Source organism: Rissa tridactyla, chromosome 10, assembly GCF_028500815.1.
Source record: "Rissa tridactyla isolate bRisTri1 chromosome 10, bRisTri1.patW.cur.20221130, whole genome shotgun sequence".
Lineage (NCBI taxonomy): Eukaryota > Metazoa > Chordata > Aves > Charadriiformes > Laridae > Rissa > Rissa tridactyla.
The window spans coordinates 16,888,508-17,021,644 of NC_071475.1; the positions used below are offsets into that span (position 1 = coordinate 16,888,508).

The 133,137-nt window shown below is 56.4% G+C and overlaps 10 protein-coding genes across 17 annotated transcripts in view; 6 read left to right on the plus strand and 4 right to left on the minus strand.

Annotated features, from left to right (window-relative positions):
* Positions 1-14,070: 14,070 nt before the first annotated feature.
* Positions 14,071-29,519, minus strand: RBM5 (RNA binding motif protein 5). Of its 3 annotated transcripts, none has more exons than XM_054216105.1 (24): positions 29,361-29,519; positions 28,759-29,221; positions 28,250-28,405; positions 26,247-26,316; positions 25,690-25,763; positions 23,275-23,358; positions 22,504-22,564; positions 22,277-22,342; positions 21,966-22,126; positions 20,792-20,889; positions 20,228-20,315; positions 19,935-20,012; positions 19,782-19,854; positions 19,164-19,249; positions 18,750-18,828; positions 18,391-18,482; positions 17,678-17,842; positions 17,056-17,202; positions 16,853-16,924; positions 16,230-16,409; positions 15,946-16,020; positions 15,380-15,477; positions 15,163-15,292; positions 14,071-14,708 (listed from the first exon to the last, which is right to left on the minus strand). In XM_054216105.1, exons 1-24 carry the CDS (start codon positions 29,375-29,377, stop codon positions 14,583-14,585), a joined length of 2,739 nt encoding a protein of 912 aa, XP_054072080.1. In that variant the 5' UTR covers positions 29,378-29,519; the 3' UTR covers positions 14,071-14,582. The 3 variants fall into 3 exon arrangements, with proteins under 3 accessions (XP_054072080.1, XP_054072079.1, XP_054072081.1); XM_054216104.1 differs by having other exon boundaries at positions 17,050-17,202; XM_054216106.1 differs by lacking the exon at positions 22,277-22,342 and having other exon boundaries at positions 17,050-17,202.
* A 2,228-nt stretch (positions 29,520-31,747) lies between these two features.
* On the plus strand, positions 31,748-36,433 carry PARP3 (poly(ADP-ribose) polymerase family member 3). The gene is made up of 11 exons (XM_054216727.1): positions 31,748-31,903; positions 32,580-32,814; positions 33,031-33,156; positions 33,549-33,740; positions 34,114-34,249; positions 34,485-34,711; positions 34,869-35,018; positions 35,148-35,225; positions 35,476-35,653; positions 35,827-35,973; positions 36,095-36,433. Exons 2-11 carry the CDS (start codon positions 32,632-32,634, stop codon positions 36,262-36,264), a joined length of 1,587 nt encoding a protein of 528 aa, XP_054072702.1. The 5' UTR covers positions 31,748-31,903; positions 32,580-32,631; the 3' UTR covers positions 36,265-36,433.
* A 752-nt stretch (positions 36,434-37,185) lies between these two features.
* LOC128915876 (probable G-protein coupled receptor) lies at positions 37,186-39,787 on the plus strand. The gene is made up of 2 exons (XM_054216728.1): positions 37,186-37,337; positions 37,675-39,787. Exon 2 carries the CDS (start codon positions 37,779-37,781, stop codon positions 39,012-39,014), a length of 1,236 nt encoding a protein of 411 aa, XP_054072703.1. The 5' UTR covers positions 37,186-37,337; positions 37,675-37,778; the 3' UTR covers positions 39,015-39,787.
* A 314-nt stretch (positions 39,788-40,101) lies between these two features.
* PCBP4 (poly(rC) binding protein 4) lies at positions 40,102-46,687 on the minus strand. Of its 2 annotated transcripts, none has more exons than XM_054216704.1 (13): positions 46,540-46,687; positions 44,899-45,014; positions 44,545-44,568; positions 44,434-44,466; positions 44,047-44,163; positions 43,834-43,962; positions 43,465-43,593; positions 43,136-43,210; positions 42,923-42,967; positions 42,651-42,726; positions 42,211-42,263; positions 41,597-41,766; positions 40,102-41,253 (listed from the first exon to the last, which is right to left on the minus strand). In XM_054216704.1, exons 2-13 carry the CDS (start codon positions 44,992-44,994, stop codon positions 40,938-40,940), a joined length of 1,263 nt encoding a protein of 420 aa, XP_054072679.1. In that variant the 5' UTR covers positions 44,995-45,014; positions 46,540-46,687; the 3' UTR covers positions 40,102-40,937. The 2 variants fall into 2 exon arrangements, with proteins under 2 accessions (XP_054072679.1, XP_054072680.1); XM_054216705.1 differs by having other exon boundaries at positions 44,899-45,096.
* Positions 46,688-47,964: 1,277 nt separating this feature from the next.
* On the minus strand, positions 47,965-49,871 carry LOC128915764 (putative protein-lysine deacylase ABHD14B). 3 transcript variants are annotated; one of them, XM_054216526.1, is made up of 4 exons: positions 49,696-49,871; positions 49,038-49,264; positions 48,638-48,879; positions 47,965-48,292 (listed from the first exon to the last, which is right to left on the minus strand). In XM_054216526.1, the coding sequence occupies exons 1-4, from the start codon at positions 49,836-49,838 to the stop codon at positions 48,110-48,112; spliced, it is 795 nt and encodes a 264-aa protein (XP_054072501.1). In that variant the 5' UTR covers positions 49,839-49,871; the 3' UTR covers positions 47,965-48,109. The 3 variants fall into 3 exon arrangements, with proteins under 3 accessions (XP_054072501.1, XP_054072503.1, XP_054072502.1); XM_054216528.1 differs by having other exon boundaries at positions 49,567-49,816; XM_054216527.1 differs by having other exon boundaries at positions 48,234-48,363.
* Positions 49,872-50,146: 275 nt separating this feature from the next.
* On the plus strand, positions 50,147-52,077 carry LOC128915765 (protein ABHD14A-like). Its single transcript, XM_054216530.1, has 4 exons — positions 50,147-50,592; positions 50,737-50,852; positions 51,219-51,454; positions 51,706-52,077. The coding sequence occupies exons 1-4, from the start codon at positions 50,345-50,347 to the stop codon at positions 51,886-51,888; spliced, it is 783 nt and encodes a 260-aa protein (XP_054072505.1). The 5' UTR covers positions 50,147-50,344; the 3' UTR covers positions 51,889-52,077.
* A 162-nt stretch (positions 52,078-52,239) lies between these two features.
* ACY1 (aminoacylase 1) lies at positions 52,240-58,359 on the plus strand. Its single transcript, XM_054216525.1, has 15 exons — positions 52,240-52,315; positions 53,635-53,772; positions 54,403-54,467; positions 55,072-55,176; positions 55,293-55,387; positions 55,545-55,621; positions 55,889-55,978; positions 56,220-56,276; positions 56,386-56,459; positions 56,564-56,613; positions 56,809-56,953; positions 57,038-57,106; positions 57,201-57,280; positions 57,545-57,605; positions 57,736-58,359. The coding sequence occupies exons 2-15, from the start codon at positions 53,664-53,666 to the stop codon at positions 57,898-57,900; spliced, it is 1,242 nt and encodes a 413-aa protein (XP_054072500.1). The 5' UTR covers positions 52,240-52,315; positions 53,635-53,663; the 3' UTR covers positions 57,901-58,359.
* A 1,508-nt stretch (positions 58,360-59,867) lies between these two features.
* On the plus strand, positions 59,868-71,244 carry SEMA3G (semaphorin 3G). The gene is made up of 16 exons (XM_054216061.1): positions 59,868-59,964; positions 63,677-63,837; positions 64,854-64,916; positions 66,469-66,588; positions 67,233-67,323; positions 67,434-67,550; positions 67,800-67,942; positions 68,022-68,136; positions 68,242-68,311; positions 68,518-68,662; positions 68,949-69,180; positions 69,302-69,393; positions 69,648-69,689; positions 69,866-70,091; positions 70,390-70,529; positions 70,633-71,244. Exons 1-16 carry the CDS (start codon positions 59,877-59,879, stop codon positions 71,098-71,100), a joined length of 2,313 nt encoding a protein of 770 aa, XP_054072036.1. The 5' UTR covers positions 59,868-59,876; the 3' UTR covers positions 71,101-71,244.
* Positions 71,245-73,938: 2,694 nt separating this feature from the next.
* On the plus strand, positions 73,939-88,816 carry BAP1 (BRCA1 associated protein 1). 3 transcript variants are annotated; one of them, XM_054216063.1, is made up of 17 exons: positions 73,940-74,088; positions 78,126-78,155; positions 78,256-78,310; positions 79,050-79,182; positions 79,570-79,689; positions 80,192-80,253; positions 80,338-80,480; positions 81,352-81,430; positions 82,575-82,698; positions 83,040-83,157; positions 83,555-83,742; positions 84,071-84,204; positions 84,829-85,301; positions 85,428-85,588; positions 86,318-86,410; positions 86,933-87,005; positions 87,295-88,816. In XM_054216063.1, the coding sequence occupies exons 1-17, from the start codon at positions 74,052-74,054 to the stop codon at positions 87,426-87,428; spliced, it is 2,157 nt and encodes a 718-aa protein (XP_054072038.1). In that variant the 5' UTR covers positions 73,940-74,051; the 3' UTR covers positions 87,429-88,816. The 3 variants fall into 3 exon arrangements, 2 of the variants coding, with proteins under 2 accessions (XP_054072038.1, XP_054072039.1); XM_054216064.1 differs by having other exon boundaries at positions 85,428-85,534; XR_008468675.1 differs by lacking the exons at positions 86,933-87,005; positions 87,295-88,816 and having other exon boundaries at positions 73,939-74,088; positions 85,428-86,059.
* A 2,117-nt stretch (positions 88,817-90,933) lies between these two features.
* Positions 90,934-133,137, minus strand: part of DNAH1 (dynein axonemal heavy chain 1) — a 70,571-nt gene continuing 28,367 nt past the window's right edge. The window contains exons 25-76 of the mRNA XM_054216060.1: positions 132,406-132,546; positions 131,580-131,743; positions 130,975-131,088; positions 130,197-130,385; positions 129,023-129,128; positions 127,846-127,959; positions 127,363-127,512; positions 126,774-126,860; positions 126,484-126,670; positions 126,273-126,364; positions 125,639-125,793; positions 123,819-123,996; positions 123,338-123,532; positions 122,544-122,663; positions 121,765-121,923; positions 121,367-121,471; positions 120,517-120,657; positions 119,865-120,025; positions 119,030-119,187; positions 118,720-118,893; positions 118,322-118,360; positions 116,696-116,874; positions 115,660-115,890; positions 114,051-114,247; positions 113,058-113,193; positions 111,687-111,895; positions 110,781-110,952; positions 110,253-110,444; positions 109,642-109,752; positions 108,389-108,574; positions 103,660-103,851; positions 103,050-103,217; positions 102,224-102,415; positions 101,680-101,811; positions 101,331-101,456; positions 100,689-100,808; positions 99,856-100,005; positions 99,303-99,463; positions 98,969-99,194; positions 98,689-98,884; positions 97,415-97,566; positions 96,729-96,925; positions 96,187-96,331; positions 94,926-95,084; positions 94,419-94,550; positions 94,073-94,243; positions 93,484-93,663; positions 93,220-93,396; positions 92,281-92,451; positions 91,976-92,106; positions 91,466-91,610; positions 90,934-91,200 (exon numbers count right to left, since the gene is read on the minus strand). Of these exons, the coding sequence (XP_054072035.1) occupies positions 90,934-91,200; positions 91,466-91,610; positions 91,976-92,106; positions 92,281-92,451; positions 93,220-93,396; positions 93,484-93,663; positions 94,073-94,243; positions 94,419-94,550; positions 94,926-95,084; positions 96,187-96,331; positions 96,729-96,925; positions 97,415-97,566; positions 98,689-98,884; positions 98,969-99,194; positions 99,303-99,463; positions 99,856-100,005; positions 100,689-100,808; positions 101,331-101,456; positions 101,680-101,811; positions 102,224-102,415; positions 103,050-103,217; positions 103,660-103,851; positions 108,389-108,574; positions 109,642-109,752; positions 110,253-110,444; positions 110,781-110,952; positions 111,687-111,895; positions 113,058-113,193; positions 114,051-114,247; positions 115,660-115,890; positions 116,696-116,874; positions 118,322-118,360; positions 118,720-118,893; positions 119,030-119,187; positions 119,865-120,025; positions 120,517-120,657; positions 121,367-121,471; positions 121,765-121,923; positions 122,544-122,663; positions 123,338-123,532; positions 123,819-123,996; positions 125,639-125,793; positions 126,273-126,364; positions 126,484-126,670; positions 126,774-126,860; positions 127,363-127,512; positions 127,846-127,959; positions 129,023-129,128; positions 130,197-130,385; positions 130,975-131,088; positions 131,580-131,743; positions 132,406-132,546 (8,232 nt within the window). The remainder of the gene's footprint in view (positions 91,201-91,465; positions 91,611-91,975; positions 92,107-92,280; positions 92,452-93,219; positions 93,397-93,483; positions 93,664-94,072; positions 94,244-94,418; positions 94,551-94,925; positions 95,085-96,186; positions 96,332-96,728; positions 96,926-97,414; positions 97,567-98,688; positions 98,885-98,968; positions 99,195-99,302; positions 99,464-99,855; positions 100,006-100,688; positions 100,809-101,330; positions 101,457-101,679; positions 101,812-102,223; positions 102,416-103,049; positions 103,218-103,659; positions 103,852-108,388; positions 108,575-109,641; positions 109,753-110,252; positions 110,445-110,780; positions 110,953-111,686; positions 111,896-113,057; positions 113,194-114,050; positions 114,248-115,659; positions 115,891-116,695; positions 116,875-118,321; positions 118,361-118,719; positions 118,894-119,029; positions 119,188-119,864; positions 120,026-120,516; positions 120,658-121,366; positions 121,472-121,764; positions 121,924-122,543; positions 122,664-123,337; positions 123,533-123,818; positions 123,997-125,638; positions 125,794-126,272; positions 126,365-126,483; positions 126,671-126,773; positions 126,861-127,362; positions 127,513-127,845; positions 127,960-129,022; positions 129,129-130,196; positions 130,386-130,974; positions 131,089-131,579; positions 131,744-132,405; positions 132,547-133,137) is intronic.

Sequence of the window (133,137 nt, forward strand, 5' to 3'; positions counted from 1 at the left end):
CCCAAGTGGAGGGGTCTGTCCCGGGTGGGCAGAGCGAGGTGCCGGCGAGGCGAGAGGACAAGCAGAGGGACCCAGAGGGTGCGGTGCAGGTGACATGGGGAGGAGCCGAGCCCATTGTGCCCTGGCAAAGTGTGTTTGGCCAGACAGATGTGCCCTGCACCCAGAGCTGCCTCCAGGCAGAGCCACCCCCAGCCCAGCCCCCGGGATCAGCGAGCCCTGCGCTCTGCAGGTGGGGAAACTGAGGCAGGAGGGCAGCAGGGCCTGGTGGCGGGTGCTGTGGGGCAGGGGACTGTGGGGCCAGGGGCAAGACGGGCTCCAGACAAAGCAGAGTCTCTTGGGGAGAGGACAGCCCAGCTGTGGCTCTTCCGAGAAGGGGATGCGGCGAGGACATGAAAAGTGGCGCCGGATCGATGGCCAACGGCGAAGGCATTTGAAGGGCAGCTCTTGACGATGATGGCGAGGCTCTCGGCGGATCGATAGCTGCCTGTGGAGGCGGGGGCAGATCCTGCCAGGGCGTCCCCAGGCACAGCAGGAGCTCACGAAGGAGGGTGGATGGGTGCCCTGGTAATGTCTGCAGCGTGACGTGCTGGCGGGCACGGGGCTGGGGAGAGGCCGAGCCTCCTGAAATGGGAATTGACGGAGTCAGCGCTGCCCCCAGGATGCCCCAGCTGCTCCCCGGGAGGTTTGGGATGAGGGTCACAGCACACAAGCCCTGCCCGGGGACGTGGACAGGGGATGCCTGGTGCTGCCAGCACCAAGCCCAGCCACAGGGGCCCATCCTGTCTTGCCCCCGTGCTGGTTTCCAAGCCAGGGGGGACGAGCATGACGTCTGCCCCCAGCTGCAGTTTGGTTGGCAGCACCGAGGTCATCCATTCCTGCTGCTCTCCATGCTCCGGAGAAAGGAGCCGTCACCCACCCCTGTGTGGGGGGCAGCCCCATCTCGTCCATCTCTCCCCCCTGGCCCCACAAGCACATCCCCAGGCTCTGCAGCAGAAGGAGCATCGCGGTGTGTTCGGAGCGAGCATCCTCGGTGCCCTCCAGCCCAGACACATGCAGGACCGTGGCATGGCCTGGGACATGTGTGTCACCCCACTTGTTGCCATGGAAATGGGCAGGAGCTGTGCTAATGGAAACCAGACCTAGGATGATGGTCCTGGCTCCCAGTGAGGTAAGTCCTGGCCCCCGGCTTTGCCATGGGGTGCTCTGGGCATCCTGTGCAGCTCCCTACACCCGGGGGGCTGGTGGAGACTGGGCACAGGGCCGCTCAGGGGGTGGCAGGCATGTGTCACAGTGTGTGGTTGTGCCATGGGGCTTGGCCATGTTCCCTCTGACACATCCCCATGCATGCCAAATCTAGGAATACCAGTGATTTTGGAGGAATACAAGATGCTTTCCCTGCTACGGGGGAAAGCCGGGGTCATGGCTGGGACTGCCTGTCCCACGGCTGGTCCCTGCCCCATGGTGATGCTGCACTGGCCACGCAGGAGGTGGCACAAGGACTGTCACAGGTCATTGCAGCGGGAGCCAAACCAGTGGGCCAAGGAGAAGCATCATCATCAGGGTAAGGGCAGCATCGGTCGTGGTGCAGAGCCTCCGGCGTCCCCTTCGCTGCTGCCTGCAGCCGTTTTCCAGCCCCCACAAATGCAGGGAGGTGCTCGGTGTCATCTGCAGGAGAGGGAGAATCACATAGCTCAACAACTTTAAGACAACCTCCCAATTTTCTGGGGGTAGCAAGGGCTCTTGAGAGCCTGGAAAGGCAACGTGGGCAGAGGGTGGGAGCCAGCAGCTCTGCGGCACGGTCCTGCTGCACTGGCGTGCCACCTAAGTGGGTCAGTGGTACAGCCGTGGGCATCAGCGGGCACAGAGGAGCTGGAGAGGACAGGGCGGTGGCAGCCAGAATGGCTCAAGGGCTGGAAAAAACTGGGACACCTCCGTGCACGTGGGTCCTCCCAGAGAAGTTGGCCCGGCGGGTGGGTCAGCACGCAGGGAGGATTTTCGGGCCGTGGGATTTGGCAATTGCTCAGCTCCGAGCCCCCTCGCCAGGATGCATCCAGGGATGGCTGCCTTCATCCCGGCAAGGACAGACGGATGCTGGCCGCAGCCCCGCGCCCAGCACAGCCCAGTCACCCCCAGCATCCCTCTGGGGTGGAGAAAGGACCTCAATCCCAGCATGAATCTGGAGCCCAGACTGGGTCTGCAGGAGGAATACTGGTGGAAAGGTTCTCCATGGAGACTGGGGAACTGGGAGAGCCCCCTCCTGATCCCTGCCGCTGTGCTGCCCTTGGATCCTCCTCCCCTCTCCCAGCAGCACAACCTGTTTCTCCCCTTCACGGCAAAAATCTGTTAAAAAGATGCTCCTGCTCCCAGGTCGCCGTGGCAACCGACAGGCGCGACAAGGGGGGTGATGCAGGATGTGACCCCCATCTCTCCCCCCACTCGGGAATACTTCCCGGCACCTCCGCAGCCCCATGGCCCCAGGGCTGGCTCCTTGCTGGGGGGCTGCCTCCTCCCTGAGGCCGGGCTCCAGCCAAGGGTCGAGTGAGGCCCAGGCAGCAGATGCCGATGGATGCCGATGGATGCCGATGCCGGCACATGCCTCGCTGGGAAGCTGCCTCCCTGCCTTGCCCTTCACCACCGTCCCTCCCCGGCAGCTGCCTGAACTTCAAAGCCACCAAAGGCCACATGGCCTGGAGCATCTTCTCCGCATCCCTTCCAGGGCGGAGAAGATGCTTTGAAAGACCCTGGTCCTTCTCCCCTCCTCCGCAGGGTAATTTCCATTTTTTTCAAAACCCCACAAAAAAAAGGATCCTTTTTCCTCTTTGTTTCTCTTCTCTCTCTCATTTTTTTCTTTTTTTTTCCCCTTGTCTTTGTCAGCTAAAAATATGCAACCCACCAGGGAGGGCGGGCGGGGGGAGCTGCTGCCGCCGCGCCAAAGGTTAACGCCAGTGCCGGGTTTGAAAAGCCGCCGGAGGGGGATGCAGATGCTCCTCACCACCTTTTGGGGGGGTCCTGCCCTGGGAGACCCCCCATTTGCCTGCGCTGTGGGTCGGGGCTTTGCCCCTGCTGTGCGTGGGGGGCAGCAAAGTTCGGAGGCAGAGCCCACTCAGGACGTGGCACGACACACAGCCAAGGGGCTGGATCTGGATCCGGCTGTCCCGGCTGTTTCCCAGAGGGTCAGGAGATGCCCAGGGATGCTCAGCAACTGGGGGCGGGATGTCCAGGCACCCCGGGTTGCGGGGGGGATGACCCCGCAGGGCAGGGATGAAAGCGGCCGGGGCTGGGGGCAGGCAGCCCCAGGCTGGAGCGTGGGAGGGCCGTGGGCGGCCGAGGCAGAGGGATGATGAGATTTACCTAATATTCCGCTCCACCGCGGAAAGGATGGAGGAGAAAAACAACGCAGGGGCTCGTTGCCGTCTTGGGGAGACGCTGTCAGGGGCCGAGAGGCACCGAGTGGTGCCAAAGCAAGCAGGGAAATTAAATTGGGATGAATCACCCGGAGCCGGCAGCATTCACCTGAGCCGCAAACCTGCTTACAAACACAGAGAAAACATGTTTCCCAGCTCCCAGGGTTGTAATTTTAAGCCTCATCCAGCTTTGCAGGAAGGTAATAGGCTTCAAAACTGCCTTATTGGGTTTTTTTTTCCCCGCACCAAGGATGGGAACGTTGCAGCAGGACGTCACGGTGCGGGGGTAACGGCCAGCCACGGGCTCCCCTCCGGAGACGGTGACCTGGCAGCGGGATGCGGGAGCCAGGGCTGCCGGGCAGGACTGATCCTTGGGCGCCCTGCAGGGCAGAGAGCAGGTGCTGGGTGGGGGGAGATGGCCAGGAGATGGCCAGGGATGCTGCAGCGTCAGGAGGATGGGATGCTGAAAGCTGGGGGAGGGAACCCAGCATGGAGTCAAATTTGTTTGGGAGACAGGAGGCAAACAGTAGGAACAAATTCCCCCTGCGGCCCCAGGGCAGCTGTGGGTCAGGGTGCCCTGGGATGGAGGAGTGAGGAGCAGGGAGGTGATGGTGCTGCTGCTGATGCTAAAGTGGGGAGATGCGAACACGGGGGGGAACCAGGCAGCGCTGCTTCAACTGAGGGGATTGGCCACCTCCCCACCGTGGCCTCCATGGCTAGGAGGGCTGGGGGCAATCCATCCAAGCTGTGTCTTGGCCACCTGAAACAAGCTGGCAGCCCCCAGCCCGGCAGGGTGTGATTTATGGAGGGACGGATTAGGCAGCAGCGGCGGCAGCAGCGGGCACACATGGCGGGCGCTGACGGAGGGGAAAGGGCTGACGGAGCAGGGTGGGGGTAAGTCCCGGGTGGCTGGGATAGAAATTCCTCGGCCTTCCCCAGAGCTCGGATTTACTCCCGTGGTGATGGAGATGGTCCCACAGGGCAGCGCCGGGGCTTGGGACATGTCTGCTCTCAGGAAAGCATCCTGGTGCTCAGCTGGAGGGAGACATCAGGGTACATCCTGGCTGGGGGGGGCTGGCTGGACACACCTCCCCCAAATCCCACGGCCTCATGTCCCAGTCATCCACCTCTGCTCCCCAGCGAAGACATCTGGGAGGAGAGGCGTTTGGCAGAGGGTAAACTGAGGCACGACGGGGGCTGCCTGTCCCCATTACAGGGGGGTTCAGCCAAGATGGCAACTCTGCAGCTCTGGGATTCCCCACCACAGCTTGTCCTGGGAAGCTCCCCCAAGGGCTGGTGGGACCATGGGGCTCCTCCTGACGGGCAGGCAGCTCCTGGCAGGGCTTCGGAGAGCCCGCACCGCCTCCACCGGACGGGGATCTGCCCACGGGAGCAAGGACGTCCTGGCTGCTGCCCGCGCAGCCCGGGCAGGTGGCATCGGGTGTCCGCAGCTGCCAGACGCCTTTCATCTCCTTCCAGGCAGGGGCTCGCTTTCCGTCACCTGCTGCCCTCCAGGCCGGAGGCCAAGAGAGCCGCGGGCAGGGCTGATGTGCAAGACGTGGCCGCTCTGCCCGCACGTCCTCTGGGTGGAAGAGGGGGGGGTGGCGAGACGCCCGAGACGTGCCATGGGTGCCAAAGCATGGGTGCCAAAGCAGCATCCCTCCCCACGGACCCCACTCCCAGCTCCTCGGCTCAGGGTGGGTTTAGCTGCTGGGACAGAGCCCGGCAAAGCCCCGGTCCAGAGACAGCGGCTCCGCGTACCTTCCCTGCAAAACTTTCCACTGCCTTTAGCTCTGGAATTAGCGGGAAGAGCAGGAGCCGGGGTGCAGGCGGGGGGTGCATGTGTGGGCTGGTGGGGAGGGGGGTGTCACTGGGACACGCGTGGTCGGCAGCACATGCATGTCCGGGCACGCGTGTGCGTGTGTCAGCACATGTGTGTGCGCTCAGGAATGTGTGCATCTATGGGAAGAGATATATATATATATATATATCTGTCTATATGTGCATTTCCAAGGCGGCGTTGCACGCCTATGAGACTGCAGCATCCCTTTGCTGCGGCGTTTCTCAGCGTGTGCAGCCTAATGAGCCGGCACGGCAGAGTTAATTGAGGGGACAGACAAGCAGAGCTCATCATTAAGGAAAGCGCTGCAGCAGGTACCGGTGACAAGATACTGCCTGTCCCCCCGGGCTGATGGCAGCCCCCGTGGGGGGACAGTGACAGTCTGAGTCCCTGGGGAAGACGGCTGAAGATGAGCGTCCCGTGTGCTGCTTGCCCAGGGCTGGTTCCATTAGCAAAAGCAGACAGGGAACGGGAATTGCTGCCGCCTGCATGGAGGAATGTCTGCCAGCCCTGGTAGGATGGGGCTGGCAGGGGGGTGCCAAGCCCTGGACCCGGTGACTTGCCCACAGCCCTGCCTGCACCCTGCCCACAGCCCTGCCTGCACCCTCCACCTGGGACGTAGCCCTGCGTGTGCCCTGTCTGCCAAAGCTGCCCCCTCAGCTCCCACCATTAGGTTCCAGAGTGAACACGCAGCAGAGGGGACAGAACAGCCGGCTCCCAGCAGCATGCTGAGCCTGTGCCAACAGCCCACGAGGACGGGGAGCCTTGCTCAGGGCTGTCAGATTCTCGCTGGAGAGGCTCACAGAGCTGGAAAGGAGCCTTCACCGCCTCCATAGCCGGGAGCTCCCACATTCCGCCTCCCTCTTCCGCTCTCTGCCTGGCCATGCCTCTCCCTGGGGGGCCATGTCCCCACACGAGATATCCACAGAGCCCCACCTCAGGAACCTGGCCATTGCTATGGGCACCTCCATCTCAAGGGCTGGGGAGGTGTTGTTCTGCCCCGTCCAGTAAGCGTTCACTCTGAAACCTAATAGTGGGGCAAGAGCCTGCCCTGTGGGGCAGAAGGCATCCTGCTGGAGCGGAGTCCGTCCCTCTGCCTCCTCCCTTCCATGACCGCAGCCCCCACAGTCCTGCAGCCCCTCCCCCAGCCACCAGCACCGCAGGCGGAATGAAACCCTCCTGGAGCGCGTGTCTTCCTGGATGGATTCATGGAAGACGGCATGCTCATTTGGTAGCTGCTGGGCTGCCGTCAGGGGGATCAGAGTGCTTACAGGTTGATAACCTTATCACAGGCACATCCTTAATTAAGCTCGTTAGTTCTTTATGATAAACAACATATGGGCTGGGGCCAGGGGGCTCGGCAGGGCCGCGTGCTCTCCAGCAGCGTGCAGCCCATGGGACAGCCCGGGCAGGAGAACAGGCAGTCCTGTGTTTGCACCCGCTTCTCCCTCCCCTGCCTGAAAGGGACCTTCAACCCCGTGGCTTCCCTGACCCTCCAAACCCTAATATTAGTCTTGGATTTCTCCTCTGGACACGAGCAGGGCCAGCAGGAGGGGGGATGGATTGAAGGAGGCTGCCAAGGCTTTGCCAGCGCTATCGGAACCTCCTCCTCCCATGGGGAAGGCCACAGGGCAGCAGGAGAGGACCTGCTAAGTGTCTCCTGAGGGCCTGCAGATGAAGGGATGGTGGAGAACAGCAGCTCTGTACTCTCCTCTGGGAGAAATGAGGGGACTGCATCTTGACCTGCTGTTGAGTGGGTGACCCTCAGGGTTTACAGAGAGCCTGCCACCCACCCCGGATGGCTTCTTGGTCCATCATCTGGCTGGTAGTGGGGGATATCCATCCATCCATCTATCCATCCATCTATCTATCCATCCATCCCTCCCTTTGTCCAGCCATCCCTCCATCCCTCCATCCATCCTTCAACTCACCCAGGTATCCACCCCACCACCCATCCTTGCCTTCACCCCCCCTTCTGCCCATCTATCTCTTCTCCCCAAGCTAGGGGGTGCTCGTGATCTGCCGCCCTCCCCGATGCTCGTTAGGTACCAGCACAGGCCTGCTAATGGGGTGCAGGGAGGGCACCCGCTTACTCCCCCTCCTCGCAGCCCAAGCCAGCCCTGGCGTTTCTTATCTCTGAGATCCCACCTTGCTGGCGGAGGAGCGCGGCAGGACGCCGCATCCCTGGGGAACAGCAAGCCGAGAGATAACGAAAGCGCAGCGGCGAGGAGAAATTACCTTGCCTGAATTTTAAAAACTTCTCGCTGAGGTTGCCGTGGTAACTGAAAGGTGCATCACGTTGCTCTGACAACCCCGAAACAGCCAGGTTTTTGCCTGGCAGGCTCCGAAGCGGCAGGTTTTGGGGAGGGGGAGCCTGGTGAGGTGGGAAGCGGGTGGCCCATGGGATGCTCAGCCACGAGCACCCTCCCCAGACAAAGATGTCCCCTTCCCCATAGCTGCCAGCTGCATCACCGCCCCACCCCACCACCATTTCCAACCTCTCCCCCTCCATTCCTGGTGGGAAGCACTGGAGGAAGAGGACGGAGGGGCTCCAAACCCAACCGTGTGGTCCCCTAAGAAGGTGGTAGGGAGGTGGGACGGGCTCCAGGTTGGTCCACCCTGCTGTGGGCATCCCTGGCACCGCATGGGAGTTGCTGGGAGCCCCGGCAGGTAGCCTGGGCACCCTCCCTGTGCCCTGCTCGGGGTGGGGTTTGGGCACCCAGCATGGCTTTGGGCTCCAAGCCCCCCGGTGAGTGGCAGCAGCATTGTCCCAGCCCGCGTAAATCACTCTGCCACGGAAACAGCCCCAGTGGGTCGAAAAATAGCAGGTGACTCACGCAAGAGCAAAGGGTCCAAAATAGCCCCTCCAGAGCGCTCCTAAAATTAGTCTCCCTCCCAGGAGGTCCCGGCCACTGTGTCCTTGCCAGGGCACAGCCGTGGCTTTGCGCCTGCCTGGCTGCTGCCGCTGCCGACGCTTCCCTCCCGGGGCCAGGGGCGCAGGGTGCCCCCATGCTGCTCCGGGATCTCCCCAAAACCCATCCCTGGGCATGGCTGTGCCATGTGTCTCCAAGTCTCCGGGCTGATCCAGGTGGCTCCGGTGGCCACAGGCTGCTCTTTGCGGGATGCCCCAGGCACTGCCCGCAGACAAGAGCCAGACCTGGGCACCAGAGCGCTGCGCCCCAGGACCCTGCGAGCTATCGGGGTGCCGAGGGTCTGCCCCCCCATCCTGCTCCCTTTGCCTGGATTTCTCCAGGGGGGATGGCGAGGCGGCGGATCAGGTGTTTTCCAACGATAGCGAGTTCCCTGGGGGATTTGGGCTTCCCGATACCAGTTCGCTGTTCCCCCGCGGCAGGGCAGCACCAGCCTGCCCACTCCCACCCAGTGCTGGTGCCGGGGGGGGACGACGACACGGAGGGGACACCCCGGGAGCAGCATCCTCTCCACCGGCATGTCCGAGAGCGCTGCTCCCTGTGCCGGGCCATCCCTCCCGTGCAGGGGGAGCGGTACCCAGTTAATTAGAGGAAGGGATGAATAATTCCTTTTTATAATGCAACGTCGCGCGGCAGATGCCGTCTGCCTCGTCTCGGCGCGCGGGAGCCCGCGTTATTCTGCTCTCAGCAGAGTTATTTATACACTGGGACATTTTTCAAAGCGCCGCTTTGATGGTCTTCCACCAGCTCGGAAAAAAAAGTAGTCCATCCCAAAATAACCCAAGTGAAAGTCACAGCTCTTCATTACGCACATCTTCAACCGGGGGGCTCGGGAGAACAAAAAACCCGTCACATTCCTCCCATCAAATCCGCCCTTTTCAAGTGCATTTCAAATGGGTTCAAACCGCCGCGGCGGCGGCAAGACGAGTGCTAATGATGCTGCGGGCGCATCCCACCCCGAGTCGGGCCGGGGAGAGGGATGGAGCTGGGGGGACGGGGGGGATTTTAAGCAGCCTCCAGAGCCCACGGATGTTTTGGGGTGCCCAGGACAGGGTCGAGCCTGGGGTGGGCTATGCTGGGGGAAATGCGGTCCCTCTCTTGCCCGGCTTTTCCTGCTGCAGGAAGCAGTTTCTTCCCCGAAACCAGGCTTTGGAGGAGGGGAATGAGCACTAAATAATTTTTTCCGAGGAATTGTAGCAAAAAAATAAAACCCAGCCCCCATTTCCCCATCGCACCCGCACACACGCACCCCTCGGGTCTGGTTGCTGTTAAAGGGAAAAAAAAAAAAAGGGGGGGGGGGGGAAAGATGTTTGTAGGTGGTGACAAATTCCTGTGAAAATGTTTCTGACATGAAGCCGTCTCCCATCCAAGTTTCCCCCCACCCCCCGCCAGAGACAGGGAGCGGTTCCCCCCGCTCCCATGCCTGGCAAAAGGCCTGAGCTGCTTGCCCCCCTCTGCCCGTGAGGGTGTGGGGCTGGGACCGGGAGTGCCCCACGGAGCAGCACAGGGGGCTCGGGCTTCCCCCCATGGCCCAGGCTCTGGTGTGCACCGTGCTGCCTCCATGGGTCTCCAAAACCTCACGCTGGGTGAGGGGGCCAGGGTGATTTGGTGGGGGGGGCTGCTCGGTGACCCCCCCCCCCTGAGCTGGACCATGCACCATCTGCATCCACCACCTGCTCCCAGCACCACGGCACCCCCAGCACCCCACGGCATCCCATGGCGGCTCGTCACCCTGCTGTCAATCATGCCCTGCTGTCAATCACACCCTGGCTGTCAGTCACGCTCTGCCTGTCAGTCACACCCTGACTCCCCTCGCCAGCCCCCGTGGGAAGAGGACTAAGGGATGTGGGAACCCCTTGGAGCACAAGGTGTGCCCTGGGAAAGAGGGAAACTGAGGCAGCCTGGGACACACGCCACCCTCCCCAGGTGTAAAACACCCCTGGAGGGTCTCCCTCTGGATCCCCAGGCGCTGGAGCATCTCCCCTGGGAGAGCCCGGCGCTGGAAGATGCCCGAGGTGCTGGAGTGCAGCTTGGCACCCAGCGGCTGCCTGGCAGAGGGACAACCACGCCTGGTGCGGCCACGGGTCCCAGCCCCGGCAACCCAGCTCCCATCTGCTTTTGGTTTCTTCCAACAGCACCAGAGCCCCCCGCTCCACCCACCCCCCCCCCCGGCCCCGGGGCTGCAAATTGCGTCCACATTGCTGCAGATGGTGAGTCAATTAAAACCATCGTTTTTTTCTCCCCAGCAGGGAAATGCGGACCATGCGGTTCCCAAGCCAGAAACGGGCTCTCGGTCAAAACAGCATCCGGGTGGAGCAGCCCAGGGATGAGGGGGACATCTCCCCTTCTTCCCCCACGCTGGTCCTGCGGGGTTGGGTGGGGAGAGCCAGGGCCACAGGTGCTCCGTGCTGTGGGGCAGGAGGGGGTGCTGGCACTGCCTGGCATGGGGTGACACCCTGCCCCGGGGAAGCGGTGGCCCTGTGTCCGTGCACCCCCCCCACCTCGGTTGCCCTCCTCCTGCCCTGGAGCATCCATCCATGCCCGTAGCAAACAGGCAGCTTGCTGGGGGTGGAGGGGTACCACAGTGTTACCTGCTGCACGCCGGCAGGATGACGGACCACAACCCTGCCCGTCCTCCATGCCACAGCCCCACGGCTGAGGCCAGAACCAGATGGCTGTCGGGCATTTGGGTGAAATCATTTACACGAGGAAAGGAAAACTATTCCAGGGCAATTCTGAGTATTTCAGAGACATTTAGTAGCTCAGAAGAGGATGGACGGGCACAGCAGGGAGGAGAAGGGGAAGCAGCCATGATAACTTCCCTGCAACGGAGTTGGGAAAGGTGATGGAGAGGAGCATAAGCACACGCGTGCACACACACGTCTGTGTGCACAAGCACACACACGTGTGCATGGACACGCAGGCACCATGGGTCTCCAGCAGCTCCGACCGGCAGCATGGGGGTTTTCCTGCCCACAGGCAGCGTTTTAGCAACAGTGCAAGCGGGCAAGCAAGGCAGGGCTGGGGCTGGCCACGGCCAACGCTGAGCTCTGCCATGGGTCAGTAACTCCAGTGATTAAGGAATGCTCAGGAGAGAGGCTGTTCGCACTAACGACTTGGCCTGTTTCCTCGCCTCAATTAGCATGCAGGAGCTCGCGATGCTCGCAGGGCCTCCTGGAAAGCCAGGGCACAGCAGGCTCGGGAGTTTTAATATTAATAATGCTGAAAGCTAGCCAGAAAAATCCCAAACCTTAAAAACAGAACAACGATGATCTTTAATTCAGTGTGTTATAGGTGCTGGGAGGAGCCGCAGCCTGGAAGTGCCGTGGCCCTGGGAAGTCACCCTGCAGCCGACCCTGTGCCTGGGGGAAGCCCCGGGCTGCAGCCCTGCCCTGCTGCCCCCCAGGAAAGGGCACAGGGTCCCTTTGGGTGTCCCCCGGGCTCCCCAGCCTGGTGTCTCCCATGCGCTGGGGTTTGTAAACCTTCCTCTTCCCCTGTCATCCACAGAGGAGAGACCCTCTTGCTGCTCAGCAATAGGGAAACTGAGGCACAGAAGGACCGCAGTGCAGCTCTGCCCATCCAGGGACGCTTCTGCGTCTCCTCCTGCCATGCCCTGCTCCAAAATCCTCTCCCCAGCACCCTCCTTCCCTCTCCATCCCTGCCAGGGCCCACATCTGGCATTTCAGCCGTGGCCCAGTGGCAACCTGCATCAGGATCAGGCCACCAGGAGAGGCAGCTCCCCTGGCCCCAGGGCAGCGGGACAGGTGCCTGAGGGAGCTCCCCTCTGCTCGGAAGGGGGGGGTCCTGCCTCATCACTGTGCACTTCTGGGGCTGGCCCCGTCCCACAGCTTCTGCCCCCCCGCCCTTGGAGGTGGGTCCCCAGGGCAGCAGGGACACCACGTCCCTCTGAAGGCAATGGGCCACGGTGCATTCAGTCACGAACAGCTGCGCTGCGCTGCCTAAATTGGAGGCACGGGTGCTGGCAGGGGCTGGTGTCTCCATGCCCTGCTCCAGGGGCTGGGGGGGCACGCCTGGCAGTGGGGGGGGGGGGGCTGCACACACACCCTGCCCCCCAACTTCTCCCTGGGTGCCCAGAGGCAGCATCTTCCCCGAGGAAGGGGGGCTTTGGCCCATCCACTGCATGGGGTGGTAGACCAGGACCCCCACTAAAGCCTAGCTGCAGGAGGGGGCCCTGCTTTGGGCACCCCCCCCCCCCCCGAGTAGTTATCCCCACGAGCAGGCAGTGGGGGACTCTGCTCCTGGCTCTGCAGCCCTTCTGCCGGAGGTACAGGCTGGGCTGGCTCAGCTCCTGGCACCGGGGCAGGACTTTGCTGCAGCGGAGAGGGAGACAGCCTGGCAGGAGCCGGGATGAGGCTGTGCTGTGCCCACCGCAGGCGGGGGCCCCCCCGGCCTCGCCTGGGACATCGCCCCTTGTCAGGAGGATGCGCCGCAAAGGGGATCGATGGGCTGGGAAGAAGCTGAGCTGCACAAATGCACTTTATCGACCCATGGAGCCCACCTGCTGGGAAACAAACCCCCCATTTACAGCCCAGAGCAGCAAAGCACTTTGCTGCGTTGCCAGACAGGCCACAGGGGGAGGTGGGGGGAGGCTGGTGCAGGACACAGGGGGGCCCTGCCGCAGTGCACCAAGCCTCTCTCTCCCCACCATCAACCCCGGGGGGAAACTGAGGCAGAGCTGGCACTTCTTCCGCAGCCCCAAAGAGGGGATGCTGCATTCTGGGACCCAGCCCTGCGTCTGGCGCAGCGACAGGCTCCTACCTCCAGGCGCTCACAAGTCCGGGGGCGCTGCACACCCCTGCCTTGGACCCCCCCGCTGCTGGGGCCGGACCCGCAGCGACGCTCGGGGAGCCTCGCAGGGAGAGGACGGGGGTGCGACAGCCGGGACACGTCTGCCACCTGGTGGCACGGCCCGGGCGGCACAGCCGGCCCCGGCCCGGCAACAAGGATGGACCCCGTTCCCTGTACAGTCCCCCGCCCGCAGCAGCCCCGCAGGCAGGGGTGGAGGGTTCCCCAACCTCGGCTCACCCATCCATCAAAAACAAGGCAGGGGCCATCCCACGCCCCAATCGGAGGTGGATTTGGCAGCCATCAAGGCAAGACTGACCCCAGCCCATGAAAGGCAACCATGAGGAGCTGGCCTCGACCCACAGAAGGGCCTTGCGCAAGAAGGGGTGGTGGAGCTGCTCTAGCTCCATCCTAAACCACTGCTATGCCCACCTGGAGAGCGCTGGCCTGGCTACTCCTCGGGGAGACTTGGCTTCCCTGGTGAGGATGAGCAAGGCCCACAGCCCCGGGCAGAGGTGAGGGCTGAGCCCTTCTCTGCTCATCTTGGTTCTCAGGAAGACGACACAAGGCTGACACCTGAGCTAAGCCCAGGCAGAGGAAAAACAGGACAGCTGCAAGAAGTCCTGGGAAGGAAGGTGGTTCACCATCACCCAGCCTCCAGCACCTCCACGACACCGTGGCAGGGAAGGCCAGAGACAAGCCCAGGTGGAAGCACAGAAGCCCTGTGCCAGGCTCAGACCATGCCCGAGGTGCCACACAGGCTGCCACGCCTGCCTTCAGGCCACCACCCACCAGTGGAGCCTTGGGGCCCCCAAACAGGACCTGCAAGCTGCAGAAGACATTTCTGCTGGTCCTCTCCCACTCCCCAAGCTATGGCAGAAGATCTGGTCCTCCACCAGCCAGCGTCCATGCTGAAGTCATGAGAAAGACACTCGGAACAAGGCACAGCGTAGGGATGTAAGGAAGCAGGCGAGCAGAGAGCTGCGTGGAGCAGAGACTCCAGGATGAAGTCTCATCAAGGAAGAATCAGGACAGAAAGGACAAATAGCATTGGCAACTTACTCTTCATTCACCCACCGAGAAACAGAAATAGGATCATTTTTGGATGTATTTCTTTTGGAAATGAGCCAAACTGGCAACTAGAATCAAAGTTTTCAAAAAGTCTATACAAAGATGTATCATACAAAATGTACAGGAAAGTTCTCCAAAAAAAAAAAAACCCAAAAAACCAAAACCAGACAGAGACAATACAACAAAAGGAGAGCAAAGACAGTGTGAAACCACGGCTAACAGGTCCTGTCCCTGCTCTATAGGGCAGAAGCGGCATCCGGACAACACGCTCCAAACACAGAATACATTACACTATATACAAGACCGTATAAAGATCACCATCCCCTTTGGTCTAACCAGGAGCTCTCCAGCATGAAGTTGGGGCAGTTCAAACAATCTGCTCATGGAAGTGTTACATGCCGAGAGGGAAAAAAATGTCCAAGGGAATGAAATGGTCAACCCTAAACCATAACCAGAATACAGCCAGGCCACCAAGGCTACAGAGTTTAACAGTCAGTTCTGGCTAACAGGTGCCTTGCGAGCCAGAGCGTGTTACTCCATCTCCGTGAAGCGAGCGAACATGGCTTTCCGCACTGCGTCTTTGTAAGAGTCTGCAGTGGAGACACCGTAGGAGCTGCCCTTGGCTCCCAAGCCAGCTCCTCTCATTCGTACTTGGGCCTGCAAGGGAAGAAAGACGTGCTTCAGCTCTGCAGCGAGACACCACAGAAACATTCAGTCCAGACAGCTTCTCAAGCTCCCCTGGGGATCCCACGCTGCCGCAATTAGGGACACCAGGAGATGAAACTGCACACCACAACCCATGCTTGCTGTCCTCACACTGCTCCAACCCCAGCCCACCAGTAGCCGAAATGAAACCACACAGAACCCAGCTCCGAACAGCGTAACCCAGAGCACAGACAAACCCAGGGAAGGCAACAGGAGCAGACTCCTAAAGGAAGCACAGCCCTGCCTGTCCCAGTCCCAGCTCTGCCCCAGCATCCGACAAGACAGAGAGGAGCAGGAGCTAACGTCAACAGAGGCAGCTTTGCTGTTGAGACCACAGTTTCTTGCACAAGGCATCTTCAGCAACACCAAACCTCACGAAGTGAGGTAGAAGTCCATCTCTACTTACCTCAATGGGTGCTGTGATGCCCTGACATTTTCTTCCCAAGCCTGAACCTTCCCTCCAGCCCATGGCCTGCAGCATCTTGTTGCCTATATTACTGTTGTCAAGGCCATCTTTGGTGGGCTGCTCGTAATTACTGCGGGAAGAAGAGATGAGTTAACCAAACTGCTCACTAACTATTGAATCAAGTATCCTCATCGCTGAGGAGCTTTTGGATACATACACTGTGCCAGCATCATAGACCTTCTTGCGCTTCGGCTCAGGGGGCTCCGGGATGCCGTACTTCTCCCGCCTCTCAGCTGCTCTGTCTCTGTATTTCATCTGCATGAGGTAACCAGATTTAGTACTGATTTAAAGACACCTTTGTTCATCTCTGAGCTACGGAAATAAGCTGAATGCCCGCTATTATATAGAACTGTCCACTGCAGCCTGCTAAAACACATCGTGACTTACACCACACAAAGGAGAATGTCAAATGCAAGTCCCTGGAGCACATCAGAACTCTCACTAGAGTAGGAAGAGCCCGGCCCCAACACCTGCTGGATCAGCTGTTCATTGTGACTCAAAGGATTCTGGTCCCAGAGCTGGATGTGGAAGGACCCTTCCCTGCCAAGCAGTAGCTGTGGGATCTGGGACACTTCTCTCCATGTAACAGGACAGCTCTGAACCTTGACCCAAGAAGGGGTTGGCTTACAAGGATTATCTCTAGTGACGTGTGTCAGGATAAGGAGAGCTCAACATAACACCTGTGCAGGTTTTCCATTAGCTACTCATCTGCTCAACACTGACCTCTCTCTCACGCAGCTCCAAGGCTTCAAGTTCCTGCTCTGAAAGCTTTGATCTCCTATAGATATCCATGTTTTGCTGAAACAAGAAGAGATTCACATTAAAAACATGGAATGCACACCAGCTCTCTTTATGTAAATAGCTGACTTCTGGGAGAGCAACAATCCACCTGTAACTACTAATGCTTTAAGAGGAACGGTTTTCTGAACAGCAACATGCATCATGGCTTTGGTTTACACACTGAATTATGGCAACCAAGTACCTTCCCGAAAGCACAGTGCAAGTACCTTGTGCAAGTCAGACAGCTGCTGGTGCCGAATCAGAGCGTCTTTGTTTGGGAACTGCCTTCTGCACAGCAGACAAGCCATCTTCTTCCAGTCAGTCAGCTTCTCTTCCTCATTCTCCATTCTTTCCAGTAAGTCCTCATCGTTATCACTATCACCACTGTAGGCAGCCACGAGGCCACGCTGGCAAGGAAGGACAGCGTTAAGGGGACTGCGACAGTGTCACCACAGTTCACCAAGAGCCCAGAAAAAGAACACAGAGGCTGTAGATTTGTTTGTTGCACAGGAGAGGCATCGCACTCTCATTACTAAGGATGAAATCCAACTCAGAAGAACCACATACTATAATGGCTGCAAGACTTAGCTCCCGCTAGCCAAACAATAATTTGACTACAGTGTGTTTAGAAACCTCAAAACCTCAACTGAGCTCTTGTGGCTGGAAGAAATCTCAGTGTATCTCAGTCATCCAGCCCCACTGCACTTGCACTGGATCAACGGAACCACCACAAGCTTTTACAGATGATGCCATGGAAATCCAGGTTGGAAAGCAAGTATCTCCCAGACCTTCTCTGAAGTGCTTTACCAGTAACCTTTGGGAATACCTCTGTCAGGTATCTCATACTCACCTTCAGCGGATTGTCGTCATCCCCATTTTTCAACACCTCTGGCAGGATCTGCTGTCTCTCAGACAGAGCTCCCTGGATGAGACAAGAACGCCATGAGCACCAAGCTCTCTGCCATACCACTCCCTGCTGCACACCATCCCGCACAGAGCTCTCTGCCATACCACTCTCCGCTGCACACCACACACCATCCCCCGCACCTTCACCTTTTTCTCAAAGAGGGCAAAGCCTGCATCTGCAGCCGCCGACTCCTTCCGCTCTTCCTCCCTGGTACTCAGAGGCTGGAAGCTGTTCTTGAAGTTCTCTTTCTGCTTGTTCAAACTCTTTGCCCAGCGCTCCATGTCTTTAGCAATCTGAAATGCAGAGTGGTTTGCTCAGACAGCTCCCCTCACAGCTATCAATCTCGCATGACACAGATTCAATCTTGCACACAGTCTCCAGAACAAATCAACCCACTACCTTTTATTTTTAAATCACAGGACACTGGATGTAGTGCAGCTGTTTCCCTGTATACAGTGTTCAAAGATACCGCAGCTTGCTTGTTTTACTGTATGAACCTTTCTTATCAATCTAATCCTTTAAGTGACAGCTCAGTTATACTCCCACTGCTCTTGGCATGATTCCATATGCGTTCCTCCTATGCAGAGCTTATTTCTGCACTGAAGCCTTGCCAACTCCACCTCTCCTCAGCCATCTACAATGTCTGCAAATTGCAGGCATGCACCCCTACAGAATAACCTAGGATTTCCTTTTGTCATGAAAAAGGAGAACTATTATCCCATTCCACAGAAGACTTTAGCCCAGTTACGACCCCATTCTGTCTTTTACCTGTTGAGCTGTTTTACTTTTAGGCTTCTCTTTCTTCTCCTTCACTTCTTTGGTTGTGGTTGTGGTAGCTGTTTGTTGGTACGTGATACCTTCTGCAGCAGGCATGTAGGTCTCCTTTTCGCCATCCCAGTAAAGGTACTGCTGGGTTAAGGCATTGTAGTAATACTGCCAGAGGAGAAGACAGTCAGATGGTTAAACACCTCATACAAACTAAGCATCAAAGGGAGAACACAAGCAAGCTGTCTGCTCCAGACTAACGCATCAAATGGGAAGGCGGTTTGTAGAATCCAAACAAGTTTTGCGGACTCCACAAAGGAGTCAAAAGGCATGAAGTGGCTGAAGCCCCTGTCCCCAAACACAGTCGTTCTGTTCAACAGCCCTATGGAGAACCTTTTGCCTCTCCCGGGAGATGACCCACCAGAGCCCAGGCTGGGTGCACTTTGGTGGGCACTCTGCAATGGAATAGCTCAATTACACTGTCTGTAACAAGTCCTAGTTCTACATGGGCCAAACTGGGAGGAAAATTAAGGAGAGAAGAGAAAAATGAAGGGCTATACCAGCAGGAAGTCAAATCTCGGCCCTACACACACTGCTGAGAGTTATCTGCTACATTCAGTATTTTGTGCACCTCAAAGTTAATTTCACTCTCACGATGAAGACAGGGAACTAATGGACCTTAATAGTTAAGACAGGTGTGAAGAACTTGTGTTTACCTGGGAATTAGGATCATAGTAGAGCCCTGTTACAGGATCATAATAATATCCTGAAGATTCATCATACTGGTAGGTGGAAGTGTCAGGGACAGCTGTAAAAAAAAATTAAAGTGTGGGACATGGTCGTTCCAGTCAAATCAGACAGGTATCTTTCCATATTTCAGGTAAAATTCTGAGATTATTAGCAGCCACGATGGCAGACATGTATGTAAAGGACTCTTTATCACCCCTGCAGAATACACTCTCCAGGGACAGCTTCACCACTGACATACGGTGATAGAGCACTCAGCCAAAACCAAGTCTCACTGTTGCTATACAGTGACAGATACCGGTCCCCAAGTGCAACTCCGACTGCTTACCGTACTTGGTTCCAGGGACTACGCCAGTCGGGGGAGCCGTTTGTGCCTGACTGCTAGCGGTAGGTGGTGCTGATTGTGTCTGAAAAAAACCCAAACCCACGAACCTCAATTAGAAAATCTGTCACCAAGGCGCAAGAAAACAAGGAGAGTGAGCCAAGGCACGAGCAGCCCACACCACACACACAACAACTAGCTACTCTTCACTAGTACACCTAGCACTCCCCTTCAACAAAGAACAAAACTATCACAGAAAAGAAATGGCAGATGACTTATGACCACAAGCACTATGACTAACCCGTGGACACGCAGCAGCTTTGCTGTACCACCCACTTCAAAGAGCAAAGGCCACAGCTAAGACAGATATCCCACATAACCCTGGCATTGAAAGCGAGGAGTAATTAGCACTGTAATTACCGGAGAGTCAGGTGAGTTCGTCTGTTGATTATATAACTGAGGACTCTGGGACACGACTGCAGCTGTGGTGGTAGTGACCGGAGCTCCTGCCAACAGAAAACACAATGGATAAGCCAACTAATTTGTAGAACAGTACTTCATCCTAGGGCTAAAATTACTTTGTTTAGATTCATCTACGAATTCCAGCTCCAGCAGCCAAACAAGGCAATAAATGTTCAAAAGGAGACAGTTACACAGTGGGTATTTTCTACCCAGACAAGGAATAGTTTCCTTTTCAGGAGGAAATATTCTGCTCCCAGAGTCAGTGACTCCTGGCCTCTGACAGCTGCTAGCACTGAAGATTTGTCTAGAGCTGCTTACACAGTTCTCACAGCCTCAAGTTCAAGGCTGTTGTCAATAGTCTGAAACAAAGCCTGCTCTCATCTCATAGACCAGAGGTCCCACTTGAACAAATCTGTTACGGTTCTCTAGTAACATGTACTCATTCAGACATCCTGAGAGCAAAATGAGTCAAGTCTCCCTTTACACAGCAAAATAACATGAAGGCTAAGGGAAAACACCGCTACTGCAAAATTATCATTACAAACAAAGACATCTCCCACATGTCGGAATTACTACCTGATATGGTAGCTGCGTCTGTGTCCAACACTCCTCCTTGATTTTGGTAGTACTGCTGATAATCCTGGGAATACTGCAAAGGGAAACAACACAAGATAAGCAGATCCCAAATTACAACAATCTACAGGTTAGAGCACAACCACCACTACTAACCTGAGCATACTGCGTGTAGCCATCCTGTCCTGACTGGAGGTAGCTGTAGTCAAGGGTGCTGCCTTCCCCAGTTTGTGGCTGAAATTTGAGCAGGTAATTTTTGTCAGGGACAGAAAAGTTACTGCATTTAAGAACTTCAACACTGGTTAGGCTCCAGCCTAACTGTCAGAGCAGATCTGACACAGCAGCTTTGGTCAGTTCAACCAAGCAAGAGGCCAGCAGTGAAAAATTACACGCTCTACTTTTTCATTTTCAGGAAAGCAAGACTAGGAGTAACAGCCTCCAAATCATACCTGAGTGGACGACCACTGAGCTGCAGCAATGGCTGTACTTGCCACAGAGAAGGCGCTGACTCTGTTACCATCTGGGAGAAGCAAGTCTCTGTAACCACAAAAATCACATGTCTGAGTAAACGCTGCTTTTTTTCCTTAAGTGTCTCCCTATGCAAGGAGGTAGAATCTGCCCTTACGCATGCATTCCTTGGCACTTATTTATAAAACACTATAATTGTAATGAATGAGCCAAAGCACTGCTTGGCAAGTAAAGAAACTTAAGGTTCATTGTTGTACAGTCAATACCAAGTCACTAGGTCTCCAAGGAAACAAGCGTGCTGTATACACAAGCAATTACGATGTTATCTTCAGTGGACTGGAAATAGGGGTGGTAGGAAACACCGCTTTCACTCTCCTCACACACAGTGATGAGCAGGATGCACGCAACACCAGACACTTACGGGAAGCAAAACTTTGGAGTGACAGTAATCTTAAAAGCCTGGGTAACAACAACAAATCTCTAATATAAACAGAGGGGGAGAGGGACAGAAAAAAACCACCAAACCAACTGCTATTACAACTCACTTTCTGGCACTCTTTGCAAAGTCAACACCAATTGTTTTGCCATCAATTTTTAATGGTGGCTGAAGACTTTGTAAAATCTGCAGCAGTTGAGAAGCATCCTACAAAAAGAAATACTGATTATTATGAAGGGCACATTACTGAGGATTCAGAAGTTCCCGAAGCTCCACCTTTTCATATACAGCCACTGAAAGCAGCTAAAGCTGTAAGAACACCTCCACCTCTTCATCCTGTACACATGTGGAAAAGCATAATGGGACCCATCACAGCCCACGTGCAAACAATACAGGGCTTCCCTGGGCCACCGAATATTAAACTTGTTCTAAAATCTTAGCTTTATAAAGCAAATGTTTGCCCCAAATTACTCCGAAAGGGAAGCCAGCAGAGACTGAGATCAGGCACCCTTTTTCATCCAACAACAAACTGTTCCACCCTGTCTAAAGCAGGTCCAAACAGATCACACTGCTGATCAAGTTTGGCATACACAATCATAAAATCGCTTAAGTCGGAAAAGACCCTTAAGGTCGTGGAGCCCAACCTAATACTGCCAGTTCCACCACTAAACCACGTCCCGAAGTGCCACATCTGCACATCTTGTTAAATACCTCTAGGAATAGAGATTCCACACCCTTCAGGGATCCCATGCCAGTTATCTGACCTCCCTCACAGTTAAGAGGTTATCCTCACTGCAATTTCCCATGTTTCAATTTATGGCTGTTGCCTGCTGTCCTATCCCTGTGTAGCCTCAAGAAGAACGTGTCTCTGCTGTTACCCTCCCACTGAATGCTGCAGAGACCAGCCAGATTCCCCTCGTCCCCCTTCTCAAGGTGGAAGCAGCCAAATTCTGTGCACCTTTGCCCACATTTAATGTCCAAGACCTTAATTTTCGTGAACGAAGTATGATCCCAGACCATAATTTTTGTGACACAAACATGAAGGTAGCCTTCCATCCAGAAAATTGCTCTGCTACGAAAATAGCTTTCCGATGTGCTTACAACATCCCACCACCTTCTTTCCAAACTACAGCTAACAATGACAGGCTTTGACACACTGAGTGTCCATTAACCATCAGTGAACTGGGCAGGTTCCGTCATACAGCTCAAAGGCTCGAAATGCTTCAGCTACAGAAGCACATTAATAAGCTGTTTCTCTCCCAACAAATCAGTAAGGCCCTCACCATGGCAGAAGACAGCTGCACAAACGCAAAGCCTCTATTTTGCTGAGTCTGCTTGTCTTTGATAAGACGAATATTATTGACTGCCAGAGAAGCATACGGAGACAAGGCAGTCATGATGGATTCCACTACTGTGTGAGGAGCAATGTTTCGGAGAATGATGGCTGAGGAAAAAAGAAAGGATGACATTAGCTGTGCACATAACAGCTTTCCAAAGTACTTCAAGTTCTTCAGTGGGCAGTCTTGAGGTACAGGAAGGATTTTAGTACCCATGTTTAGATTTCACATTACACAATAAGTCAAAGATAACTTACTATCACAGTAATAATCCACAGACTGAACGGCTTCTGCTGCTCCAGGTGGCACTTCCTGTTCTGAATCTTCAGAAGAGGAGGAAAATATTTTAGTCACAATATGGCTCATTCCCTCAAACTCAGTATTTCACAAGCCAGCTTAAGACCCACAGTGAACTTTGTTTCCTACCTAGCACAGAAAGTTTCCCACAAAATCAAACACAGCCAAAGAGATCAATGTAACATACCGAATTTGTCCGCTCCACAGCGGAAGCATTTTAGCCTCCTTCTGAAGTTGTAAAGGCAGCACTACGAGGAAAGAGAGAAGCCTAGTAAGAACTCGGGTAATTTGCAACAATGCTGCTGTTTGCTGTACAATAACGAAACCAGACATTCACACAAAGTAACGTAATGAAACTAAACCCATCACAATAACTGAGAAGAGAAAAAGCCACCCTTGTCTGTATCATAGCTGCTTTTCAGAACATCCCAGCTACCTTTTCTGTAGTCCTCCTAAATTATTTAGTTATTGCAACTGTATGATCTTCAACTTACAATCCCAGGCATAGTAACTACTTTAAAAAGCACAATGGGAAAGTGAATCACAGGCTGGAAAACAAATTATGGGCAAAAAGCATAGCTGAAGCCTGACAAAACAGCCTGGTTTTTACCTCACTGAATCATCTCCACTTGAGGGGCAGTCAAACAAGGAGGACACAGCAGTACATAGTAGATTAGCAGCTATTCAACACTAGATTAGCCGCCACCTAATGATTTCATGCTCTAGTACAGCTCACTGCCCAAACTCCGTGTCTTCTGAGGCAACACCTCTTGTCACTCCATCTACTTTGCCACCAGCGCTACAAACCTTTTCATTCCTGTGTCTTAGTATTCCCACGATGTCATACGAACCAGCAGTACAAGCAGGTCTGAATCACGTATCGCTTTGTGCAAGTCACTGAGCTAGCAAAGAGCACTGAAGCTTAGACAAATTCCCTCTGATAAAACACGCACTTTACCTTGTTGCAAAGCCAGTCCTCAAATTTAGGCCTGGGGTTGCTGTAGTGCATCGCAATCTGCTTCCCCTGAATCACCAGCTTTTTCTGCAAAAAAAGTAGTTTCAATTATTCCTGTATCGAGGCACACATGTGCATTTTCCCATGGCAGAGCACCCTTCGGAGGAATCAGTGCTCCTGAATTAAATGGACAACATATGGGGAGGATGTGGAGGACAACCACCGCCACCTACACCCTGCCCATCCAATCCTGCAGAGAGGAGGACGAGGGCAGTAAGAGAATGGGATGTGGAGCAAAGATAAACGGAATCAGGGAGTGTTGAAAAAGCTGCCAAACACTAAACGCTGACATGGAACCAGGAAGTGTCTCGAAGGAGACAAAGTCCTAACCTGCTGCATTCAGGATTAACACGTTTTTAGGAGTCTCTTTGCCCCCACATTTCTATTCGCTTCTGGTATAGCACTGAGCGACTTTTTAAACATGTCCTTAGGTGACTGCTTCACTTCTTCCCCTACTCCAAATACCCCAGACCTTTTAACAACCACATTTGGATTACTTTTCCAAGCACTTTCTTCAGAAGTGTCCCTTTGAAAAATACAGTAAATCCTCCCAAAGGGACCCTGCTTAGACTTCTTGGAGGCTGGATTACAAGTGCCATCAACTGAAATGTAACTCAGAGTGGTTTCCTTGGACTAATGCATCAGTTCAATTGGAAGCCTGCACGAGAGGTTTGCGTTCTTCATTCAGGCAGGAGCTCTCCAAAATGAGGAACCAGACTGCAAGTGAAGCTTCTCCAGAGGTAGGAAAAGTTCATAATGCTTTCAGCACATCCTCTCTCTAGGACTTTAGTGGAGTTATGAATTTACATCTATTTAAGAAGCCTTGATTCTCAGCCTCACACTTTGCCAAGCGTGGGTATGCAGAATGCCCTTTCAAAATACGGCCATCAACATACTTTAGTCAAACAGGTGCAAGTACGTCTGAGGAAGCGTGAATTACAGGCCAAACCCCAGACATTTTAACAGAAGAACTAACTTTATAGCAGGTTGGCTTACTGCATAGGTACCACAGAAGTGCCAGGACCAGTGGCTTTTCTGATAACAGGGTCTGACATAGATCTAGCACGTAGCATGAATAAGGCTTTCACATTCTGCACAACTAAATAGGGCAAAGCCATTTCTCCTACCGGCAGGAGGGAGGGTTGGAGGGCCCAGCACTCAGTGGATATGCACACATAGAAACAAAGCTGCTGGTATAGTTGCAATACATCATTCTTTCATCTAACAGTCAGCAACCGGGCTGCTGGGGAGATTCTACGTTTTCCCTACTACTAGGGTGGCTGGTTACTGGAGTGAATTTGAATATGTTGCAATAAATTATGCATCAGTACAGCTTTGTATATATTAAAATTATCTTATTTCTGAAAATAAGCATCAATTTCTTGATATAAATCTGTCTGCGGCATCCACCAACCCTAATGAGCAGCATGTACGGAAAACAGAATTTGAACGCTGCTCTCTGGCTGGGGAAATCACCCATGTATGGGACACGTGAAACCCTACTCCAGCATAAGGCACACGACAACTTCCATCTGCTGGAACTAACTCCCTGTGAATCCCATTACAGTGCCATTTCTTTATGTATAGCATCAACAGAGCAGAACAGCATTCCCCATGCTGCCCAGGGCTCTTCACATCAAAGACTCAGTTGTAAAATACAAAATGGGCTGACATACTTTGCTCACTTTGAGAGTATTTTTATAAAGTTCTGTTCTTAAAACAGATTATGAATATTCAAAAAGGAGCAAAGGCAAGTGAAACTTAACTGCAAGAGGAAAATCTCACTGGCAAAGAAACTGGAGGACTCTTACCGCATTTTGGCTCCTTATCAAGTCGTCACATTCCCAAAAAGCCAAAATACACAGCGTAATGTATGCAAGAACTCATTCTCTACCAAATTTAGTTGGAATAAACATTCTTCTGCTCTAGAAGAGGCCGTTCTCCCCCTTTAACTGGGTGAACACACTATTGCCATGAACCAGTACTTCTCTTTCAGGGTTAATACCAATGTAACACAGAGATCTGGTGCCTTCTCTGGCAACAGAGAAGGAAACGTCATGGGGAAATAAGTTAGGATTTTTTAAGGACTATTTGCTAAACCTTCAGGAGCCAATTGAATCAAAACCAAGTAATTTAAAACAATGGCACATTTCATCAGGGAGTGCTCAAAATAACCAATTTTCTCTCCTAATTTTACCTGATATTTTGTCCTCCTCTTACAAATTTTAATATATACAAAGCTTTTATTCTTTTAAATCACTGTATGGAACAAACCACTCCTTCCACCTTTTTTTTTTTTTTAAACTGTACAGACTTGTTCCATTTTCAGGAATATCTAGACTTGGTGAGTGAAGCAACCTGATTGGCTTCCATCCAGCTGGTAGCATCTTGAAAGTGATAAAACTCCACGAAGGCGAAACCACGGCTTACACCTAGAGACAGCATTCAGATATAGACGGGATACTTGTGTTAGTCAGTTCCTTTAAAACAGGTGAATCTCTCTCCAACTGCTTCATTACTTCATAACAAAGCAGCTTTACAAATGCGACGTCAACTGCTGGGATCTGCTCGGTATTTTGCCATGGCAAGGAACCAAGCTCCCTTAACTGGCTACATTTCACTCGATTTGAATCCATGTTTAAAGGTAACCATGCAACAGACTACATACTATTAAATGGGTTTATACTATCATTACTTACCAATACCTGTTAACAAAAACCCCTGCGGACAGACTCCTTTTAACATGTTGAACAGCTATCTAAAAGTCTTCGAAAAAGCCACATTCCTTAGCCATGGCAAACCTTTTATTTATTTATTTTTTATTGCACGTGCTTGCAGTTTGGGGACAATTCTGGATACTCTTTTGGGCTGGGGAAGAGGAAGGTGATGTCAAAAACTGGATTAAGAGCTCTCACCTGTCTTTCTTTTCATCAGCCTCACGTCTGCAGGCTGAGGACCTTCGAAGGACTCAATAAGCTCACGAATCTGCACGAGATTTTAATCAGACAGTTAAATTTTCACATTTTGGCAGACAGCTACAACACTCACAGGAGCAACCCACCTTACAGTACATGCAAGAGGCACATAAAAGCACAACATTCTCAACACTATCTCAGAGAAAAAGAAAACTTATAGGGAGAACCTAACAGGAGTGATGAGCATCCAAGAACCCACACAGCCCTTTGCTACACTAAAAACAACTCTCGTCTTCAATTAGACCACAGAATCCTCCAGAATCTGAATCACTGTGTGTTGTGTTCCAAGGTTATTTGTGCAAGATTTGGCAAATACTGTGCTTGCAGTGAAGTTAGCTATACTGCAAGGCTCTGTGATGTATGTATTCTTAAGCCTCATGCTACAGTTCTCATCCTGTAACAGTTCCCCTTCTGTTTTTCAGGGGATAGAGCAGATCTGTGAAGAATGTATTGTCAAAGAACCAGCTGAAGAGATGTCAGTTCTTCAGCCGTAACAAAGCTGCTTAAGTTTCTGCACAAGCTACAGAAATTACTGCTGCAGAGACGCATACAGGAAAAAGAAACATTACCGATTTTTTTAATGTGAGAACAGAAGATAAAAAGAGGGTTTTTAGCAGCTCTTACAGAACTCAAACTACATTGCATGCAACATGGCTGCTCAGCAGACTCAAAACTCATCTAAAGCTGAAGCTGCCCCTTTACATGCTGACTGGAACTGACATGAAGTGCAAGTAGCTTTTTTTTTTTTTATTAAAAACGTGGAGAAAGCTGAAAAATATGTACACAATCAGAAGCGTTGAAGTAGTATTAACTTAAGAGAACAATTAGTAGTTCCAAGATGCATCATCAAGTGAGTCCAGAATTAAACTTTTCCATAAATTATGCTGCAGTTACCTGCACAACTGCAGAGCTACAACATTAACATCCCAGAAACATAAACTGTTCTGAAATGTTCTGTGTAGTGTCTGACTGGGTTGTCTCATTTGGATGAAGGAGCCTACACTTTATCAAGCACTTATGAAAACGTAAGGCCAGCACACAATGACTCAAAAGAATGCTCAATATTAGGAGTGTGTAACCAAGAACAAAAAACAAAAACCAAAATCCATCACAGAAAGGGTGCAAACGGATTCTCCACGTTAAGCAATCAACGCACAAATACCACAAAGGCAGAGTCTGACTGAAAACAAACTGGAATAGCTTGGCTTTTACAGGGTTCCCCCTCGCCCCTCAATTAACAGTTGTAGGCTTGCATCTTGGTACATCAAAATAACCAAGCAAGGAAGAAAAAATGTTAAAAAATAGTAAGAAAAGAAAGCTCTGAGCTGATCACCTTCCATATCTTTGCATCAAAAAAAGTTAGATAGCCATGTACTAGGCTCATTTGTACTTGCTCCGTCAGTGCCACAGCAGCCATTTTATGACTTCCACAGCTGTACCCACACAAAGCAGCTTTGTGCGGGGCTGTACTCAGCTGAGGAGCTCGGTGACTGTGTGTAACCCTACCGGTCACAACTTCTGGCCCCAATAATAACCGGGAAAAATTCAAGTAAGTACTTCCTCTCTTCCTCTCCCCCAGAGGGAGGTGGGGTGGTGGGGAAAAAGGAAAAAATCTGCCTCTTCCCTCCTATAGGAAAAAGAGCAGGTAATTTAAAATCGACTCTTAGGGAAAGCATCCAAAGGTTCATGAAAAAGACTATTCACGGATTGTTTCCTTTGAAAGAGACTGGTTAACATTCAACTGACCTTTGTTACTTAACAGTGACAGTTTAAATCTTTTTACGATTCAAAATGGCAGCGAAAACGTTGGAGAGGGGGCCACCATGATGCAGCTTTCAACAAAATGGCAGCAGCGACTAGTGACTACCACAGAGACTGGCCGACACAAAGCCGCAGACTTCCCAAGGTGCAAGAAAAGCAAAGCCCCCTTTCTGGCTACTTACATCGTTTTCTGTAACCGTGATGGGAAGGCCACGTAACATGATGGTTTTGCTTTCTTTCTCATCGTTAATGTCGTTCCTATAGTCGTGTTCTCCATAGTCGCCATCGGAATGGTATCCATCTTCTGATTTGTCACTGTTCCTGCGCTCCCGCTCCCTCTGAGAAGCCAGCGCCCACAATTAACCGCCGCAATTTCTACCAACGTGCCCCCGCAATGCCATAAAAACAAAACGTTAACAAAAAACTCCCACTCCCCATGCGAGCATCCTTCCCAGGATTGGTCCTGACGTCCTCTAACACAACACCAAGTTCAAACCGACCCCCCCCACCTTCGCCCCAACACCCCCCGGGATGCCAACCCCGGCCCAGGGGACCGGCCCCCCCCGGCCCCAGGAGAGCTCGTACCGGGACCCAGGGCCGGGGGGACCCCTCCAGCGCCCGCCCCGGCACCCTCCCGCCCCACGGGGCTGCAGCGACCACAACTCCGGCCCGGCTAGCCCGCCCCACTCACCTCAGGGCTATCGTAATCGCGGCTATCGTAGTCTCTGTCATAGTCTCGGCTGTCGTAGTCTCGGCTGTCGCGGCTGTCGTAGTCGCGGCAATCCCGGCTGTCGTAGTCCCGGCAATCGTAGTCTCGGCTGTCACGGCTGTCGTAGTCACGGCAATCACGGCTATCGTAGTCCCGGCAGTCCCGGCTGTCGCGACTGTCGTAGTCCCGGCAGTCCCGGCTGTCGCGACTGTCGTAGTCCCGGCTGTCGTAGTCCCGGCAGTCTCGGCTATCGCGGCTGTCGTAGTCTCGGCTGTCGTAGTCCCGGCTATCGTAGTCGCGGTAGTCATCGTAGCGGTCACCGCGGCGCTCCTCGCTGGACCTCTTGTAGTCAGAGTCCCTGCGCCGGCTGCGGGACTCCCGCTCATCGCGGTCCTCCCTCTCCACGATGGAGCCGTAGCGGCCGCTCCGCTCCGTCCTGCTCACGCTGCAGGGCACACCGGGCCGAGCTCAGGGCGAGAAGAGCCCGCAACGACCCACCCCCACCACCATCGCCCACCCGGCGGGGCCGCCCGCCCCCTCCCCTCTCCCCATCCTTCCCTCCCCTCTCTCTCACCCACGCTCACCGCTTGTCCGAGCCCATGCCGCCGTCCACGATCCGCCAGCACACAGCGCAGCACTAACCGCCACCCACAGAGCGCCGAACAGACGCACGCAACCCCTCAGTCCCTCGCCACAAAATGGCGCCGAGGCGACTGCCCGTCTTCTACCCAGCAGGCACCGCGCCTCACCACTGGAAGTTTCCAGGGGCCGCGCAGGCGCCGCCGCCCGCCGCGGGGCACGCCGGGATTTGTAGTGCGGGGTGGCCGGGCGGCCCCTCCTGGCCGCGGCTCGGCCTCCTTCCCCCCTGGCCGCCCGTGCATCCCAGTGTGGTTTGGGCTGGAAAGGACTTTCAGAGGTCACCCAGTCCAACGACAACTCCCACTAGAGCAGGTTGCTCAAAGCCCCGTCCAACGCAGCCTTGAGCATCTCCAGGGATGGGGCAGCCACAGCTTCTCTGGGACACGAGCCAGTAACGTGCGCTTGCAGCCCAGAAGGCCAATCGCATCCTGGGCTGCATCAAAAGAAGCATGGCCAGCCGATCCAGAGAGGCGATTCTCCCCCTCTGCTCTGCTCTTGTGAGACCCCACCTGGAGTACTGCGTCCAGCTCTGGGGCCCTCAGAACAAGAAGGACATGGACCTGTTGGAGCGGGGCCAGAGGAGGCCACGAAGATGATCAGAGGGCTGGAGCACCTCTGCTGTGAGGACAGGCTGAGAGAGTTGGGGTTGTTCAGCCTGGAGAAGAGAAGGCTCTGGGGAGACCTTATAGTGGCCTTCCAGTACCTGAAGGGGGCCTGCAGGAAAGCTGGGGAGGGACTGTTTGCAAGGTTTTAAACTAGAGCAGGGTAGGTTTAGATTAGCCATTAGGAAGAAGTTCTTTACAATGAGGGTGGTGAGACACTGGAACAGGTTCCCAAAGGGGTGGTGGAGGCCCCATCCCTGGAGACATTCAAGGCCAGGCTTGATGAGGCTCTGAACAATCTGATCTAGTTGAAGATGTCCCTGCTTCCTGCAGAGGGGTTGGACTAGATGGCCTTTAAAGGTCCCTTCCAACCTAACACATTCTATAAAAATAAATTCTATAAAAACCTGGTCCCTCTACACTCATCACAAAACATTTCTGCCTTATGTCCAATCTAAACCTGCCCTCTTTCTGATTAAAACCATTGCCCCTTTTACCAGGCCCTGGTAAAAAGTCTCCATCTTCCTTTACATGTTGAAAGGCCACAGCAAGGTCTCCCTGGAGATTTCTCTTCTCCAGGCTGAACAATCCCAACTCCTCCAGATTGGCAAGGTCCCTCTGGATGGCACCCCTTCCCTCAAGGGAATCAGCCACACCACTCAGCTTGGTGCCACCCACAAACTTGCTGAGGGGGGCACTCAATCCCACTGTTTGCATTGTTGAAGATTAAACAGGTCCCAGCATGGGCTCTTGAGGGACACCACTCCTTAATGGTTTCCAATTGGACATTGAGCCATTGGCTGTAGAAGTGGAGATGGTGGTGGGCCCACGGAAGGGCCCTTTTACCTACGGACACAGACATTGAGAAGCAAAGATGACATAAAGAAAAGGGAGTCTGTGGGGAAGCACCTTTCCTTCCCCAGGCTGGATGTCAGCCAGCACCTCCCTCTCCCGCTCATGGTCTCCCCTCCCCGTGTCCTCGCTACCCCACACCTATCCCTTCCCCGTCCCTTTGCCGAGGCAGCTGGTGGCACGTGGGGCCTCTGGTCTCCTCCTGCCACTCGTTGCTTCCTAATCATCTCACCCACTCCGGCGTGGGCTCCTCCGTGGGCTGCATTCCCTTTGGGGGAGTACCTGCAGTCCCTTTGGGGGAGTACCTGCCTCCGTGCAGCTAAATCACTATTTCTGTCCCCGCGGGAGGACATGGGGCTGTTTCCTTGCCTGTGCTGCGCTGGGCCGATGTGGCTAAGCCTCAGAGCTACAAAGCCACCAACTCTTTGGCTCCAGCTGCATTGTCCCCTCCCTGTCCCCAGCAGGAAGGACAGCTCTGCCTCCCGCCCGTGCTACCCATCCCCACCAGCCCTGCAACCGCTGCTGCCGGGGCAGGGGGACGTGTGCCTCTTTATAGCAAGGCAGTTTGCAGGCAGGAGAAGGCAGCGATTGCTTTGGATCCTTCCAGCCAGCGCCCGGTCCTCCGCCCTGCCTGGTCCTCCGCCCTGCCTCATCCTCAGCCCTGCCTGCTTGGCAGGGACCCAAGAAATGAGATTTAACATGCAAAAAATCACACAAGCTTTAACCCTTTCAAGACTGTTTTCTCCGTCCCAGAGCATGGCAGGGGGGCGTGGGGGGGGGGGGGGGTAGGGGCAGCTGGCTGGAGGGGCTGCCGGTGGCAGTGTCACCCCTCGTCCGGGGACCGGCAGGCAGAGAGGCAGGCTGGCATGCCACAGGGTGCATGCGCTACCCGGGGGCGTAACAGCTGTTCCTGCTGTCATCCTTGGCTGCTGCCTGTTCTTCCCTAGGGAAAAAGTTTCACCTCCAGGCAGGCTGTCCAACCTCTCCTCGGCCGGGAGCGGTCGTGCCCGGTGCCCCCCGGGTGGCAGGAGGAGGTAGGACATGGCTGCTCCCTGCTCTGCTGCCCCTTTTGCTGCCCCCCGGCACCCTCTGCTTGACTGGGACCGCTGGGGACATAGGAAATGAGGGGCTGCTCGAGTCCCACCCCCCCCACCCCCCCGGTGCCCAAATCAAAGCACCATGCCCTCGCTTTGTGGGGTGCTGCACCCCTTTGCTGGGCTTGTGGGGGGGGGGGATTTTTTGGGGGGGGGCATTGCATGCTTTCCTCTCCTGTGCTCTGGGGGGGCACAGGGTGGGGGGAGCCTTGGGGACACATTGTTGTGTGTCAGGGGCCCCTGATGAGGGGTGGTGGGGGCCAGACAGGGCTCTCCAAGCTCCCCCCGCCCTTCCAGTGGTGCTTTGTCCACTTCCAGCTCTTGTGACGGGAGTTTGTTGCGCAAGCGGCCGTGCCCCCATCGCACTTCCCCATGACTCCACGTCACGGGGCTGTATCTCCCCTTTGGGCTCCCTCAGGGGCTGGAGGGTGCCGAGGGGCTCTGCCCCCTGCCCCGAGCAGATGGGCAAGGCTGAGACATTTTGGAGGGAGAGGTCCTGTCCCCTCCTCCAGCCTGGCTGTGGGCTGGAGGCACAAGGAAAGCGAGGCACAGCCCAGCCAGACTTTCCCGGAAGGACAGCTCGGCACCTCTCGCCTCCCGCTCTGCTCTCCCCCAGGATTTTGCTGCAGGATTAAGGCTGCACTGGCCTCTCAGGGGGTGGCTCAACCATGGCCTCCAAGCGCCACGCACCCCCCCCAAAGCAGGTGGATGGCAAGGGCAAGAAAGCAAAGGGGGAAGAGGAGGATGACGCCTGGAGCTCCACCTTGGCAGCCCTGAAAACTGCCCCCAAGGAGAAGCCCCCCGCCACCATTGATGGGCTGTGCCCCCTGAGCACGGCACTGGGCGCCCGGGTGAGAGCAGGGCTGGGGTACCCGGTGGGGCTGGGACAGGGGGATGTGGGCAGACGGGATTGAGGGAGTCCCAGGGCAGCTCCAGCCCTGCTGACACAGGGCAGTCCCAATTTTCCTTGCAGACCCCCACTGCGACCCTGATGGGACAGTTCTGCACACACCCTCCATCCCCAAACGCTGCCCAGGTGCCAGCCCGGGCCATGCTGCTTGCTGTAGGTCTACGAGGACTACGACTGCACCCTGAACCAGACCAACATCAGCGCCAACAACAACAAGTTCTACATCATCCAGCTCCTTGAGCACGACGGTGCCTACAGCGTCTGGAGCCGCTGGGGCCGTGTGGTGAGTCCACCCCCGCACTGCTCGTCCCCCCCACCCCAGCTGTCCTCACACTGCCTTGGGACCCCCAAAGGAACCTGGTGGTCCCTATTCCTTGTTCCCGGTCCTAAAGCAAGCAACCAAGTGGCCCTGCTGTAGCCCCTTGTTGTGGGCACTTCAAGGACTTGCCTCCACACAATGGGGGGGAATATGGCACCTGTCACTGTGGTGACAGTGCATGTGACACCCCAGCAAGGAGTCCTGAGCTGGAGGACCCCCAGATCTGGTGCTAGTAGCTTGGCATGTTCCTGCTTGCTGCCCCACAGCCCCCCTGATCCCAGGCTGCTCCCCCTGGCATGGGGCTGGTGGAGCAGGGATGCAGGGGGGTGGTCCTGACCACTGCTGTCCACTGCCAGGGGGAGGTGGGCCAGTCCAAGCTCATGCCCTCTGCCTCCCTGGAGGCCGCCAAGAAGGACTTTGAGAAGAAGTTTCGGGAGAAGACCAAGAACAGCTGGGCAGCAAGGGACAACTTCGTTGCCCAGCCGGGGAAGTACACGCTCATCGAGGTGCAGCCAGGGGCTGGGCAGGAGGTGGAGGTTGCCCTCAGGGTGAGTATGCCGGGCAGCCTGGGTATCACCGCAGTGCGGTGGTCCTCAGCTCCCACCCCTGGCCCACTGGGCACCAGGATATCCAGGTGGGTCAGCAGGATGGAGTGGGTTTTGGAAGGGGTCTGGATGCAAGCTGAAACAGCCTGTGGGGCAGAGGTTTGGGGCTAATGGGTTGAGATGGAGTGGGAGAGCATCCTGAGCAAGAACCAGGGGAAGCTGGGTGGCATTGGTCATGGCAAGCGGAGGCAGTGCCTGCCTGTCGCTCTGCTGCCCAGGGGCCAGGCTGTCCCCACTGAGACGGGCAGCCCCAGTGCCGTGCCCCTGCAGCCTCCCGTGGGCTCGCAGGTGGCACAGTGATGTTGGGGGTCTGCAGGTGGATGACGTGGACGGGGGCAAGGTCTGCAAGCAGCGAGTGCGGCCTTGCACCTTGGACAAAGCCACGCAGGACCTGGTGTCCCTCATCTTCAGCAATGACATGTTCCGGGATGCCATGCAGACCATGAATATCGGTAGGAGGTGATGGCTGGCATGGGGTGGGTCTGGGGGCAGCGGCCAGTGGGTGCAGGGGGAGAGGCAGAGGTGCCAGTGGATTTTAGAGCATCTCCACAGACAGCCCTGCACCTGATGGGACTGTGGACCCCTCACTCTGGGTGCCCGCGTGTGCCCGTGGTGATGCTGGAGGTTATCGGAAGTAGCTGTGGGGTGGATGGGTTCACCTGTGCCTTCCCCTGTATCCCCGGCCAGATGTGAAGAAGATGCCGCTGGGGAAGCTGAGCAAGCAGCAGATTGCGAGGGGCTTTGAGGCACTGGAGGAGCTGGAGGCGGCGCTGCAGGAGCAGCCCCCCCAGGCCACCCGCCTAGAGGAACTCTCCTCCCGCTTCTACACCATTGTCCCCCATAACTTTGGGCGGGCCCGGCCACCCCCCATCAACTCCCCCGACCTGCTGCGTGCCAAGAAGGACATGCTGTTGGTGAGATGCCAGGGCACCTGGCAGGTGGCATCTGTCCCCAAGGAGGGCTCCTGCCTCTGGGGCAGGGAGGTGCTGGCAGGAGGCTGGGCTTGCCCTGGTCCCCCCGGCACGGTGCCCAGCACCGTCGGTGAGGATGTCCCTGGTCTGTGCCTGCCAGGTGCTGGCTGACATCGAGGTGGCACAGAGCCTGCAGGCGCAGAAGGTGAAGGAGGAGGAGGAGGAGGAAGTTGTCCATCCGCTGGATCAGGATTATGCCCTGCTCTGCTGCCAGCTTTCCTTGCTGGACCCAGCTTCCCGGGAATACCAGGTGCCACTTGTGCCACGGTGCCCTGTGACTGGGAGCACCCCAAAGGTCCCCACTGCCCCACAGGGACTGTGGGCATTACTGAGTTGGCTGCCTGTGGTGACACCGCTTTCCTGTTTCCCTCCCTGGCAGCTGATCCAAAACTACGTGTCGCAGACCGGACACAAGCTCCGCATCCTCAACATCTGGCAGGTGGCCCGAGACGGTGAGGTGAGAAGAAGGAGTTGCTTACCCCCATCCCACAGTGGGGAAACCCTGGTTGCACCCCAGGATGGAGCTTTGTCTGCATCAGGGCTCCGGGCATTTCCACCCAGGGGCGCCTGAGCCCAGCTGGCCAGGGGCAAACGAGCACCCGCTCCCCTGCCCCTCCAGCCTGGCTGGGGGAGTTGGGTGGCAGTCCCCCACCCCCGGGCACCCACATCTCCTTCCATGGACAGCCCTTAGCTCTGCATCTCTCCAGGACGAGCGCTTCAAAGCCCACAACCTCCTGGAGCACCGGCGCCTGCTTTGGCATGGCACCAACGTGGCGGTGATCGCGGCCATCCTGAAGAGCGGGCTGCGCATCATGCCCCATTCGGGTGGCCGCGTGGGCAAAGGCATCTACTTCGCCTCCGAGAACAGCAAGTCAGCCTGCTACGGTGAGGGTCCTGGGCCCACAGAGTTTGTGGGAGCCCATCTGCCTTCACATACCCCCTGCCAGGCAGCTACTGGGCATGCCAAGCCACTTCCCTGCATGCTGGGGTGGCCTGACACAAGCAGGTGGGAACGCCAGGGCTGATGCCACCATCCCCATCCCCTTCTCCCATGGCAGTGGGCTGCACATCCAAGAAGGTTGGTATCATGTTCCTGACGGAGGTGGCCCTAGGCAAGCCCTACCGCATCACCTGTGATGACCCCACGCTGCGTCAGCCGCCTGCTGGCTACGACAGCGTCCTGGCCTGTGGCCGGACGGAGCCCGGTGAGCCTGGGGCAGGAGAGGGTGTGGGGTCTGTGGGGCTGGGGGGGGTATAGGGTGGGGGGTAAGAGAGGCCAGATCTCAGGCTTGATGTGATGGTGGTGGGGGGTGTCTTCTTGCCCAGACCCCGCGCAGGATGAGGAGATGCTGCTGGATGGCAAGAAGGTTCTGGTGTGCCAGGGCAAGCCCATCCCCATGGCCACCTACAAGGACTCCTCCTTCAGCCAGAGCGAGTACCTCATCTACCAGGAAAGCCAGTGTCGGATCCGCTACCTTGTCCAGCTCCAGTTCTGAGGGTGCCTGGACACCCAGTGGCCCCATCCCAGCATGAGCTGGTGATGCCCACCAGCCCGGAGCACAGTGATCTTGACTCTCCAGCCACCCCACCTGGGCCTTGGCAAGGGACAGGCTGGCGTGGGGACAGAACCTGCTTTGACCGTGAATAAAAATGCTGTGCCTTGTACTGAGCGACGCTGGCACTTTCCTGCCCAGCCAGGTGGGATGGAGAGGGGAAGGATGGTGGTGGGTCCCTGCAGGGACAGTGGTGGGTGGCTCTGGAGGGGCTGCAGCCTGTTGTGGCCAGCTGGTACTGGCAGCCTTCAGGTGAAAGCTGGTGGCTTTGCGAGCCAGGAGCCCTCATCACCTTCGCAAGGCACATGGCTCGTCCCCATCACCGTGGCATCAGAGCTGCAGGGGACAAGCAAGATGTGCTGTTGTGCCTGGGCATGGATGAGCTCATCCATGGGTCTGGAGGGCAAGCGCCTGCCTCCCTCTGGTGCCACGCTTGGTGCCATGCTTGGTGCCATGCCTCCTGCCGTGCCCCCGCCTGGCTCCCATGCCAAGCCCCTCTCCACGCTCATGTGTGTCCGCTGAGCACCTGTCCGGGTCCCCGGGGTGCCAGGGAATGGCAACTCCCATCCGCATTATCCCAATGCCCCAGGGATGCTCCAGAGCATCCCTGCGCTGGCAGGGAGGAGACACCTCAGACCTGCCCATAGGTCTGTTTCCCGAGTCCTGGGGACCTCGAGGCTGAGCTGTCCTTGCAGAAGGACCAAGCCTGGCGCAGCATGTGGCACAGGGCTCGAGGACCCTGGTCCCCCCTTCCTGAGCCCCCGCCGGCTGCTAGGACCCAGCAGCTGTCCCCGTGGGACCGCCACGAGTGCAGGCAGCGCCCGGGAGTGACAGCTGGTGCCATCCGCAGCTGGCGGGCTGCAGGCAAACAGGATGACGAGCGGGTGACGGGGCACGGGGAAGGGGGAGCGTGGCCTGGCGCCGGGGCCGGCAGCCCCCGTTGTGCTGCGGGAGCGACGCCGATGAGAAGGACCCCGGCGAGGAAGGGAGCATCACCCACTTCCCCAGGAGCAAAGGTGCGCCGGGTCCCCCCCATCCACCCTGGGGTCCCCCCGTGGCCGGAGCAAGGAGCAGGGATGGGGCAGGCGGGTTTGTGCTGTCCCTCCTCGGGGCGAGGTGGTGTGGCTGAGGCAGGGGGACGGGGTGTCAGCCTGCACGGGTGCCCGCGGGTCCCTGCAGTGCCAGGTTGGGGACAGGTCAGGTGCCAGCCCTGGGCTAGGCAGGGTGCCATGACCTCGCTGGGCACCTCTCCCTGCTCCAGCATCTCGGGGTGTGCAGGTCATCTCCAGGTTTCTCTGTGGCTCTTCCTCATTTTGGTCCTTCTCCGTTATGCCCCATTCCCCTCCCCAACAGGCACGAAGAAGACAGTGGCCATGGCTGTGGTGGGGTTTCCCTCTAAGGGATGCAGGAGAAGAGCCCTTGCTGCCCAGGCACCGGTGCTGCTGGCTTAGACCTCCATGGGGATGGCGAGCCGAATGGGGCTGAACACCACGGACAGCCTAGAGCCACTCGCCATCCCTGAGCAGTCCATTGCCCAGGAGGTGATGGGCCTCCTCTGCATGATCCTCCTCACCCTCACTGCCCTGGTGGCCAACACAGTGGTGATGGTTGTCATTCTCAAAACTGCCCTTCTCAGGAAGTTCATCTTTGTCTGCCACCTCTGTGTGGTTGACCTTCTTTCTGCCATTTTCCTCATGCCCCTGGGGATCATCTCAAGCTCCTCCTGCTTCAACAGGGTGATCTACAGTATTGCTGAGTGCCAGGCCTTGATATTCCTGAATGTCTGCTTCATCAGTGCCTCCATCCTCACCATCTCCATCATCAGCGTAGAGCGGTACTACTACATCGTCCACCCCATGAGGTATGAGGTCAAGATGACGATCAGGCTGGCAGTGGCCGGAGTGATCTTCATTTGGGTCAAGTCTGTTCTCATCACTGTCTTGGCACTGGTGGGCTGGCCTCAAGGCAACGGGGCCACCAGTGCCAGCCGCTGCACAGTCTACTGGAGCCCCGGGGCCCACAAGAAGGTTTTTGTGATCATCTTCAGCATCGTTTGCTTTGTCCTGCCCACCATCATCATCTTTGCTGTCTACTGCAGTGTCTACCGCGTGGCTCGGATGGCATCCCTGCAACGTGCATCCGTGCCAGCACAGGCAGCTGCGACGAGACACCGATCCAATTCCATTGCCAGCCAAATGACTATCATCACCACCAGGAACCTGCCACTGCCCAGGCTGATGCCAGAGCGCTTTTTGGGAAGCAACAAGGCCATCCTCACTTTGGTCCTCATTGTGGGACAGTTCTTGTGCTGCTGGCTGCCCTTCTTCGCTTTCCACTTGCACTCCTCTGTCACCGCTGGCACGGTGGGTGGTGGGCACGGGGAGATGGTGGTCACATGGATTGCCTACTCCTCCTTTGCCATCAATCCCTTCTTCTACGGGCTGCTGAACCGCCAGATCCGGGAGGAGCTGGCCCGGCTCCGGCGCAGTTGTCTCAACCGGCCACTGGGCCAGGAGCTCTGTCTTTCTGTCTCAGAGGCCTCTGTCCAGGAAAACTTCTTGCAGTTCCTCCAGAGAGCGACTTCCACATTGGAGACCCACACCAGCTGCATCAACCCCAGCCCCAGGAACAGGTTGGACCAGACCAAGATGGCCTTCCCCATCCCAGGTCAAGTTCCTGAAGAGAGCAGCTGAAGAGCACAGGGCCCTGTCCCACCATGCTGGGCAGAAGGGTGGGCAGGGGACCTGCCAGGGACCCATCGGACCTGCTTGGACCCAGCCTCTTGGATTTGGAGGGGTCCTTGTTTGGGGTTTGCCTCTTCTCTGAGCTTGTGGTGGCAGACAGTTTCTCTGCCTGGAGAAGACAGCAGATCTGGGGAAGCCTCATCTCCCTTCTGCAGGCTGGGATTGTCTCTGGCTCCACCAGCCCAACCCAGTTGCATGGATGGGCTCTCCTTGGGACACGGGAAGCCAAAGGGCTCCTACACAGGGGCAGAGGAGGGAGCACCTCCTTCTCCGTCACCCCGCTGGGACCACTCGTGGCCAGCGGGGAAGAGCAGAGGTCCCTTGCACCCTGCCCAGGAGCAATGGCCCAGATAACACCACTAACACCAGTAACACCAGTGCCCTGGGCACCCCGCTGAGCCTGGAGGGTGATGTGGAGCCCTCCATCCTTGGCTGTTTAACCCAAAACTAACGTCTGAGTGGAGCAGCTCCTGTCACCTGTGGTCCTTATGAGGGGGACGGCACCCACGGGGCTGGCTCTGGCCATGTCTGTTTTTCCTGCTGGCATGGCAGCATGTTCTGCCCGTGGCCATGCCCGGCCTTGCCCTCTGCCCCCCCCTCCCCAAGCTGGCAGGGGCTGTCCCTCCAGGGGGGGGACACTGGCCAGCCGGGGGTCCATGCCAGGCTGTTTATGGACACAGCTGCCCAGCTGAAGCCCAGCCAGTGGTGCCACGTGCCAGCCGAACCGGGCTACTTGCCAGGGGTGCGCTGGGGTGGACGCAGTGGCACAGAGTGGGGGGGTGGGAGGGGGGGTTGTGTGGGGTGCCCCTGCGCAGCCGGAGAGGACCAGAAGCTGCTGTCCCCCTCTGGTCCCATTGCTTCTGCAGGGATTGGGCACCTTCCCATGGGGCGCCCAGTGCAAGCAAAGGGACTGGACCCTGCTGGGGGAATGGTGGAGGGGTACATCGCCCCCAGCCCACCCCCAAAAGGTCCCAGGGATGGTGCTGGCACAGTGAGTTGTAGACCCCCCCACCCCAGTAATAACTGGGGACTGGAGCAGAACTGCCCCATGGCCTCTCAAACTGCCCCATGGCAGGGAGGGGGCTCCTGGAAGGTCCCCAGAGAGATTGGGGCTGAGGGCCAGCACCCGCCCTGGCCACAGGGACACCCCTCTGGCCACCACCCTGTGTTCCCAGGAGCTACGGCTGCCCCTGGTGTGGGAAGGTGTCTCCACCCTGGGTGGGGGATATTATTATTTTTTTCTTGTAAATTTTATCTTTTTATTAAACCATTGATAAGTTACAAAGGAGGAAAAAATATAGACTTATATATACAGCATTTCCAAGCCAGCGGGGACCGGCTCTCGGATGGGGTTGCTGGGAGGTGACTTCCCTGGGGTAGCCCAGGGAGGGTCCCCCGCCAGACCCAGGGGACAGGGGACCCCCGGAGAGGCCAGGCAGCCCCTTATCTGGTGGGACCCACCATTTGGGTGCCAACCAGAGAGGGTGGGCAGGAGCGGGATGGCAGGGTGGGCAGGATGAGGGGCAGGAAGCAGAGGTCCCACCCCGGCACTGGAATTGGGAGAAGGGACCCCGAGCCGGCAGGGACAGCCACCTACCCCACCCCTCCATACCAGGGCACGTGGTCCCCGTGCAGAAAAATCGGGGAGGGGGGCACAGCACTGCCGGGACAGGCAGCAGACAGGGGAGCAGCCCTTTCCTCCAGTGGGCATCACCGATGGGAAGACCCTTCCCTTCCCTGGGGTGGGGGGCAATGGGGTCCACCCCCGGGCATGGGGCACCTGGCAGGGGCTGGGGGACAGGGTGGGCAGCAGAGAGGTGTCCCTGGCACAGGGCGGCCCCCCGGACCCCCTTGCCCACCCGCCGGCAGGGCTCAGTAGGGTGAGAACTTCTGCCGGTCAGCTTTCTTGGTGCCGTTGGCCGCCGAGATCTTGGTCGTGTAGGTGGCAGTGCCACCGTTGTGACCCGCCATGGAGGATGGGGACAATGCCAGGAAGGACACCGGCTTCAGGCCGATGAAGTTGGAGAGGGAGATAGTGTAGGGGGTGCCCAGCAGGGCCGGGGGGGCTGGGGCGACAGCAGGCAGTGCCGCACTGGAGCCCGGGGTGAGGGGCTGGGAGAAGCCCACGCCGAGGTCCATGGAGCCAGGGCCCGGTGGCACCTGGGAGGTAGATTTGGCCGTCTCTAAGCTGGGGAAGCAAGCAAGAAGGATGGGATGGTGAGGACCACGGTGACAGAGTGGGTCCCCCACCCCAACCTGTCTGTTTTCGGGTGCAGGGACTGCATGCCCCATCCCTTCCCACACAGGCCTCCATGGCACTCTCTGGGCATCCCACTGGGGAGGGCTGAAAAGCTGGGGCTCAAGCCCCATGTGGTCTCGGGTCCTGCACCCACCATCTCAAGCCCCCAAAGCACCACCCAGCTCACCCTTCCTGAAGATGCTGGGTTGGGGTGTCCCCCGAAAGCTGTGCTGGGGAGGTGCCACACCTCACTAGCAGCCAGCGTGTCTGTCCCCCCCAGGCTGGCACCTACCAGGCTGTGATGAGGTACTGGGCCAGGGTGATGCTGACAGGGGACCCCGTGATGGTCACGTGCCGCTCACTGGAGCCCTCGGTCTGGTTCCCGATCTTGATGTGGGCGCCCGACATCTGCCGGATCTCGCTGATCTTGCTGCCGTGCCGGCCGATGATGCAGCCGATGAGCTGGAGGGGCAGGGACCGGGGTGAGCCGGGAGCAGCCGGAGGAGCCACGCCGAGCTACCAGGGGGCTGACCTGGTCACCCCCTACGCCTGGGAGGATTGGGGAAACTGAGGCAGGCACCGGGAGGGTAGGATACTGCTTTCCTTGGGCAGACCCTGCTTTTTGGTCTCACTCAACCCCCCCTGGCTGGCATCGCTGAGCTGCCACATCCCAAGGCTCTTCCTTGGCATTGGCCAATCCCTTTCCCCCCTCCTGTGCCTCAGTTTCCCTTTTCTTCCAGCTCCTTCTGCCCCAGCAGCCCCTCCTGCTCCTGAGCTCTGGCAGCTGAGGCAGAGACTCCCCTCTGTGGGGCGGTGGGTGCTGGCCCATGCAAAGTGGCTGCAGGGTGGGACACATGGGTGGGGGCAAACTGTGGTCCCCCTCGCCATCCCCGGGACCCCACGTACGTCGTTGGGCACCAGGAACTCCTGGGAGCTGCTCTGGGAGCTGGTATCCAGGCCTGGAGGGAGAGACAGGGATGTTAGTGGAGGGGAGGTGGATCTCCAGCACCTCCATGCGCCCACCCCAGCCCCATGCTGGGACAGTCAGTGGCCATGGGGACAAACTTGAAGGATCCCTGGGGAGAGGCAGGGAGGATGGGGCATAGGCGCCAGTCATAACTGGTGCCGATGCTCCCCCATTGCAGGATTGGGGGGGCTTAAGTGGGTGCAGGGACACCAGGAAATCAAGGACAGGATTGTTCTGGGGGATAGGTAGCCATGCCGGGGAGGCTGGGACCAGAGAGGGTGCAGGGGATAGGGACACCCTCATGAGGGCCAGGTGTCTGAGTGGGTTAGGAGGGGCACCCCACAGCCCCAGCCCTGGGGGGTGCGTGGGAGATGCTCACCTGGCACCATGGAGGGTGCGTGGCCCAGGGAGGCGAAGGGGAGCGTGTGCCCTGACAGCTGCTGCAGCTTTGTCATCTGGCCGGGCAGCAGGAGGAGGAGGAGGAGGAAGGAAGCGTTAGGGGTGACGGCAGAAGGTCCCCTGTCCCCTCCTGGGGATGGATGCTGGCACCCAGCGCCTCCCAGGACAGGCATCCCTGGCAGCACCCATCCCGGCAGGCACAGACCCGGTACCCACAGGAGCAGGGGTGGGATGCCACAGGGACAGACTCACCTCCGCAGGAGAGACCCCGCTGTACTGGCCCTGCATGGAGAAGCCCTGGAGGGGGAAGGAAGAGGCATCAGTGGGGGACCAGGCAGGGACCCCCGCCTCAGGTCACCCTCCAGGGGCAGGGAGGCCACCCCAAGCCCACCAGAGCTGCCCCTCGCCAGCAGAGGCTGGGCCCCCCGGCCACCCCGTGCCCCCGGGGGGGCTGCAGCCCCTTACCTGGTTGGCAGAGAGCAGGATGGTGCCCAGGGAGAGGCCAGGGTGGTAGGGGATGGTGGCCCCCTTCGGAGGCGACTGGAGAGGGAGGGAAGGAGGTGGAGGGGATGAGAGACTAGACCGAATGGCCCCGCAGCCCCCTGGACCCCCTTTGCCCCCCCTGCACCCCCATAAGCTGGGCATGGCCCCCAGCACTGCTGAGGCAGGATGCTCTTATGGGCTTCTGTGCAGAGGGACCCCGGTGCCCAGGTCCAGGTGGGCATGGGAAACCCCTGGGAGGGGGGGCAGGCAGCATGTGCCCCCCCCGAGTGGGCACGAGGCTTGGTGGGTACCTCCAGGATGACGGCGCAGATTTGCCTCACACACTGGATGATGGTGTCTGGCACCCCTGAGACGGTGACGGCCCGTTCAGTGGAGTTGGGCAGCAGGTCGCCGGCCACCTGCACCTGCGCCCCCGTGCTCTGGGGGGGAAAAGGGAGAAAGGGAGATACTGGGGTGCCTCAGCCATACCCCACCCGCAGGCTCACACTTCCCCTGTTCCCTCCTTGGCCCCTGGGGACCTTCGCAGGATCCACAGGGTGATGCTCCACTCCTGCATCACCTTCCACAGCCCGTGCAGGACTGTGGCAGCCCCCGTGCCAAGGGCTCTGTGCCCCCTGGGGAGAAAGGGGAGCCTGCACCCAGGGGACCCTTAGTTTTACCTCCCGGATCTCCCGGATCTTAGCTCCCGCCTTGCCGATGAGCGAGCCACACTGACTGGCCGGGATGACGAGGCGCAGTGTCACCGGCGCTCTGCCTGCTGTTGCCCCATCGCTCCCTGCTCCCAGGTCCTGCGAGGGAGGGGGGATGCAGCATCGGACCCCCCAGGAGCCCTGCATGGGAGCAGCTGGCGGGGATGTAGGGGGGCTGCCTACCTCCTCCAGCTTGAAGGCGATCATGGAGACGGCACGGAAGACGGCGTCGGTGGAGCCAGTGATGGTGGTGATGCGCTCAGGGCAGGAACCCTCCGAGATGGTGATGCGCGCGCTGCTCTGGGGACGGTGTCACACCCCATCAGGGACATCGCGGGCCCTGAGCTCGATGTCCTTCAACCCCCAGGGAAGGGCTCACCGGGGGTGGCCTCAATGCCTGCAGACCTGGGCTCTCCCCCTCCCGCCTGCCCCAGGCAGCTTCCCCACGATGCAGCCATGTCTCCCCTGGGTCCACTTAGGAATGGGGGGGGCCAGGGCTGGGCAAGTGGGAGCCCCCAGGTGCAGGCAGGACAGGCAGCAGGACCCGGCAGCCCCCCAGCACACCCTTACCTGCTCTCGTATCCTCTTAACAGTCTCTCCTTTCTGCGGGGAGAGGAACGGGGTGGGTGGTCAGGTCCAGGGGAGCCCGGGGCTGGCGGTGCCCCGGACCCCAAATCTTACCTTGCCGATGATGCTGCCGATCTCCTGCAAAGGCAGAGACGAGGGTGGCTGCGTCAGCAGGCAGCTCCCTGCCTGCCACATCCCTCCTCTGCCCACAGCCTGGCTGACGGGCAATGGGCAGGCCTTGCCCCGCAGCCATGGGGAGACTGGGTGGCTTGATGGTGACACTGGGGCATGTCAACAGGCCCCTCCCTGGCTTAGGGTGGGGGAAGAAATCCCTCTGGGAATGCTGTTCCCAGGGGAATGTGGTGCAGGGGAGGAAAGCAGTGTGTGGCAAGGAGCTGGTGCTCCAGCATGGCCCCCACCCCAGGCATTGCTGACCCCCCGAGCAGCACCAAGCCCCCCCGCCGTTACCTTGCCATGCATGAGCATGCGTAGGGTCAGTGTGATGCTGAGCTCTGTCTCCTCAGGGCTGCCGCCCACGCCGCTGGCTCCGTCTGGCGATGCCATGGCGGGAGGGCGAGCTGAGCCTGCGGGACACGGCGGACTCCAGAAAGGGGGGAGGCCCCAGCTAATCCCCCCCCAAATCTGCAGCTGGTAAAGTACCTATGGCTGGGAAGAGGGGAAACTGAGGCAGGGGCAGCACTGTGCCCTCCTCCAGCAGGAGAGGCTTCCACGGCCCCGTGGTAGCCCACCAGCATCCCGCACCCCTTCCGGGAGCTCCCCAAAGGGACTGGCCACCACACGACTGCCTGGGCCTGCAGGCAGCTGCCTTGGCCGGAGCTGGCACCGCACCTTCATGGGGCCAGGAGCTGGACGGATGTTGGGGGAAAAGCATGGGGAGCACGGCTGTAGGACGGGGTTCAGTTTGCAGTTGGGGTGGTAGCACATGGGGTGGGGTGGGCTAAGGGTGGCCTGGGTGGCCTTGCAGGCTGTGCGAGCCTTCCTCTTCCTCCTCCTCCTCCTCCTCCCTTCCCCCTGCCCATGCGCAAAGCCCCAGGGGAAACTGAGGCAACCTCCCTGATGGGTACCCCCAGCCCAATGTGAACCATGGTGTGATGCACAATGCAGGATGCCGCTGCACCCTGTCCCCCCCCAGCACCCCCCCAGACCCTGTGCCCACGGGATGGGGGCGGCCGGGACCCTGCGGTGCCAGCGGGAGGAGGACAATCGCCGTGTGTCCAGGCACGGGTGGGCGGCAGCGGCGGCACCGCTGGCTCCCGGCAAGTCGGGTGATGCCAAGCGGCTTTGAAACAAAGCACCCGTGTTGGGGCTGGGGCCCATGTCTGCGGGCACGGCGGGGGGGGGAGGGCGGGGGCAGTTATTTTAGGTGTTGGCAGGACTCGCCACCGCTACGGCACATCTCCTGCATCAGGGTGATGGGGGAGGGGGCGGGGGGGGGGGGGGCAGGTTGGTCTCCTCTACACCCACTAAGTGCTACAGCTTGCACCCCCTGGGGCGGTTTGTATCCTCCATCTTCCACCGGGGGCTGGAAAAAGGGGGAAAGGCTGGGGAAGTCGGAATATTCCTGCTCCCAATTGAGGGGGGCCTGAAACGGGGGGGGTGGGAGGGGATGTACCCCCCTGTAACCCCCCCCTCCCCGCAGCAGCCGGAGCCGTGCGTGGTGCCGGCAGGGGTGGGCAGCAGGGACCCGCCGGGGACAAAAGACCTCACTGGGGGAGAGAAGGACGAGGCTGGCGGCGGGGCCACGGGTGTCCCTCCACTGCCACAGGCACTGCGAGGGGTCCGCGGGCAGGGGGATGCTCTCCCCCAGGTGAGCCAGGCCGGCAGGGACGCCAAAGGCCCCGGTGATGGGCACAGGCCACCTGCCCTGTCCCCGTCCCACAGCTAGCATCGGGACAGCCGCGAAGCTGGGCACCGCCCGTCCTTCGGGGCACCTTCGGGTGACAAAGGGTGGTAACGGGGGGGAGGGGGGGCGGGGGGGGGCAGGAGGAAGCCCCCACCCCGTCCCTGGGGGAACCTCTCTCCGCTCGTCCTCCCGCCCCCCCCCGCCCCGAGCCCCCCGGCCCCCCCGGCAGCGGGCCTGGCGGGTACCTTTCCGTGCGCCTCGTCCCTCCGCCGCCGGCCACCCCGCTCAGTGCCACATTGTCCCCGGCGGCGCCCAGTGACACCCGGGGCAGGAACAATGAGCCGCTTGACAGGCCAGGGCCAGGCTGGCAGCCCCGGCCCCCACCCCGGTCCACGCCGGGGCCCCCCTCGCTCTTCCCCTCTCCCACATCCCTCCCTCCGGGATCCTATTACAGCGGATAAGAGACACTAAAAGGAACAATGCACCCTGGGTAAGGCCATCTGCCACCGCTGGGGACATTCCTGCCCCCCCCCCTCCCGTCCCCCCCCCCCCCGCTTTGGCTCACACATCACCCCTCTTTGTAATTGCGGGTGTTTTTTTTTTTTCCTGGAAGCCGATCAGCTGGCAGGGATCGAGGGCTCAAGGACACCGGAGCGGGCAGGGACAGGGCGGCTGGCACCCCAGGGCCTGCTGGCACCCGGGGGTGCTTCGAGGGGGGAGTGCCTGGCAGGCTGGGGGGGGTGGGGCGGGAGGCACCCCTGTATGCGGGGGCCGGGGCCGCAACGGGGGAGCTAAGCTGGCGGGGGGGCAAAGGATGCTCCAGACAGGGGTCCTGCCTCACTGCCAGTGCTGGGACAGGCTCCTGTGCCCCTGGCACTGCCCTGTACCCCCCCCACGGGTGTCCTGCGCCCACAGACAACTCCCCCCCCCGCAGGCTACCTCCCCCACTAAATCCTCCTGGGCCCTGGCGTAAGCGGCTAAAGCCCAGGCAGGCTTGGGGAAGGGGGGCACTGGGGGGGGCACCCCGCTGCCAGTTCCACCTGTGCCCCCAAGTGCCCGGCGCAGCAGCACCGATGGGGATGGGGAGGCAGGTGGCGGGCAGGGGGCTTGTACCCCCGTCTGTCCAGCCAGATGTCTGTCAGGCCTCCCTGCCCGCTCCCCCCCATCTGTTCATGGCAGCCACTCATTCAGTAAATCCCACCCCCCACCCCCCGCCTCCCCAGGGCCCTGGGCTGCTGCTGCCGCGGACAGGAGCCTGCCAGGGATGGCAGGTCCCTTTTAAGCCCCTGTGGATTACCCTGGGCTTGGGTGTGCGCCAGGAGGGGTGGGAGGAGGAAGAGGAGGATGAAGAGGAGGCCGGAAGGCTGGGGACACGGATGTCACCACCCTGCAGGACCTACCTGTTCCCGGACACAACCCCAGGGCTCCCCGGGCACCCTCCAAGGCTCCTGGGGGTCCTGCCAGAAGGGATGGGTGGGCTCCATCGGCCTTTGCAGCTGACACTCGCTCACCCACAGGGCAATGCTCTCCAAACGTCCCATGCCTTGGTGGCTGCACCTCCCCTGCTGTCACCCCCCAAAAAACATGTGGGATGGCAGCCACGGAGGATGTGGGGATCGTGGAAGGAAGCAAGAAGGATGGAAAGAAGCAGGAAGAAGGTGACAAGAAAGTTGTGGCAGAGCTTGGGGTTTTATTTGGTCCCAAGGGAGGCTGGGTAGGGATGCCAGGCAAGCAGCTGGGTTGGCACAAGTGGAGGGGTGGGTGGGCTGGCCACATCCCCCAGCACTGTGGCCCCCTCCACACCACCCGTCCTGCTCACTGCAGCTGCTGCAGGAAGGCCAGGAGCCCACGGTGCCACTCGTTGGGCTTGTCCAGGTAGCAGGCGTGTCCGGCGCCCTGCAGCACCAGCACCCGGTGCTCCGGGAGGTGCCGCAGGTTGTTCAGGCTGGTCTGCCCCAGCTCCACGTCCTGGTCCCCGTACACAATCAACGTGGGCGTCTGCAGAGGGGGAACGCACCCTGAGCCTTCCAATGGCACCCAGGCACCTGCTCCTCCTGGCCAGGGACACCCTGGGACCAGGACACGGAGGGAAGACACTTGGCCTTCTTCCCTGCCCACCACAAGGGGAAACTGAGGCTCAGACTCCTGGGTCTCGTAATGTCCCTTCTTTCCCTCCTGCTACCCTACGGTCACATTTCTTCACCACCATGTTCCCCTTTTCCAGCAGCAACGGGGTTTCTGCCCTGTTTGGTCTTTCCCCTGCCCAACCCTGGTGTGAGGGTCCCCTCCTCGCCATCCCCTCCCAGTTCCCCGACCTCCCTCAACCTCCCTCCAAGGCCGTACTTTGATCTGGGCATACTGCTCCGCGGTGAATTTCTCGGTGCAGATGGGTGCCACAGGCACATATGCTTTGAGCAGGTGGTTGTGCTGGAGGAGGAAGGGCAGGGAGTACATGCCGCTGAGCGATGGGCTGATCACCACAGCTGGACCCAGGCACAGAGCTTCCAAAACTGCTTTCAGGAAAGTCCCCGGCGCTGGCTGGCCCACAGGTGCTGGGGCCACAGCATCCTTTGAGCGGCCCAGCCCTGAGCCATGGGAGACAGAAGTTGCCCTGTCACACTCTCTGCTGCCTTGCAACAGGGAGAAGCTGGCACATGAGGATGCCAAGGTTGCCATCCCAGCTGTATTGGCTCCCCCTGGTCCCCACCTCACTCTGGGGCCATGCTCTCCAACCATGCCTTACCCGGCAGGTCGATAGCCACAGCTCGGTAGCCGTTTTCAGCCAGCGTGGCAAGTGTCTGCAGCTGAAGCCAGGTGTCGGAGGAGAAGCGAATGCCATGCAGCAGCAGCACCGTCAGCTTCGGCGCCTGCTGGGCTGGCTGGGCTTGGCGATAGAAGAGGGTTTGGCCTTCCACCGTGACGGTGCTCTCGGTGAACTGCGGGGCGGCCATGCCTCGGGGGTTGGGAGAGCTGTTTAGGGGAGGGTCGAGAGATGCAAACAGGCCCGGCGTGTGCGGCAGCCCTGTGTGGCCTAGCGGGAAGGGTGACGGGCCTTGTCTTAAGAGTTGAGGCCCAGTGGTGACAGAAGGCAGTCGGGCTGCAGCACTGATACCGGGATGGGGGGGTTTACACTGGCATCACCCTCTTTCTGGGGGACACCGGCGGGGGGTCGGCCCCAGGGTGGGCGCTCGGGGCCGCTCGCTCACGCCGGGCGGGCTCACGGGCCCTCCCCTGCCTCAGTTTCCCCGCTCGGCGCTGCCAGCGGCCCTTACCTGCTCCTCACCCCCCAGTGCCGGCCGCCGCTCGCCTCCCGTTCCCCGCGGGGCTGGGGTTGCCGCGCCCGGGGTCCAAAGGCCGGCGGGGCGGGGAGGGGAGAAGGGGCAGCGGCGGCAACGCCTCACCGAGCGCAGGGACCGGGGCGGCACTGGCCATGGCCGCCGCCCCGCCAAGCCGAGCTCTGCCGAGCCGAGCCGAGCGTAGCCGAACTCTGCCGAGCCGAGCCGAGCCGAGCGTCGCCGAGCTGTGCCGAGATGAGCCGAGTCATGCCGAACCCTAGCCGAGCTCCGCCGAGCCGTGCCGAACCGAGCGAGCTCTGCCGAACCCCTCCGAGCCTCAGCCAAGGCCCGCTGAGCGGGGGCTCCTCTCCCCGCACCGGCCGTTCCTTCCTGAGGCTTCGGCCCCGGCCCGGTGGGGCTCTGCCGGGGTCTCGGTGAGGCGGGCAGGCCCCCTCGGCTGACGGCCCTCGGGGTCTGCAGCGCTGCCTCCTCCCGCCAGGCGGAGCCCGGGGCTGCGGGCGCGGCGCCGTGAGGGCCAGGGCAGGGGCCGGGGCCGGGGGAGGCCCCGCACATCCCGGCTGGAGCCGAGGGGCGGCGGGGCCGGCGGCCGCAGCCAGCGGCAGCTCGGGAGGCCGGAGCCGAGCCGGGCTGGCAGCGGGGGGCGCAGGCCGGGCCGCAGCTGAGGGGCGCGCCGTGGTCTGGGGCCTACCTTGCCCCGCAGCAGTGGGGTCTTCCAGCCCCTCGCTGGCATTTTCCTTCCCCGGGGGGAGCGGAGATGCCGCCGGCCCGCAGCGGCCTGGGGCTCCTGCTCCTCGGGGCCCTCCTCACCCTCGTCCTCTACCTGCTGCTCCCGGCTGCCCAGCACAGGCAGCGCTCGGCGGGTGCCCGGCCTGAGGAGGGGAAGCAGGGCCGGTGGGTGGCCAACACCACCGTGCGAAGGGGGATGGCTTGGGGAGAGCCCCCTGTCTTCTACAGGGAGGTTTCCGCAGGGCCCCGGGCCGGTGACGCTGCCAGCCCCAGGAGGTGGGTCACCGTCAGCTCCTGTGGTGGGGGAAGGTGGGGGGTGACAGGCCCTGGGGGTCGGTCCCAGACGGCCCTCATGGCCGCTGGAAGCCCGCGTTTACGGCATCTTCCCTGACCCCTTCCCGCCTGTCTTCCCCACCGCAGACCTGATGTCCTGTTCCTGCACGGCCAGGCATTCACCTCCAAGACGTGGGAGGCTGTGGGCACGCTGGCACTGCTCGCCGGAGAAGGCTACCGTGCAGTCGCAATAGATCTGCCTGGTAGGACCATGGCGCTGCGCTTAAGTTGATCTCTCTGGGCAGCTCTGGTCCCTCACCCCGGCCACTGCTGGGCTCTGGACGTTTTTAAGGAGGGCTCTGGGCCTTTTCAGGGAGCTAGCGGTGGTCCCTGGGGCAGTACGCCTGGGATTCAGCTTTCCCCTGGGACGTTGACCACCGTGGCCACCCAGACCCTTTGGTTGAGGGTGGCTCGGTGTAGCTGGCATGTGGCTGTGGTTGTACAACCACCTGGGCTTGATCGGGTGCCTGTTTTTTGCCAAGCCAGCTGAGCCTTGTGGGGAGAGACCACTGTAGGCTGCACAATACCCCCTGCCCTGTGCCCACTCTGTGCCCTCTGCCCCATGCCAGGCTATGGGGATTCTCCCCCAGCGGAGATGGTGGCCACAGTGCAGGGACGGGTGGCCTTCCTGGACCGTGTCTTCCAGGAGCTGGGCATGCGGAAGCCCGTTCTCGTCAGCCCCTCCATGAGCGGCCGCTTTGCCCTGCCCTTCCTCCTGGCACGGGGGGACCAGCTGGCTGGCATCGTGCCTGTTGCACCTGTGGGCACCAAGGACTACGCTGCTGAGCAGTACCAGCAGGTCCAGGTGAGGTGGGTTGGGGTCCCTGGGTGCTGGCGACCCTCGTGGGCCAGCTGGCTGGAGGGTGGCATGAAGGGTGGCTCTGTTTTGGGATTAGTGAGGGGGCACCTGTGCCCCCCCCCAGCTCTTGGGGGGGCTGGCACCTGCCTTCCCTGAGCCCCCCGTGGTGATGGGTGGAGGTGGACACAGCCCAGGGGAGGCTTGGTGGCCATTTCCCCCTCTGACACCCACTCTGGTTTTCTCTGCCCTTACCCAAGACGCCCACCCTGATCCTGTACGGTGACCGTGACACGAGCCTGGGAACCCAGGCCCTGCAGAGCCTCCGGCACCTCCCCAGGCACCGCGTGGCCGTGGTGCCCGATGCTGGCCATGCCTGCTACCTGGACAATCCGGAGGACTTCCACCGGGCCCTGCTGGGCTTCCTGCACCAGCTGAAGTGAGCGCTGCCTCGTCCGCTGCCGAGGAGAGGACGGGGGGACCGGGGCGTCCCGAGGGGCTGGGAAGCACGGGTGGCTGGCAGGCACGGGGGGCTGGCATGAGGGGCACCATTCTCTTTTGGGGTGTCCCCAGGGTGGCAGGGGTAGGACGCCGAGGGTGTCCCTTGTCTGTCACGAGGCCAAATAAACTGATGCTGCTCTGGTTTCTGCCTGTGTCCCCAAGCGCTTCGGGGCTCCAGCCCCATCTCTCTGCCTCCAGCGTGGGGCAGGAGGGTCCCCTGCCTGCCCCCTGCCCACCTTCCCCCCGCCTTCAGCCCACCCTGCGTCCCCAGCTCCTCCCCTGCCCGTCCGCTGCCGGTTGCGGGGCGGAGCGGAGCGGGCGGAGCGGGGCCGGGCCGGGCAGGCGCCGGCGGCCGGGAGCAGCGCGGAGGTAGGGCCGGGGCGGGCGGGCGGGGGGCTGTCCCGGTGCCTTCGTCCTCCCCCCTAAGCCCGCGACCCCCGCCACGGTACCCTGCACTCCCCTGCACCCCCAGCCAGGGTGCCCTGCACCCCTAACCACGTTATGCTTGCACCCCCCCTGCACCCCCAGCCAGGGTACCCTGCACCACTAACCACGGTACCCTGCACCCCCCTGCATCCCTAACCACGTTATGCTTGCACCCCCCTGTCTCCCCTGCACCCCCAGCCGCGGTAACCTGCACCCCCCTGCACCCCTAACCACGTTATGCTTGCACCCCCCCGCCCCCCCTGCACACCCAGCTATGGTACCCTGCACCCCCATGCACCCGCAGCCACAGTACCCTGCACCCCTCTGCCCTCCTGCACCTGCTGCCCCTGCACCCCAAAACCGCCACTGGTGCACCCCAACCCATGCAGTCCCCTGCACCCCCCCTGCACCCCTAACCACAGTATCCTGCCCCCCCTTCAGCCCCCGGCACCCTTAACCACAATACGCCTGCACCTCTGCCCACGGTACCCTGCACTCCCCACAACCCCAACTGTGGTGCCCCTGCACCCCAACTGCAGTACCCCTGCACCCCACTCACAGTACCCCTATACCCCGCCTGTACCCCTTTGCACCCCTAGCTGCCGCACCCCTGCACCCTCCTGCACCCCTAACCACTCCCCCCCGACCTCTCTCATAGTCCCTCTGCACCCCCTACTCCCGTACCCCCCTGCAGCATTCCCCTTCACCCCTCCTGCTGCACCCCCATGTGCCCCTAAGCCCCCCACATCGCCCTGCTCCCCCCGGCCTGCCCCCCTTTCCTTACCTGCACCCCCTGACACCAACCTTCCCTGCCCGCACTCCCCCACATCCCCCTGGACCCCCAACCACTGGCTAACCTTGTCCACCACGTGCCCCTGCCCCATACACCCTTCTTCCCCCCATAACCCCTTTCCGCACCTTGTTGCCCCCCTTTCCTCCCTACTAGCCCCCTACATCCCAGCTAGCCCTATACCCCACAGCTCACCCCTTGCCCCATGCCTGGGCATCACAGCTTGCCCTGGCACTACATTTGGGGCAGGAACACGTGCTTTGGGGGCACGATGAAAGGATGGTGTGGGGAGCACACCGCATCCTGCCCCCATACCCGAGTGAGGGGGACTTCTCCCATGGTGGCAGCGTCCCAGGACTCGCACCGGGAAGACCTTTGCCCCATTCTTCTTCGGTTTCTGTGACGACCGAGCTTGCTGGCGGACTTTGGAGGGGCCGGTGGGTGATTAACCATCTCCCCACTCTTCCCCCAGAGCTTTGCAGCCCTGGTCCCCAGCCTGACATGGCACCCGGGAAGCCTGGGAAGAGCACGGGGGCCTCAGAGGACCCCTCGGTTACGCTTTTCCGGGAGTACCTGAAGATCGACACAGTCCACCCCAAACCTGACTATGGTGAGGATGGGGGGGACGGGGTGGGGAGCTGTGCGGGGATCCGGCAACGCGGCTTTGCAGCTCTGGTCTTTGGACCTGGGTGCCCAAGTCCTCGGCCGGGGCTGTTTTGATCGTGGTGTTAAGGAGCGGACACATTTGTGCCTTATCCTTATCTCTGCTGGCACCTTTGGTTGGGGCAGGGACACCTTGAGTGTACCCAGAGCTGCTGTTTGCTTTCTCCAGCCCTGTGCCCCAGGGGCCCGCCTTTTCACACTGCCCTGGCTCTGGGACGGATGCTGGTGGTAACCTTCTGTAGATCTTCCATTAACATTTCTGTCCTCCCACTAAAGTACATTGAGATTTTTTTATTGTTGAGGAGCTCCCAAAATTCCTATGGCAGACTGTCCCCTCTGAACTCACCCCCTTCAATTTTTATTTTTTCACGTTCTCCTTGCCCCAGAGGGACGGTGGCAAGCTGCTCCTGTCCCTGCTCCTGGCCACCTCTTGTTCACAGGACCTCCATCACCTGCCCTCTCTGGTCACCTCTTTCCTTGGCCTGGGAACCCCAGAGAGCCTTAGTGTCCCCAGGGGGTTGCGGCAAGAGGGGAGGGAGATCCCGACATAACTCCGGGCATCCCCGCTTCTCCCCAGATGCGGCCGTCCGGTTTCTGGAGCGTGTCGGCATTGACCTGGGTTTGGCTTCCCAGAAAGTGGAGGTGAGCAAGGCGAGGAGCAGCCCCCGGTCTGTCCGTCCGTCCGTCCATCCATCCATCCATCCATCCATCCTTCCATCCATCCTTCCATCCATTCATCCATCCATCCATCCAACCATGCCCAGGTCCTTAGTGACTGGGCCGTTCCCCTTCCCGCTGCCCCAGAGCTGGGCAGGAGTGAATCCCCTCTGCCTGTAATCCTCTGCTGACCTCAGCCCTTCCTTAAGCCTGTGTTCGGGCTGCTCCCCACTGACCTTTGCAGCCGCCTGTGCTATGATTAGCCAGGGACCTGGCAGAGTCACGTTGGCTGGGGACGTCCCTCCTGCCAGGCACTGGCTGTGCCAGGGGACTCCCGGGCACCGGGGGAAGACGCTGGGTTCGTCTCCCCTCCTCCGTCTGAATTGCAGCCAGGAGCTCGCACCCGCGCCCAGGCTCTGTCTGGCTCTGGGAGGGTGCAGACATGCCCTTTCCCAGCGGAGAAAGGGGTGACCTGCCAGGTGGCATCAAGAAACTTCTCCCAGGCTTATGCTTTTTGTCTCCAGCCCGCCAGTTGCGGCCTCTCTGTCCCCAGCGGGGACCCTGGTGACGTCCTGCCCTTGCCCCACAGGTGTGCCAAGGCTGCGTGGTGCTGGTCCTGACCTGGCAGGGCACGAACCCCCGCCTGCGATCCATCCTCCTCAACTCCCACACCGATGTCGTGCCCGTCTTTGAGGTGCTGGGACGGGGCGAGGGGTGGGACAGGCACGGTGGGGAGGACTGGGGGTGGCAGGCGAATGGGAGCCGGTGCCCGCCGTGCCCCTCTGCCGTCACAGCCGCTGTTCCTCGCAGGAGCACTGGACCTACCCACCCTTCGAGGCTGTTAAGGACTCGCAAGGCAACATCTACGCCCGCGGTGCCCAGGACATGAAGTGTGTCTCCATCCAGTGAGTGGAGGGCTCGGTGCCCGCTGGGCAGGCATGGCATGGGGACGCCTCTGAGTGATGCCACCATTCCCAGGGTGCCGCTGCTTCACCCACCCTGTGGTGGCTCAGAGCACACCCCTCTCCTCCATGATGCCCAGGCACCACCTTCTCCCTGCAGGTACCTCGAGGCCATCCGGAGGCTGAAGGCGGAGGGAAAGTCTTTTCCCCGCACCATCCACCTCACCTTTGTGCCTGGTGAGTCTCCAGGGTGTCCCCTCTCCAGGGGACAGGAGAGACTGGCGGCTGGGCGGTGCTCTGGACTTCACCATGGCATGACAGCCGGGCTCCCCTCCGCCAGCCTTTCCGGATTTTGAGCTCCCCTAGCTTGGAGCTGGAGGGGTTTCCATGTCTGAGGGCATCAGGTGCGCTGGTGGCACCCAGGGTAGCATGGAAAGAGGACCAGGGGGTGGTAGGCTGGGGGACGCCCCGGTTCCTTCCTCCATGCCATGCTTTTCCCGGCAGACGAGGAGATGGGTGGACACAAGGGCATGGAGATGTTCGTGCAGCGCCCCGAGTTCCGAGCGCTCAACGTGGGCTTCGCCCTGGATGAGGGTGAGTGGTGGCAGGGCTGGCATGGGGATGTGTCTCCTCTTGGCACGCACCCCTCTCTGCCTGTTGGCATCACCCCCCAGGCACTGGCACCCAGCACGGCTTCCAGAGACCCCCCTGGGGGCTCCTTCCCCCGTGCAGTGACCCATGCAGTGCCAGCCTGGAGGGGAAATGCTGCCAGGGCAGAGAGGGGGCACATCATGGCATCCCCATGCCCCGCTGACATCCTCTGTGCCCACCGCAGGCCTGGCCAGCCCATCCGACACCTTCAGCGTCTTCTACGGCGAGAAGAGCCCATGGTGTGAGTAACTGCGTGCCCACCGCCCCGTCCCTGGCTGTGCCGGGCGCTGCGGCATTGGTGCCACCCCGGCCTTTCTGCTCAACGCCTCCCTCTCCCTCCTCTGCCGCAGGGGTAAAGGTGAAGTGCGTGGGCAGCCCCGGGCACGGGTCCCGCTTCATCAGCAACACGGCGGCTGAGAAGTTGGTAAGAGAAGGGGTACAGCCCTGCGCACCCTCCCTGCACCCCTGGGGCCGCCAGGTGCCCCCTCTGCAGGGCTGGTCCTCACCCCCCTGCCCTTCCCTCCCCAGCACAAAGTCATCAACTCCTTCCTGACCTTCAGGGAGAGCGAGAAGCAGAGGTAGGAGATGCGCAGCGGGATGGCGGTGGCTTCAGTTTGGCCCGTGGAGGGGGTCCTCGGGATCCCAAGCCAGGCTCTGATCCGGCGCCGCTGCCCTGTGACTCAGTTTCCCCATGTGGGGGTGGCGGCAGGGTGGGGGAGCGCTTCCCCTCCTGCCTGGGTGGCAGAGGGTGACTCTTCCTTGCGTCCTCCGAGGCTCAAGTCCGACTCAAGCCTGACCCTAGGGGACGTCACCTCGCTCAACCTGACCATGCTGGAGGGGGGCGTCTCCTTCAACGTGGTGCCCTCCGAGATGGCGGCTGGCTTCGACATCCGCATCCCACCCACCATGGACCTGAAGGTGGGCACCGCGCCGGCCCCACCCAGGAGGGGAGCGGGTTTGGGGGGTGCCCAGCTCACACCCCTCCGCTGGTCTCTGCTGCAGGCCTTCGAGGAGCAGGTGGCCGCGTGGTGCCGGGGTGCTGGGGACGGTGTCACCTATGAGTTTATCCAGGTGAGGGGTCTCGGCCACCCAGGTGCATCGTGCCCGTCCCTGCCCTGCCACGTGCCCACCCCCCTGCCCCTCACCTGCCTTCTTCCTCCGTCAGAAATGCATGGACCAACATGTCACCTCCACCGAGGAGTCGGACCCGTGGTGGAAAGCCTTCAGCGGGGTCTGCAGGGACATGTGAGTAGTGTCCCCAGAAAGGGCAGGAGCCCAGCGGGGACATCCTCTGGTGGGAGTCGGGGGCGTCCTTCTGTGGTCACGGCAGGGGTTGGGAGGAGATGTTCCATGCCATTCCATGGCATCTCCCGGTGCCCCCCCAAAAGGTACAGGACTGAGTGTCCTGCAGGGCTCAGGGACCTTGCTGGCATGGTCTCTTTGCCCGTGGGGGTGACAGGGGGACCCGGCTGCCCCCTGCCCGCGCTGACGCAGGGTCTTACTTGTCAGGAAGCTGCAGATCAAGCTCGAGATCTTCCCTGCTGCCACCGACAGCCGCTACATCCGAGCGGTGAGTGCGATGCCAGCCCGCCTGTGGCTCCCCTGGGACCTGCAGCCCCAAGCAGGAGCCATGCCCGGGTGGAAGGGGCATGCGGTGACCGTCCCAGCCCTGGCCTCACCCCTTTCCCCCCCATCCCCAGGCAGGACACCCCGCTATCGGCTTCTCGCCCATGAACCGCACCCCGGTGCTGCTCCACGACCACAACGAGTTCCTCAATGAGCAAGTCTTCCTGCGGGGCATCGACATCTACGCCCGCCTCCTGCCCGCCCTGGCGTCCGTGCCCCCGCTGCCCGCCGAGGCCTGAGCACGGGGACGAGGGGCAGGACGGGGGGTGGGGGTGGGGGTGGTTGCTGAGCAGCGGGACGCAGGGCTTTAAAAAGGGGGCAGGGGGTGGGCACAGCAAATGCCTGCCGGTGTGCCAGGGACCCAGCTGGCATCATGCCACCTTGGCTGCGCTCAGGGCTGGCTCGACGGTGACGCCCGTGCCAAGTGTCCCGGCTTTGCCCTCGAAATCTGGGTCCTAGCCACCCTCCTCCGGGGGTTGTGTCCCCCCTTGCCTGGGTGCCTCCTGCCTTTCCCGGTGTTGTCAATGGCCCCCGAGCCGTCCCCGTGCCACCTCCGGCTGTGCTGGCTGCAGGGTAAGGGGCTGGCCAGTGCCCCGCTCTGCCTACCCCTGCCTGTCCTGCCTGCTTGCGGGGGGAGCTGGGAGCAGTGTCCCCCATCCTCCCCGTGCAAGTCAATAAATCTCCTTAGTAAGCACGGCCAGGAGTGGGGGGGCCTGTCTCTGTGGCGCTGCCCGTGGGGTGTCGGAGAGCCCAGGCACCCTGGATTTCCTCGGCACGGGGGGGGGTGTCTGCTGGGTTCCTCGGGCTCGGGGAGGGTGCTGATGGCAGGATCCTGCCCGGGCAGGCTGTGGGGCTGCTCCTCGGGAGCCTCCTCTCCAGATCAGCCTCGGGGTGCCGGGGAGAGCAGGAGCAGCCAGCGGTGCTGGGATTCATCCTGCTCCCTCCCTCCCATCAGCTCCTGCCGTGGCGCCGCTCCCCCAAACCCTCGGGTCGGGGCAGGCAGTGTGCGGGTCGGGGCAGGCAGCCCCCGCTTATCTCCCGAGCTGCCCGACGGCTGCATCTCCTCCTTGCTCCTACCCGACTCTGCGCAGCTCCCCCAGCGCCCGGGGCAGCTGGATCTGTCCCAGAGCCGCGCTGTGCCACCCGCCCCGATGGTCTTCCCTGGGGAAACGGGGGCCACAGGCCAGACGAGGGCTCGCTGAGCCGAACTGGGGGTGTGGGGGGTTTGTCCTGGTCAAGGGGGTCGTGGAGCTGCTCCATTACAAAAGGTTGGGGGTGAGCTGGACACCCTGTCCTCCTGCCCTCCTTTTCAGCTGAAGCTGCTGGAACCCTCGGGGGGGGCGGGGGGGGAAGGCTGCCGGAGGGCTGGGGCTAACGAGGCTGCCCCCCATGCCGGGCTGGGAGAAGGTGAGCAGCTTCTTGGCTTCTTCCCCTCCATCCAGCGCTGGGGGCAATCCAAGGCTTTTGGGAGCGGGGGTGGTGGGGGGACGACACACACCTGCCTGTGCACCGAGGCTCCCCGGTGAAGCCTGTGTGGATTCTGCGATGTCTCGTATGGCCACGTTCCCCTGACCCTGCAGCGCTGGGGGAGGATGGCGTGGGAGTGCCGGGGGTGCCATGGGGTCCTGCTCGGGCACCTTCGCAGGCAGGCGGCGGGGCCATCCCCTCTGCCCTGTCCCCTGACCTGTGGGTGCACCAAGGCTGGGTGCAGCCTCCTGTGCCCCCCTCAGCCCCCTTTCCCCCCCGGCCTGGCATCTCCGGCTTGCCTGTCCGCTGAGATGGGACCCGGGGGCTTGCTGGTGCTTGGAGGTCACCCCACGCTGAGTGTCATTCTCGGGGGACAGGCCTGTGTGCTCGCTCCCCACTCTCCGGGAGAGCAAGGCTGGGGGACCCCAGCTCCTCCCCCCTTGCTCCCCATCCCCAGGGATGAGCCAGAGGGGCCGGGCTGTGGCAGGGCTGGGGTTGATTCTTTGGGGGCGATGGGGTGCAGCAAAGCCTAACCCGTTGGTGGAAGGTGACAATTTGGGGGTGTGCGGAGCTCTCGGCCCCCCCCTCGGGGGATGGAGCCGTCCCGCCTCGCACGACACCCCCCGGGGGATGGCGGGGGGGGGGGATGGCGGGGCCGGGCCGGGGCGGGTCGGGGCGGTCCGGGGGCGGTCGGATGGGGGCTCCATAAAGGCTGGGTGCCACCGGCAGCCCCGGGAGCGGCGGCGGGATGCGGGTGTCGGTGTGGGTGTGCTGCCTGGGGGCTGCGCTGCTGGCGGCGGGGCACAGCGTGCCGCGGCTCCGCCTGCCCTACCGCGGTGAGACGGGCCGGGGGCACCTGCTGCGGGGGGGTGGCGGTGGGGGAGGCGTGGGGTGTGTGTGGGGTGCCTGCCCACATCGGGGTGTCCTCCGTTCCCCCCGCCATGGGGGCGGGGTGGGGGCCTGGGGAGCCTCAGCTGCGCCCAAAGTGCGGGTTTATGGGTTTTTTTGTGGTTTTTTTTTTTTTTTGCCGGGGCGGGGGGGCCCACCTTGCGCTGGAGGGTCGGTCTGGGATTTCGGTGGGTGGCTGCTCGGCACTCTCCCGTTCCCCACGCGGGACGTGGTGGCGGGGGGTCCGAGGAGGAGGAAGGTGGGGAGCCGGGTGATAGGGGGAGCGGGGGAGGATGTGTCTCCGGGCTCCCATGGGGGATCGCCTCCCACGTGGAGTGTGGGGAAACTGAGGCACGACCATGTTCTGGCACCGGCATGTGCGTCGGGTGGGTGCTGCGGTGCGTGGGTGCTCCCCTGGGCGTCCCCGGGCGTGCTCAGCATCCCGCCCGCTGCCGGGGGTGGGAGCCAGGCAGACCCCCCCCAGCTGCCCGGCAGGTCCCCTGGGTGCTGAGCCCCACCACGCTGGGGTGGCGGGTGGTGGGGTGCCAGGGGGGCCCTTGGGGCTGGGAGTGCTTGGTTTTAATTAAAACTCTCCCTCTGATCCCGCTCTGGCTCGCTGCATCCCCCACTCCGCCAGCTTAATCCACGGGCTGCTTCCAGCCAAACTTGACAGAGGAGTCCAGAGCGTCCCAGTCTCCCACTTCTTGCCTAAAAGCACTGAACCTGCTCTAAAAAAACCTCTTAAAATTAAACAAATTGCATAATGCATATCTTCCCCCTTCCCAAAGAGGGGAAATGCCTGGAGCAGCCCAGCTCTTGGAAAGCCCCGGGATCTGCCGGGGCACTTCCCTGTGCCGGGGGAAAGCTGTTGTATCCCCTTGTGCTGCCTGGGTTGGGGGTCCCCCGGCCCTGGAGCACGGGCTGTCTGCGTCCCTGGCTCCGTCCTGGGGCAGAGCAGGTGGCCTCAGGGGCTGACTCCGTGTTGAAAGGGGGAAACTGAGGCACGCAGTGGCCCCGTGTACCCTGGGAGGCAACAGGCACCCGGGATGGCTCTGCCCCGTGGTGGGATCGGTGTCCTCTGGTTGGGCTCGGCAGCAGGGCTGGGAGGTTTGGTGTCCCAGCAGAGCCTGGCTGTGGGGCTCAGGTCTGGCTCAGCATCTGTTCTGCTCCAGCCCGAGGTCCGCCATCCGCCCATGCCGTTCCCCAGGTGTGAGGGGCTCCCTGGGGCTGGGCAGGCTCCTTGGCCTCCCGCGGAGCAATCTTTTGAAGTTTTTTTTGTTTTTCCCCCTTCTTAGGCTGATTATTCTGTTCCTCTTCCAAATTGGAAGCAGAAACTGAAAATTCCCATGAAACAAATTCTGCCACCGCCTTCTCCCTGGGGGGAAGAAAAAGAAAATGAAAATTTCAATTAAAACCATTAGAAGCCTCTGAAATGAAAACTGGGGTGAACTGAAGCTGCTTGCGCTTGGCTCGACGGCTCGGGCTGTGCGTGGCTGGTGGCTCTGGCTGCGGGGTGACGTTTGGCGGGGGGGGAGCCATAGGGGAAGGCGTCATGCTGTGGGTGCAGGGGTGGCTGCGTCCCCAGCTCTCCCTCTTAATTCAAGCCGCTCTTCTCCTTCCGCTTTGACTTGCAGCAGCCGCTCCTGTACGAGGGGAAAGAGCGTTTTGCTGCTGCGTGCACCAGGAGGATTGCAGCACAGCCCCGAGCCCTCTGCTGCCTCTCCCAGGGGACCCTTGTCCCGCTGCAGCGGTGCTTGGGGGGGGTCCTTCCATGGGACCTCCACCCTGGGGGGTAAAGGCCTGCTGGGAATGGATGGAGCATGGCAGGGTGCTGCTCCCTGGGGAGATGAAGCCAGGGAAGGGGAAGGACCCCCAGGGCTGTGTAACCCGAGGCACAGGAGGAATTTGTCGGGGCTGGGGGAGAGGGGGAAGCCTTGCCTGAAACAATAAAAGGAGCCCGATGACTTTGCCAATGTTATTCTGAGCTGGGAAAATATTATTGCAGCGCAAGAATAGAAGGAGACGACAGCGTTTTCCTGGGCTGGGCCCGGTGATATAGGAGGACACAAGATGCTGGGGGGCGGAACGAGGAGGAGGGTACCCCCCGGGGAGATGGGGCTGGAGGGTCCCCCAGTGCCAGCTCTGCTTGTAGGCACAGGGGTCTTCCCGCTGAGCATGGAGCTGCTGGGGCTGTATCCCTCCATGCCACCAGCATCACCAGTTAGGGCACTGGGACTGCCCTTGAGCAACTTGGCAGGGGTGGGAGCTGTGTGTGATGGGGTGGAAGTGGCCATCCTCCCCCCAGGGATGGACACTGTCTCCCTTGCAGGTCCCAGAAGAGGGGCCACCAGGATGGGGGCATTGTGCCACTGGCCACCTCCTCGCTGGAGGTGACAAATGTCCCCGCAGCAAGAGTAGGGCTTGGTACCCCAGTGTCCTGGGCTGCTGGCAGCTGGGCTTGTCCCAGTGCCACTTCCTCTCTGATGGGGACATGCGTGGGGGATGCTCGGGCTGGGGGTTTCCCTGGGGTCAGCAGTGACGGCTGGCAGCCTTCCTCGGCAGAGGGTGTCTGGGGACGTGACTGTGCTTATCAAAGGCGCTTTGTCTTCCTCCTCCTCCACCCAGTGGTTGCAGTGGCCTGTCCCGGGGTCAGTACAGTGGCTGGGACAGCATTTCAGAGCCTGGTGAAGCTGAGACGCTCCCTCTTGCCCTCTCCCTCTGTGGCAGCTGGGTGGGCGCCACCGTGCCGGGGTTTTCAGCTCGCTGACCCTGAAAGTCATTTCCCACCAGGAGCCAGTTGCGCCACTGCCCCCGTGGCGGTGTCACCATGAGGGTCCCTTCAGTGTCCCACAGAATTCGGGCTTGGACTTGCTTTGGGAGCCTTAACCATCAGATCCTGTCGCTTTGGGATGCGATGTCCATCCCAGGGATGCAGTGTCCCTGTGCCGGTGCCTTTCCCCAGGCTCCATCCCTGTGCCGTGGCGGGGAGGAAACCTCCCCGACAGTGAGGTCTGGTGGCAGCGTCAGCAGTGGCCTTTGTGTGCCGGTTTCCCCATGGCACTGGCTGGGTGCCTGCTATTGTGTCCCTGGCTGGCACCCGGGGTGGGCAGGACCCGCTTTGTGCCCACCCCATGTCTGCTCTTGCCACCCCCCAGGTCTCCGCACGAGCCCAGCCAGGGGCCGACGGCAGGAACAGGCTTTGCCGGGCTCTCGCCCACCCCGACTCGCTGCGTCACGGCCATGGCAGGAGCCCGGGGTGGTTCAGCCAGAGCTTGCTGGGGGCAAACTTGCTCGGGATCCTGCTGGCCCTTTGCTGCAGCATCCTCTGAGGGCTGAGCCCTGGGGGGTCTCCCAGGGGTGTGAGAGGGCACTTAGCTGTGGGACATAATCCATCCCTTTTCCCTCCTGTCCTTGCGTTGGGTGACAGCTCAGGGCCACGGGGCTGTGCTGTCCCGGCAGGGTGGGCTGTGGGCTGACATCCGGGGGACACATGGGGGGACATGGTGGGGGCTGCTGGGGAGTGGGACATCTCCCAGGCTCGAGGCAAGCACTTGTGCCCATGGCCGGGAGGGGACATTTGGGGTGAGCGGTGCTGATGACACCCCGCAGGTCTTTGGGGCTGGGATGGCTCCTCCTGACGCTTCCCTCCCTCCCTGGCAGAGCTTTTGGGCACCAACCGCTCTGTCGTCTTCTTTGGCCACCGAGGCTTCCTGGGCTTCAGCTCCCTGTACCTGGATGAGTACCGTGACCGGCTCTTCATCGGGGGCAAGGATGTTCTCTACTCCCTGCTCCTGGACAGGGCCAGCACGGACGCCAAGGAGGTGAGCCGGGTCCTGCGAGCACCTTGAGGTCTCCATCCCCACCCTGCCCACCCCCGGCACCTCTCGCCCCTCTGAGCAGATGGTGCCCAGCCAAGCCAGGTGAAGCCACCCTGAAGCAGGACCTGCCCTGGGGATGTCCCCATCCCAAGCGCCCTGAAATGCATCTGAAAACTTGTGTTGCCTGGCAAGGGAGGGCTGGCCATGGTGGCAGCGGGGCAATTAGCCAGCAATTAGTCGCCGTTGGCAGCCGGTGGCACAGCCCACGCATGAGCCCTGGGTGCTGAGTGGGATCTCAGACCCTGCTTTCCTAAAAAGCTGCCATCAGGAGAGCGGGTGCTCCCCATCCCTATCCAGGCATCCCCTTCACAAGCCAAATATACAGCTGAGTGCCTGCAGAGACAAGGAGCTAAACGCATCCATCATTGCAACGAGCTGTTCCAGGGCTCAGCTGGCAAAGCCCCCAGACCTCTCCTAGCTGCTCGGTGGGAGAGGTGACGGGTCAGAGCGACGATGCTGAGCACTGGTTCCCCTCCTCCTTCACCCTCTCCTCTTCAACTCCCTGTTGTTTAAACATGGCTCTGGGCCGTTTCTAGCCGAGGAAAGTGGAGAAGGAAATGAAGTGCCCCTCGGCGCGTTGGGTCACCGCAACAGGGTCAAGGGCTTGTGTACTCAAGCTGCCCTTGGTCTGAGAGCCGCCAAAGGCTGGGGGGGCTTGGGCTCCATCGCTCCCTGCTGTCCCCCAGCACCCTTTCCCCAGGCCACCCAAAAGTCCCCCCCTGCCAAGGCCAGCTTTGGCCATCCTCAGCGGGAGTCCCCAAATCCAGCCCAGCGGCGGGCTGTGACTGCCGAGGTGCATCTCCCCAGGAGGAAGCCCTGGGTGGGCTCTGGGGAGCTGTAGGTCCCTCTCTGGGTCGCTCTCTCCACCACCATGCCACCGGCAGCCTGGGGACATGTATTTGCAAGGCTGGGTCCCTGCTGTCCCCCCTCCCTGCTCCAACAGGTCCTTTGTGTTTCAGATCTACTGGCCGCCCCTCCCTGGACAGACGGAGGAGTGTTTTCGGAAGGGGAAGGACGCAGGGGTGAGTCTCTCCCCGTGCATGCTCTGCCCTGAGCTGCGAGGGGTCCCCTTGTGCCCTGGTGCCGGCTGGCTCCCTCCGTGCCGGGGCTGTGCTGTGTCATCCTGCCGGGGATGGCCCCATGGGGGTCGCAGCACAGTTAGTGCTGGGGCAGAGCAAGGGGCTGTCCTGGTGCACAAGGGAAACTGAGGCAGGGAGTTGGTGACCAAGCCTGCCTGCGTGAGATGCTTGCACTGGGCTCTGGAAACCTCATCTACGGGGCTCTGCTCAGCCCCACGGCCGCAGAGCAGTGACCAGTGTGTCCCCAAAGGCGGCTGCACCGAGCGGGCAGCGATAGCCGGGCTTGGAGACCCGAGCTGGGAGGAACCGAGAGCCCGGTGCTGTGCCCCGGAGACCAGCGACGCGGTCTGGCCCCCTGTCCCTGGCAGTGGGAAATCTGCAGCTTGCTCAGGTTTGGTGACCTCGCTCCCCAAACCTTACACCTCCTTGCGTCCCCCCTGCCCCGATACGAAACAGGACTATGGCGGGGAGAAAGTCCCCGAGGCTCCCCCGGCCAGACGGATTGCTCCCGGGAGTCCCCGTCCCGCTCTGCCTGTTTATTTTACAAGCTCTCACCGACAGATCCAAGCCAGGGCAGGCTCGACTTTTTATTTTTCTTGAACGTATATATTTTTTTTTTTCAACTTGCTATTTTAGAGGCTCTTTGCAAAGGGAAAATAAACAGTGGGGAGGCTGGGAACCCCCGGGGCAGCTCGGTGGCGGTGTTCCCAGCAGACAAGGGGCCTCGCGTCCCGCTGCAGGGGGGATGATGGGGGGCAGGCTGGGCTGGTGCTGGACGGGGGGAGCTGCTGAGCTAAGGGTAGTGGTGCCCAAGCGGGAGAAGGGTGGGAGTGCTTTTCCAGTGGGACCTGCCAGGAGAGACCGTGCAAGGCGGCAGGTCTCTGGTCCTGGGGGTGTCATCGCTACTGGGTCCCCGGTAGAAGGGGACAATCCCAGACAGCAGCGATCGGGGCTGTCCTGGAGGCTGCTGAGAATGCCCATGGGCATCCGTCTCCGTCTCCCACGTTTCCTCCCTTTGTTTCATTCCCGGCACAAGCAGGAACACGACAGGGAAGGACATCCCTGCATCTGGTCGTGTCCTGGGTGCCAGGAAGAGGAGGGTCCCCAGGGGCTGGGGGCTGGGTGCAGGAGCTGCTGCCGGGCACTTGCTGGGTGGGTGACCCTGCTCCCCCGGCCGGGATGGGCTGCGTGATGGGGTGAGCACACGGCTTCCCCCGGGGATGCTCTCAGCGGCAGGAGGACCGGTAAAAAGCCCCATCCTTTTGCAATGGGCTGGGATCCACCTGGATCAAGTCCATGCCAGCCCTGCCAGTGGGTGCAAGCTGCCATCTTGCACCCTTGGCACCGGGGCGAAGGCAGAGAGCCTGGGTGCAGCCTGGAGAGCCAGGGCTGGGGGTCACCCATCGTTGTAGGGCCCCAGGCAGAGGCAGGGAGCTGGGTGTGGGTGAAGGATGGAGCCTCCCACGACCCCTTCCCTCCCCTGCTGTCCCCCCAGACCGACTGTGCCAACTACGTCCGCGTGCTGCACCCCTACAACCGGACACACTTGCTGGTATGCGGGACGGGCGCCTTCCACCCTGTCTGCGCCTTCGTCTACGTGGGGCACCGCGGCGAGGTAGGGCAGCACCGCGGTGGGGAGCCCGTCCTGAGCATCCCCGGTGGGACACCCCTGGGAGGCAGATCCCCATCTTCCACCCCCTTCCTGGGGGACTTTGGGATGGCGTGGGAATGCTGGATGTGTTTGCCCCAGGCCGAATACTGGTGGGGAGGCAGGAACCAGCTCCCTGTTGCCCCTTTGCCCTTGCGCTGCTCCATCCTCGGTTCCCCCCAACCTTTCTGGCCTGACATCGCCTTTCCAGACGTGTCCCCTGAGGCTGGTGTCCTGCCAGGGGCTGCAACGTGGGTGGCATTCCCTCCTCTCCCTGCCTGCTGCTCATAAATCAGGTTGGCCAGGGTGGAAAGGCAGGGCCCCCCGTTCCCCCCTCGCAGCCCGGTGCCGTGGGGGCTGCGGGAGCTCGCCCGTGCCACCATGCCTCTGGCCAGGCTGATGGGCAAGTGGCGGGGTTGGCGGGTCCCTCCGGTTGCTCCACATCCTCATAGCATCAGATTGCTTTAAAAAGCTTCCAGACGGTCCCTTTGGGAGCGATGGGGCTGTGGATGTTTGCAGCAAGGTGCCTGCGAGCTGGGCAGGGACCAGCGCCAGCCCCTGCATGCCCGGGGGCACGGCTGGGGGTCACCTGCCCGCTCCCCCTCGCCCAGCACACCTTCAGCCTGGACCCCGCCAGCGTGGAGACCGGCCGGGGCAGGTGCCCGCACGAGCCCAGCCGCGCTTTTGCCAGCACTGTCATCGGTGGGTCATTTTCCTCGGGGACCTGAGAGCCTTTGGGGTGCCGGGACCGGGGACGGTCCCCGTGCCAGCCGGGGCTGGCTCTCAGCCCCGCGGTGGGATGTTTTCACCAGGGGGGGAGCTGTACGCTGGCCTCACTGCAGATTTCTTGGGCCGTGATCCTGGCATCTTCCGCAGCACGGGGACCCGCTCTGCCCTGCGCACTGAGGTGGACCAACGCCTACTCAACGGTAACAGCTCCCCTCTGCCCCTCCATCCCCCCGGCTGGGCTAATGCCGGGGACTGTGAGCCTTGTGGTGGCCAGGGCACCTGCTGGCCACAGTGTGGCATCCCCCATGCCAGGTACAAGCAGGGAAAGCCACCAGGCAGCAGGGTCTGGGGGTCCTCCTGGCTGGCACCCAGCCCCATGGGGTGCAGGGATCTGGAGGTGGTGGTTGTGCCCTCTCCCCCCACCTGACATGGCCGGCTCTTGCTTGTAGACCCCAAATTCGTGGCAGCCCACTTGATCCCAGACAACGATGACCGGGACAACGACAAAGCCTACTTCTTCTTCACGGAGAAGGTGGTGGAGGCAGACAGCAAGGAGCACACCATTGTCAGCCGGGTGGCACGGGTCTGTGTGGTAAGATGCTGGTGCGGACTGCAGAGGACAGGGATGTGCCAAGTCACAGTGGTGGCTGTGATGCTCCCTGTCCCTGCAGAATGATGCTGGTGGACAGAGGGTGCTGGTCAACAAGTGGAGTACCTTCAACAAAGCCCGGCTAGTGTGCTCTGTTCCTGGCCCCGGTGGCATCGACACCCACTTCGATGAGCTGGGTAAGGGAGCTGGGAACCTCACCACAGTCAGTCCCTTGCTTGGTGGCTTCGGGAAGCTCCTGAGCTTCCAGGAGAAACCCCACAGCTTGGGTGTCTCATCCCCAGAGGATGTCTTTTTGCTGAGGACGAAGGATGGGAAGAGCCCAGAGATCTACGCCCTCTTCAGCACCATCAGGTGGGTGGTCCAGCCCCATCTGGGGACATCCAGCTGCAGCCACCCATGACCTGCCCCATCACCATCACCACGTGGCTGCTGGCTGTTCCCCAAACTCTGCCAGCTCTGCCCTGGTCCGTACGGAGATGTTGGCGCTCCCATGCCCCCCACCGATGCTACCAGCACTGAGCATGGCTCTGCTCACCCCATTCACTGTCCCCTTTCAGCCATGTCTTCCAGGGCTCTGCCGTCTGCGTGTACCACATGGCCGACATCCGGGAGGTCTTCAACGGGCCCTTCGCCCACCGGGAGAGCCCCCACCACCAGTGGGGCCCCTATGAGGGCAGGGTGCCCTACCCACGGCCAGGCGTGGTGAGCGACTCCCCGGACCTCTGGGTCCCCTTCCCTCCTCTGATTGCTCTTCCAGGGGGGTGATGGGGCTGATCCTCCATCTTCTCACCTGCGGGGATGAGCTCCCTATGGGATCCACCCTGGGATGGCTGGGGACCAAGGACTGGCAAAGGGGTGGAGAAGATGGATCCCAAATTGGAATGCAGGGAGGGACCCAAACCAGCTCTGCAGGGCAATGGAGGGGGAAGGAGCGATGGGTGCTGGGGTGGCTGGGCTGGGATGAGCTGGTCCCCTCTCATCCCTGCAGTGTCCCAGCAAGACCACCAACCAGCCCCGGCGGCAGTACGGCACCACCAAGGACTTCCCCGACGAGGTGCTGCACTTCGCCCGCGCTCACCCCCTCATGTACAAGCCTGTGTACCCCAGGCACCGCCGACCACTCCTAGTGAAGACCGACCTGCCCCACCGCCTGCGCCAGCTTGTGGTGGACCGGGTGGAAGCCGAGGACGGGCACCACGATGTCCTCTTCCTTGGGACAGGTGAGAGGCAGGAGCGGCATGCAGGAAGGAGCTCCGGCGCTGGGGCTGCCGGTGGGCATGCCACTGGGTGTGTGATGACAGTGTGCTCACACCTCCATCCTCCTCCTCCTCCTCCCTGCAGACGCTGGCTCGGTGCTGAAGGTGGTGGTCCTGCAGAAGACAAGCTTGGCCATGACCGAGGAAGTTGTCCTGGAGGAACTGCAGGTTTTTAAGGTGCCATTTGCTGCCCTGCATACAAGGGAGGGGGGCTCAGGTGGACACACGTGGGGATGGAGGCTCAGGGCTGTCACTGCACTGTTGGGCACTGCGAGGTCTCAGGGCTGTGAGGGCAGAGGCCAACTGGTGGCTGTGTTCACCCTCGCCAAAAACATTCCCGGTGCCCCCGCAAAGCTCTGGCAGCTCTGAATGAGCCGGGCTCTCCGTGGCGAGGTTTTCGCCAGCCTCACACCTGCTCACCTCCCCTGCAGGCGCCTGTGCCCATCACCCAGATGGAGATCTCCGTCAAGCGTGTGAGTATGGACACGGCTTGGCCACGGGGCTGGGGACAGGGCAAGTGACCAGGAGGGACTGAGTTGATGTCACCAGCCTCTCATGGTGCTTGCCTTGTGGGGATCCCAGCTGGGGACTCCAGGCGCCGTGCCTGTGGGGGCTGCCAGCATCACCATCTTGGTGCCGTTCCCCCCAGCAAACGCTCTACGTGGGCTCCAGCCTGGGGGTGGCCCAGGTACGGCTGCACCGGTGCGAGACCTACGGCACGGCCTGTGCCGAATGCTGCCTGGCCAGGGATCCTTACTGCGCCTGGGACGGCACCGCCTGCACCCACTACCAGCCCTCTGGCAAGCGCCGCTACCGCCGCCAGGATGCCCACCATGGCAATCCTGTGCACCAGTGTCTGGACCAGAACCTAACCGGTGAGAGACTGGGGAGAGCCCACGGGGCTGGGGTCTTGTCCAGGTGCCCCGAGATGTCCCAGCATCCATGGCCCTTGGCACACAGAGGGGCTTGCAGCCATCCCAGGTGGGCAGGGGCACCCTCGTCTCCCCATCCCGTAGACCAAGGGGTGCCCCAAGAGAAGGTGGGTGCTGTTGGGGATGGGGAGAAGGGGAAAAGGGGACTGAAGCCATACGGTGACCCGTGGGAGGCTGACACCCAGGTGTGTGGAAGCCTGGCTCTGCCCTCCCCGTGAGCCCATGTCTGTCTTTGCCCCAGTGGATGATTTTGAGAGCGTTGAGGAGAAGGTGCTTTATGGGGTGGAGGACAACAGCACCTTCCTGGAGTGCACCCCCCGGTCCCCGCAGGCCAGCGTGCAGTGGTTTGTCCAGAGGCCCCCCGATGAACAGCGGGATGAGGTGAGGCTCCCCCTGCGCCTGCCTTGCTCCCCTTGCGAGGGCACGGGAGGGACGTGGGGCCAAACCTGGACCCACCCCCCGCCAACATTTTGGTGGCGGACAGGTAAAGACGGACGAGCGTATCCTGCAAACGGAGCAAGGGCTGCTCTTCCGCAAGCTGCACCGCCATGACACTGGCATCTACTACTGCAAGACGCTGGAGCATGGCTTCACCCAGACGGTGGCCAAGACAGCCTTGGAGGTGATCACCAGTGAGCAGCTGGCACACAGCTTCCCCCAGGAGCGGGGGCATGAGCTCCTGCGCCCGCCTTGCCCTGAGCCCCGGCTGGCACCACAGGCTTCCAAAACCTGGTTCAAGGACATCATGCACCTCATCAGCTCCCAAAACCTGCGGCGGGTGGAGGAGTACTGCACCCGCCTCTGGTGCGGCACCAGCCGCCCCCACCACCGCAAGAGCAAGCTGGCCCAGACCAAGCACGCCCTGGCCAGCATGGATGTGGGCAAGAAGGGACGGGTGGCCAAATCCCACAGCGAGAGGAGCCGCGTGCCCCGGCAAGCGGCAGCCAGTTAAGAGAGGGCAGGGTAATGGACATGGGGTGGCCATGGGTGAGGACCAGCTCCCCATGCTGCTGGTGGCCCCAGGGGACCCCTGCCCTAGTGGGTGGCTTGCAGCAGTGCCAGCCCAGCCCCTCCATTTCCCCATTTGTGGTGGACGGGATGCCAGGGCCAGCTCCTGGGCAGGTCCCTGTCACCCTCGGTGGCTGCAGGGTCACCTCTGAAATGGTTGGCGTGGTGGGACGCATCAGCCCCACAGCTGGGTGCCGTGCTGGGTGCAGGGCCATGGTCAGCGGGGCGGGTTGGGGCTCGGCACGCTCGGTGCCACGGCTGTGCCATCACCCCAGAGAGCTTGCTGGCTGGCTTTCTCTGCAAATAAAGAGGCCGAGCGCGGCGCCGCGGGGAGCGGCTGATGGCTTCAGGCTCTTTCCACGCCAGCATGAGGCCTGGGAAAGATGATGCCGGCTCTCACAGAGGGGAAAACTGACCATCACCTCAAAAAGCCGCTGTGCCCAGGATGAGCCCCGTCATCTGCTGTGCCTAAGGATCCAGAGCCATGCTGTGCCACCCCACGTGGGGGACAGGGCTCCCTCCAGCCTTCCCTGTGGCACCAGGACACGCTTAGCGGTGCCAGCCTGTGTCTGGGTGCAGCCCCCACCTTCGCCTCCGTCCCCACCCCAGCCACAGACCGTTTTAGGCTGGGCAGGGTCGTGGAGGAAAGCAAATGGCTGCGGGCAGGTTAGACCCGTTCCTGGGTAAACACGGGAGAGGCACTGATGCCACCGCCGTCGCTGTGCCCAGGCGGGACCAGGGACATGCAGAAGGTGGCCCCAGCACAGTCGGGCAGGGGGCTGCACCCCAGCCTGGGTGTGTTTCTGGTGGGACAAGGCTGGTTTGGGGAGGCTTGATGCTGGGCTGGTGGAGCTAAACCAGCCCCCAGGGCCACCCCCAGACACAGGGGTTGGGGGCCAGGTGGGTGGAGAGCACCCGCAGGCTGCCAGCAAGGTGCTCGCTTGCTTTCCTCCTGCGACATGAGCTCACTCGCCCGGTCAGCCTGGGGTGATAAGGATCTCCCCCTTCCTGAGGCAGGGCTGCCCCACACAATGGTGTGAACCGCAGCCCTGCCGGGACGGGTATTGTTCAGAGGCAGAGGAACGGGAAAGAAAAATAATAATAATAATAATTAAAAACCCCTAAATAGCTCACGCAAAGCCAGCTCATGATATCATCGCTCCTCCCTCGGTGTGTGTGTTTGTGCTGCAGCAGCAGAGCACCACGGCTCGCCGCGGCGCCTTTGATGGGGACAAAGTCCCCCAGCAGCGCTACCCTGTCCCATGGCGTGCCCATGGAGATGAGCTGTGGGTCCCAACCCTCTCCTCCAGCTCCCCACCCCACCTCTCCTGCAAACTCACAGCGCCTGCATGGAGTGTCTCTCGGGATGGGAGGGCTCTGGTGGGGCTGGCGGGCTGGGACATGTCCTGCAGGGAGCGGAGCAGAGCCAGCAGCACAGATTTACGTGCCAGACTGGAGCCAAGCACATGGATTAAGTTAATGGCAGGCCTGGGGGGCACGGAACGATAAGCAACAAGTAGAGACAAGGAGGGACATGGGTTTAAGGCCAGAAATAAGAGACAGAAGTCTGATTCCTCAGGGCTTGGATTTAATGGCTCTGAAGCACTTGCAATGAGCCCCACCGCTGAAATACCTGCACCTTGTTGCCCTCTGAGCAACCCCCTGTGCTTGGCAGAGCTGGGGCTGGGCTGCATCCCCGGGGAGGCAGCGAGAGGGGTCCCAGGACCTCTGCTACCTGTGGGACCTGGCCTGAGGTGAACTGCGGTGACTGGAGGTGACACAGGCCAGTGGTGTTTCAAACTGAGCAGGAACAAAGACCAGAAGAAACCAGTCCCTGAAAGAGCCTCCCCCTCCTGGTAAATCTCCGTAAATCTCTGCGGTGGCTGGGCCTGGCCCTCTGGGGTAGTTTTACATCAGCAAGGCTGGAGTAGGAGGGCTTTTGTCAGGGCTGCGAGCGGGTCTCTGCTGGGCTCACGTTCCAGCCTTGTCTCTCATGATAACCAGACAACGGAGCCCTTAGAAATTTCCAGGGGCTAAATGAACACATCCTCCCTCAACCTGGGGGGTGGAAGGAGACAACTTTGGTGGGCAGGTACAGCGCTGTTGCCCCCGAGGCTCCTCTGTATGAGGGGAACAAGCCCTGCCTGGGTCTTGGTGCTGCTGGGCAAGCCCTGTCCCAGGGACAGGAGCGGGGCAAAGGGAGTGCTGGAGGACAGGGCGTGTGTGGGAACAGCCGCAGAACAAAGCCATGGTGGGGGGGACAAGCGCAGCCAGGGATCCGGCTCCTATTTTTAGCCCACTTCCTAAGGAAGCGCAGCACAGGGGCACCCGCTCCCCCTGGGAGCCCTCCAGCCTCCGTGACAGTGTAAGTGGAGCTGCTGGCAGGGTGAGGGACGTTATGGTTGGCCTTAGCCTCAGCAGGAGCCCTTCCACCTGACCATGACAGGCCCAGGCCCAGTTCCAGGCCTGGGTCCCTCACGACAGGCCCACGCCCAGTTCCAGACCCCGGCCCCTCACAACAGGCCCAGGCCCCTCACGACAGGCCTAGGTGTATGTCCCAGTTCCAGGTCCCTCACGACAGGCCGCACGCGGCGGCCCACGCTGTCGAGCCCAAGTCCTAGAGGAAGCCCCGGGGCGGGACAGGGAGAGGGAGAGGCCGAGGCCCTGGCCCACAGGGCCCTCCCAGGCCTCCCCCGCCGCCGCGGGGCCCTTTGTGGCGCCACCACCGCCACCCCCCTGGGGACCGATGTGGCGCGGCGCGCTTTGACATCACGCGGCGTCGCGCAGCGATGACGCGCAGGGGCGGTGCGACGGCGGCGGCGGCGGCGGGGCCCGGACCGGAGTCGGGGCGGGTGGCGGAGCCGGACATGGCGGCGCGGCCCGGCCCGCGGGAAGATGAATAAGGGCTGGCTGGAGCTGGAGAGCGACCCCGGTGAGTGGCGGGGGCGGCGCCGGGGCGGGGGGGAGGCTGTGAGGGGCGGGCCGGGGGCCGCGGCCTAGGCCAGGGGGGCTGTGAGGGACAGGCTGGGCCTGGGGCCTGGGCCGGGCGTCTGTGAGGGACGGGACGGGGGTTTGTGAGGACAGGCCGGGGCCTGGGCCGTGGGGAGGCTGTGAGGGACAGGTCGGGGTCTGGGGGAGTCTCAGAGGGGCAGGCTGGGAGTGTGGGGTGTCCAGGTGAAGTGAGGGGTGTGTAGGCAGGGTTCTGGGGTGCAGGCCTAGAATGGGGGTGTGAGGGGGACAGGCGTTGTGGGAGTATATGGGGTGGGAAGTGGGGCTGGGGAGGGGGCGCGAGGAGAGGAGGGCCATGGCCAGGGAGAGGTGCTAATGCGTGTGAGGGGGTGCCTGGGGGTGTGGGCAGAGGATTGGGAGGGCAGGCGAGGGTGGAGGGGTATGTGGGGCAGGAGTAGTGTGGGTCCTGGGGGGAAGGGGGGCTGTGCGGGGTCAGGGTGTGTGGGACATAGCCCAGGGAGGCATAGGGAAAGGTTATGGGGGTGTAGGGCAGCCAGAGAAGGGGGTATCAAGAGACCAGGTGTAGGGGTGCAGGATGAGGGCAGGGATGGGGTGAACAGGGCTGCCAGGAGCATTGTGAAGGCTCGGAGTGGGGCCTGGGCTCTGGCAGGACTTGTACATGGGGTCTGAGGTGTCATGGACTCCTCTGTGTGTGCATGTGTGGTTTGATAAACCCAGGGGTCTGTGGAAAACATCTGAAATGCTGCGAGGCTGTGGCATGAAGCATTCCCCTTGTTTGCAAGTACGCCCCAAAATATCACTGGAATACACGGAGAGGTGAGCGTATGGGATGCCCCTTGCTACAGAAACAGCTCTGACTGGTGATTGCCCCATTGTGGGCAATTGAGGACAACCTGTGTCACTCGGGAGCACATGAGGGTGTCATCTCCGTCTTGTGCATGTCAGATCCTGTCATCGCTTTGCAGATGAGCAGGTGGATCAAACCCTCTCCCCCAGGTAGTCCAGGAAAGGTTCTGAAGAGCCTGGTGTGGCACCTGAGCTGCCGGTAGCAGGACGGTCATGGGTATCCTCTTCCCGCCGCATTGGAGAAAGTGTTTTCTGTGGTGGAGTCCCAGAGTTTGTTTTGTGAGTTAGGATTTGAGGGCCAAAGCTGGTGTCAGCTGCGACACTGGCTGAGCATTGCTTTAACATCTCTGAATGGCCGAAGTGCAGTGTGGGGTGTCCTTTGAGACAGGAGTCTTTTGGATGTGGTGGTGTATTTTTGAAGCTGTGCGTGAGGAAATTGGACCACTGGCATTATATTTGTCTTCCTGCACTCAGAGAAGGATTCTGTCTGCTGTCGGTCTCCCAGTCAGCCCAGAACTTGCTCTTCTTTATTCTCTTTTTACTGGTACTTGGGAATTGTTGAAATTGTTCCCATCCTCCCCTGTCTTCATCACGACGATGCTGAAGACAAGACATGGTTTGGATTCTCACACTGGGCAGAGAAGGTTATTTGCTTGGAAGATAAGCTGTCTAGGCAGAGGCAGGCTCTCAGCATACCACACCTGCACTCCTTCGGATGTGTGGAGGTTCAGGTGCAGAGGTGGCAGCTGGGACAGTGGTTAGGAATGACCCGTGCTCTGCTCTCGGCCTTCAGCACATGCCATAAGCTGCCCAGCCCTCGCCATGGGGCTTGGGAGTGAAAGCTCACGGTGCTTTACTGGTGAGGAAGGGTCGGTAGATCTAGATTTGAGCTGTCTTGCTGTGGCTGCTTGGTGGAGGGGGGAGCCTCCAGGCTGCTGGCATAGTATTGTGTGTGCTTGTGCACACCAGAATGTTTCCTCCATCCAACTCACATAATTTGGGATGGAGGTTTCGGGTGTTCCAGGAGTGATCACAGCAGCAGGACTGTGCCTTTCATGGACGTTGAGGTAATACGAAATATTGAAATGAATTGGAGAAAAACCGCAGTTGGAAGGGACCCCTGGAAGTCTTTGGCCCAAAGCAGAGCTGACTTCAAAGGTAGTTCAGCTTACTTGTGGCCATGTCTAGTTGTATATGCCCAAGAAGGAGATTTCTGAGGCCCGGTCCCAGGGCTGACCACATTGGTAATGAAGAATTGTTTGTTTCTGGGTGCGTAGTCAGAATTTCTCTTGCTTCAGCTTGTTCCCATCACTTCTTGTCCTTTCATGGTGCGCTCTGAGAAGTTTGGCTTCATCCTCCCTCTGACTCCCTGGATATGTTGATCAGACAGGATGAAAACACGCGACGGCTGACTTCCCATCTCCTTTGGTGCAGCCCTGCCAGTCTGTTGCACGGTCCTGGAGGACTGCCGCAGAGATGCAGGAGTGCTCTGGGCTGAGCCACAGCAAACTTGGAAGTCCTGCTTGGTCTTCTCCTTCTGGTGGTACCTGCAGGAGCAGTGCTGCTTTCAGCATTTATGGTTGATTGTGTTTGCAAGGCCATGCTCTGATGCAAATCTTCACTGGCTGCAAGGCAGAGCTTGTGATACGGTTCACATCTTGCGTCACATGTGTTTTGTTGTGATCAGTGGGCTGTAATTGTTGAAACTGGAGAGTGAGCGAGGCTTTTGACCTTTGTGGAAGCTTTTACAGTTGAGAGACTCTACCGGTAAACAGCTGTGACACCCGCTTCCCTAACGGACGCTATGTAAGGAGGGAACAAGAACCATGGCTTCCCTAACGGACACTATGTAAGGAGGGAACAAGAACCATGGCTGTAAGGAACATCTGAAAATCTTTATGATCTGCAAGGAGCACTTGCTCTAAGGGGGTTGCTGCAAAGAAGACAGTGAGACTGTGGCAGTGCCTGAAGTCTCTGTAGATGTCACCTGTATGACACAGCCCTCCACAATTTTGAGCAAAAACACCCGTATCAGAAAGGAGCTGGGGTTTGGTGTAACAGCGTTACACAGCGAGGAGGCTGTCACTGGTTCAAGCATGTTATTTCCATAGCGTGTTTCTTCCCATAGACAATTTTGTAAGAAATATGATGTCTTCTGCTAAATTAATGGAGACTTTTTGCTCCCAGAAGTTTCCTCCCTGCTTTTGTCATTTTAACTTTGGTGTGGAAGCCCCCTGGGTGCTTTCCTTCTTGATTGAGACACTTACATCAGGTTCCTTAAATCCTTTGCTTACAGGGATGTTTCTCAGGATTGAGTCCTTCTTATTGATATTCCCTGGCCTTCCTCCCAGGCTTTCAGCAGCCTTTATATGGGAGTGAAAGAAGCAGCTTTATTATTCCAGTCTCGAGCTTGCTAACTGTGCATGCAGGGGGACTGCCTAAAAATTGGGCCAACTGCCTTTGCTATGGCATCAGAGCAGAAGCTGCTGCTCAGTTGCTGATGTCTAATAATCTTTCTTCTCTTTGCCATTGTGTCTATATCCTTGGTTATGTCCTTCTCTAATGGGAATTTTGTAGTCACTTGGAGACAGGCTCTTGGATTTGGTCCCCCAGGAGAGAGGGAGAAGGCGGCGAGCCTTTCGGCCCTCATACTTCCCCGCAGCCCTGTTGCTCTGAGCTGGCTTTCTCTTCACTGGCTGTCTTTCAGTAACAAGAACATAAATTGCCTTTTTTAAAAATATCCTGTGATCTATTCGGCCGCCTTTCCCTCCAGTTAGAGGAGTGTGTGCCATTTGGGTGCTCCCTGCTGCTGTTCATGGTGGGGTTTTACTTCTTGGCATGGCATCTGAAGTGGGTCAGGATGCTGAAGGTGGGTCCAGCTTCACTGGGCTCTGGCAGGAGAAGGTTGATTCAGGTCCTCTTGAGGAAGAGGATGACAAATGGGGGTGAAGGGAGCCAGAGCACCTCTGTAGCGAGCCAGGGCTCAACAGCTCTGCTGCTGTGGAGTCAGTGTGATCCCAGTGCTGCTCTGCTGCATTTTTTCTGCCTGTGCCTTGGTCTGGGACCACATGGGACCTTCAGGGGCTGCTGGCAGCACGTTTCCTCTCTGTGCCCTTCACCTAGAAGTAACCTGTTGGTTTTGTTCCTTTCCAGGTCTCTTCACACTCCTGGTAGAAGATTTTGGTGAGTGCAAGAAGCCTTCCTGGGAAGTTGGTTTTGTGTTTGACATTACCCCTATTCCTTTCTGGTGGGCTTTACAGCAGCTTCTGCCCTTTGTTTGCAGGGGTCAAGGGAGTGCAGGTTGAAGAGATTTATGATCTGCAGAGCAAATGCCAAGGGTAAGTCACAGACATGAAAGTATGGGTTTTATTAAGCAGAACGCATCTGTAGGCCTAGGAACTCATCGCTGGGCATTCAGAAGGGACCCTGTGAGCTCATCGGTCATGGAGGTCAGCGTTGTAAGTGATGAACCAGGAGTGCTTCATCACGTTTGGGGCAGACGGGCAATCTTGTGCCTTGAGAAAGACCCTGTGGGGCAGGTGGGGGACATACGTCAAGGGATTCATCTCCCTTCTTCCATGGAGAAGTGCAGTGCCAACCAGTGGGCTTGCAGCGTGAGCTTTCTCCCTGTCTCAGTGCTTTGAAATGGCTTTGAGGCTGTCACTTTCTTAAAAGTCATTGTCTGAACTCTTCTTGAAAATGAGTACAACACGTATTTAAAAAGCGAGGTCATTTGGTGGTCGGGCACTATGCTGAAGGTTGGTCAGCATCCAGAGGTGAATTTCACCTTCCATTTCCCTGTCTTGAGTCTCTTAAGACCTGTCAACCCCCAAAGTTTTCAAGCTTGATTGTTGTCTGAGCCCAGAGCATCAGCACAGGAGAGTGTCCTTGGTAATGTGGGGCTGGGGGGACTTGCGGCAGGGATGGTCACTTCCTGAAAGATGAGGCTGGTGGTTCTGCTTTTCCTCTGTCTTTGCTCTGCCTGTGGTTTGAAACAGAAGGTTTCTGGCGCTGGGCAGAGCAGCCCCACTGATGTGGTCCATCCAAAATGATGCAGCTGCTGACTTCTCTCCACAGCCCTGTGTATGGGTTCATCTTCCTGTTCAAGTGGATTGAGGAGCGCAGATCACGCCGGAAGGTCTCTACCCTGGTGGATGAGACGTCGGTGATCGACGATGACATCGTTAATAACATGTTCTTTGCTCACCAGGTAGGCTGGAGGCAGGGGGAAAGTGTGTATGTGGGCGTCCTGTGTGACACCGCAGGGAAGCAACATACTGAGAAGCTGCACTCCTCTTGCCTGGGAGACTCTCTCTCTTTCCGGGGAGTCTCTGCCCTGAGCTCTGGGTTGGAGGGAATCCAGCGGGGGCTGCGAGCCTGTCTGTGGCCTGTGCTGTGACAAGTGCTCATGGGGGCATGGTGTGGCTCACTAAGCGAGACTGACCTCCCTCTTCCCTTTGAGAGCTGAGGTCAAGTCACTGCTCTCACAAGTGGTTCTTGCATCAGCACTCTTCAGTTGATTATGGTTGACACTGAGGGGTTGTTGAAGGGTTGCCTTGTTCCTGCTGGTTAAGATGGTCCTTGTGTCACCCTCCAGCTGATCCCCAACTCCTGTGCCACCCACGCCCTGCTGAGCGTCCTCCTAAACTGCAACAATGTCGACCTCGGTCCCACGCTGAGCCGTATGAAGGATTTCACCAAAGGATTCAGCCCTGAGGTAAGGGCGGCAGTGTGCAGGGCTGTGCATGGGTGGCACATGTGAATCTGCCTCTCACTCCCCTCTCGGGATGATGCTCTAACGAGGTGGCTCCTTTCCAGCCCTTCGTGGCTGTACGCTACATCACTATTGGCTCTTTCTCATCTTCTTGCCTTGCCTTACTCAGAGCATTGGTCCCATTACACTGGGCACAGCTCTGAGCCTTCTGTTATGTTATTCCCTAGCCTAGGTGCATTCTCTAGGTCTGTGATCAGAAGTCCTCTCTCCTACCTTCAGACCTATTTGAAGTCTGTGTTTCTCTCTAACCGTAGTTTCTTTCGCAGAGATTGTGTGTTATCTTCATCTTGGGTTTTACCTGTAACTCACCAGAACAGAGGGTGTGCCTGAAAGTTGCTCTCCTGGTCCTGTGTATGGATGGCGGGAGTGGGGAGCCGGTGGGTGAAGCTGGTGTGGCTGTTTCCTGTCACTTCTCAGTTGTTTCCTCTCTTGCTGTTTGCTGCAGAGTAAAGGCTATGCCATCGGCAATGCCCCAGAGCTGGCCAAGGCCCATAACAGCCATGCCAGGTGAGTGAGGGGAACCTCTTGCACCCTGCTTTCGCTGGAGGAGGCAGGCTCTCCTCTGACCTCCCGCCTTTTTTGCTGTTCCAGGCCAGAGCCACGGCACTTGCCGGAAAAGCAGAATGGTATCAGCGCTGTGCGAACCATGGAGGCTTTTCATTTTGTCAGTTATGTCCCCATCAAGGGACGGCTGTTTGAGCTGGATGGGCTCAAGGTCTATCCCATTGACCATGGTAAGAGTCCACCTGTTGCTAGTTGTTGATGTAGTTGAATAGACATCCTGGTATGTCCAAATGCATGTATTATTTTTCATTGCCACTAAGCATTGCCTAATGTTTGAGCAGAATTGCTCCAATGGCTCACAGATTTGTCCTGAGTTTTGATAGCTCATTTTGGAGTTTACGCGCTGGGGACTGTGTCTAGAAGACAATTATTTCTAAATGCACTGCATTGCTTTTTCCAGCCTTCTGATTTTCCTCCCCAGTTGCTCAGGGTCATGATGTCTTTCTGCAGCTCTGAAATAACTTGGTATTGCGAGCAGGCTTTGTCTCCTCCTTACCCTCTCCTTGTGCCAAATAGCCGCTGAGTGTTGAGGCACAAGGTCCCAACACAGATCCCAGCAGGCTGCTCAGGTTACTCCCTTCTCTTACAACTTGACCACTAGTTCTGTCTTTCACTTACTTATCCCCGCTAGGACTTTGCTTCTGTCCGTCAGGCCCTTTGGTAAGGTACCCACTTCATGTACTTGGGTTTCTTAAGCATGGCACTAGATCCAGTGGCAGGTGGATCCCCGCAAGACCTGGGATTTCCTTGGACTTTGTGAGCCCGGAGCCTGTGAATCACTTGTGGTCTGTAGGGTGCAGAACTTACCTTTCTGCCCAGCAGATAACTCACATTGTCCATTCAGAAGGTGGAAGCAGGGTGTTCCACTGTATGGGCTGACAGTGTGGTCCTTCTGCCTCCTGGGCCCCTTCTTGACTTGTTCCCTGGTATGTTCGGGAGCTGTGAGATTGCCTTTTGTGGGGACAGCAGGTTCCGCTCTGTGAGTCTGAAGCAGGAGCCTTGGCCTGCTTTGCTAATTCCAGCTCTGTCTCATTATCACAGGGCCGTGGGCTGATGACGAGGAATGGACAGACAAAGCCAGGAGAGTAATCATGGAGCGCATTGGCCTGGCCACTGCAGGGTAATGTACCAGGCCACGGTCCATGGGCCCTGGACCTTTGCTATTTTCCCCTGGATTATTTCTACTGTGATCTCTGTGCGACAAGTTGTGGGAGTGTGGGTGGAGAACATTGCTTGGGAGGGGTGCAGATGTGCTGCCTCCTTGCCTTCTCTTGCCTACAGTTTGCTTGCCTTCAAAGCATGCAGAGAAGCTGCACTCTGTACGATGCAGAGTCCCTGCAAATGGCCATGGAAGAATAAGAGTGGCCAGATTAGGTGCCTGTTAGCTTGAGTCCATAGGAGAAGGAATGGTGCTTCTGGTTCTGAGCTGGGCCTCTTGGCTGCTTGGGCATGAGGGTGACCGAGCACTGGCACAGGTTGCCCAGAGAGGTTGTGGAGTCTCCATCCTTGGACATACTCAAAAGCCATCTGGACATGGTCCTGGGCAACCAGCGCTGGGTGACCCTGCTGGAGCAGGGGCTTGGAGCAGGTGACCTCCACAGGCCCCTTCCCACCTCAGCCAACCTGTGACTCTGTGGAGGGTGTTTTGTGTTGTGGCTGAAGCAGCTTTCACGGAATCACGGAATCTTCAGAGTTGGAAGGGACCTCTAGAGATCATCTAGTCCAACTCCCCTGCTAGAGCAGGATTGCCTAAAGCACATCCCTCAGGGCTGCATCCAGGCGGGTCTTGAAAATCTCCAGAGAAGGGGACTCCACCACCTCCCTGGGCAGCCTGTTCCAGTGCTCTGTCACCCTCACCGTAAAGAAGTTTTTCCGTGTATTTGAACGGAACTTCCTATGTTCTAGCTTGTGCCCATTGCCCCTTGTCCTGTCGCTGGGAACCATTGAAAAGAGCCTGGCTCCGTCCTCCTTAAACCCACCCTTTAGGTACTTGTAAACATTAATCAGGTCCCCCCTCAGCCTTCTCTTCTCCAGGCTAAAGAGTCCCAGCTCTTTCAGCCTTTCTCTGATTCTTCAGCCAGCCTGCGGTTGACTTGGTTTTGGGGGAAAAGCCTCCTGTGTGTTGGTGCTAAACGCCAGGGCAGGGGAGGTGCTCCCTGGAAAGGTGTGTGGGGTATGGCTGGTGGCCTGCTGACCCCCCCTTTGCTGGGAGATGGGCTTTCCTCTGCCAGCTTGTGGCTGATGTCTGCTATCCCCTCCTGCAGGGAGCCGTACCACGACATCCGCTTCAACCTGATGGCGGTGGTGCCTGATCGGAGGATGAAGTACGAGTCCAAACTGCACATCCTGAAGATGAACCGCCAGACTGTGCTGGAGGCCTTGCAGCAGGTAGGACAGCACAAGCTTGAGAGAGTGTGAGCCTGGGGTGGGAATAGGCTCTGTTTTCAGGGCATCTCCCTGTGCTGTAGGGGCCCTGGATATTGTTGTTTTGTTGTTTTTTTTTTTTTTCCTTGGTAAATGTCTTCTGGGAAGAGGAGATAACTAGGATTGCTGCTTGGCGTTTTACTGCTCACCTGGGAGGTTATCCATGGCATTATCAGTTGATTGTGCACATGGGCATTTGGTGGCTGGCTCACCCTCATGAGTTCTTCTGCAGTGCTTGAATGGGAGGGATGTGTTTGGGTCACTCCAGTCCAGCGCTCAGTTTCTACCTGTCATTTGTCTTCAAGCTGATCCGAGTAACTCAGCCTGAGCTGATCCAGACCCAGAAGTCTCAGGAGGCTCAGCCTCCAGAAGAGGCAAAGCCAGCCAGCAGCAAGACCGTGACTCCAGAGAGCACTCATCCAGGTAGACCCCCATACCAGTGGTGTTGCCAGCCAGCCAGCCTGGCCTGCCATGGAGTGAGCACAGGCTGGTGACGCCGGCTGGCTGACTTGGAGCTTGAGGCAGTTTTGTGGTCAGCTTCACTTTCTTTTCTCCAAGCCCAGCTCCATGTGCACTGTGCTGGGGTGTGGTGGATGCCTCTGTGCCTGGGAGGAGTGTTGGAGGGATCAGAGCTTGAAAATGGGAGGGCTTAAGCTTAGGGACACTGGTGACAGCTGTAGGTGGAATGGGAAGTGGGTATGATGGTCTGGTGGAGCGTAAGAGCTCTTCTGCTACATGGAGTGGGCATGGGGTATCAGAGGACATTGAGTAAAATGTGATGGTGCTGGTTATGAACAGCTGTGCTATGCTTGTATGGCAGATGGCACCGATGAGCCTGCCAGCCAGGGCCACCCTGCGGCCACACAGAGCCCACCCAACAAATCCAAACAGGTGGCAAAGACATCAGCGAGCAGTATCAACGGGGCGCCTCCAGCAAACCCCAACCCCATCGTGCAGAGGTTGCCAGCTTTCCTGGATAATCACAACTACGCCAAGTCCCCCATGCAGGTAGGCTGGAGCTCCAGGCCAGCAGCACACCTGAGTTGAGATGAGCTTTTCAATTCCAGTCCCTCACCTCCATGGGACTCCGTCAGCCAGCCTCAGCCCTTCCCCTGCCCGCCCTTGTGCTGACCTGGGCTGGAAGGTGAGAGGGTAAGCACTGACCTGGCAAAAGAGGTTAGCGTTAATGTAGGCCAACTGAGCAAGCACTGGGGAGAGTCCCCCGTCTCCTCTTGAAAGAGGCAAGACCCAGTGCTCAGCTGGACCAAGGATGTGTCTGCTACGTGTTTTCTCCTTGCCCTGCTGCCAGCAGGCCATCAGCAACGGTGTTTTGCAGGAGGAAGAAGACCTTGCAGCAGGAGTGGGTCGCAGCCGGGTCCCAGTCCGACAGCACCAGCAGTACTCGGACGATGAGGATGACTACGATGATGATGATGAGGAGGAAGTTCGTAACACCAACTCGGCCATCAGGTGACAGCTTGAGCTGAGGGATGGGGGGCAGGGAGCTAACACTTGTAGAATCACCAGTGGTGGCTCCCAGATCTCTTTCCTGAGCGCCATTAACTGTGTTAGAGCTTGTACCTCTGTGTGCAGTTAGGGCTGTTCTCCTCTTCACCTGCTGTTTTACTGCTCACTCACTGGATTTTGTAAAGCTCTTCTGTAGCTCTTCGCAATCAACCCTGAATTTTGTCTGCCCCAAGTATAACTGTATTGGCAGCAGCTTTGGGGAACCTCAGTTCCTCAGCGTCGATTGCCAGATCAGCTCCTGGTGACAGTTCTGGTGTGCTTGGGCTGCTGTGAAGATCAGGAAGGTGGGGTCACAGCGAGGCTGCTTCTGGGGCCTGTGGAAGAAGAGCAGGGGTACACAGCGCCCTGTGCCCCCGGTTGCGTAGGGTTACCTGCAGCTGAGTGGTTCGGTGGGGTTGGGTGCCTGCCAGAGAAGCTCGTGGTAGTGGGGGTGACCTAGAAATGTTGCAGGCCTTGCTTCATCCTAGCAGACAGCCTGGAGTGCTGAGTGCGGAGCTGGCAGTGCCTGCACTGGGCCCCCATCTCCTTCCACCAGCTGCTCACCTTCTCTGCTGTGTTCCTGGGCAGGTACAAAAGGAAAGGGCAGGTAAAGCAAGAGCACGTGGCGGGAGCTGCGGATGGCCAGCTCTCCGTCCTCCAGCCCAACACCATCAACGTCCTGGCTGAGAAGCTGAAGGAATCTCAAAAGGATCTTTCTATTCCTCTGTCCATCAAGACGAGCAGCGGGGGTACGGCTGTGGCGGTGGTTACCCACTCCCAGCCCTCTCCCACCCCCAGCAATGAGAGCACAGACACCGCCTCAGAGATCGGCAGCGCCTTCAACTCCCCGCTGCGCTCTCCCATCCGCTCGGCCAACCCCACCCGTCCTTCCAGCCCTGTCACCTCCCACATCTCCAAGGTGCTCTTCGGCGAGGAGGACGGCCTGCTGCGCGTCGACTGCATGCGCTACAACCGGGCTGTCAGGGACCTGGGGCCCGTTATCAGCACTGGCCTGCTGCACCTCACAGAGGATGGCGTGTTCTGCCCGCTGGCTGTTGCAGGTAGGTGTCTGCCAGCTTTTCAGGGGGTGGCATCTCCCCTGCGGTGACGGGACAGTGTCCTTTGATTTAAGGAGTGGATACCGGTCCTTTCCGATGGCTCTTAACGCTTCCTTCCCCTGTGCGCAGATGGGGGTAAAAGCTCCCCCCCTTCCATCAAACCCGGTGAAGAGGCCCCGGTCGCAATCAAACTGGACGAGAAGGAGGGCAGTGAGGCCAGTGACAGCAAAGAGAAGGTGGGACTTGGCAGGACCAGTGATCACCCTGGGGGGGAAAAGTATTCTCCCAAGGTGAGTTTTGTGCTGCGACAGCCCTGGGAACGTGGAGCTCCCTGTGCTCACCCAGAGACGCAGCAGCAGTGACCGAACCGCATGTGCACGCTGTCCCGCTCGCGTGTCGCCGCAGCCGTGCCTTGGGGCACAGGGCAGTGCAGGTTTTGTGCCTTGCGTCATCTTGGGGACATTTGCCGTGGCAGTGGGCAGAGCCACTGTCTCCTGCAGCTGAGACGTTCGACGTGCTGTGCTCTTCTTTGGGCCAGAGGCTGGTGGGACCCCGCACCCCCAAATCCCAGCCTGCCCTTTACTGCCTGTCTGCGCCCTCCAGCCAGGGACAGGACCAGGCTCAGGCAGCACAAGTCCATCAAGGTCTCTCTGAAGGAGAGCTGGCTAGAGACTGTTTTACTCAAAAGGGAAGTCTTCAAATTTTGTTACTGAGAAGAACCAGGCCCTGGGGTGTTTCTCCCCCTGGTCCCAGAGAACCAGGTACACGGGGCTGGGCCAGGCTGGGGCAGAACCCAGCTCCCCTGGGGCTGGCCCTAGTGCTGTCTGGCTGATGGATCACCCTCTGACTCAGAAATTCCTTACCATGAACTGATCTTTTTTTCCCCTGGCAAGTGTTTTTTGCTCGGATGAATTCTCCCTTTCTCAGTGCAGAGAGGAACACCCACCAGCTCCCCCCGCTGGCTCCTGGGCTGCGGCAGGGGTTTGTCTGCTCACGTTTGCTCTGCTTGATCCTGGCAGGAGCTGCTGGCACTGCTGAAGTGCGTGGAAGCAGAGATTGCGAACTACGAGGCCTGCCTGAAGGAAGAGGTGGAAAAGAGGAAGAAATTCAAGGTGTGTTTGTTGATGGCTTGTTTGTGTTGTCGATTTAGCTCCCTGAAGACTTCTGTCTGGGGTGTCTTTATGTCAAAGTGGAGGGAGAGTGGTTCAGCTGAGAATGGCGATGGGGAGCATTTGGGGTCCCTCTCCTGTTACCAGATAGCCCTGTGGGGCAGAGCTCAGGCCAGGACAGACCGAAGCCGCTGGGCAGCACTGGTGTAGCGCTGCAGCTGGGCCACAGCTGAACATCAGCACTGGCAGGAGGAAGGGGGGAGTCTGCCTCAAGGCCTGTCAGGATTTCTTCCCTGCCCACCCTCTCCTCTTCCCAGTTGCCCTTTCTGCAGGCGTCTGAACTGGGATGGAGACAGTCCCAGTTGTGCGCTGGCCTGAGCCGGGCTGGGAGGTTGGTCCCTTCCTGCTGTGGTCTCTTTGGCCTGTGGGTTGGGCCAGGCAGGGTGGTTCTTTGCCCCCTGGCAGCCTTGAGCTCTCCTTTCTCCCTGCCAGCCATTTATTTGTGGATTTGTCATCTCTTTGTAGATCGATGACCAGAGGAGAACCCACAACTATGATGAGTTCATCTGTACCTTCATCTCCATGCTGGCGCAGGAGGGTGAGCCGTGCTGTGTGGCCGAGTGGATGGAACGTGGGGTTCAGATTCAGTTGCGGGGGCTGCACCGAGCGTGGCAGAGCAGCAGCTGGGAGCCTGGGCAGCTCACCCAGCCCTGCTCCATTTCTGCCCAGGGTAGCGCTCAGTCTGGGCAGCCACTGAGTCCTTCTGATTTTATAGTCTCGGGAGGAGCTCACTGGTGGTTTTGGGTGAGAGAGGGAGGGCTGTACTCTGGCATGGGCTGTACCAGCACTCCAGCACGGGCTATGTCTGTCTGCCTCTCTCCCTGCAGGCATGCTGGCAAGCCTCGTGGAGCAGAACATCTCTGTCCGCAGGCGGCAGGGGGTCAGCATCGGCCGTCTGCACAAGCAGAGGAAGCCGGACCGCCGGAAACGCTCCCGCCCCTATAAAGCCAAGCGGCAGTAGCCTGGGAGTCAAGACTGAGAAGCAGCAGCTGGGCTTTGTGACTTTGGGCAGTGGCACTTGGATCTATGTTAGCCTTTGCCCAAGGAAGTGGGACCACAGCAACAAACCCTCGGCCGAAGTGGAGACTGGGGACAAAGAGAAATCAGGTTTTCCTCTGAGCCCAACTTGCGAAAGGTGGAAGCGCGTTGTCTTGAGGGGAGTCCCTGCAGCTGCAGCAGAAGGCAAGCTGGAGTGCCCAGCTGCCAAACAGTGCCACAGCAGCTCCCAGACGCCGTGGGCCTGTGTCTCGGTGCCATGGCTGAGGACTGCGGCAGGAGGGGAAGAGCCCACCCAGCCGGCGGCAGGTCTGGCTTGTGGGAACACTGGTGGTGCCGACGTGAGGCTGTGCTGGCCGCAGCTGGCTGTGGCTTGCGTCCTCCTGCGTCCGGGCCTTCAGCTCTGTGCTTCCATAGGACATTTGTGTCTGTTTTCTATCCCTCTCCCTCCCTTCCCCAAACTCATTTTTAGTTCTGACCCAGGCTTTGTCCGTTGCTGAGCATGACGGCTCCTGGACAGAGCCTGTTCTCCTGCATCTAATCCCCAGAGCTGGCCGATGCGTGGCCAGGGAGTCCTGCCTTGCCCTGCCTCACTGCTCCCCGGTGGGCCGTGGCAGCTCTGTTGCCGCGTGAGGACAAGTGGGCTTATCCCTGGAGCTGGGCCTTATGCCCAGCCCTCCATGGTGATGTGGGGGGCAGCGCATGGCTCTGCTCCCATGGCTGCTCCCTGGGGGGCCAGCTCTGTGGCCCTGGCAGTGCCTGGGGGTCATGCGGGGTTGCTCTAGGCCCAGTCCCCAGAGAAACCCCCGTGATTTATGAACAGACCAAGTTCATAGGGTGGCCTCGGTGCTGCTGGGCACGGTGCTGGGGTGGATGCTGGATGTGGAGTCACTTGGTGCCCTCAGCGAAGCCCGTCAGGGTGGGGAGAGGTGACAGTGTTTGCTGTAATGCCCAAGGCAGGACGGGGAGTGCAGGGGCGGCTGGAAGCAGTGGAGGGAGCCCAAAGCTGCCCAAGCCGCTCGTGGCTGCTAACCCAGAGCTTGCCTGCCGCCTCCTGCCAGCATTCCTGCACACGGGCTTCTCCTGCCTGTCCCCAGGAGCGATCGCAGAAGCCAGAGGTCAGCACCTCTCTCCGGAGGTGTCCTGAGGCGTAGCTGGGCCAAGGGGGGCTGCCGCAGGAGAGGACTGAATTTTGCAAATGTGCAAATTTGTACAGATCTTGACTATGGAATGAAACTGTTCTTTTGGTATTTGTTGAAGGGAAGAAAATCCTTCTGTCTCTTGCTGTGTCTAATATCAAGTTCTGTAAATAATGGATCTGTCTGAAGGAATAAAGCTATCCTGTAACAGCCAGCCAAAGGAGAGGTGTGCGAGGGAAGGGAGAGGGGCATGTGTACAGCAAGGAGCACCAAGTGCCTGCTCCGGGCCACATTGTCCCCGCTACTGCTGTGGTGCTAAAAACTTGAGGTGATTGTGGGGATTGCAATAACACCGGGTGAATGGGATGCTGGTCGAGTCAAGCTCAATTTATTGACACAGCTTGGGGGGCAGGGGAGAGGGGGAGCACCCGGCTGGCAATCAGCGCTTGGCTCCTGCTGCCTACCTCTGTGCAGGACGGTGGAGGCTGGCTCAGGCCCTCAGCTGGGATGGTTTCCTGGGCTGGGTGGGTTTTCTGGCTAGAAGTCCAGTGCACAGATCAAGGCTGTGCCCCGTTTGATCCAGTGCTTCTGTGGCTTGTCCGTTGGGATCTCCACAGCAATCACGTAGTTGGTGGAGTGTCCTGTTGTTGACAGCGTGCCTGTAAGGGGGAGAAGCAAGGGCAAGAGGGTGGTACTGCAGCCCTTGCTGCTGCACATGACCCGGGTGTCCCATGTGAGATCCCCTGTCCCATTCCTGTGCTAGGTGACAGGCTGAGCAGGGCTGGGGGAAACAGGCTTGTGTATTTTGGGGTGTGGGCTTGAGGAGAGCCTGCCCAGAGGCACTGCTGCACAGCCAGGGTGCCCGGTGTCTCCATCTCCACAATCACAGCAGAAGAAATCTTCTCCCTGGCCAGACTCAGCCAACAGTGCCTTGCTCCATGCCAGTGTGTGGCAGGAGGAACTCCTGCAGCCTCTCCTGGGCTGCCCTTACAGGCTGCTTCTACAATCATGGAAAGAGACCTTTCCACCTGGCTTGGTGGAAAGAGACCTGGGAGCCCTGGTGGACAACAGGATGACCATGAGCCAGCAATGTGCCCTTGTGGCCAAGAAGGCCAACGGCATCCTGGGCTGCATCCAGAAGAGTGTGGCCAGCAGGTTGAGGGAGGTCATCCTCCCCCTCCACTCTGCCTTGGTGAGGCCACACCTGGAGTCTGTGTCCAGTTCTGGGCTCCCCGGTTCAAGAGGGACAGGGAACTGCTGGAGAGGGTGCAGCAAAGGGCTATGAAGATGGTTAGGGGACTGGAACACCTCTCTTAAAGGCTGAGGGATTTGGGTCGCTTCAGTCTGGAAAAAAGACAGCTGAGGGGGATCTTATCAACACTTATAAATACTTAAAGGTGTCAGGAGGATGGGGCCAGGCTCTTTTCAGTGGTGCCCAGTGACAGGACAAGGGGTAACGGGCACAAACTTGGACATAGGAAGTTCCGCCTAAACACGAGGAGGAACTTCTTTACCCTGAGAGTGGCAGAGCACTGTCACAGGCGGCCCAGAGAAGTGGTAGAGTCTCCATCTCTGGAGACATTCAAAACCCACCTGGACGCGTTCCTGTGCAACCTGCTCTGGGTGACCCTGCTCTGGCAGGGGGTTGGACTAGATGGTCTCCAGAGGTCCCTTCCAACCCTATGATTCTATGATTCTAAATACAAATATCATCTCCCTTGCTTCTGGAGATCTGTCTTTAGGGCACCTACCTGCACGAGTGAGAGTCTTATAGATAGGGCACAGGTAGGTGCCGGTGGCTGGCGGCTTGCGGTTGGGGACAGGAAGCAGCCAGATGACGGCCATCTCTGTGTAGAGCTCCTTGGGGCGTGACTCTGCTAACTGAAACGCAGCAGGGTCCCAGCGGGCGCCTTCCAGAAACAAGCCGTGGATGTAGCAGCCTTCATCGGGAGGGCGAGTGAGCTCGCTCACTGCCTCCTTCATCACCTGCGCAGGAGAGCAGGCCCAGGGCCCTGATCAAGGTGTCCCTGGAGGCTCAGCCCCAAGGACCCCCTTAAGCAGCTCTTGGCTATGTCACCGCTGCCCAAGGGGAGCCTGTCCCAGCACACAGATGGGCTGGGCTGGGTTTTCTGGCACCTCCAGAGCCTCTGGAGAGGGACGTGAGCAGGTCTGCAGAGGCACAGACATCTCTCCTTGCCTTCCAGAGGTGTCTGGCAGTGTGGGTGGGTATATCTAAGCACAAAGGGGATGATGGGATCCATGGGCAGCTGGGCAGCTAGTGGCTTCACCTCTTGGGCAGGTCAGGGCTGGAACTGCTGCCTTTTTGGCCTTCTAGCAGCAGATTTTTAAAAAAATCCAGAAAAATCCAGAGCCTCTGGCTGACTTACTGACCTTGAAGCTAAATGAGATGGTGTCGATGGAGATGACGTACTTCCTGGCGAAGTTCTGCAGTGTCCCAGTGAGGAAGGCCTGGGGGAAGAAGAACCCACTGATCCAGAACACGGAGGGGATCCCGTGGCTGATCCATTTCTGCAGGAATTCAATCCGCTGCACTAAGTCGTTCACCCAGGATGCCAAGGGCTTCAGCGAAGGGTAGGCCTGTGGGGCACCCACAGAAGAAAGTGTTGAAGGCATGCAAGGACATGCGGGACCTTGTGCCCCAGTTGCTGATAGCTGCCCAAAGCCCAGGGATTCATCCAGATTGGGAACAACTACAAGCTGAACTAGGCAAGAGACACCTCCATGCCAGGGGAGCAAGAGCCAGCTCCATGTGAGACAGCCCAGTTCAGCTGTGGCGGTTGATGACCCGTTCCCCTTGTTCGGGTGAGCTCCTGCAGGCAGCTGGGCTGGCCGGGGCACGTACCTTGGCATTCCACATCTCAGGGACGGTGTTGTTGTACAAGCTGCTGGCCATCAGCTCCAGCTGAGAGGACATCACGACCAGGCCCTTGAGAGCTTTCAGCAAATCCTTCAGCGTCTGAGCAATCACCTCCAGGAGCTTGTTGTACCTACAGAGAAAGAGCAGAGGGATCAGAGCGACTCAGTGCAGTGGTTTATCGCCCACGTCTGTCCAGAGAGGGTCTGGATCTCTGCACAATGAGTGAAGCTCCTCCCTGTAACCCCCAGCCCCATTCCTGTTTAAAGGGGGTCTCACGGCTGCCCCCCTGGATTGCTGACAATAGCAGATGGAGACACTGATCAGTCCCTGGAGGACAGGGATCAGCTGAAGGCTCTGGTTGGGACAAAACATTTGTTACTGTGGCTGGCAACCCCACTGCCACGTTCAGCAATGAGGTTCCTCAAGGGGCCTACACATCTTGGCTGTGCCCCAAGGGACCACCTGTCCCAGGACATGATCCCACAGGGGTTTTACCTGATCACCTCCTGCACCAGCACTGTGTTCATGGACTCTTCGTAGAGCAGCGGGTATTTGTGGATCACCTCTGGCAGGTTCATGGGGGCAGGCAGTTTTGCCAGGATGACTTTGGAGGTCTCCTCCACGAGCTGGAAGGAAGACAGCAAGTCGGTGAGCATCCTCCCGGCCACGGCTGCTGAGAAGGGGGAGAGTCAACACCTGGCTGGCAGTGCCATGGTGGCACCTGCTGAGAGCTGGTGTTTGTGCTCGCTGCCCACGCTGGGCACTGGCTGCCAGACTGCCGACGGGATTGGGGCACCCACCTCTTCCCTGCTGTGTCCTCCCACTGTGAAGGTCTTGGGTTGCAGCTGCGTAATGGCCCCCAGCAGAGCAAAGGTCTCGTTCTGAGCGAAGGTGATGTTGGCATTGTCGTGTAAACCAAAGAGCTCTGGGCTATCGTTGAGCGGCAGGCTCTTGATGTACCGGAGGTAGCCCTGGAGAGGAATCCACGTAGGTTGTGAGGCCAAGAGCACAGGCATAAAGCTGTGGTGGTCCTTTGGTCTGCTATGGGCCTGGCCCGAAAGAAAAGACTAAGCCAGGGTTGCTGGATAAGCTAAACTCAGCAGATCACAGCCCTGCAGGTTCAGTTCAGAGCTATTCCTTGTCTTGGTGTTGGAGATTCATTCATCCAAGTTTTACACAGCTCCTTGTCTCCTGTCACAGCCAGGAAACCTAACTCGCAGCTTTGCCTTAGGGACAGCTTCTGTGTGGCCTGAGCAATGCTGGCTGACGCGGGAGTCGGGCTGCCGGGGAGGCTGAGGGGGTGGCAGCTCCTCTGAGCCAGGTTTGGTGGCTGAGCAGAGGCCACGGCCACAGTTCGTGGTCTGGCTGGGGAGTTAAATTGCATTTGTGTGGAAGCAAGCACATGCTACAAGAACGGGCATCTTGACAGTGAGCTTCCTGCAGAGCTCCTGGGGTACTTTAGGTATGCGGTATCGAAATGATTCAGAGTACAAAAGCTTTCAGCTGGGGAACTCTGGTGGCAGCTGCTACCACCTCCTGTGCACAGGGACAAGATTTTCCTCCTGTTGCTTGAAACAGATGGAGCTTCCTGAAAGCAGCTGAAAATCCCCAGGTTCTTACCAACTTATATTCCCCCAGGGAACTGGAAACGCAGTGGGTTTCAGGGAGGAGTAGGTCCCCTTTGCACTATGACGATCCCCCTGGATCTATGAGCTGCAATTTGTTACTTGAGTACTTACGTCAAGGTCAGAAGAGGTACTGATCTGCTTGTAGATCCCCGATTCAGAATAAGCAAACTCAGGAATCAGAACCTCAGGCTTGTAGAAATCTTCTAAAATATTCATGACGCAGCGCCTGTCCCAGTCATCTGTCACACGGCCGCCGTAGTTGATCTCCCCAGCCGTGTACTTCAGAACCTGCGAGGGAGCCCACCACGGCTTTCTGACCCACACGTGCGTCATGAGCCTGTTCCCTCCGCAGGAGGGGCCAGCTCACGCGCTTACCTTGTATGGGATGTCAGTGTATTCGCTCAAGAACATCTGCAGCTGACTGACGCAGATGCGGAGGTCTCCATCTGTGAACTCATAGGGGATGTTGAACCCCAGAGGCCCAAACTTTCTCCTCTCCAGCATGGTCCCATGGAAGAAGCAAAGTGACAGCAACAAGGATTTAAACTCTGTGACCTGTGGGTAGGGGAAGAGGTGCTCAGTTTGGGAGAAGACATCCTTGGATGGGGTAAGTTCCTGCGGTGACCTGGCAGAGGAGATGTGCCGATTCAGCAGTGCCACCTGGAGAGGTGGAAACCTCAGTCAGGCTGCTGTGCTGGGGAAGGCTGTGACCCGCTCCCTTGCTTAAAGAGAGCTGCAAGTGCCTGAGGCCAGGCCTCCACAATCCTGTTGCTTCTGTTTCTCAAAGCAAAACTCCTAATTGGCCATCACAGAGTAGATGTAGGCTTAGGAGAAATACCACTAGCCCACCTCTAGCACGCGAGAGCTCTAGTGGAAAGGAAGATCTATGCCTGGAGAGGATCAATATCAACATTGGAACAGGCATGGGCTGGGACAGCAAACCAAAGCATGACCTGGGTCTTACCTTGGGGCAAGAACTCAAGAAGTCATCACTGAAACTAATGTAGGACTTGAGCAGGTTGGCCTTAAGCCCACGGGGGGGCTCGATGGTCATCTTGGAGCTATTCTGTAGGATGGAGACAGGGAAGCGGTTGCTTGGCAGACTGGTGAGCCAGAGGCGAAAGTCCTGATGCACCTGGAAATGCAGAAGGCAGCAAGCGCTCAGAGGGTGCAGGCACAGCCCCTGCAGCTGCTCCTGCACTGACCCTCTGGTTTTATGGGGAACCTGTGGATGGGATGGAACTAGATCTGGGCTCCTCCCAGGGCTCCAGCCTCCTGCCTGTCATCCTCTGAGTGGGCAGGCTGCTCACCTTGCTGGGGTCAATGCCCTCGACCAGTCTCTCCAGTGAAGGCATCCAGCTGGGGGCCAGGTGGCAGTTCTGGAAGAAGACCCAGTTGCCCTGTTCCATGGCATTGCGCATCATGGCTTCAGCACAGGGGCCCTGAGGAGGCAGATGAGAAGAGCTCAGAGACCCTGGTCCATGGTGGGTTGTGCCCTGCTGAGCTGGACGGGGAGACAGCTGCTGGGTGGAAGGACCACTTTCCAGAGCTACAGCCTGGCTTTGTCCCCATGGCTCAGCTGGGTCTTTGCTGTCTGATGGCACAGCAAGGGGCCTTCTGCAGCTTTTGCAAGCCTGTGCGTCACAGCGTGGGAGGGTGGAGGGAACGGAAGAAGTAGGGATGGATTTGGGAGAGGGTCCTGAGGCAAGAGGGTGTTTTCACTGGGCTGGAAGGGTATTCCACCTCCTTGGAGCTAGGCGAGATCACTGGGAGCGCCGACAAGACAGTGCTGCCCCAGGTCAGCACCAGCAGCTTACCTGGCCTTGGCCCAGAGAAATGGCAGACAGCTTTTCAGAGAACTTCATTTCTTCAGCAAACTTGTAGAGGTCGACAGCTGGGTCAGTGCCTGGGGACAGAACAAACACCAGGGGGGTGGTGGCAGTGGACTCCCTGAAGACGACCGAGAGGTCAGTGGTCTGCAACACAGAAAGTTGGTCAGAGCAGAGGGGCCATAGTGGCACCATGTGCAGCACCTCCTCACCCCGCCTGGCCTCCAGCTCCTCTCCAAGTGTGCTCTTGGGTGCTGAGGCCAGAAATATGTTCAATAAGGGCCTAGTACAGCTCTCCTCTGGCAGCATTACGATCTGGGCAGTGACCGCTTTCCCATTTGTCAGTCAAACTCTTCCCTCGTACGCTTGCACTATCTGCTCCCTCCCAGTGTGGTTTAACTGGCGGACAATAGGTAGGATATCCCTCTGTCCTGGTCTGAGCGACACGGGACTAATTTCTCTTCTAATGCTTGGGAAAACTGCACTTTTAGAAGATTCTAGAAGATTCTAGTGTCTGAATTTGTGTATTTACTTTATAGCCAGCTATGGTGTGTGGGTTTCAAGATCTCAGTGTCCTCCAGCTTGCCAGGTGTGGGAACGAGGAGGAGCGAGACCCAGACACTTGACCCAAGCTGGCCAACAAGATTATTTCATACCATGAATGTCACATTCAATATAAATTAGAAAGTTTGCTGCAAAATTCTCTCTCCCTTAATGGCTGCGACCCAGAGAACTTCTTGCTGGTGCCAGAACCCTGAGCCCGTCCCTTCCTTCCGAAGCCGCAGCACTCGCAGTGTCCCACATTTGCTGTCCCTGCTGGGAACGCACAGCTTCCTGCTGATGGAATGGGCTGAGGATAATCCCAGTATATTTCATATTGGTATTGGGATCAATAGTGGTTCTTTAGCACTATTAATGTTAATTATTTAGTCTTATTCTATTAAATCTGTTTATATTTCAACCCTCAGGTTTCTTTATTTTTTCCCAATTCTCCTTCCTGGGTGGGGAGGGGTCATCAGGTGATAGAATAATTGTCTAAATGACAATAAGTTGTTGTGAGTTTCTCAAACCATAACACCCTCATCTAAGACAAAAGTGTTTCCCCAGCTGCGGGGACACTGTTGGTGCAGCCCCTCTCCGCAGCTGGAGAGAGGCACGAGCACTCGCACTGCTGACAGCCCATCTACAGCGAGCTCGAGGCCTCCCGATCCACTCCTGGCCCCACCAGCGCTTCCTTTTGGCTTGTTACCTGCGGCTCAATGAAGCGTCGATCCAGTTTCAGCACCACAAAGTCCTGCATGGCGTTGGTGATCTTATCTCCCCGCAGACACCGCAGAACCAGCAGCTTCTGGAACGCATCAAGCTCAGCCTCCCACTTCCCAGGCAGGGGCTCTCTGCAAAGCAATGAGGTGCATTCTGGGGGGGGATGTGCCAGACCCTGCAGCCCCCCAGGAAGCCCCCAAGCTGCCACTGGTGTTTCAGAAGGGACAAGGACCTTTCAGTCACTTGGCTGAAGTTGTTGTCCGTAGCTTTGAAACCAGCAGCAGGCAAACCAGAGCTCCTTCTGCTGGGGAAGTGCCAAGTACTGCTGGGCTAAGGCGTCGTGTGGCTCTGCCTTGGGCAAGCAACACGCAGAGGCAAGAGCCACCCTCGAGGAGACAAGGCGATGCCTTGTGTGGCACGGCACTGACTGTGAGCAGAGCCAGCGCTGTGGCTGTTTCGGCTCCTTGTGGTCTCCCGTTACCTGCCAGGGGGCTGTACAGCTAAGCTGACAAAGCAGGCGGCGCTTGCCTGTGAGGCTTAGGGCTGTCAAAAATGGCTCTGAATGCTTCAAGGTTGGCTGCAAAATCACTGGCGAAGCCGGAGAAATTCTTCAGGTTGCTCAAGGCCAGGATGTCTCCCCACGCTCTCTCGTACAGCCAGGCCGGAGCTGGGTTCTCCCACATCTCCTTTATGGTCCCTCCTGACAACAGGTACCGCCACTCATCCTGGGAACAGGATAGGACATGATGATGGATTATAGCCTACCTGCCTGGGCCTGAGGCATGTGGATTTGTGCCATATCCAAGTAAAATCCTGTAACAACTTTCTAGCTGTCTCTCCTGCCAGGTGTGTGTGTTGACGAGTAAGTGAACTGGAGGGTCTGCTGAGTTTGACATCACTGTTCAGCTCCCACTAGCTTTTCTCTGTCTTCTAATCCCTACCTGCTCCCTCTGAACTGGCTAACCTTTGCAGCAGTCTGGCACCAAACTCGCAAAAGCTGCGGATGATTCAGGCTTGGCAGTTCTGCATATAGACACAGGGAAAGGTTTGAGATCTGAATGAAGAGAGAGGCCCCGGGTTTGCCTGCAATCCTGCCCCCAGCCCCAGGGAACAAGCTCCTCTTCCACCCCGGCGTGCTATTCAAGGGGACTGAACAAGCTGGGCTTGAGTTGCTCTGATGGGATCCCATCGAAGGACTAAGGTGACTTGCTCACCATATTGATCTGCCCATCATTCATCAAAATCCGGACGCAAACCAGGAAGGCAAACATGAGCTTGTGCTTCTCAAAGAGGCTACGGCACACATTGGTGTAAAGACTGAAGGTGATGTAGTTGTTGATGTTCATGATCCGGTCCTTCAGGGTGTCTGGAAAAAAAGGCAATGACAAGACAAGGGTGGTGGGTGCTGTGGGTGGCGTGGAGGGTGCTCTCCCTGTCAGATGTTGGTGCCTCATCGGGGGGGCACACCTGTACCCTGCCCAGGAAGAACAGTCCAGAGAAGGGCAACGGAGCTGGCGAGGGGTCTGGAGAACAAGTTTTATGAGGAGCATCTGAGGGAGCTGGCGGTGTTTCGCCTGGAAAAAAGGAGGCTGAGGGGAGACCTTATCACTCTCTGCAACAACCTTGAAGAAGGTTGTAGTGAGGTGGGGGTCAGCCTCTTCTCCCAAGTAACAGGCGATAGGACAAGAGGAAACAGCCTCAAGTTGCGCCAGAAGAGGTTTAGATTGGATATTAGGAAACATTTTTACAATGAAAGGGTTATTAAGCATTGGAACAGGCTGCCCAGGGAAGCAGTTGAGGCACCATCCCTGGAGGTATTTAACAGATGGGTAGACATAGTGCTTAGAGATATGGTTTAGTGATGGTTTTTGTCAGTTAGGTTGATGGTTGAACTAGATAATCTGAAAGGTCCCTTCCAACCTAGGCAATTAAAAAATTAAAAAAAAAAAAGATGTCGCTGTCAATACAGATGAGGCACAGAAACCCCTGTGAAAGCACAAGGCCGTGAGACTCAGCACGCAGCAGAAAACACTGCCCCAGCACTGGGAGGGAGCCCACACTGCCCCACGGCAGCCTACACGGGCCCAGTCACCACCAACCTGGCTAACACGTGCTGCCGGGTGGGGAGAGCTGCCCTCAGCCCGGCACCAGCAGCCAGGACCTGTGGATGGAGGTGACTCTGTGACAAGCAGAGCCACGCCATCACCAGGATGGCACATGTACCTTGCCTGTGCCCTGGCACTAACATCCCTCCCGCCTGGTCAGACGGGCAGCAGAGAAGTAGCAGGGATGAGAACAGAGGACAGGCTGTGACCAAATCTTCTCTTCCCTTGTGTGGGCATAACTAGGGGCAGCTCTGGCCCATGCTGAGAGCCAGTGCAAGCAGGGATGTTTGCCTTGACTCTGCAGGTGTCCTAGCTTCTGCTGCCACTAAGCCAAGAATGTGGAGTAAGGAAGGGGAAGGGAGGGGGATGTCCCGGACGGGCACCTGCTTTCTCGGAGTTACTGATCCCCATTTGGAAGATGTTGAGGAACCACTCAAGTGAGTACTGGTACATGGGGTCCACGTTGGACAGGTCTGAGACACAGAAGTAGAGGATCTGCGAGCGGATGGCAACGGGCACATACTGCAGGCGGGTAATGTTGATGTCCTTCTCTGTCTGCTCCGCCACCATTACCTTGGCCTGGGGACAGAGGAGACGTCATGGTTAATGCAGCGCTGGCAGGGGATGCACAGCAGTGGGGGAAAGAGCACCTCCACCTCTGACCTGGATCTCCCCTGCCTTGAGCTTGGACGCCTCCAGCACTTTGATAAGCTCTAAGTCATCTACGGGGTTTCCTTCAGAAGTGCTGAGCCGATACAGGATCTGGTCTTCTATCTTCTTCAGCTCCTGACGCATCTCAGCATTGCTAACAATTAGCTGGTTTCTAGCTTCTTCTAAGTCAGGCCGCTCTGCAGCTACCACTTGTCCCAGCAGTTGGTCTTCCAGGCCACTACAACAAAAGCCATGGAGGTGACGATGGGGGCAACAAGCCTAAAGGCTTGAGGACTGTAAGGAATGAGGCTGAGCATTGTTGGCAGCTAATGGGGTAAGCAGGTACCTGGGTGAGAGGGTGAAGTTGATGAGGGTGAGCTTCGTGGAGACCTCAGGGTTGTAGTGAGGGTTGGGCAGGTTGGTGGTGATGTACATCTTGAAACCGTCGTGGTAGGGGATCACCGCATCCCCCATCTTCAGCACTGTGTTGCCTTGCTGCTTGTAGGTCTGTACCAGAGAGAAACACATGCAGGAAAGCTGGGATGGTTACCTCTTGTGAGGGAAGGCATCCCGTGGCGCCCTGCTCTCTGCAGAGAGGAGAGAGTCTGAAGAATCTCTGACGGAGGAGCTCAAAGCTCCCTGGCAGACCTGAAGGCCTGGACCTGAATGCAGCAGCTGCATACCATGGTCCTGTCTGCCACGCCAAGACAAAATGCCTGCTGGCAGGAGACTGGGGTGTGCAGAAGGCTGCACACACGGAGCAGAGGTAACATCCATTTGAGTGCTGCCTGCCCAGAGAGACCTGCAAACCCACCAAGTCCCACTGCACCCCAGTCAGATACCCGCTTCCAGCCCGGCCAGGTGCCCACTGCCCTCCTTGCCAAGGTGAGGTACAGAACCTGTTTCAGCAGGACAGGCTCCAGGGCCGGATCCAGCTCTTCGCTGACATTCTCCAGCAGGAAGGGTTTCCCAAAGGTAATGGCATTTTCCAGACTGCTGAGGAAGTCCCGGTCACTCATTTTGGCCACCTCCAGGCCGTTCACCTTCTCCTGAAAGGCAGCAGGGAAGGGCAGGGTCTCTGCGGTGTCCTGCCCACCTTCATGTCCAGCTCTGGTGCATGGTACACGTCTCACTAGGCTGATTCAGCTCCCCAGAGCAGCAGAAATAATATCTTTCCTTGCTCAGCTAGTTTTTGGCTATTTTGGCAAGCTTGGCCCGTGTCACCAGACACTACAGACAGCCCGAGGCAGCAGGAAGGGAGGGAATAGGAACAACCTCCTTCCAAACCCGTGTCCCTACAGAGCTCCACTGCTTGTTTGCCTGCAAAGTAAGAGCAGGTGGGTGGGAAAAGCCTTCAGGGAGCAAAACAGGAGCAGCTGCCAGAGCCTCCTGCCTGACCCTTCAAAAGGGCAGTGTGTGGCTTTCTTCCAGGAGAGCAGAGGTGGTGGTCTGTGTCTCTTGTACTCTGTCAGCAGGGACTGTGCTCACTAGCCAGGTAAGGCTACCCCGATCCCTCCCTGTCCTAGGGACCCCAAAGGCTGTTATGGGAGATGCTAGTGTTGTTGTATGGGAGATGGATGTGGAGCTTGTCCGGTGCTGGGGATCCTGGGCTGGGACTGTGGAGGGTCTTGCAGCTCTGGAGCCCAAAGCCTGGGGCTGCTCTGGGCAAATCCTTACAGAGAGCTGCTTCCCCTCTCCTGGCAGACCTGGCTTTCCTCCCCACAGCTCTTACCAGATTCTTGATCCACTTGTTTGCTTGTCCTTGGGGATCTATGTAGTGAGTCCAGCGCTGGGAGAACTGTGTTATTACCCCATTCTCCACAGACAGGGTGTCGTTGGGTAAGCCAGCAACCTAACGGGGTAAAAAAAAAAAAAAAAAAAGCTGTTGGGAACAGCTAGTAGCACAACACAGCTGAGAGGAGAGAAACCCTTGCTGCCCTGTCCCCTGTGTGGTCCCACTGTGGTGGGGAGGGTATGGTGGGGAGGGTGTCTCTAACAGCAGCTGAGTCCAGAGCCGCAGCTCTGCCTGAGGCGGCTGAGCCATGGGACAGAGCTCTGCTGCCTGAGTTAGGCTTACAGCCGGGGCTTTGCCGTAAGCCTGTGGCTTGCAAAGGGGAAGTCTTATGGGTTAAGCCTGATGCCCTGAGAGCTGCTACTGCTGCCCTGGATGCTGCCGCGTCCTCTCCTGCTCATTGTGCAAGGAGCCCTGGCAGCAATTCCAGCTCTGCAGTGTGGAGGTGCTCGGTCATTACTGAGCTGTTTGGTTTGGGGCCTGTCCTTTGGTACAGGTGATGTTAGTGAGTGGTGAGCTCAGTGTTTTAGCCTTTGCCTGAGGCACCTTCAGCCTGAAGTGTTGGGTTTTTCTGCAACTTGCCTGCCAGGAGCGGATTTCCACAGGGTCTCCAAGGGTGCTGATGAGGTTTGGCTCCTTGGTGTGAGGAATGTTGTTTTCTGACAGCTGCCTCAGCCACTCGTTGCACAGCGCTACGCGGTAGTGACCCTGCCATGAGAAGCACTATCACAGCCTTTCTTTTGGTTGCAGCTAGCCTGCTGTGAGCATATAAACTCTCCTGCTTCCGTTCAAATGAGACCCTGTGCAGCCTCTGGCACAAATGGAGAGATCCAGGAGGGATCCTTTCTCCCAGTGGATCTGGCCAGTGACAGCATGGGGCCAGGAGAGCAGAGGAACTAACTGAGCCCTGTGGGAAGCATTGCTCGCTTACCGTAAAAGGGCCCAGGTAGGCCACAAAGCCAGATGCAACCAGCACGTCCCCAGTGATGTTGCTGATCTTGTAATCCAGGTTCTCTACAGTGTCCTGCCAGCGCACCTTCTCATCAGCCAAGCTGTTTATGAGCTGTGGGATAAGTTGCACACATGAGAGGTACTGTGTGGTCTAGCCTTGTGTCCTCAACCTGCTGCTCTCTGGGTAACGCTGCAGCCGATGGTGACCAGAGGCTGCAGGGTGACCTCTGCCATATCCTGAATTCTGTCCCCAGCTTTGAGCACATAATTCTGGGATTACTGGGCTGCTCTCAGCTGTCCTGGAGACTCATTGCTGGCTGAAGAAGCTGTGCACAAGAGGACAACAGCTTTTCACATCAGTGCCTGGCTAGCTTAGCTTCCCTAGTCCTGTAGTGCTGCTGAGATCTGGCCAGGCAGCTTCAACCTAGAATTGTCATAAGTTGCAGGCACAAAGAGGTTTTCATCACTGTACTCCTTGACTTGAAATCAGGTTGTCTCATGTAAGCAGGCAGAATGCAACTTACCATATCAGCACGGCCCAGTCTCTGCTGACACTGCTCACACTTCATCTCCAACTCTTCCTTCTTGGCTATGCACATCTTGTACTTGTCTTGCAGCATGGCAATGCCACTTTCAACCTCCCTTAGGCGTTCCTTAGCTTCCTCAAGGACCTGCTGAGTGGCACGCAGGTCCTCTTCTGCCTCCCGCCAGGCTCGCTAGGGACATGCACAAGGAAATGGTGGGTATGTTGGGCATGTGGCCAGGTTCTTCCCCAAACAGTGAAAGACCTTGGAGCAAGAGTTGGTTTTCCATAAAAGCACTAGGTGATACTGATATCCTTCCCAGTATGACAAAGGTTGACCTGCCTGAGTCCAGGGGCAGGTCATTGTGCAAGCCCAGGAATAAAGGTAAGAGGACATTTCTGCATAGCTCCAAAAAGCCAAGAGCCTGTGCCAGCTTAAACAAGCTCAGGATGTGGCCCAGTGGTGAAAACAAAGAAAGGTTCCTCTGCTTGCCCCAAAATAATAATAAAGAAATAGCTAGGCTTGGAGAGGATTAAGGCTGAGACACTAGTGAGATGTTGGAATGCTTCTCTAAGTACAGTTTCTGCTGAGCCAGGAACCCAGCACTAAGAACAAGGTATCACTTCTGTCCCAGCACATTCTAGGCTGATTTCTTCTATGTTATTACGTTACCAGGTTTTGGGGCTTTTGCTCCGCTAAGGCTTGGTCTGAACATTATTACATCCTGACCTGCAGAACATGGTGACTCTTGGCATCTCCTGCAGAAGGGGGCTGCTAGTACTGTGTTCCCTAACACCTAGAGCAACTGGGTCACATTGCCTCTTACCCGCTTGGGCTCCACGACCTTGGCCACAAAGTGGTACTTGTGCATGGCACGCACCCACTGGCAGATGGAGGTGCAAGCTTTGGAGACCTTGGCGATGGCAGCTGGCTGAAACTCCTCACTGTCAATGTAGGGCTGGATGGCCTTGATCACAGAGTCCGCAATATTGTCCTGCAAGGAATGGTGTGAGAGAGAGGAGATCGGTGATGAGGGTGCTAGAGATCTGACTGAGGAGGGTCTCCAAGGGCTTCCCTCACCAGGACCTGGCAGGGTGGTTAAGGCATCGCACTGGAGCAAGAGGAATCAAATTGCTGCATGTTGAGGCCTGGGAGGTATGGCTGTGGTATTGGGTAAATCCGTTCGCATATCACTTCCATCTAGCTCCTCCACATGCAAAGAGCAGAGGGACAGAAGGGGAAGACCTGTGTGCCTGGGTCCCATTGTCCAAGGCAATGAAGTGCTGCCAGCTGACATGAGGACTTCCAAGCCAAATATGCCCTCATCCTCTGTGCTGCTGAAAGGTGTTGCCCATAAAGAGCTTTAAGCTTCATTGCTGTGAGAAGAATCCCTGTGAGGCAATACCTGATCACAGCCTCCCTCGGCTATCACTTACCTTATCGTACTTAAACAGGCTGTCCAGGAACTTCCCTGGGTCCTGGAGAAGGCCCCTGCCTGGCTCCCAGTAGTCATCCACCTTGGTGCCTAGCTTTTCTCCTGGCACCCTTTTGGGCTTGACTCCTTTCATAATGCAGACAGCTTCGATCACCATCTTCACACCGAGGGGAGGCCGCTGCATTGCTCGTACCTTCAAAACCCAAATGGAGACAGTGGGTTGGCTTGGTTCTCAGTGAGAGGGGATGCTCATCCCTCAGCTGCCCCTGGGGAGATTGGGACCAGAGGTGGGACATTTAGAGGATGCAATGGACAGGCAAGAAGGGCAGAGGTAGCTGAAGGCAAAGCTGGTTATCAGAAAGGGCACGGAGCAAACTACTGGTAGGCTGAAAAAGCCTGATGCTCTGACAGGTGTATCTTGCAGACTGGAAATGTTTTGGCATAGGAGCTAGATCTGTCTGGCCCTGGGGAGGAGGTCATACAGAAATGGGACACCGGCAGGCTTTCCCCCTTGCGCTGTGGGCTCTCATTTGTCTTGTACCCCACCATAGCAATGCTGCAGCCCATGAGCTGGACTGTAGCACTTGTGGAGGGACTGCTTGAGTCTTTCCTCAAGCAGGTAGCTAGGAGTGCTACTGTGGCACCCTTGAGATGGTTGTGGGTGTCAGGACCCTTAAGGATGACTCCTGCTTTTTCCCTTTTAGTGCTGACCATCCTTGCCATGTTCAGCCAGAGCCAATCCCAGGCCTTCCCACTGGACACAGTCAGCAGAGGGGCAGAGTTTGTGGCAACGCTGAGGCTGATCTATCCCCATGCAGACACCCTCTGTGCGAGGGACTTTGACTGGCTCTTTGACTGCCCTCAGACAAAGCAGTTCCTTGAGTGGTTCTGCAGCACGGTGAGTGATGAGAACGTGCTGACCCCAGCTGAGGTGGAGGCCTACGATGCCCTGCTGGCTTCAGGCAAGCCCATCCTGGAAGGGGATGCCCTCGAGCAGGCATTGCAGACTTGCTGGCAGGTCCCACAGCTCCCACACATGATACCAGATGATGAGGGTCCCTCTCTGGAGGCCCTGCAGCAGGAGCTTCAGGACTATCGTGACTGTCAGCTCTGGCGGTACAGCAAGCTGCAGGCTCTGACAGCCAACCTGCAGCAGGAGCTGAGGTATTTGGAGGAGGAGGAGAAAGCAGTGAAGCGGGACTTGAGGAAGGCCGAGAGGGACCTGGAAGCAGAGATCTTCCAAACCAGCGCTGTCCTGAGCCAGATCAGCAAGGCTGCAAAGCAGCTGGCAGAGTGGTGTGGGGACATGGGGAAAGACCAGCCACCAGCACTGCTGTGCGAGATGGATCTTGGCCCTTACATGGAGCTAGAACAACAGGCCACTGATGCATTTGAGAGGTTCATCCAGCAGGTCCTACCGGGGACCATCCAGGCTCCAGGTGCTCAGGGAGAAAGTGCACAGGGAGAGAGCAGCCTGAAGGAAAGGTTGGAGGCTGGAACACAGATGGACTCAGACTGGGAAATACTGGAAGGAAGAGGAGCTCCTTATCAAGTGTGTGCAAAGACACCACACGGGGTGGCGTCAGCACGTCAGGGAATACTGGTCCAAGGCTCAAGGGCAGAGCTGCTAGCAGAAGGGAGAAATGGGAGAGAGGTGTTGATCATGGGGGATGAGGAGGAAAGAGATGGCAGCCAGGAAGCCACAGAGAGAATGGACGCCAAACAAACAACGATGCCGAAAAGCCTTGGGACTGATGGAGATGAGATACTGCGGGACCAAGATAGCTACTGCAAGGAGGTGAGCCAAATGGAGAAGGCACGTATCTGTGCCCAGAGGGAGGTTATAGTCATGTCAGCAAAAGTGGAAGGCAACCGTGCTGCGCTGGAGTGGGCCCAGAGGACTCTGGAAGCTCTTGAGGAGAACCAGGTAGGGACAGTGCTCCCTTTCCCTCCGTCATCCTTTGTGTCGGGGTTTGCCTGTGCTGCCCACAGTCCCTCCTGTTGAATGCTGGAGCACAGTTGGCATGTCAGGAGGGGGTGGCAGAGCCAGGCAGCTCTAGTGGTGTGCCCTGACACTAGCCTGTCTTGTGTTTCCCCTGCACAGCATGTAGTTGAGGCGGAGCTCCGGTGTCAGGCTGCCACGCTTCAGAAGCGGCTTCATGCCCTGCGTTGCGACATCACGCATACCCTGATCCACCAGCTGCCACCCCTGCTGAAGGCAGAGGCCAGTCTCTCTTGCCTGCCCATTCTGCAGAGGCAGTTCAGCCTGGAAGATGCCCATCTGCAGTACATCGCTGGGAGGCAGAAGGAGGCAGCTGCATGGCTGTCAAACCAGCAGAGCCGCCTGGATCTGCTGGAGCTCTGTCTGAAACGAGAGAGAAAGGAGCTGGACCAGAACACTGCTTGGATGAGAGAGATGGAAACTGCCATGAGGGAAACCCAGACCAGGCTGCAGGAGCAGCAGGGCTACTTCAAAGATGCCAGCTCCTCCCAGAAGGATTGTCCATGCACATGGATAAACCCCAAAGACCTCTCTGCTGTACGGTAAGGGCCTTGTGTGTGTGCATGAGAAACAAACTCGATGTGGAGGAGGCAGCATGAGAATGGGAGAGGCATGCTGCAGACCCAAGCTACCAGGCAGTCTAGAAGTGCTCTTCTGCTAGCACAGAGCCACCCTGGCTCTACAGTGGTGAGCAATTCCCAGAAGCATCTACTTCCTGGCTGGCTAGGGCTGATGCAGCAAAGCATGGGCTTGGAGAAGGAATGTGTATGGAGAACAGAGGTTTTCCTAAGATATGAAGGTGGAGGGTGTAGCAGCAAGTCTTCAGCTTCAGAAGGAGAGCTGGGCCAGAAGGAAGTATGAGCTGCTTAGAGCAAGAGCTTTCTCTGGTTGGGTGTCCTGCACTGACAGGGGCTTCTCAGTCCTCCCTGCACAGGTCTGTAGTAGCTACTGCTGGTGTCTGCCAGCAAGGAGTCCTGACTGGCTCTTGAGCCAGCCTGGACTGGACCAGAGACTATGGTGCTCTTCCCACACCCCCAGGACATGAACTCCAGCTCACCAGGAGTGGCTGTCTTCTCATTGTTGCCCCACAGCTGCTTGCACCCCAGTCCCACAGGGCACAATGTCCCCCCCAGCCCTGTTCTTCCTCAGTGCTGGTGCACTGCTCACACCTTTGGCTGGCTGTCCCCTCTTGCAGGCTCTGGGACATGCTGGTGGGGAAAGATCAGAAAGAGCAGCTCTTACGCAGCTATGAGTCCCTAGCAGCCCAATGTGCACAGCTGGTTGAGGACCAGAGGGTGCTGGAAGCACAGTTGGCAGCTCCTACATCCCAGCTCCCTGCCCTGGAGTCCTCCATAGCGGTGCTCTACCAGCTGCTGTACAACAGCTCCAACCAGCTGCAGCTCTCCTCTCCGGTAAGCAAGCACTCCTGCTCCACCAGGCCTTGCTGGGGCACACAGGGCTGTGAGCTGGAGCCCTCTGTGCCATCCTCCCTGGGTGCAGGGAGAAGACTTTACTGCCTCTCAGCCCACAGAGGGAGGGGAGGCTGGCCTGATCCTTGCATTGTCCCAAAAGCTATCCAGTCAGGCAGTGGTGGGCTGAGGGACAGAGGTGATTCTCGCTGTGCTTCACCTGTGAAGTATAGAGATTGGGGTGCCTTAGCCAAGAGGGCCCAATAAGCCACCTCTGTTGCTTGGACTGGATGTGTTTGGAGGCCAGAGCCAGGTGGGTGGTTTGTGTCTGATGGGCTGAGCTGTTCCATGGGTGGAAGAAAAATCCCCCTCTTTCTGCACATTCATATGTGTTTGGGCTCTGCCCCTCAGGAGATCATCGAGCTGATGGAGCAACTTAACACCATGCAGGACAACCTCCATGAAATGCTGTCAGACCTCCTGAGTGACCTCAAGGTCAAGCGTACATCTCTGGAGAGCCCTATCCTGCAGACAGAGCGCAACCTTTATGTGTATTTTTACTGCAATGAGGAACGGCTGAGAGAAGTGGTGGAGGAGCTGGAGAAGCAGGTGTCAGCTTCCTCCAAGGGACCACTGATGGAGCTGCCCCATGCAAAGGAATAGGTCAAAGGGATGCTCTCTCCCTGTCATAAAAGTGGCATCCTCTTTTGGCTGGGCTAGGTCATTAATCCTGGACTGGGAGAGAACTCTGGTTGTCCTGGCTCCAGTGACAGGATACTTGGGTCATGGCCCACCAGCTGTGCTTAAAAGAAGCAGGGACCTTATTCATTAAATGAAGATTTTGCTGAAGCTGGGGAGTGGGTTAGATGATATGTAAGAAATTGATGCATCTTGTGAGTTGGCATTGGAAGCCTTGTATAGACAGGAGACTTTTCATGCCAGCTCTACCAGAGGATGGGTGCTGGGGGCAAGTGGACTGACAGTGTCTGTGTCTTTCTCCACCTGGGGAAAGGAGTTTTGCGTGTTTGGTGGGGAATAAAAACAATTGCAGAGAAATAAGCCTGTTCTTCCCCTCCACAGCAGTTACGCTCTGTGCGGTGAAATCTTGTATTTGCTGAATTTGCTTTCTCAGCTATGGGCTGTGACACTTGCCAGGCTCCGAATCACCCTCCTTTCTCTGACTATCCTATCCAGGGGATGGATGGAGATGCTGGAAAAGGCTAGGGATGCTGCAAGCCTATAGAAGGGGAATTGCTGCAAAGTGAGAGGCTGTCCAGGACCAGACTCAGCTCTGCCACTCTTCCCCTCAACCCAGTTACCTCTGTAACATCATTTTTGTTGAGGTTCCTCAGGCTGGCAAGAGCAGCATCCAGGGCTGGGAGGGCTTCAGCCAAGTCCTTCTGAGCATCATCCGCAATGGCTTGGGCTGTCTGGGCTTTCACTTTGGCCTTCATCTCCTCAGCCTGCACAGCACTTCTTGTCTCTTCAGCCACAGCTGTGTCCACCTGCACCACCAGAGACAGCCTCAGAAGCATGCTGGAGCCAGAGCACCCCTTTGGGTTGGCTCAGCACTGCTAGGTAGGGATCACATGTGTTGTCTTCCAGCAGAGACATGCTGGGGCCTAACTGCTGAAGGGGATCCCCTTCCTGCATCATACCAGCAGGAGGTTTTTGTCAGCCTCTAGAGATCATCCACAAGCTTCAGCTCTGGCTGTGCCTGGAATGGTATTAGTCCTGCAGGAATTAGCTGCTCTACCCATTTTTCCTATTAGTACAGGGGGAGGATGCATAGGCATGCAAATGTGTAGGGGGATAGAAGAATAAGAAACTATGCTGAGGGTTTTGTTTCTAAAACTGTCACTTCTGCCTACCCCCAGGGTTAAAACACTACCAGGAGGTGTAAAGGGAACATGGAATATAGCCAAATCTTTATCTGCTGTGTGGGAACATGGGAGATTGCAAACTCTTTCCCCTTTGCAAGCTGAGCTGTATGATGTTAATGTCTCTGTTCCCTCTGTTTCAGCCTGGCCATCCCAAGTAGGAGAAAGGCAGGCAGGAACGGCAGTGACAGCCAACACAGGACAGTCCCCTCTTCTACAGTGGCATGAGTGACTGTGTGTGATGATCCTTGAGGTCTGGGCTAGCAGGACAGGCTGCAGCTGGATCATCTCCCTGGGCTGAGACGTGGGGGAATGATCCCTTTCAGCAACAACAGTCTGGGCTGCCTGAGGATTATGTTAGTGGCGTTGCTAGTCTGTGCTTGCGAGGGTCTAAACTAGTGAGGAAGGGGAGCTGGTACTTTGGCTGACTGACCCCTGGATTGTGGTTTCAGACAGGGGCATTGCTTCTGCTGGCAACTGGCTGGTAGATCGTGACTGGCCCCCACCAACACCAGAGCAGGGACCCCAACAAAAGGCCATTCTCGCTGTCAGTGCTGCTCTGCCTAAATACCTGCTGTGCTAATCTGAGGCCTTCTTACTGTCAAATCAAACAGGACTTCATACAATCCCTGCAAGGCATCCCCAAGCCCCATGTCCAGTCTGGAAAGTGCAGGGCTGTTCAGCAATGGTACCTGCAGTTGCTCCATGGTTGCCAGTGTGTCCTTGGCTGCCTGTGCCAGGAGAGGGCGGGCGGACTCCAGCTCCTCCTGCATCCTTGCTACATCCTCTGCTGTTTGCAGGAGCTGTGGGAGCAGAGCAGAGTGAGGCAGCAGCCACGGGTGCTGCCCTGGTGGATGCTGCCTGCCCAGTGTCAGGCTGTACACAGCAGGTCCTGCCCTGGTCCCTGCTGAAGCAACAATCTGGCACTGTGGTGTGCTCCTAAACAGTAATGCCTAATGGAGCCAGCACACGATGGGCATTACTTCATAAACTCATTGCAAACAGTCAGCAGAACAACGTTGCTGTTGTAAGGCTTTCAGTGAAAAGGTTAATAAGGAACATTCCAAGAGATGATGAGCTACAGAGAGCTCTGCGGTCCCCAAAGACTGGAGACCATCGCTCTTTTTAGAGCTGTTACAGACTCGGACCTGGCAGAAGGCATTGTTCTGATTTGCTTTAGCCTGAGTTTTCTCCTGTTACACAGGAGATGTATGGCGCATCTCCCTGCATCTCTGCAGCTATAAGTAAACTGCTCAGAGCAGGTAAGGGGGCCCCAAAGCTCTCCTGGGTGTGAGGGACAGACCTTGTCCAGGCCGCTTTTCATCCTTTTCTTGGCTGTCATCAGTTCCTGTTTCTTCTTTCCAATCAGGGAACTGAAGATGCTGAGGAACTCGAGATAGCTCTTGGGAGTGACGTAGTTGTGTCTGGCCAGCTCTGCCAGGTATACTTGGCACTTCTTTGCCACGCTCTGATGAATTTTTACACACACTTGAATCTACAAGGAGAAAGGAAAGAAACATTTTTATTCAGTGCTGAACAAGTGGTAGGTAAGTCCATGTGATGCCCACAGAGAGCACAAGGGACTTATAAAGAGCCTAAGTATACTGTCACAGCAGAGCTTATATATGCATACAGAGGAAGGGTGACAAATGGACATGGCCATTTCAAGGCATACAAAAGCCAACTAGTTCTGTATTTGAATGACTGTGACATGAAACATTTCTGCTACGGGTAGGACCTTTCTGCAGGTGTGTCCTGTATCCATTGTCTATGTGCACCTCAAGACATGGCACACTGAGCATCCAGGAGCTGTGTTGAGTGTGGCACCTACCATCCCATTGACATCTTCAGTACTGGCACCAAGATGTGGGATGTCATGCAAGAAGGAGGCAGCAACGCACTGCAGCGCTTCAGCAGGCCACTTATTAAACCAGTCGATGGTACAGCAGTTCACAAGAGAGGGGAACTGTCTCAAGCGTGCGCGGAAGACTTCTCCAATAGGGCTGAGGGGAAGATATGCAGAAAAGAGATGTTACAACTAGCTACAGATATGAGGATAAAATAGCTTTCTTATTTCCCTAGAACCACCCTGAACTCTTACAGAGTAAGAAGGAAGGGAATAGACCTAAGGAAGAAGGATAAGGGAATGAAAGTTCCAGCAGTGAGCCCCATGTCCTAAGGTGCACGTCACAGCTCACTCCTTAGAAGCTCTGGGTATATTCTGGAAGTATTAAGATGGTAGAAAGGTGATGTTTTCTGGGTCCCTGCCTAGGGAGAACACTTAAGGGGTAACAAATAAATGTGATCTGAAGTTCGTTTCATGCAGGTGAGTGCGTGTACTTGCAGAGAATGCCCTGTACCTTCTGGCAGCCCTCCTGCAAGCTGCTCACAGGCTATGCACTAGAATCATGAGTAAACACGGTGCAACTGAACCCCAAATTCAAGTAAGATATTTTTGTAATGAACACCTCAATGATGTATGGAGGAGGAAGCTTGTATTTAATCTGGATCACTTACAATCATATTCTTAAACATTTCAAACTTCCTCTTGAAACCAGCAAAGTGTAAAAAAAAAAAAAAGAGTATCCAATCCTATGGGAAGGTGGTGTGCAAACCTTACTCCTCCTCCAAAGTCAGGGGCTTGGATACAAATGTCCCATGACAAAGTGATGCAAGGCAAAAGACAAGGAGGGAATAATTAACATTGACAGCATGGAGTCCTACCCCTGAACTGTACCTCATGCACAGGACCATGTGGATATTGCTGCGAACCCGTCCTGTGTATGCAGCCATCAAACTGGCCTTGGTGGGCTGCTGCCCTAGATCTCGAACAACAGGCTTCATAGCCGTCATGATCTCTTCTTGATCATCGGGGTTGTAAATGTTGGGAATGTCACCTGAGTTGAGCAGGTTGTTGATATCCTCAAGGAAGGATTCGTTTTTAATCTAAGTAGATGGGGCAGAACAAAAGAAAAGGCAGTTTCCAAAGTTATAAGACAGTCATGTCTCCACATGCCATGGAGATCACTTCTGGATAAATATAGCCTTCAGCCTCCGTAATGAGAAACCATTTCTGTGATCACTCGGCTGCAGCAAAGCATACTCTGACCCTTGTCCAGCATTTACAATTGAACAGCCATATCCAGCCATTTCAGGGGTGGGGGTGTATGTCTGAGAACAAACCTCCTTCTGCCCGTTTATTGTCTCCTTACAGACAAATTGAGCTCAGGGCCGTGCTCCCTGCTTTGCAGGGACTCTACAACCAGACCCCAGACACCAGGTTGCTCTGTGTCTTCATTCCTCCAGCACAGAACACTTTGTTATTAGGATAAAGCTCATCGATGTGGGAGACAGAGTAATTGTAGAGATGTGTCACAGTCTGTGGGACGATCTCCCTCCAGAGCTACACTCACCTCTCCACCTTTGCTAAATCAGAAATACACAGCATCCATCTACTTGACTAAATGCACCCTCTCATGCCTCTCTTCTCCCACACGTGCTTCTCACTGCAGGGAAAAGGATGCAAGAACAAGCGGCATTTGACAGCTGCTCATCTCACTGCTTAGGGCACTGCCAGAAGGGACTCGGTTCCTATGATAATGAAGGCAGTAAAAAAGTCTATGGGGAACATCATAACCATGAATTCCAGAAGCTGGCTCAGTCCTTAGCAAGTTACAGGTTACAGTAAACAAGCCAACATTATCCTGTGGAACCAGCAGGCATACGGCCTGATATCTTTGAAAAGAAAGAGAACGATGTTACTTAGGACTTCTAGTATCAGTAGCCAGCATAGTGCTTAGCTTCAGGCAGCTGGGTCTAAAATCTTTGATTCCACCAAACCCTTGGCTGGAGCTGAAAGAGTCTTCCTTGAGCAACAGAACAATCAGCCCACTCACACAGAGCTCTACAGTCCCTCTAGCAACAAACGTACCACCTTTGGTTTACCTGGGGCTTCTTTATAAGATGATGAAGGTGGACTACTTAAGAAATACAAGTTGTACCTGGTTTGTATCAAGCTCCTCAATCCTCCTTAGGGGGATTTATTGAGCTTAGAGATGTGTTTCTGACTCCTTTTGAGATGGAGTCCACCATGCTAATACTCCTGTACCTGTGTGTCTACGAATAGGAAGGTCTTGGGTAGACTTTGAAGGCCTGCCTTCATCATGATCTTCCTCACGTCATCTCGCCATTCAGTTATGCCATAATTTTTGGACAGTTCAATCTGGAAACACTCATAATCTGCCCTAAAGGAAAGAGAAGCCTGGGGAGTTACAGGGAATTAAAATCTCCTCTTTTGTCAATCCTGAGCATGTGTTGTGGACTCAGGGGGAGAGGACTCAAGCAAGTTGTTTTCCTGCAATGAGTCCTGAGCACACATCTGTCCTTGTGCCATGTTCAGCCACCAACCCAAGAGCACGTTTTACTCAAAGCAGAGATACCCAAGGTAGCTAGAAACAGGGAGAAGTACAATTCCATGAGCTAACACAGTCACACTGCTTGTTGGGCCCAGTGCCTCAGAGTGCAGAGGGAGCAACTCAATGTGGAATTTTTTTGTGATGCTGCCCTCAGAGCCTGGTGCACCTGGGAACTGTGGATGCGTTTCTCTAGAATCACACACTGTATTCAGAGCTGCAAGAATTTTCTTCCTCACCCTAGTTCCCCGGCTCATCAAGTTTCCTCCTGGAGGCCCCTTCGTTCCCAAGACTCACCAGTCCTACTGCCAGGTGCCACTGTCACTTGATCACTTGTCACTAGTAGTTCCTGCCTTTGTCTTCCAGCTGCCCAGCTCCCAGGAAGAAGCCCCTATCTCTCCCCCTGCCATGCTGAGTGCTGCACAGGCCACTGAGCTGCCATGCACCATGCTGCGTTTGCTCATTCGCTGCATGCCCACAGCAGTAACCCAAGCTACTAGCAGGAAAAAAAGTCAATTTTTTCTACTGTAGCTGTGCATGTTAACTGAGCTCTAGCTCTTAACTGTTAAATCTGAAGAGTCAGCAACCAGAAAAATGTGTAACCAGCAGTAAGGTCAGGAAGAGAGATTCTCTGGAGGCAGCCCCAATGGAGCTGCTCCACATTATGTGCATTGGAGTGCATTACTTACATGTGAGATGCCAGTCTGGTGAGAGACTGTCTCCCGCTGCCCCCAACACCCAGGAGAAGAGCATTCCCTGGAGCCTGCCGCAGGATCCGGCTGATTCGGCAGATATGCTGTATCGCATCCATGAAAAGCACAAGCTTCAGCTCTGGGGTGTTGATTTGATTGTACTCCTCCAGGTAATCCTCAATGACAACCTTCAGCTGTGGGCAGAAACAGCCAATTGTGACTACCAGGTAAAAGCAAACATGAGGGTGTGCGTGGTTGTCTGTAAGCACAGCCGGACCCCTGGGAGGGCAGAGCCTGGTGCTCATCAGGGGCTGGGAGCAGCTGCCTCTCTCTGCTGCTCCCTGGGAGCTGCTTGTGGGGAGGTGGTGGTTCTCTTTGCTCCATGCTCCTATAGGAATTGCCATTGGACTGGGCTGAATTTAGCTAGTGATGGTGGTGGCAGCTGCTAAATGGTGACCTTAAACTGACTCAGGCAAGTGACTACGGTCTGCTGTTCCCAACAGTGCTGTTTCCCTGTTGGGAACTCCCCAGAAGCAGTTCAAATAAAATAGCTTGTGGCTGCCCGACTCATGCTGTTCCAGGGTCTCCCTCTGAGAGAGCTTCCTCACTCTACAGCTGACCACTGCCTGCTGCTGCATCCTGTGGTTAGGATTCTGGATGGAATGGGCAGGTGCTGGAAGAAAAACCCGCTGGCTTTAGATGACTAGAGAAGCGCGCTTTTCTCCTGGTCCACCCACAGCACAGAATAGCTGCAGCAGCAGTCTCTCTTGGCCTTTCCAGAGCTCTCTTCAACAGCGCCCTCAGGCCAGAGCAAAAGATGAAGCATGAATACATCTGGGATTTGGTCCCACCCCCCTCAGCAATCTCCCTGTGAACCTGGGCAAGCAAAACCAGCTGGAATTCATAGTGTTGAGATTCCTGCCTAGATGCCAAAGTCCTGTGTGCATCAGTGGACTGTGCAGCAGCTTGGTAAGTCTGGCTGTCGCAGCTGTGCTCATCTAGGTGGGGGACAGGCCTACCTACTTTGCAAAGAGATTGGAAAGCTCAGTTAATTACCAGTCCTTGCCACACAGCTATCACAAGAGGAGAGATGATCACAAGAGGAGAGACGACAGGATAATCATCTGTTTCTGATAACGAGTGCAAAAAGTACTGCTCATTGCCTTTGCTTAATTATCACTACCAAAGTACTTGCAGTATCTTCTCCAACAGAGAATCTGGCAGTAACATTAATTACTTATAAAGGTCAATTGTGAAGTCTTTAATGGCAAAAGTAGTATTGTTTGGGGGTAATGTGCCATTTCTTTCCAGCAAATTTCACTTTCCAGTCCCAAGTGCAGCTCATTTGGGAGATCTGGCATAGCAGGCTGCCCCCAGGATGGCACTGCAGAGAGAGCTTGTTCCACCTCAACTTCCCATCGCACCAAATGCAGCCACTATCCATATCTGGGGTAGGATTTTGCATGAGAGCCCTGGGAGGGTTTGTGATTCTAGACACCTTCAATTCAAGCACCCCCATGGTTACTATTAAATGTTTTCTTTTGTTTGCAGAAGACTTGGAAGATGTGAACATAGTTCACATCATGATGATTCCTAGGGCCCTTACCTTTTCCTGGCTGTTGATTGGTTGGTACAGTTTGATATTAGCACCCGGCTCCATGAAGTCCCCAAACAGAACTGGCTGTGAGGGTATGACCTCCTCAAAAGTGGTGCCTAACTCCTCCATCATATTCTTCATCAGGTTGTCAAACCAGGTCCGGTCCTCCTTGCTGACCAGGCGATCACAGAAGACCCGGCAGCTCTCGTGGTACCACAGTCTCAGCAGGGCCACTTTGTCCTGGCAGGAAATCCCAGCAAAATACCCCCATGAGAGAAGCAGAGAAGTATTAAGAGCCTTGCTGTCAGGAAAGCTGGTTCCTGCCCAGCATGTGGCCAGCTCCACTCCTGCTAGAAGGCAGCTGGAGTGGAGAAAGAACTGGGTGGAGGAAGCTGCATTCCCTTCTCCTCAAAAACAACTCTTGTCAAAACAGCTGCTTTGCAGAGAGCTCATTACAGCTTCAGCTAATCCCCCCTTTATTTGTCCATATGTCAGGCTTTCTTTGAGAGATTTAAATTTCGTGGTGTTTGTCCTTATCTTTACCCCAGTTTAATTTAATTTTTACTGTTTTCAGAAGTTCTTGTGTTTGTTGGTGTATTTAGATGTAGCACAGAACCAGGGTCCCAAGTATTTCCTGTGATAAATCAATCCCTACTGGCTAGGCTGGAGCCAGAGCAAGGTTCTCAGGAGCGCTGAAGGGGCAGAAGCCTCCATTGCTACAAGCTGGTAACAGGACAACACCTCTGCCCCTGCATGGTCCCCTACGGCTCCATCCAGCCCTGAACGGCCAGGCTGCGCTGTACTGACTCCCTGTGGCCACTCACCTGCCTCCACACCAAGGAAGGACTGGGGTGGCGGGGGACTCTGTTTGCTACTGGTACTAGGCAGTATAGCCAAAGGGAAGGTCACCACCTTCATTGAACAGTGCCAAAGTGCAGCTTCAATAAGAAATTGAGGCCTGTTTGCAGGCCTGTCAACAAGACCTGAACTGGAACATTTCAGGTCTTCTCCTGGGTGGCACGGCTGTGCTGATGGGAGGACTCACCTCGATCTTGCTGGGCTCAGCCATGAGCATGCCCTGGAACACCTTGGAGAGGTCTCTCAGGTTGAAGGTGTAATGTGACTTCGCTGGTGTGGGCAGCAGCTCAGATGTGATGGTCAAATACACACAGATAGTGGCATCAACCAAGGGCTCATTCAAGTCTTTGACTGCAAGTGCTCCTGCTGTAGAGACAGAGGAAGGTGGAGAACGATGCTGAGGTGGCAGCTCTGGGTTGAGAAGGTCTTAGCAGTGCAAAAGGACAGCACTGAGTGGCAGAGGTGTTGCTAGGATGTCCTGGTTCTGGTGGGGATAGGAGCTGTAATGGGACACAGCTGAGTTGGCCATGCTCAGTATATAGCCAGGGCAGCTGGGTTGGGGGGCAGGAATTGCCACTTGGGAGCCAGCTGGGGCTCTCCTGGGTGCCAGTCAGTGAGCAGTGATACATTAACTGTTTCATATATTCCTCCATCAGTATTATTGTTGTTGTATTCCTCTTTCCCTTGCTGTTCTCTTAAATTGCCTTTATCTCAACCCATACAGCTTTGCCTCTTTCTTCCAATTTTCGCCCCATCACACCACTTGGGGGGGGAGTGAGTGAAAGACCACATGATTCTTTGTTACCACGACACAGGACTTGGCCAGGAACACACTTTTCTTCTGCTTTCTTATGCAGAGACTCTTTGGGGACCTGACCAAGCACCTGCTCACTCCAGTGGACAGTTTGCCAATGAGTTTCCCAACCAAAGGGAACTGGATTTGGGGAGGGAAGAATGCATCGCAACAATTCTGTGGTGTTAAGAGTTCATGCACCCCAGGCAGAGAGGAGAGACTGCCAGACAGGTAATTGGCGGCTACCTGAAACACTCGCAGACAGGTTTTCCTTCTTCCTCCTTGTACTCCCTCAGTGGAGTCTCAGCTACTTTTAAGCTAGGAGGTGCAAGTGCCCTCTTAGCTAAACCGCCTTGCAATTCACTGAGCTCAGCAAACGCAAAGCCACTGAGGAATAACTTCTTATGCAATAGTCTGACAAGATTCAAACACAGCTGCCAGTTTTATAGCATAAAATACTTTCTTTTTCAGTCCCAACCAAGTTCATTACAAACACTCCTGGGGAAGTAGAGCCCTGTGACATCCAAGCATTTTGCACTTTTTTGCATTATTTCCAAAATTCGTTACTTTCTTTCTAAATCACAGGTAGATGCTTCAGTGTGCCCCTGAGCTCAGTCAGGTACTGATGCTTATGAATATTGCAAGCACTCAGAAGAAAGCTCTGCTTTGCTTTTCTCATAGCCCACTATTCTCACTCCTTCCTACTGGCAGATTTGCAGATGAGGGCACATTTGCAAAGATGATCCTAAATTCCCACCCTGTCAAATATAAGAGGACTCATTTAACTCCAAATGAACCCTTTTTTCTGGGTGGCTGTAGCACCATGCTTAGATCCTCCCTGCTCAGCTGTCCACAGGCTGCAGCAGATGGAGAGTAACAGAAGGCTCTGCTTCCACAGAAGGCTGTTGTCTGGGCAAGTGTCTGTCTGCTGAAAGCACAGGTAAGCTACGCCATGCTGTGCCCATCAGCTTGTTCTGTTCACAGTCTCTCTCTGTCTCTCATCTTTCTGCTCTTACTTACGCACTGGATCTCTGTAACTTCTTTCTCCGAGAAGTCCATCTAGAAAAAGACAGAAAACCTGAGCTGCGACTTTACTTGCTGAGGTAAAGGATAACTGCATCATCTATCACAAACAAAATCCTCTTCGAAAGGCCTAGCCTATGGGATACCTTAAGAAGAGTATGTGAGAGCCAAAGTTGAAGTTTGCTGATTTACACCAGCAGAGTTTGGCCCTAAAACTTAACAGTGTATGAGCTCTCTGTTTGCTAAGATTCAAACATCACTTTCCCAAAAGCATCTTCAAACAACTAATACAAGTTCCAGCTTCCAACACTTCGATCAGATATTCCTCCCTTTTCTACCTCCATTGAGTTCACCAGCAACAGGAGGAGAAGGTGGCAGTTGTCTGCAGAACTTACCCATCCAGCTGCCAAGGATGGTGGAGAAGATAGCCTTCTTGCTGCTCTCCTCCATCTCCGTGAAGGAAAGGTAGTTGAAATGGCGTGTGAGGCGTGGAGTGACAGCGTTTCTTCCCCCTCCAGGAGGTCCCATGGCACAGATGAAATTAATATCCACCAGCTTCTTAAAGGTGCCTTGAAGAGTGAAAAATCGGGAATGAATGCTAGGTTGTAGCTAAAAACCCTCGCCACAAGTCTCCACAGGAGGTATGCATATCTATCAACAGGCCAACTTTTGCCAGGAGTACTGGGCAAAGGACCTGGGTCATACCGATCTGCTTCCTGTCGTACCAGCCCTGGTGGTCCATCCATTGCCGCAGCAGCTCGATAGGTGGCTGAGCACCGTATGTCTCCAGCATGGGCATGTTCAAATCATCAATAAAAAATATGAAGTACCGTCCAACCGGAGGCCCGAACACACCCTTCCGCCTGTAAGGACACAGGACAACTATTGCAAAGGAACTCCTGACTCGATCCGAAAGCAGTTTTTTTCTCCAGAGGTTTCCTGGGTTAGCAGTTTCAGCTATCCTTACACTTACACTCCATACACCTTTATATGGGCCTTTGCATGGAAAAGATCTGGAGCAATGTTTGAGGCACCAACTTCTTCTCAAACACAAGTGAAATTTTGTCTACTTATGCACAATGTCAATGAATAAATGGGTGCAAATAAAAGCAAAGCTTGAGCCCGTGAATCTGTTAGAAACTTCAAACCTGTGGCTGACCAGGGAGGCAAAAGGGAAGCTGTTAACCCTGGGGAGTGGGATTGGGGATCAGCAGTCACCTTTTCTCCCCTCATCAGTTTCTATTACAATCCCGCACCTGGGTTTGCAAACACCCATGCTATGAAACATAGTATTTTTGGAATAACTAGAACTGGAGCAACTCTTACAGACCCTCACTAATCTTTCTCACTTTCTTGCTGTTGTATCAAGTTATTACTGGCTCTCACAATCCCAGCTCAGGTTTGCTGTGTGTCCTATTTGTTATCCGCAGCTGTACATGCTTGGGGCCCTTTCAGGTCTTGGGATGAAACTAAATGGCCAAGTTGATGGAAACATTGAGCTTAGGGATGCTGCCTTTGTGAACATAGAAACGAAACTTGCCTCTTATCCAGTTTGCTGTCAATGAGATCCTGGGTTTGGTTAGCAGAGGTGCGTGCCGAAAACATCAGGAAGTGGGTGACGTATCTGGGAGGCAATTTCTTCAAAAGCTTGTCTGTAATTGTGAGAGTCTTCCCGGTGCCCGTGGGACCAATGCAGAGAACCTAGAAGCACAATCAGGAATGCAACATAACCATAGGCATGCAGTCTGTGTTTCCCAGCTTTCTGACGTTTGCTGGAGGAAATGCAGGTTACTGCTCACTTAGGCATTCAAAGGCTGGGAGAGGACAGAAGGGTCGCTTCTTCAGTAAGGACAGCTGCTCAATAGATCTCTTGGTGTGGAAAGAATCCAACCAGAGAAGTATGAAATGGAACCATAGGAAAGAGGTAAAGAGGGATGGCGATGGGCTATCTAGCAATTGCTGTTCAATTTGATTGAAAAAGAGTGTTGATATTCCTTTGGGGCACTGTGTGGTGCCTGGGGACTGAACGGAGAACTCTTGTTGAGCAAAGAACTACAAATCCATGAGAGTGGGAAATAATTTCAAAGTATCAGGTAGCTGTTAGGTTCTGACTGCACTGGGAGAGGAAAAGGTGCCCCTCTTGATGAGAAGAAGTTTGAATCAAAAAAGCAAAGACAAGGCTGAGCACGTACTGGCTTATGGTTGGTGAGCAACAGCTCCAGCAGATGGGCCATTCGGACTGTGTTCATCGTGGGCACAATAATGTCACAGTAGTTGGTATCAGGAACCATGGTGAACTTTGCTGAAGAGTCCAGCCACTTCTCCCAGCACACCTGAAAGGTATGGCTGTGTTTAGAGAGGGCAGTTGCATCTATCCCCTGCAGGAATAGGAAAACTATTGCTGCTGTGTTTTCCCTGTCACAGACCCGCTGTGGCCTTCCCACAGAAACGATGCTGGCAGCTTCTACCAAGCAGCTGATGCTCATGTAGGGCTCTTTTCTTTGCTCTGATTTCAGGAAGGGGAAGCATTTTTCCTCTTTTTTTTTCCTTTTTTTTTTTTTTTTTTTTCTCGTTTCAGCCTAGGGGCTGGTGACTGTCAGTCAGATGGGCCTTCTATGCCCTACTGTCTCCTGTGGAAAACATGGCATATTTGTCTGCCTTGCTCTTCCCTCCAGACTGTGCTGCACACAGCTCTTCTTTCTAACACAGAGAGACCTTTCCATCCGAGCTTCTCCCTGTCCTCCAGCAGTCACACTCGTAGAGCCCTCTCACTTTCCTGAGCACTGGCAGAGGCACTTAGGTCTGAACTGATCAGCTCTTGGCTCAGATTCAAAAGATCTGCTTCACATCCCTGAGGGCAAGAAACTGCCTTCTTCCTTTAATGAAAAGCTTCATTTCACTTTAAACGTTCTCACTTGGTTCCTATAGGCCTTTCTTATTTGCCCTTGATGAGAAAATCCTACCAAATTTGGCAGGACTGTATTGTTTCCTGGTCCCTCACCCCAAATTTCCCAGCCTGGAGTAGAAAGTGAAATATTTTACCTCCTTAACGACCTCCTCATCCAGATCATCTTCAGCACTGCTAAGCCCAGCATCGTACAGTTTATAGTCATAAACTAGCCCTTCTTCTGGGAAAAGTAACTGGATCTGTGGGAATAAAGCTGGGGTAAACTTGCAGGCCACTCAGCTGAATATAGAGGAGGATCTGCACTGCTGCAAGGACGACTTTACTAATGGGATGCTGCCCAGACCAGGGGGGTCAGGTGTCTCTCCCAGATCTTCCAGCTCCAGGGGATCCTTGAAGTTTGAGGCAGGTATGGTACACGAGATCCCAAGAGGAAGCCCATCCAAAGCCTCCAGGCTTTCAAGAAGCTCTGAACCCCATTCCTCATTACCCATTCCCTCTCTAATGAGAGAGGATTTGCTTTTCCTTTACTCACCTTTTCCTTTTCCATCTTCTCCCTGAGCCATGAGCTGAAGGCCATGCGACCTTGGGAATCTCCAGTAGCTCCCACACTCCAGATCAAGGCAAATATAAACCAGGGCTCAATCAGCTCTCCGATACGAGCTGCCTTTTCCTGGGGAATACTCTTAATTCCCTGAGAACCACAAAAGACTAGAAGTAAAATTCTCAGGCATGGTTAAGGTACACAAAACCCAGACTCTTCTTAATGGCCTCATAATTCTATTCAGCTTGTATGTAGCTTTTTCTAGATAGTTTTTCACAGGCCTTGTTAATATATTCTGGGGATTAAAACTTGCCGTTTCACTGGTGTACTTGAGAGACTCCCCTTGCTGAACTAATGTCACTCAACAGGAGCTGGGAGAAGAATTTAGTCTTTGTTTTTTAATTTGAAAATTGTCCAGCCTTCTTCAATGCTAATTCTCAAAGGACCTGCAATCTGAAGTGCATTGCTGCTTAGCTCTGATCTCTGCTTTCCACTCATTCCCCAATTCCCTCTGCTATAAATAAAAGCGAACCTCTTCCCTCCATGTCTGCTAGGCATGGAGCTTATCTTTTGCTCTTTCAGTGGCCAAAGCATGATCTTTCCAGGTTTACCTGTGCTTTGCAGGATGTTGTATTGCCTTCTGCCACATAGATGAGCTACAGCATGACCTTTCTGCACCAACACTTTGTTCTCTGGTGACTCACCCTCTGTATGGACTTAGTGCCCTTGAGAATTACAAATACACACAAACTATAGCAGCAAAATCATACCTCAATGGGAATGAAAGGCTGAAACAAACATTCCAAGAGCGTGAAGAGGCTCCTTGTGAGGTTACTGTCCGTTGAGGCAATTATCTCCTTCACAAATCTCCGGACAAAACTGATGGCCTCCTGTAAGGAGAGGCAGGAACAGCTCAGTGTCACCATCCAACACAATTGACTTTGCTTTTACCTTCTGGGGTTCTGGTTTCTCCTTGCCTCCCCCCAGGCTACATTTAGCAGGGAGGGGATGACTGAGAATGCTGCTATTTCCTGCTGTGTCCCGAGTACCACCATTTTGGCTGGAGAGAAAAGTAAGTCAAACCACTTGCTTCAGTCTTAGTCATGAGAAATCTCTGGGCTTGCCTTTTGGTTCTGTGCAACAGTGATGTGCATCTTGTGCCATCACTGCTGTTAAATAGTTTGCTCCCTCCAGACCTTTCCTTTGCAGCTCTGGGTTATTCATTAAAATAGTGGCTCAGGAGAAGAGCAGAAATAACAAGACTTGTTCTTACAACCTTCTCCCTGAAGTAACTCCACTGTAAGCAATGGATGATTTTGTCCAGAAGATAATTTAAAAAGGAAATAAAACAAACTATAATGACCAATAAGACTAAGAAACATCTGTAGGGATCAGTGAATAACCTCTATTAAACCCAGGAAATTCACAGAGCAGTTTATACACTGTTAGTCTGAAGCACTCCCACAATGGCATTTAAATCCAAGCCTTGACAAGTTTGGGCTGGTTGATATCTGAGCTGACAAACTCCAAGCCACAGAAGGGCTGAAATAACATGGTAGCTCACCTTGAGGAATCTCCTGAAGAGAGATGCTAGCTGCTGTGAGAAGGGCTGCATGATGCCTGGGATGTTTTGCAGCCAGCACTCGATGAAGGGCTCCAGCCCCAAGATGCTGGGTTCCAGGTAAACCATGCCACAGCGGGAGACCGTGGCAGGGGAAGCAACAGCCAGATCCTGGACTTCAAACATCATGGTCATGCTCTGGAAAATGCAAAAGAAGAGAAAGAAGGATAAGGACTTGATCACTTCTGATATGCCTTTCAGAATAATTTGGTGAAGCTGAAATATTTCCCTTTGCTGCAGGAGCCCTCCTCTTCTGCTGCTTGTGCAGCACGGCAGAGGTCTGGCCAACACAGGCCTGCTACTGAGACAGCAATTTCCATACAAGTCCATGACAGACATCAAGTAGGAAGTAAAAGGCAAGTTTGTTCCAAGGGGGAGGGAGAAAAACAGACAACAGGCAGCAAAAGCAGGAGGGATGAGTTACCTCTGTCAGCTTGATGATTTCCCCTGAGCTGAGACACAGCTTCTTATTGTCATCTAGCACCGTGTTCATGTTCTCAATCCACAAAGCATCAACTGGGCCATCAAACATGTACCACTTCTTGATGGTGTCAGTGTCCGCAGCTCCCCGACGGATGAGTGACGAAAGGATCCCATCTGTCCTGAAAAGTGGGAGGAAGGCAGGGCTTGGCCCATTCTGGTTTTGCTGAAAGAAATGGCAGAGCTCCCACCATATAAGGCAACAGATCTGACCTTGGTTCATGTGCCCAAGGATACCTGTGCCTCACTTGTCAATGAGCACTGAGACATACATCTCAGCCAGAGCAGCACCATGAAACAATTTCTTTGGGCATTAAGATCTGGACTTTATGTTATCTAACTATAAAATGCCAAGCTTCCCTTTAACCTCTCTGTCCTCAGTGAAAAACAAAGAGGCCTTGCTAGCATCCAGTTCAAGTCATAGGCAGGTTATCTGCTCTCTGGAGGTGCCTCTTTTTCTCCATCAAGCATAAAGGGAGACTCAAGACAGCTACTCTGCTCATTCAGATGCTTCAGTTGGGTAACTATAGGTTAGGAGGATGAATCCAGGCTAAAGAGCATGACTCTACCATCTTTATAATTGGAGTTCCCCATCCTCAGCTGCCTGTGAACCCAGGTGGTGCTGGAGCTGGTGAACAGAACAGACACACAAAGAATGGTAGCTGTTGACAGCAAGAACTTAATCTGTGCATGGAAACCTGGAGCGCAATTTCTGTTCAGGCCCTGGACTCTACTCCCATTATTAAATAATTATGTGTTATTTTAATAGTGCTAGTGAATTCCAGGGTATTGTTACTGAGATCAAGGGAAAACAGTCTGCTCTAAAGCTCAGCTGATTAAAACAGATGGATTTGTCTGTAAATACATTTTACATGGCTGCTGTATTTTTCTTTTTGTCATGTTGACGTGTCTGTGTGCTGCCCTTGGGTAGAGTCACATCATAAATAAACTGTCAAGCTTAACCGGAATATCCTATAAAATGTCCTTCAGTAAATATGCACCAGAGCCCAGGTTGGGAAGCTCTGGGTCTCAGCATCACTAATGTTTCCTTGCCTGCACTTTTCCTAGAGGCTGTTAACGTTTATTTAGTTTCCCTGGTTTTACAGAACACGGTCTTTAGCTTTGCCCCTAAGCAAGCGGTGGGTGACAGGGGCGAAGGGAAATTCACGCTGCTTCTCACACCTTAGCTTCTGAATAGTGAGCTGCAAAGTCAACCTCAGGTCACATATGGAAACACAAGCAGTAGGACCTGGCTGTCAAGAGGGCAAATGGGCTATTGGTTCTCGCTTCCACACCACGTAAGAAAGCAGGAGCCCTGGTAATGGGAAAGAAATGCCCCTTTATGCCTGAAAGTCATCCCTCATCATTCAAGGCCACCAGTGTATTTATACAGAACAATTCAAGTGCGCAGCACAGAGATGACTTTTCTTTAGAAGCAAAGCAAATGTTTTTAAGCTGCTGTATCTTAGAGCAGGGGCATGTGCTCCAAAGCAATTGAATTATTCCTTGTTACACAGTTAATGCTGCCAGCTGAGCTGCAGTAACTGTCTGGGCATGTGCTGGCAGCCGGGCCAAGCACACAATAAAAGATGTCAGCTTAAATCGCCGTGACTGGCTATTGTAGCTTGGTGAGGATAAGGACTTGATCGCTTCTGGTTTTATGCCACTACTCTAAATAGTTCTCAGCCTTGAAGAGAAGACGCTCAAGACCAGAACAAAAACATTTCCCATCTGGAAGGAAGGAAAGCAGGTTTTGTACTTTACCACTCATGCGTTAGCAAGTTGAACTCTCCATAAAGCTGGCCCATTGTGATGGATTTGGGATTCAGAACAAAGTAGCTGACTGCTTCGTAATTCCCACCACTGGCTGCAGGCTGACCTTTCAATGACGTCATTGCAGCTGCCAGGACTTCATAACTCTGCAAAAGCAGGAGAGCAAGAGAGATAACTGCCATGGCTCCATCATGACAAAGCCACTTGCTCTCACAGCAACTGCATTCAAAAGGCATCAAGAAAGGAGGTGGAGTGAAAGATAATATCATAGTAAGGAGATGCCTGTCTGTATTGACAGAAATAAAGCATTCCAGGTGCAGGCGGAGGAAGTTAGATCGCCTGTGCAAGAGGCCTGAAGCATCTTGAGATGTCAAAGTATGTCTCAGCCTTAGAAATCTGCAGCAGAGCTAATAAACTTCAGTCTAATCTCTCAACTCGAAAGACTGAGCTTCTAATATACTTCCCCATGGCTATAAATCAATACTAAAAGGCAGCATCTTGGTCCCCTCACTTCTACGTGAGAGAAACTGAAAATGCCAGAGCGTGAGTCTTCTGTGAAGCTTAACGCTCTGCATCACTAGGCGGGTGATGGTTTGCTGGGGCCAGCTCAGTGTCTCAACCATACCTTTGTCTTCCCAGAGCCCGTTGGCCCCACTAGCATCAGGCCATGACGAACCACAGTCGTTTCATAGAGCTGGATGCACTTAGTCACAAAACCTGTAGAGGAAGATGATGCATAGTGGGTCTGGGAGCAGCTGTCTCTTTCCCAGGGCAGAGCACCGGACTAAAAGCCCAGGCCTAGAGGGAGCTCGTGGAGAGCCTTTCCCTCCCCTCACCATCAACATCCTTCAGATTCCCTTTGATGCAGGATTTACGAATGGCTTCTTCCAGGATGCCATAATCAACAGGTTTTTCTCTGATCTTGGGAAATAAATCTGAGACAATACCACTGAAGAGCTTGAGGTCATCCTGCAGGAATTTGGGTACGTTGGCATCCCTGATAGCCCGCAGGCAGATCAGCTCCTGCAAAGATTTAAGAACTCAGAACTTCAAAGATCCTGCCTCTTACGTGGCTGCAGAAAAGGCCACATAAGTCTATGACAGTGTGAAGTATAAGTACATTTACCTCATTCATAGTAGGATTCTCTCTTTTAAGGTTGCCAGCTGTTGAGATGACAGTCTTCACAGCTCTCATCCCAAAGTCATAGTGGTCCTGGAAAAGGCATAGAGGAAACAATGTCATCAAATACAGGAACATCACCTAGAAAAGACTGAACCTATGCATGCACTCAGCAGGTAAGAAAAAAAAAGAAAAAAGAGAAGAGAGAGTTATGCCTCCAGAACAACTGCTCCTTCATCCAAGTCTGCTCTCAGGATCCTTCAAACAACTAACCAGTCCTCAGCTGTACAGGCTATGGGTGAGGAAGACGAGAATAACCGGATGATGAAAAATCCTAGATGGAGGGAGAAGTAGGCAGGGCTGCTTGGCTCAACTCTCCTGCCATTGTAATTCTAACTAGGACTAAAGGTGAATGTAAGCTCAGCTACAGAAGGAGAAATGACAATTAGAAAGGAGGGGGGTTGATGAGGAATGGATATTGCGACCTTTTTGTGATATGTTATCACAAGGCACCAAGAGAACCATTCAGATACTTTGTGCCTAGGCTGAGAAAACCTCACATTTAAAAAACACTCACGGATATTAAGACATCTACCTGGGTGCTGAGCTGCTCTGACAATAGTTTGAATGTTGTGGTGATCTTCTTTGCAAGGATTTTGGCTTCATTAAACCCAAAGGAATAGAGCGAGATCTCAGCAATCATGGAGTAATCTGGGACCATCATAGCCACAGGACGAAAGAGAGCCTGAAACATACAGTACCAACACAAGATCAAAACACTGTTTGTTTCTTGCTTTTCCCAGCAAACTGAAAAGGCTGAGTATCTATCCCAGACTGTTTAGAGGACACAGCATGAGTGTGCCTCGCTTCTGTCAGGGTAGCATCCCTGCAGACTGCAACCAGACACAACACAAGGAGTGTCATTTGCTTACAGATGTGATTCAAATCTCAAAATGATCCTAGAAACTTTCCAAAAGCATCACATCCTAATCCTTGTCATGGACACACTGCTGGTCTGGGTAGCATCCAGCACCCATACGCCCCTCTTCTTTCCGCCTATGCAGTCTGCTCTCCTCACCTTCAGGTTATCGGGGAGTTCAGTACGCCCAGCATACCCTGGGTTCATTGTGATGAAGACTGCACAGGATGGGACCAGTGGGATCTCTGTGCCTTCAAACATGAAGCGATCCACCTAGAAAATTAATACGATCATCCTCAAAGAACAGAGCCTGACCTGCAAATTAAATAATGTAGCAGAATCTTCCAAGAGGATAACAATGGCTTTCAGTAGTTAAAATTATCAAGCACGGACACACACAGCTGCCCACAACTGTAGTGACTCAATCTGGTCCCACTGCAGGAATCCAGTATTACCAGCAATATTTTTCCTTGTTTAAGAAACTGGGCTTAGAGATTTACTGATAGGATAAATTTTTTTTTTGGCTCTTGAACAGAATTCTACCCCTCCAGCTGTAAACAAACATCTTTCCATTTATTCTGCAGTAGAGTTTGGACCTGAATTAATTTGTGGCAGAGAGGGCAAAGAGAAACCTAAATCCTTTTTAAAGCCGTGTAAGTAGTAATTTCAGATGGGGGATAAAGTAATGCAGAAGAATTCACAGAGTGCAAGTTTCTAATTCCAAGCCAAAGTCAAGGAGATTCAGGTCTTAACCCCTCTGAGCCTACAGAGTACAAAGCAGAGCATCTAGACTGGCTGACAGCTGAGTCTCCATGTAAAGCCAACAACTCACTTTACATTGCAACTCTGTGTGTGCATGAGTATGCATTTTTCTGCACATATTGGGTTTTGTGAACAAACAAAAGCTTGGATAACACATTTAGACAAATGTGGTGCCAAACAACTCATGGCAGAACACTGGCTGCATTTATCACAGCTCCAATTTGTATCAGCTCAGTGGATCTGTATCGGAGCATCTCTCACACCAAAGTCTGCTGGCACCGCAGCTCAAGCTGAGAAGTACTTCAGTCTGTGAGAGTGTGGGCAGCTGTGGCAGCACAGACTAGGATGAAGTTACAAAACCCACCCAGGATGCTGACTATGTAATGGCCTGATATGACGTGCCGCAGCTAGGGCATTACTCCTCCCTCTCCAAGCTCAAGTATATCTGTCTGAGTTGCCTCTGAGCAGTGAAGCTGGTCCTCCATGAAGATGCATGCAAAGACAAGGGCTTGCCTAGACTAGCTCAAGTGGAGACTTTTTTGTCTGCCTTTGCAACCACGTGTTAATTACGTACCCTCTGCTGCTGTGCTTTCTGAATGGTTGTGATCTGCTGGGCCACCACAGACAGCACCTCAATATCAATGCGGTTGAATTCATCAAAGCAAGCCCATGCACCAGAGCTGAGAAAGGAAGGAAAAGCAAGGAGCATCAGGAACATCACACAAGAGCAAACTTGCAGTCACAAGTTCAGCTGGATCTAGAAATTATAAATCCAAATACTGGAGAGGCAGCACAGGGAAAAGCAGTGAACCTAAAAGGCGCTTAGCATCCCACAGCAGGTAGTGACACAGTGTACTGATACAGTGGAAGGGGCTGTAGCCCCTCATCCTGAGTACGCACCTCAGGCCATGTGATGAGTCAGAAAGTGCGTGGTCCCTGCAAGACCATGGTAATGTCTGACCCTACAGCCTGAGACAAATTCTGCATGTTACAGATTTGGGCTTGAAAGAGGTGTCACGTTGAATTCCTGTTCTGTACCTGAGCTGTGAGTGTAGCAGATACAATTTAGACATCTCTTAAGTCCATTTTTCAATGCTTAGAAGACTATGTATAAAGCTGGAAGCATGTATATGAGGAAGGTGATCTTCCCACAAGGCATGGTTTAAGAAAGAAGTGAAATTACTTACAAAGAAAACATCTGAGAAAAGAGTATCAGCTTTTGTTGGAGTAACTAATTCAGATTCACCAGCATGCAACAGACTAATTGGACCAGCTCTGTTTGAAATGTAGAGAAGAGAGAATTGTCTTTGAGAGGATCCCTCAGGGCTTAGAGCAGTCTCTCTCGGCTGCTCAATTTTGGATACACTCAGCAGATTCTCTCCTTCTTAAGATTAAGCAGCTTGTGGGCTGAATCTCAGTCCAATGCGTATGATATTAAAACAAAGGCCAGAGCTGCAAACATTTGCACAGGTTTCTAATAGTGGATTGGTGCAAAGCATTTTAATTTTGCCTTAAATGAACAGGATCTCTTTTTATATTTTTTTTTTTTTTTTTAATTGGCTCAACCGCCCCTCCCTTCTGACAGGAATTTTATAACTTTGCTCATTCTGGGAACACAGTAACCCACTTACTGTGTGGGTTTTGCTCGCTCTTCTGGGCTGCTATGAAAACTACTCACCAATTCCCAGTGGCCAGCATCCCTGTATCCTACCCACTCCTTGATAATGACACACAGCGTTTCATTGTACCTGGCTAGTCCCTTGAAAAACTTTCCCATTGCCATAAAGTCAAGCTGGTCAGAGCAGTTGAACACTACAGTCTGGATTGCTAGTGCTTTCCCCAGGTCTTTTGTTGTTTCTGTTTTGCCTGTTCCTGCTGGTCCTGCGGGTGCTCCTCCAAATTTCAGGTGCAGAGCTCCTGTAAGCGTCAGATAACACCTACAACAAAGAAGAGACCAGATGATGAAAAGCATTTCTACTACTGATTTCAGTAAGGGAGACGTATGATCTATCCAGCTGGAGACAAGTAGGAATCCATCATTTATTATTCTACAGAACTGCGTAGATATGCAGCACTCTGCAAAGGAGTTAGCTATGTGGCCTTGATTAGTATTCACGTGGGCTGCATGGATAAATCCTTCTGACACTGGCTACAAACTCACTCTCCAGAAAAAGCACAATTACAAAAGGGTATAACTATTATTGCTGCTGCATATTCTAGAGTATTAGATGCCCCTACCTACTGGTTTGTAGAAGAGCTCCTTAGCTATCAGGTGGGCATTTTATATGAGTCAGAGTACTGAAAGCAATCAGTCTGAGCACTGATCACTAGGAATACAGTAGAACCAATGCCAGCATGTTCCTGTTCCCTCGTCTCAAGTAGTCCTTTACTGTACATATGGTTTATACTTACATGTATTAAGCAGGGAGACCAGCATGGTCAGATCCTTGGTTTAGTCCCCAATCAGGCTTGTTCATCCAGATAAAAAACTCCCACCACTGACTACCCAGAAAACAATCTCCTTACCTGTCAGTGAGGGGCGTGATAACCAAACGGCCACTGTTCCCTAGATATTCATAGCCATAGATAAATTCGGCATTGACAGCTCTGATGTACAGGTCCCCCTGTGTCCAGTAGTACCTAATGATGAGGCAACATGACATCAGAAAGATAAACACTGGCTGGCAGCCAATACAGCAGCTCAGAAGACTACAGCCTGCAGGTTTGGAGACCTGCATATCATGGGATTTCCCTCTCGAGAGAAGAAAGGATAAGGTAACACAACAGGGTGGACAGGAGTTCTCACAGGACCTGGAATTAGGTGTTATATGAAGCATCACACTCCTCCTTGGGCAGAAGGCATGCCCTTTGACAGTGAGGCTGTGAAACGCCACGGTATGGCTTAGTCTATATTGCCAAAGTGGATGCCATCAAAACTAGGTCTGTCTCAGATGCCTTAGAACTGCCATCCTTAGCAGACTTCAATTGCACTCCTCATAGGGATGTTAGAGGCAACTCAGGAAAACTGCTTACAGACTATGCAAACTCTGGTTTCCTTTTGTCATGTACATGGCTGATGGGTAAGGAGAACGAAGACTGGCCAGGTGAGGTTCAACAGCTATGCTCTCTACCTGAGCTGGGAGATCCACTCGAAATCATTCATGCTTGTCACATTCTCCTCAATCAGCTTTGCTGCAACATCCTTGGCGTGGACCTCAATCACAATAAGAGCTGACAACACTGCTCGCTGCGTCTTAGACAATTTTCCACGGACCAGGGCAACCAAATTGCCCAGCTGGGTAAGGAAAAGAAAGTACTTTGATGCAATCCATATCCCAAAGACCCAGGCTGTACTAACACAATACAGTCAAACTTATGGCATGCTAAGTCCAGATAACAGGCTGCGTCCAGGCAACTTCTGCCTCTTCGCTCGTCAGAGATCTGAATGACTGCTCAGAAAGCAAACAAACACTGCTCAGGGCTGGCTCAGAGCTGACTTTTACACCATTAACACATTCAGGGGAAAAGAAAGAGTTCAAGCCACCGTGAGGCCCAGAGTTGAGGACGCTATATCTCCCAGGTATTAAGTGTGATTAGATGCATGGAACAGACATGAAGGATGCAGTTTCACTTTGATTTCTACTGTCCATCACTCGGTTCTCCCTCACCTTTGATTTCTTGGGTGACCCTAGAGAAGGTATCTTTCACCTTCTTTCTGTCTTCAGGTAATGATCATATTATCAGTCCTGTACATTATTTGAGGTTTATGATGACAAATATCCTAATGATTAAGATGATAAAAAACTGGTTTTCTACCTGGTTTTGAGCTGTGCTATGCAGGACTGCGTCTCTGTTCCTCCTACAGTATTGTCCTGGCTATATTTATGAGTTATCTACGGTCTGGTGATTGAAAAATCTCCATCTGGCAAAACCGCACCCTTACATTAATCTTCATACCTGAGTACACAGCTGTGGGAAAAGCCTGCTGGACAAATCTCCAGCTTCCAGAGCTTCAGACACTTCCTTTGTCCAGAAAATCTGGCAGCCGGCAATGACCACCTGGCCAGGCCATTCCAAGACCCATGTAGTACGTGGAGTCTTAAAAAAGGAAAAAGAAATGTGATAAGACAATTTTATTTCTAAATTTATTTCTACGTCTCCCTGCCCTGAGATGCACAATTAACAAATAAGAACCAAGTTCTTGTTGAAGAGACTTTCCTTTTTTTCCTCCAGTCGCTGTGAAGAAATCTTCTTCAGGCACAGACTCTCTGGGCACTGGGTACAGCAGGTACCTTCTCTCCACTAAGCCACCTGCAGGTTAGTAACCTGTTACAAGTGGCCAGCAGCAGGTGAAGAACAGGAATCTGTGAGACCCAAAGGAATGTTTCCCCTCCCCTGGTCTGTTATAACCTTCTTAGTTTCAAATTTTCAGACAGAGTAGAAAACAGTAACAGAAATATCTGAGGCCTTTTCTTTTTTCAGCCTTTCTCCATCCCCAGACCCAAAACAAATAAAAATTTAAATTTTCTACCAGCATAGCTCTTACACAGAAACCAGAGTCAAGATGGATCCCTTGATGCATTGACTGCAACCAATACTTCACACTGCCTAGGTTGCCTTTGCCAGCATACTGTGTGAGACTTGGGAGCTGAAGACGACGAAAGAGCGTAGGATCCTTATAAAGAGGAA

Bases quoted from the DNA above. Each gene is read 5' to 3' on its own strand.
- RBM5 (XM_054216104.1), bottom strand. The intron at 28,406-28,758 runs GTGAGTGGGGCG...CTGGCTTCTCAG, and splicing joins GCGATTACGATAGCCCTGAG to AGGGAGCGGGAGCGCAGGAA. The intron at 16,410-16,852 runs GTGAGTATGAGA...CTTCCTTGCCAG, and splicing joins ATGACGACAATCCGCTGAAG to CGTGGCCTCGTGGCTGCCTA.
- PARP3 (XM_054216727.1), top strand. From the start codon at position 32,632: ATGGCCTCCAAGCGCCACGCACCCCCCCCAAAGCAGGTGGATGGCAAG. The intron at 35,654-35,826 runs GTGAGGGTCCTG...CTCCCATGGCAG, and splicing joins CAGCAAGTCAGCCTGCTACG to TGGGCTGCACATCCAAGAAG. The intron at 35,974-36,094 runs GTGAGCCTGGGG...CTTCTTGCCCAG, and splicing joins CTGTGGCCGGACGGAGCCCG to ACCCCGCGCAGGATGAGGAG.
- LOC128915876 (XM_054216728.1), top strand. From the start codon at position 37,779: ATGGGGATGGCGAGCCGAATGGGGCTGAACACCACGGACAGCCTAGAG.
- PCBP4 (XM_054216704.1), bottom strand. From the start codon at position 44,994: ATGGCATCGCCAGACGGAGCCAGCGGCGTGGGCGGCAGCCCTGAGGAG. The intron at 44,569-44,898 runs GTAACGGCGGGG...CTGCCTTTGCAG, and splicing joins GCATGCTCATGCATGGCAAG to GAGATCGGCAGCATCATCGG. The intron at 43,594-43,833 runs GTAAAACTAAGG...TTTCCCCCCCAG, and splicing joins AGATCCGGGAGATCCGGGAG to AGCACGGGGGCGCAGGTGCA.
- LOC128915764 (XM_054216526.1), bottom strand. From the start codon at position 49,838: ATGACTCGGCTCATCTCGGCACAGCTCGGCGACGCTCGGCTCGGCTCG. The intron at 49,265-49,695 runs GTGAGGCGTTGC...TCCCCTAAACAG, and splicing joins CGCCCCGGTCCCTGCGCTCG to CTCTCCCAACCCCCGAGGCA. The intron at 48,293-48,637 runs GTACGGCCTTGG...CCCCCTCTGCAG, and splicing joins AGCAGTATGCCCAGATCAAA to ACGCCCACGTTGATTGTGTA.
- LOC128915765 (XM_054216530.1), top strand. From the start codon at position 50,345: ATGCCGCCGGCCCGCAGCGGCCTGGGGCTCCTGCTCCTCGGGGCCCTC. The intron at 50,853-51,218 runs GTAGGACCATGG...GCCCCATGCCAG, and splicing joins AGTCGCAATAGATCTGCCTG to GCTATGGGGATTCTCCCCCA. The intron at 51,455-51,705 runs GTGAGGTGGGTT...CCCTTACCCAAG, and splicing joins AGCAGTACCAGCAGGTCCAG to ACGCCCACCCTGATCCTGTA.
- ACY1 (XM_054216525.1), top strand. From the start codon at position 53,664: ATGGCACCCGGGAAGCCTGGGAAGAGCACGGGGGCCTCAGAGGACCCC. The intron at 55,388-55,544 runs GTGAGTGGAGGG...TTCTCCCTGCAG, and splicing joins ATGAAGTGTGTCTCCATCCA to GTACCTCGAGGCCATCCGGA. The intron at 57,606-57,735 runs GTGAGTGCGATG...CCCCATCCCCAG, and splicing joins ACAGCCGCTACATCCGAGCG to GCAGGACACCCCGCTATCGG.
- SEMA3G (XM_054216061.1), top strand. From the start codon at position 59,877: ATGCGGGTGTCGGTGTGGGTGTGCTGCCTGGGGGCTGCGCTGCTGGCG. The intron at 68,312-68,517 runs GTGGGTGGTCCA...GTCCCCTTTCAG, and splicing joins GCCCTCTTCAGCACCATCAG to CCATGTCTTCCAGGGCTCTG. The intron at 69,394-69,647 runs GTGCCATTTGCT...CCTCCCCTGCAG, and splicing joins AGGAACTGCAGGTTTTTAAG to GCGCCTGTGCCCATCACCCA.
- BAP1 (XM_054216063.1), top strand. From the start codon at position 74,052: ATGAATAAGGGCTGGCTGGAGCTGGAGAGCGACCCCG. The intron at 79,690-80,191 runs GTAAGGGCGGCA...TGTTTGCTGCAG, and splicing joins CCAAAGGATTCAGCCCTGAG to AGTAAAGGCTATGCCATCGG. The intron at 86,411-86,932 runs GTGTGTTTGTTG...ATCTCTTTGTAG, and splicing joins AAAAGAGGAAGAAATTCAAG to ATCGATGACCAGAGGAGAAC.